At 36.9% G+C, this 121,943-nt stretch overlaps 5 protein-coding genes and 1 non-coding gene across 6 annotated transcripts; 2 read left to right on the top strand and 4 right to left on the bottom strand.

Moving 5' to 3' along the window:
• Window positions 1–1,296: 1,296 nt before the first annotated feature.
• Window positions 1,297–46,412, bottom strand: ap2b1 (adaptor related protein complex 2 subunit beta 1). The gene is made up of 20 exons (XM_073839389.1): window positions 46,300–46,412; window positions 45,772–45,826; window positions 38,970–39,075; window positions 38,708–38,843; window positions 35,916–36,161; window positions 35,638–35,828; window positions 31,693–31,914; window positions 31,383–31,503; window positions 30,287–30,382; window positions 29,984–30,099; window positions 27,366–27,531; window positions 27,087–27,185; window positions 26,171–26,430; window positions 25,654–25,846; window positions 14,295–14,336; window positions 11,977–12,123; window positions 10,969–11,114; window positions 8,676–8,805; window positions 1,578–1,662; window positions 1,297–1,397 (listed from the first exon to the last, which is right to left on the bottom strand). Exons 2-20 carry the CDS (start codon window positions 45,806–45,808, stop codon window positions 1,297–1,299), a joined length of 2,640 nt encoding a protein of 879 aa, XP_073695490.1. The 5' UTR covers window positions 45,809–45,826; window positions 46,300–46,412.
• Window positions 46,413–62,997: 16,585 nt separating this feature from the next.
• LOC141335852 (uncharacterized) lies at window positions 62,998–68,676 on the top strand. The gene is made up of 2 exons (XM_073841408.1): window positions 62,998–63,106; window positions 66,681–68,676. The coding sequence occupies exons 1-2, from the start codon at window positions 63,052–63,054 to the stop codon at window positions 68,129–68,131; spliced, it is 1,506 nt and encodes a 501-aa protein (XP_073697509.1). The 5' UTR covers window positions 62,998–63,051; the 3' UTR covers window positions 68,132–68,676.
• A 2,875-nt stretch (window positions 68,677–71,551) lies between these two features.
• On the top strand, window positions 71,552–75,498 carry pex12 (peroxisomal biogenesis factor 12). The gene is made up of 3 exons (XM_073841293.1): window positions 71,552–71,901; window positions 74,247–74,782; window positions 74,861–75,498. Exons 1-3 carry the CDS (start codon window positions 71,776–71,778, stop codon window positions 75,249–75,251), a joined length of 1,053 nt encoding a protein of 350 aa, XP_073697394.1. The 5' UTR covers window positions 71,552–71,775; the 3' UTR covers window positions 75,252–75,498.
• Window positions 75,499–79,804: 4,306 nt separating this feature from the next.
• On the bottom strand, window positions 79,805–79,904 carry LOC141335914 (Z30 small nucleolar RNA). The gene has a single exon (XR_012355653.1). It is a non-coding gene; the product is annotated as a Z30 small nucleolar RNA (small nucleolar RNA).
• A 3,795-nt stretch (window positions 79,905–83,699) lies between these two features.
• Window positions 83,700–92,085, bottom strand: orai2 (ORAI calcium release-activated calcium modulator 2). Its single transcript, XM_073840537.1, has 4 exons — window positions 91,972–92,085; window positions 90,637–90,682; window positions 88,551–88,786; window positions 83,700–85,962 (listed from the first exon to the last, which is right to left on the bottom strand). Exons 2-4 carry the CDS (start codon window positions 90,671–90,673, stop codon window positions 85,390–85,392), a joined length of 846 nt encoding a protein of 281 aa, XP_073696638.1. The 5' UTR covers window positions 90,674–90,682; window positions 91,972–92,085; the 3' UTR covers window positions 83,700–85,389.
• Window positions 92,086–94,788: 2,703 nt separating this feature from the next.
• bckdk (branched chain ketoacid dehydrogenase kinase) lies at window positions 94,789–119,723 on the bottom strand. The gene is made up of 11 exons (XM_073840448.1): window positions 119,296–119,723; window positions 117,201–117,269; window positions 116,752–116,862; window positions 114,182–114,229; window positions 112,496–112,615; window positions 112,251–112,349; window positions 110,477–110,550; window positions 107,195–107,323; window positions 100,800–100,889; window positions 99,077–99,232; window positions 94,789–96,218 (listed from the first exon to the last, which is right to left on the bottom strand). The coding sequence occupies exons 1-11, from the start codon at window positions 119,548–119,550 to the stop codon at window positions 96,074–96,076; spliced, it is 1,296 nt and encodes a 431-aa protein (XP_073696549.1). The 5' UTR covers window positions 119,551–119,723; the 3' UTR covers window positions 94,789–96,073.
• Between the last annotated feature and the right edge of the window lie 2,220 nt (window positions 119,724–121,943).

The raw sequence follows: 121,943 nt of genomic DNA, 5'->3' as shown, positions 1-121,943 counted from the left end.
CTGCACGTCTCATAAAACGTTAAAAAATGTCAATATCTTGGAGTGAGAGAAGAGCAGACGTATGGAACTCAAAAGAGAACTTAATTTGGTCCGGTTCTCAGGTCGCACATACCAAAACAGCGCTTTTCACACAGCGCACGAGTACTCTTTCTCGTTGCTTGAATGGAGAAATACACACAAAATGATCTAGAATTGTCAGTTTTGATGAGTATTCGGTTTTAAAGGGACAGCAGTCTAATTTAGTTGCTGTTGTCTGTGGCATTGATGTTAATCAAGCACTAAAGAAAGATAGAAAATCACTCACTGCTCTTGACTGAATCACTTCAGTAGTCCTAATAAAGATTCATCTAAATTGATTTATATAAATAAATGTCTGCTTGAAAGAATGAAGAGTGTGGTAAACAAGTTCTTATAAAGAATGCAAAATTAACCTGTATAACTGTTGGTATTTCATTGAAAAGAAGACCATGTTCTAGTTTCTTCATGAGAAGTGGTTTAATTTAATTTTAATATAAACACATGCTGCATGTCACAGCAGTTACATCTGTGTCTATCATGATAAAACCTTAATATCAAACCTATATAATGAGTTTGAACATTTTAGAGAAATGTTTAATAAATGCATTACACTATAACTAAACCCATTACATTTTAGCCAAGTAAATCTACTGTACATTTAGTCGACTAAAATCTAATGATATTTACTTGACTAAAACTAAAACAATTCAAAATGACTCAAATATGACTGAAACTAAATGGCATTTTAGTCAAAAGACTCTGACTAAGACTATATCAAAATTTCTTGTATTACATCATAAAGTGGCACATTCCACAACCTGTCATTTTGGCAGACTGGCTTCAATATAAGATCTTTTTAGAGTAATGAGAGTTCTGAAACTTACAGGATGTTTTTATAGCACAATGACCTCTTATCTGTTAAAAGATCACAGGAATTTAGGTTTCTCAGTTCATGACCCCTTTAACATTGTACATTTGTAGATATAAATAAAATTGTATTTCAGACAGACAAGGAAAATAACTGGCTTTAGTATCTGTGCATCGGTGTGTCTTTCAACCAGACACATTATAGCAGGGTGCTGCATCAGGTGCGAGTTTGGATACAGACAGAGCCCAAACTACAAAGAGTTATGAGCACTCTGCCAAACAGATCAAAAGGCCTTTCCAGTTACCCTGCTATTTGCTATTTTCCTCTATGCTATCTGTCTTTGATTCAGTGACCACTGATACATCGCAAATCCCCTCTATGTTAACTCATGAGTCGTGCATGTTAAAAGACTAGATAACCTCACCTGCGTTTAAGTGGCATTCTTTGATCTGATACTGCAGCTCATTCTCATTTGGAATGTCCTTCCATGTGGCCAAGAACACCTGACGCTCTGTTGAAGAAAAGTTTAAAGATTAGCAAGTTGGTTTGGCCAATCAGTGTCTAAAAGTGTGTTCAGTCCTAGCTACATCCCATCAATCCACTCTTTTATTAAACCTAAACTCAATCAAGACCTCAGTGTGAAACAGTGTGCTGTTTTTAGATTGAGCGTGTGTGCGCAGAGTGCTTGTACCCATTTTGCCATCCTCCACGAAGAAGACGTTGAGAGGGATCAGCGTGCTGAAGTAGAAGACATCAATATTGTTTTTCACAGCCACCTGGGGTGAGAAAGGTTGAGTGGTCAGACTTTTAAAATACACTTCACTGTATAAGGGTCTAAAACGCCTCTGCAGCCCAACTGCATTTTGATGCTGTCCTTATTCACCAAAAAAGCTTTCAATTGCACAGAAAAGGAAAAGGGTAACAAGAAGAGCAGAAATCAATGGTTGCACCTCGCTGATGAGTTCTTTTTATATTTTACACCATGTAAATATTATCAGACTGCTAACCAAGCCATAGAAATCCAATGAATAAATTATGGCACAACTGACCTCTATTTTTAGACACCCAGTGTGTGTTTTGTTGGAAAGGAAGATCATTTTTATTCTTGGTTGATGCAGAAGCCCAACTGGCAGACTTTTTTGCATTCCTGACTAATTTTGGAGAAAATGTGGATTGGTTTTAAAATTAGTTTATCCAAAAATGAAAATTTGCTTAAGATGTACTCATTCTCAGGCCACCCAAGATGTAGAGGAGTTTGTTTCTTCATTGAAACAGATTTGGAGAAATTTAGCTTTACATCACTTGCTCACCAATAGATCCTCTGCAGTGAATGGGTGCCATCAGAAATATCATTAAACTTCATAATAATCCACAAGTAACTGACTCCTTTCCATCTATTAACATCTTGTGAAGTTAAAATCAACATGTCTGTAGGAAACAAACCCATTATTAAGTCCATAATCCATAATATTGCAGTCCTAAACAAATATGTTGATGTGAGAGAAGAACTGGGAATGGACCTTTTCCATTGGAAGATGTCTAAATTTGAACTATGGACTATTTTGGCCAGAAGTGATGGTTTAAAGTTAAACAACTTAAATGATTAGTTCACTTCCAAAATAAAAAAAATCCTGATAATTTAAGATGTTCATGTCTTTCTTTCTTCAGTTGAAAAAAAAAAAAAAAAGGTTTTTGAGGAAAAAATTTCAGGATTTTTCTCCATAAAGTGGACTTCAATGGGAACCAGAAGGTTAAAGGTCCAAATTGCAGTTTCAATTCAGCTTCAAAGCGATCTACACGATCTCAGCTTATCTAATGAAAAAAAAAAAGATATACTTTTAACCACAAATGCTCATCTTGTACTAGCTCTCCAATGCACATCTGCAACTTTATGTATTACTTAATCACATTGTACTTTGGTTAAAAAAGGTAGGGTAGAGTGTAAACTCCACATCATTTTCTCACCCAACTCCAAAACTGACATCGTTGTTTTACCTTTTTTTTGTAAAGGGCATTTAACTTTCTTCATACATTTGCTTTGTAAACACTGGGTCAGTGCTTCTGCCTATGTCATGCGTGACATTTCCCATGTAACTACATAACGCATGAGGCTACTGCAAGAAAAGCATTTGTGGTTAAAAAGTGACAGCTCGTTTAGCTGGACAAGACTAATTGGCTTATTTCTTGGCTGGGATCTTGTAGAGCTTTTTGAAGCTGCTTTAAAACTGCAATTTGGACTATCAACCCATTGGCCACCATTGAAGTCCACTATATGGAGAAAAATCTGAATCTTTTCTGAAGAAAGAAAGACATGAACATCTTGGATGACATGAGTAAATTTACTAGGGTGAGTAAATTATGAAAATAATTTTCATTCTGGAAGTGAATTAATCCTTGAATGATGGATTTGTTTCTTAGAACGTAGCTTTTCACATTACAAGACTAGTTCAAGACAAGACAAGAGTAGTTCACTTTCAGAACAAAAATTTACAGATAATGTACTCACCCCCTTGTCATCCAAGATTTTCTTCATTTTCGACTTTCTTCAGTTGTAAGTAAATTATGTTTTTTGAGGAAAACATTTCAGGATTTCGTTCCATATAATGGACTATGGTGCCCCCGAGTTTAAACTTCCAAATTCAGTTTCAAAGGGCTCTAAACGATCACAGCTGAGAAAAGAAGGGTCTTATCTAGCAATAAGACTGGTTATTTTCTAAAAAAAAAATTACAAATTATGTACTTTTTAACCTCAAATGCTCGTCTTGTCTAGCTCTGTGTGTATTCTGGTTCATGACAGTTAGGGTATTTTTCGACATACCCTAACTGTCATGAACTGAAATACACAGAGTTTATGCAGAGCTAGGCAAGACGAGCGTTTGAGATTTAAAGTAAGTTGTAAATGTTTTTAGAAAATAATCGATCGTTTCACTAGATAAGGCCCTTATCCTCGGCTGGGATCATTTAGAGCCCTTTGAAGCTGCATTTAAACTGCATTTTGGAAGTTCAAACTGGGGGGCACCATAGAAGTCCATTATATGGAGAGAAATCCTGAAATGTTTTCCTCAAAAAGCATAGTTTTTTACAACTGAAGAAAAAAAGACATGAACATCTTGGATGACAAGGGGGTGAGTACATTATCTGTAGGGATGGGAATTGATAAGATTTTTACGATTCCAATTCCATTTTCGATTCTGCTTAACGATTCGATTCTTTATCGATTCCCTTATCGATTCTCATTTAGAAGAAAAGGGACAACAAATTGTTGATTAGCATCACCATCACCAATGAGAAAATTTATTAAATAATAAAATAAATATTCTTCTGTAAAATTAACAAAATACAACATAAATTATTTTGTGGCAATTCTACAAGAATGTCCAACATTTTCTAATAGAAATTAAAATTCTCCTTTTTAAAAGGATATATATGAACTCAAAAATAGAACTGTCAGCCAGTGACAAATACAATACAGTGTAAAATGCAGCTGAACTGTGCATTTTGCAAATCTGCAACCATCAGCTTGCTATGAATATTTAACAATTATTTTGCAAAAAAATAAGCATATCTGCTTTTTCAGGAACGATACGTGATCTTTCTGGACTTATGTGATGGTCATCAAAATGTAATGCATGAGAAGGCGTTCATTTAACGTTAACCGTTACTAACAGCAAGTTTTACACAGCTAATATGATGGCAGTGTTTGTTAGTTAATTAGTTATTAGTTATTAAATATCAGTTTTATTAGCCGAGGAAATAACGTTGTTGCTGCTGCTGCCGCTGCTGGGTTGAGAACTGTTAGTCCGGAGCGGATCGAAAACGCACCATTCTTTTATTGTTATTGCATGCTGTGTGCGCAAATGTTTTAGCATGTTAAGCCGGGCATACACTGTACGATTTTTGACCCTTTTTGCCACGATTTTTCACTCGTGCGAGAATTTCTTGGATCGGGCCGATTTTCAGCTGACTCGTGCGTCTCACATCGTGTAGTATACACAGGGTAACGAGAAGCGTTTACCCTCTCACGATCGACAATCGTATGGTCGGATGAAAATCAAACTGGTTTGAAATTCTGGTCGGCCCTCGTGAGTGTATCGCACCGTTGAAGCAATGCTACGAGCGTCTACGACCTGATTACCCCAAAACTCTGGCACTGCGCCTGTGCAAACACGAAAGTGAAAGTGAAGGAAGTAGTGATGGGAAGTTCGGATCATTTTACCGACTCGGACCTTTGAGTCTCGTTCAGCAAAATGAACGAATCTTTTTTCGAGTAATTTCGTTCATTTTAACAATAAATATAATTCAAATGTTAGCCTTTAACCTCCCTAACACATCTACTGCTGACACAAACGTTAATCACACTTCAAACAAAACAAAACAAAACAAAACAAAACTATAATGCTATAAGAAACAGAAAATATTAAATCATTGTTTGCCTGGGTCTTTAGTCTAGAGCCCTGCATTTGAGTCCGAGCCCGTCGGGGCCCGAATTTTTTTTTTTTTTTGCCCCTAGGGCCGGGCTTCGGGCCAATTTTTTCACGTCATAACTTGCACATATATCGGGCGTGATTTCATGATTTCATGCGTGCGTCCCCGGAAGCGCCAGTGATTTCTCGCGCATAGCAGAGTATGAGCGGAGCGCGGAGTGGAGCGGTGTGATTTTGAATGGAGGAAGGAGCGGATTTTTCCGTCATGGTTTTCACTCTCTTCAAGAGCGCTCCACCACCGCTGTTTAGCTTGATAGAGATGGATCACTCAAATCAGAAATAATGTGATCTGTAGGTAAAATAACTGACGAAAACGTATTATTTTCATTACAAACTTTGCACTGGATAAAGCAGCAATACTCTTTTAATGCTGACAATTATTAGCTGTGGTCGGAACAAATATTGCACACTATGTTTGAAACTCTCCTGTTATTTTATTTTATTATATTTTATGAACAGGACTGTTACATTTCAAACATACTTAATTTTTTTTTTTTTTTTTTTTGACGCGGAGCGGTGTTTCTGACATCAGTGAGAGAGGAGTGGAGCTGGATTATTAAATGCAAGGAGTGCGGGGGAAATTGTTGCCGCTCCACTGTGCTCACATACCGCAGAGAGATTTTCAGCCACGTGGTAAAGTTGTGTTTTTTAAGTTTTCTATATTATTATTTATTCTTTATATATTTGTTCAATATTCGTTTACTTTACCACTGCGACTTTGTATGTTCCGGTTTTGCGCAGCAGAACTGCCTGCCCTGTTTGAAATGCCTTTGTTCTGAGATGGTGATAATAAACTTTAAATCTAACATTTTGCTATATTGATGTTTGTTTTATATCTGTGAATTGCATTGTAGACTAGTCAAGTGTTGATTTGATATATGGTTAAATTGAGTAAACACACTGTGGACCACATACCGCTTGGATATCGATGTCACTTAAAAAACTAACTTACATTTAAAAAACAAACAAACAAACAAACAAAAAACTCCAAACTTTTCTCTAAATTGTTCTGATAAAAAAACCGAAACGAAAAAACATAAACTTTCTATTAAATACGAAATCTGGTCTATTTTAATGGCTGTAACAGTATAAGCTGTTTGGCGGAAAAAAAGACGGGCTTCGGGTCGGACTCGGGCCAAAATTTTTGATAAGCTGTCGGACACGGGCCGGGCTACAGCCTGTGCGTCTCGGACCAGGGCCGGGCTAGGGCTTAGATTTAAGTCTATGTCTACTTTAGTCTATGGTTCGCTCACCTCGCCTAACGACTCAAAAACAGGTGAACTAATTCCAGTAATAGGATGTTGCGCATGCGCGACTGAACGAATCACTCCCCGAGACGACTCGTTTGTCCCGAGTCACATTAAAGATTCGTTCAAAATGAGCGAATCGTTCAAGAACGACCCATCACTAGAAGGAAGCAACATGTTCTGTTATTTCAAAAGTTCAATAAAAAAAATAATAATAAAAAAAGAACATTCTTCAGATACAAATAACATCATAAAAAAAAAAAGATAAAAAAAGTCCATGCGCTTACACGAACTCACGGAAAGGCACGAGATCGAGCGCTTTTTGCTCTGGTGACCCTCATCATTCCTTGTCAGCATCCTACTACCGTGTTTTTGTTGTTCTTCTTCTTCTGTTTCAAGTCCGACGTGCGATATTGGACGCACAGTGTGAGCGGTAAGATCGCATAAGAGCATCGGGTCGTACAGTGTGAGAACATAAATCGTGAGCTGCGAACTTTTACACCCTGCGATTCTGTCGTGCAGTTTGAGCTAGAGCCAAGAGCAACGATTGATAATATCGCACAGTGTATCCCAGGCTTTAGTGGTATTTCCTCCCTTTGAGGAAATATCTACGCTGCAAGTATTGCAAGTTGCCCTATTTTCGTCTTTTTTGGTGAAATACAACCAGACTTTTGAGCGTTTGTTCCGCTTAGGAGCCATGCTTACTATTGACTGAGCGTAAGCTACGCAACGTGCGTACGTTACGCAATGCGCGTGATGACGTCATTCGTGCCCACTGGAATCGTTAAGGGAATCGTTTGCAAATTTTGCAAACGATTCAAAGGAATTGAAACACTGGGAACCGGTTCTCAACAAGAACCGGTTTTCGATTCCCATCCCTAATTATCTGTAAATTTTTGTTCTGAAAATGAACTACTCCTTTAATGGATTGGAGTCATGTAGATTACTTGTGGATCATTGTGATGTTTTTATCAGTTCGGACTCTCATTCTGACAGCACTCGTTCACTGAAAGAGAAATCAATGGCAAGCAAGTGATGTAATGCTAAATTTCTCCAGAAGTGTTTTGAAACAAGCTCATCTGCATTTTGGATGGCCTGAGAATAAGTAAATTTTAGCCTATTTTAATTTGGGAAAAAAATAAACATAAATGGATTTATTATTTAATGGAACAGATCTTTTTTTGCTCCACAGAAGAAAAAAACAATGGTGTGGGTTTGAGATGACAGGACAATATTAAATACACCTGTTTAATGAACTTGGACAGGTCATAGCATCTCCTGGCCACTCATAGGGCATTCAGTTGCTATTTACTGTGATGACTCTTGAGCTCATGAGAAAGCTGAACTCATTAACACAAGTCATAAACACTCAGCAGGCAGCTCTGCTTAATACTGAATAGCCAGATGCTTGACACTGACATCAGTGTGAAGAGGAGAAAAGTCACAGAAGGGGATCCTTAAACAGTAGGTGCATGAAGCAAAAAGAGCAACCCAGCAGGATGTCACAGGCAGAAAATAGAAGTGGAAGAGGAAATGTGTTGGGACATTGTGGTATAAATAAATACTGAAGAAAGGAACAGTCGAAACAAACACTGTTGGACATCCATCCAAAGATAAACCGACACACTGGTGTAAAACTAATGAGGCAGAAACATGTCGATATAAATCACATGAAACGATGATGACTCATAACGACATTTGTATCTGATTGATTATCTGCATTAGTAGACTAGATGCCGTAGGCAAGTACTCATTATCCAGAGTGTTTTAAAAGCATGAAATTGAATGTTTTGCGGCTGCTGTTCACACAAATGATCTCAGTATCTAATGAAGCACATGAAGACAACCGATTCAAATAATCAGAGACAAGCGTGCGTGCTGTGATGTTGAGAGTGCAGAGGTTTTGATAAATAGAGATGTAATTTAAACATTAACGGCATATTTGTAATCTGTTATTTCCTGTGGGATGATTAATGCAAAGAAGCAACCTCAGGAGGATCCATGGGCGTGTGTGTATGGGGGCGGAAAAACACGGCAAAAGGCAATAATGCATTATACCTGTAGGTTGTTAAGTGGGTCCATTTTCATCACAGGGCCGATGGTGTTGAGAGGAAGGGAAATGTCGATGCTCTGGCTGGGCATCAGTGGAGTGTGAACAGGGAGAGGTGTGGTGGGGATCACTCCAAAACTAAAGACAACAACAACAAAAAAGACAATAAAACGTGTCTCTCATTGCTCTACTTAACAGGCAAGGCAAATTAACAATTGACAAGCAAGAGCAAAAATTAGTACTAGTTATGTAGTTTACAACTTAAGATTCAAAAACCAATTCATGGTTTATGTAAAAACAGCTATGTAAAAAAAAAATCATCTAACCCTACTTAGATTATATCATTACTTCAGATTAGTTGTAAACTTTACCAGAAAAATTATCAGAAATTTAGTTACGAAATAGTTACAAACTATACATAAAAACATTAAAAATACAGCAAAATTATGACATTTGTTGAATTTTATTTTATTCATTTGAAATGTATTCAGATTTACTTCAGAAATTCCTTTAGAAATCATTAGAATATGCTGATTTGGTGTTCAAGTTTTTTTTTATTAATGTTAAAAAGCTTCTTAAGCTTCTTAATTTATTTATTTGTAAAACAGGAATTTTTGATGCATTTATTTAAAATAGAAATCTTTTGTAACATTATAAATGTTACTTTTGTTCAATTTAATGCATTTTTGCTGAGTATTCATTTCTTTTTAAATCTCATGACCTCAGCTTTTTGAATCACAGTGTATTTTAAAGGTCAATAAAATATATGTTTTACAATAATTATTAAAACATCTATTAACAAAAAAGAAAAACTACATAAAAGTTATATTTCATCATTTTGTTTTTGGTATATAATATATTTAACAGTTGCAATCTAAATTATTCAACCCCCTTGACCTGCAAGTCATATAGCTGCAGACAACAAAATGTTGTGAAAACAATTCAACAAAGTTAACAGTACATTATTAGAGAAAGTTTACTAATACACATGAGTAATTCCGAGAACATAAGTGAATAATGAAAAAAAGTGTTGATGTTCAAAATTATTCAACCCCCAAAAGTCAAATTTGGTGCAGAATCATTTATTCTTTAAAACCACCAATAAACACTGCCTGTAAGTGCTTAGAAGCTTCTGACACCTCTCTACTGCAACCATGGCCCATTCTACACCTGAAAAAGCTTTCAGATCACTGATAATCTTTGGTTTTCACTTTGCCACTGCTTACTTTAAATTCAAATAAATATTTTCAATAAGAATTAAATCTGCTGACTGAACACTCAAGAACATTCTATGACTAAAGTAGATTTGGATGTATACTTTAGGATGACTGTCCTGCAGGAAAGTCCATTGATCATTATCTTCAGTCTTTGCACCAAAGGCATCACAATTCTTGCCAATATGGCCTAATACTTCAAGGAATCCATGATGTCCGTCATACAGTTATGATTTCCACTTCCTGCTACAGTAAAACACCCCTGTAACAGGACTGGTCCACCTCAGTGTTTGTCTATGGAGATGGTGTTCTTCTGCTCATAAGCTTTGACTTTTTGGCACCAGAGTAGACATACCACTGATCCATGGGTTCAAAAAGTTCCAGTTTGGACACATCACCCCATAAAACATTCTTCCAGAACTCCACAGGTCTATCTAAATGAATTTTTTATGTTCAGGTAAGCCTTTTATGTTTTTCTTGGTCAAGAGTGGCATTCGGTAAGATGCCCCAACATGAAAGCCACGCTTGTCTCATGTTCATCTTATACTCTGCATTGAGATCTTTTTCCACCTTTCATTGGGTCATCTTGAAAGTCTCTGGCTGTAGTCTTTTGGCATGAGCTAACTGTATGTATGTGTAACAGTACAGTTCAAGCTAATTCTGTTTTCTAATAGAGTTTCCAAAGGTTTAATTGTGTTTTAAGACAGTTTTGTTAACCACCATACAAATAAGTGACTAAAAAAACAGCAATGTTGAATAGGGGTTGAATATTTATGACAAATCCTAGAACTCAAAAATATTACATTATATATTGACATTATCACTTGTAACATATGCCTGTAATCTATTATAGATGCATTTTTTAGGTCTTGGATCTTCAGAAAAGCTTGTATATGTAAAGTACTGCAGTCTCTGGGGGGTTAAATAATTTTGATTGCAACTGTTTATAACCATACTGTATACACTTGTATTTAATCTAAATCAACAATTTTGAAAGCTTAATTTTGGTTACTTGTTTACATGACAATATGGCACAATATTATCATCAACTATTTTCAGAATAAAAATCAGAAACACAAACACAAACCTGTTCTTGTTGAACTGGATGGCAAAATCAGTCATGTGTTGCAGGGCTTTATTGGTGAAGCTCATGTCCATGTACATGTGCCCTTGACGCCGAGAAAAGGTTCCAGATATCTCCAGTCCTTTTGCCTTCACTGCTGGCAGCCATACCTTCACAAACCAAAGAAATTAGTGTTCACTGCACCTCCTCGATTTTACATTTTATCTACTTCAGAAATTAAGGCTATGATCTTCTCTAAAAGGATAACTATTGAAGGGCACTTTAATAGAGGAGTCTGACATTCTCCTACACTCACTCACCCAAACACTGTTGCTTACAACAACTGAGCTGGCATCCAAAAAGGAACAAAATCAGATAAAAGGAGACAAATTAACACACATATAAGTGACACGAGGCACCCAGAGCACATGGGGAATTGGATAACTCCACAAGGTAGATCATAAAGTATCCTAATAAGAACTAATTGTGCTTTGTCCTACTCTACTGACCTACTCTGGCTCTAATGGAGCTCTTATTAATGATGATGCCCAAGACATCACTCCCCCGGGAGCTGTTCTGCACGTCTGTATTTATGTAGCACATGAAGTGAACGCTCATGCTGGAGAATAAGAACAGACTGAACTTCCCTTCTTGAAAGGCTCTTCATTATGAATGAAATGGTGGGTGAGATATGCCCTAGCGAGTTTCCCTGCTGTTTACTGTCTACATATAGCAGCAGCTACCAGTGTCTCAACCGAAACTGATTCTCATTAGTGGCTGAACTGAAACAAGTTTAAGCAAACAACACTTTAATACAGTTAATACAATTTCTGTGGTTCAGAATCAATGAAGCACTAATCAAACAACATCTCCTCTGGCTTAACCTTGATCTTGACTACACAAGCTTCTCAGTATGAAGAATTTAGTGGATTTTGAACTGTTTTTCATTGGCTGGTTGTTTGAGGGGTGATGTAAAAGATCAGAAATGGGTGAAGGGTTATGGATTAAAGTTAAATATTGAGTAGTACTTACAGTTTTAGGTGCCACATATCCTCCTGTAGCAATGGACATTCCTGAGGACAACTCAAACAAGTCATTGAGGCCACTGCTGAGAGCAGCAGGTGTAGGAGACGGCGCAAATGTGTTGGGCACCGATGACGGGATAAAGTTTTGACCAACCTGTGTGACACAAACGTAGAGATCATAAGGCTTCTAAGTGTTCAAACTATTCTAGCAAGCGTTCGTGTGAACTTTTAAACAACAGCAACAGGCATTCTTCATGTAGGCGATACCAGTTAAATAAACAGTATTTCGATATTAGAGACAAACCACACTACTGGTTAAAGTTTTTGGAATAATTTAAATTTTGCAATGTTTTAAAAGAAGTCTCCTATGCTCACCATGGCTGCATTTATTTGATTAAATCAGTCAGAATAGTATGATAATGTGAAATAATTAAAGTAATATTTCAATCTAAAGGATTGTTTTATATTTTAATACACTGCTGTTCAAAAGTTTGGGATTAGTAAGACTTGTAATGTTTTATAAAGTCTCTTATGCTCATCAAGGCTGCATTTATTTGATCAAAAATACAGTAATATTGCGAAATGTTATTACAATATAAAATAATGGTTTCTATTCTAATATACTTTAAAATCGAATTTATAACTGCGATGCAGCCATTTCTCAAGTCTTCAGTGTTACATTATGATTCTAATTTGCTGATTTTTATCAGTATTATCAATGTTGGCAACAGTTGTGCTGCCAAATCTTTTTTTGGAACCTTGAATACTTTTTAGGATTCTTTGATGAATAAAACGTTCAAAAAGAACAGTGTTTATTCAAAATAGAAATCTTTTCTAACAATATAAGTCTTTGCTATCACTTTTTAGCAATTTATAAGCAGCACAACTGTTTTCAATAAATCAGCATATCAGAATGATTTCTGAAGGATTATGTGACACTGAAGACTGGAGTAATGATCCTTAGATCACAGGAATAAATAATATTTTAATGTATATTAAAGTAGAAAAACGTTATTTTACATCGTAATAATATTTCACAATATTAAATTTTATTCTGTATTTTTGATCAAATAAACAGCCTTGATAAGCATAAGACACTTCTTTAAAAAAAACTTTTGAACGGCAAGTGTGTATTTTAAATGTCATTTATTCCTTTGGTGTCAAAGCTGATTTTTTTTACTGATTTAGTGCTCAGTTATTATCAATTATTATTGGCACTTAACTGTTAATAAATAAAATAAAAGATTATTAATCAATGTTGACAAAACAAAAATATTAAGCAGCAAAAATGTTTTTTTATAGCCTGGAAAAATCCAGACCCTAATCTATTAAGATTAAGGGTCTGGCATCGAGCAATGAAAAGTGTCTAACTGGAGGGGCGGCACCAAGCATGCATTTGAAACTCTCACTGCACGCAATTGGATGACGCCACGACCGATCACTAAGTTTTCACTAAGCCCCATACGCTTAGCTACCAGCGGAGCTAACTGATGGATTAAACTCTTGCCGTATCCAGTCGGCAAAACAGCGTCCTTCTTACAAAGGAACGATTCGAGCGCGGTTTTCTGTTCCTCTTTTATATGAAAAGCCAAGTCTAACTCGTTCATTGTAGCGGCCAAAGCCGTTTCAAACAACTGGTGTTCATCTCATCTTACATGTTTACTAATGATTCCGGACGTCGGAGCGCTGTCGTCATCAGCTTAGCTCGCCTCTGGCCCGCCTACATCAGATACACCGATTTGATTGGTTCCCAGAACTGCTTACTTAATGCAGTAATGTGGATCATTGCTCGATGCCAGAGTGTCTTGCAGAGACAATTCAAATTGTGCTCTCCTGAGACCTCTGGATTTCCAGGGTAGTTTTTTTATTGATAATGATGAGAAATTCTGAAGGATCATGACTGGAGTAATCCTATTAAAATTTCAGCTCTGCCGTCACAAGAATAAATTTTACATTTTAAAATATATTAAACGATAATATTATTTCACAATTTTAATATTATATATATTTTTTATCAAATAAATGCAGCCTTGATGAGCATAAAAGACTTCTTACAGAAACATTTTTAAAATCCTAGTTATTCTAAACTTTTGGCCAGCAGTCTAAATAAGAGCAGTCTGAGGAAAAACAAGGGATTTAGGTACCAAAAAGAACACCATGTCACCTCAAAGCAGGATGAATGTTTGTGCATGCAAAAAAAGAAGAAACAAAGCAGAACAAACAGCTAGGTGTCTACTCTATACAAGCCATTAAGTATCATAAATAGCACACGACATGCTGAGTGCGGACAGACAGATATGAGCGGAGAGAGAGGAGCTCACTTACTGCAGGACTGCCCCCAACACCTCCTCCCAGATCTCCCCCGAGCTACAACAGAGAACAGAAGACCCATTTCCAGGCCAACAAACAACATGAGAGACAGAGAGACACGTCAAGGATCCATTAATAACAGAGTTCTTCTGTTTACAAAGGAAATGATGTCACAAACAACTTATAAAACCTGCTATTTTCTACTTTGTTTTTGCCATGGCTAAAATCAACCTGCAAATGTAATCTGTGAGACACCCGCTGCCATTAATTTAGCTGTGGACCAAGACTGAGTTGAGTGAAGCGGATGACAGAGCCGTCCCTGCTGGAAGGAAGAGTTGAGCAGTGCTCATAGATTACAAGCAGTTATTGCTGCCGAACCCCATCAGGGTAGATAGAACTGAAGCTGAGCAGTGATATTTTATAGGCTGAAAGCAACAATTCAGCTCGTGTGATGGCAAAGTTGAGGGGTTTAAGGAAAAACAGACTTGTGAGTGAAGTTACTGAGTTAAAAAAACATTCAATAAATCTACAAAACATTCTGAACAATATGACAGAAAAATGTCAGTACATGTATAACCTGGGAGAAATATTTGACTGTAAAATAATTAAAATTGTATCTATTTTCTATTTTATTTATTGACATTAACTGGACTCTGGAAATGTTTTATATAACAGGCGGAGAGTTTTGGTGGTATCAGCAATGAAGGAAACATGTTTCAGCGGATTTGATGAAAGACAAATATTTATTTTTGTCTGCACAATAATACTAAAAATGTCCAATTAGACAGCAAACAGGGTCAACTCTGATTGTATTATAACTACAGCAATGTAAATTCTTTCTCTCAGTCTACATTCCTTTTATTGACCTTCAGCCATTCAGCCTTGATTTTCTCAGTGAGAAAATGAGCGCGATTAAACAACCTTACAGCTTTACACTCGGCAGGACACAAATCACAAGCTGAGCCGTAAAGCGCAACAGGCAATGCTTAAAGGTGTTCACTTCCAGAACAAAAATGTACAGATAATTTACCCCATTGTCATCCAAGATGTTCATGTCTTTCTTTGCTCAGTCGTAAAGAAATTATGTTTTTTGAGGAAAACATTTTAGGATTTCTCTCCATATAGTGGACTTCTATGGTGCCCTGAGTTTGAACTTCCAAAATGCAATTTCAGTGCAGCTTCAAAGGGCTTTAAACGATCTTAGCTGAGGAAGAAGGGTCTTATCTAGTGAAACGATCGGTTATTTTCTTAAAAAAAAAAAAAAAAAAGTGTCCTTACATTGTGTGAACTCTGTGTACTCCGGTTCAAGACAGTTAGTGGAGGTCGAAAAACTCTCATCTCATTCTCTCTCTCATCAACTTCAAAATCATCCTACGTCGCTGTTTTGCCTTTTTGGTAAAGAGCGTTTGAGCTTCTTTGCACGTTCACTTTGTAAACACTGGGTCAGTACTTCTGCAGCAATGTAGGGCGATTTTGAAGTTGGAGGAGAAAATAATATATATTTTTTTTTATAAAATTATTTATTAAAATTAGTTTACGCAGAGCTAGACTGAATTTTTTTTTTATAAAATAACCGATCGTTTCACTAGATAGGACCATTCTTCCTCGGCTGGGATCATTTAGAGCACTTTGAAACTGCATTTAAACTGCATTTTGGAAGTTCAAACTCGCGGGCACCATAGAAGTCCACTATATGGAGAGAAATCCTGAAATGTTTTCTTCAAAAAACATAATTTCTTTAGGACTGAAGACAGACAGACATAAACATCTTGCATAACAAGGGGGTGAGTAATTTATCTGTACATTTTTCTAATTCATAATGTGATTCAGATTAGACTTATACTTAGTGTCCCAGACCAACTAAATGTCAATATAAATCTGGCATGAGCTAAAGAGGCCGTTGAGACTGTTAAAAATGCGTCCCTTCAGGTGCTGAGTCTGCAGTGTTCGTCTTTTTGAAACACTCACGACCTTGAGCAGTCAGATGGTTTTGCACACTGTTCAATGTTTAACATTCCTCAGCTCTGAACACTGTCTCCTTGACAAGGATGACGTACACATTGGTATTTTATTGGAATGACTCATTTAGTCAGCAGGAGTTTATTCATTTGAATACAAAGCTCTGTGCTAGCTGCGAGTTGCAACAAGGTTTAACAATTGAGTGGAGAAAAAAAAAAAAAGAGATGGCCAATCTGTTTGAAAATTCATATATATATACAGTCCAGTCCATTTTGAGTACTTACATTTAGAATTAGGAGTCAGAGGGAGACCAAATAAGTATTATTACACCAGAACAAAACATATCAAATATGTTTCCGTAAAGCTTTTATCTTTAATATATTTGGCTTCATATTGTATGTGCATATTTTATTTTTGATAGATAATTTGTTTTGAGTTTCTGTGTGTGTGTGTGTGTGTGTGTTTGTTCTAGCAAAAACATACAAAAGCATATAGTACAAAATAGCAAAACTACCTTTTTTTTTTTTTTTTTTTTGATTAGTTATGGGTTGCCAGAGTGACTAGCTGGGTGATCGAGGTCAAAGTAGTCCTGAAAAATTAGGTGTCATATTCATCTAACATGTTTGTTAAGAGCTGTTTTTGAACACATTCTGAAAAATACCTAGAAGGAAAAATGCACAGGAACAGAATGTATAATTTGACAGCTTTTACAAGTTTTGTCAATGCTAACTTCAAACTGTGGCATAAAAACATAAAATAAATAATAAATATGACATGCTGGCCAAGGACGTCTGTCTGAATGGCTGCAGTGACGTTGCTTTATGGAAGATGAATTTAAGGACACAACCTCTCCTATACTGATTTTTAAACAAAAATTATTACAGAAAAATTAGGCAAAACCCCCATCCCAATTTTTTTTATATTTTATCAATAACAATATGCTCTTTCCAAAAAAAAAAAAGTTTCATGTTCACACCTGGTGTCATTCATGGGAAATATTGCTCTGAACATTGGTGTAAATGAGTTTTTTCAATTTTTGGACCTTAATATCTCAACATCCATCAGACTCTATTGTCTGATGTCAAAGGATGTGAAAGACATGGTACATATCAGACCATTTACCAAGTTTGATGCTTATACATTGAAAATTGAGGTTTCTATGGACATCTGAAAACCCTTAAAGTAATAGTTTCAAAGAAAAGTAGAGGTGTAAATTCAGTAACAACGCTGTGAGTTGTAATTCATGCAGTTCTGGACTAGGACTCTTAGCCCAGAAAATTTCATGGACCTGGCACAACTAGTTCTGGAGATATTTCAGTCTGAACATGGTAACTTAGACTGTGATGCCAAAACAGATTTTTTGTAAAAAAAAAAAAAAAAAAAAAAAAAGTATGCACAGTAGAGATCTGAAATGTTGTATGTGACCCTGGACCACAAAACCAGTCATAAGGTTCAATTTTACAAAACTGAGATGTACAGGGGTTGGACAATGAAACTGAAACACCTGGTTTTAGACCACAGTTAGTATGGTGTTGGGCCTCCTTTTGTGGCCAATAGAGCATTTCATCTTTGGAATTGTCATATACAAGTCCTGCACAGTTGCCAAAGGCATTTTGAGCCATTCTCCTCTTGCAGATCAGGGGTCAGGTCACTACATGATACTGGTGTAGGAAAATGTTATCTGACTCGCTCCTCCAAAACACCCCAAAGTGGCACAATAATATTCAGATCTGGTGACTATGCATGCCATGGGAGATGTCCAACTTCACTTTTCTTGTTCATCAGACCACTCTGTGGGGTTGGACAATGAAACTGAAACACTGGCCAATATAATGTTGGAGGTTTCATGGCTATATTTTTGCAGCCTGGTGGCCAATCTTCACTGATTGCACATTCCACCAGTAAGAACAGGTGTGAACGTTGACTATGTGCACCCAATGGTTCAGACATTGTACTCTGAAGGTGGTGCCATGTATCAGGATGATAATGCATCAGTACACACAGCAAGACAGGTGACAGAGTGGTCTGATGACCAAGAAAAGTGAAGTTGGACATCTCCCATGGCATGCATAGTCCCCAGATCTGAATATTATTGTGCCACTTTGGGGTGTTTTGGAGGAGCGAGTCAGATAACATTTTCCTACACCAGTATCATGTAGTGACCTGACCCCTGATCTGCAAGAGGAGAATGGCTCAAAATGCCTTTGGCAACTGTGCAGGACTTGTATATGACAATTCCAAAGATGAAATGCTCTATTGGCCACAAAAGGAGGCCCAACACCATACTAACTGTGGTCTAAAACCAGGTGTTTCAGTTTCATTGTCCAACCCCTGTATACATCATATGAAAACTCAATAAATAAGCTTTCTATTGATGTATGGTTTGTTAGGATAGGACAATATTTGGCTGAGATACATCTATTTGAAAATCTGGAATCTGAGGGTGCAAAAAAATCAAAATACTGAGAAAATCACCTTTATGTCCAAATTAAGCTCTTAACAATGCATATTACTAATCAAAAATTACATTTTGATATATTTATAGTAGGAATTTTACAAAAAAAATGAAACATGATGTTTACTTAATTTCCTAATGATTTTTGGCATAAAAGAAAAAACAATAATTTTGACCCATACAATGTATTTTTGGCTATTGCTACAAATATACCCCAGCGACTTAAGACTGGTTTTGTGGTCCAGGGTCACATATGATCTATAGGGCATATTACCCATTACATAGATTTTTTTTCAGACAAATCTGAGGGGGTCAGGTGGGGACCATTTGATGATTCCTGCTGGAATGACCCACATAAATGAACTATAGTGTCCTGCAACACACTAGTACAAAAATATAAAAAAAATTATATCTGGTGTTTGAATAATTTTTGGTTTGACTGTATAGACGTTTTTCCTGAACACGGAAGTAAGCCCGACTCTTAACTGAAAGAATGCTTTGCATTTCCGGTCTGCATTGTTTCTAGTCAAATTAGGGTATATTCCGAGCTAATAAACTAATGTTAAACCTATTAAAATGTTTTTAAAAAGCACATGGCTCCATAGCGCCATCACTTGGCAATGTCGCAATGACCGTCGTTTGTCAGTGCCTCACTTTAATGAGTGTGTAGATGACACGAAGCAGTGGACGTTAGCTACATTAAAAACAGATGGACGCTATTTGAATGGGTTCCTATGGAGACCGGAACAGAAAAGCATTCAATCTGACGTTAGAATTCGTAATGGCGGCGCTCATCGTTTACTCAGGAAAAAGGTCTATATGAGACCTATCTTAAAGGTAGGTTAGGCAATTTCAGAGAGCCTACCAAGACTTTCAACCAGCATAACAAAAACTGTTTTTGAACCAAATCACCTACTTGTCCATTAACAAGTTCTTATCTCATGTCACCTCTTGCCTGGGGAACAAGAACCAGCACCTCAACTTTTCCCACCTCCGAATACTGATTTAACTGCTGGTTGTTGCACGTTTCTCACAAACTGTGTTTTGTCATTTGGCAGAGGAGTGGTTTATGATGATAATCACTGAGCAGACAAACTCAATTACTTTCAAACTCAACTTTCCAACAATGACTGTATGATTTTGAGATCCATCTTTTCACACTGAGGACAACTGAGAGACTCATATGCAACTATTACAGAAGATTCAAACAGTCATTGATGCTCCAAAAGGAAAAACAATGCATTAAGAGCAAGGGTGTAAACCTTTGAACAGAATAAAGATGTATACATTTTTTTTATTCTGTACATCACTAGTCTAGACTCTAGAGACATGATCGCAACAGCTTTCCTTACAACCCTGTTCAACACAGCCTGAGCTAGAACAGCATTTTCACACAGCAAGTGGTATGTGTATCTATCCTGGTTTGTACAGGGCACCCATGCAAAGCTCTGACACAGTAACTCCTCCAATTTAGGAGAAGATTGCACTGAGGAGCAGCACCTGCGCTGCCCAGATATAAACGCTTCACATGATGCCTGCAAGATGCCTGCCTGACAAATCCAATTATTTACAAGGAGGAGGAAATAAGCCTTTTGTGGCTCCAGGAAAAAAAACTAAATGAACAAATTGTTTCTGGATGTGAAGATCCTGGGATGTACATGCAATATTTTCCATAATATTCATTAAAGGGACAGATCACCCACAAAAGTTCTGTCATCATTTATTCACCCTTATGTCATTCCAGACAGTACAGTTCTCCTTAGTGGAGCACAAAAGAAGGTATTTTGCTGAATGAAAGTAAGATTCATTTTAAAAGCCTGACGAAACATTGCAATTTATTAAAATAAAATTCTTTGGAAGCAAAAATAATAGTGTGTCGGTATTTTTCAACAGCCATCATTCACTATCACTGCACTGTAAAAATGAATTTTCAAAGTTAAAGAGTATTTTACAAGAAAATACTTTTTCAATATTTTCTTTTACTTTTACTTAAAAATTTTATGTTTAATTCCTTATTTATTCCTTAATTAGCTGCCCTTTCTTGTGAAGTTGACTAGCAATTTTAGAGTGCAAATTCAAAATTGATTGTTTCAGTATATAGAGCTTAAACATTGAGTAAAATATCTTCACTTGTTTCACAGAAGAATGTGATATAAGGGTGAGTAAATTATGCCACTGGGTTGAACTATTACACAAATAAGTGCATAATATTTACTCTAGGGTTAAGGGTTGCACTTCAATTTACAATACTTGTACTTACTTGTACTTCCGATGCATTTGGGTAACATAAGGTAACTACATTGGTTTGTAATACTGTGTTGTTACCTGAATGATCCACAGCGGGGGTTTTTTGTTTGTTTTTTTAGTGATAGTTGTTCGTGAGTCCCTTGTTTGTCCTGAACAGTTAAACTACCCACTGTTCTTTAGAACAATTCTTCAGGTCCAACAAATTATTTGGTTTTTCAGCATTTTTGTGTATTCGAACCCTTTCCAACAATGACTGTATGATTTTGAGATCCATCTTTTCACACTGAGGACAACTGAGAGACTCATATGCAACTATTACAGAAGATTCAAACAGTCATTGATGCTCCAAAAGGAAAAACAATGCATTAAGAGCAAGGGTGTAAACCTTTGAACAGAATAAAGATGTATACATTTTTTTTATTCTGCCTAAATATTTAGTACTGAAAAACCAAATAATTTGTGGGGACCTGAAGGATTTTTCTGAAGAACAGCAGGCAGTTTAACTGTTCAGGACAAACAAGGGACTCATGAACAATTATCACTAAACCAAAAAAACAGCTGTGGATTATTCAGGTAACAACAGTTTTAAAGGTTGTATCAGCGATTTCAAGCCTGAAACATAAAGTGTCAAATTCAGCTGACCTTTCTTCACGATCCGCTCGCTGCCTGCCCCATAAATTGGCTGTAAAAAAACGCGTCTCTGTGGTCAGCCTAGGGTCCGAGATATGCCAAAAAAACAATCGGTGGTTAGTTGGAACACTGTTTTTTTTTCTGTGGAATCGTTGGTAGCACCGATTGTTTTTTTTGGCATATCTCGGACCCTAGGCTGACCACAGAGACACGTTTTTTTTTTACAGCCAATTTATGGGGCAGGCAGCGAGCGGATCATGAAGAAAGGATAGCTGAATTTGACACTTTATGTTTCAGCCTAGAATCGCTGATACAACCTTTAAGAATCAAGTGTATGTAAACTTTTGAACGGGGTAATTTCTATAAATTCAACTATTATTTCCTCTTGTGGACTAAATGTCAGTACTAAATTAAAAATAACATGCATTTTGTACAATCCCTCTTATTTTGGTAAAAAAAATTTAATTACATTTTGCAGATTCTGCAAGGGGTATGTAAACTTTTGACCTCAACTGTAAGTACACCTTAAACTGAAGAGTTATCATAAATATTTCTCAGTTTCTCTGTAAATTGAGAACAAAAACACTGAGATTTGCACACATCCTGACCAAAAATGAAAATCTTCTCTTTGCTTCCCTCTGTGGATCTGTGTATGTGTGTGTGTTGAGTGGAAGATTTTACGTGGGTTGATGACTGCGCAAAAAGTGGCAAGACATTCAGCCCTGGGGTTCTGGTGCTGTGGTTGCACTGGGTTTAGAAGAGCAGGGCCTGTGGCTGGTATGATGTAACACTTCTGAGCTCTCAAACAGAGTCAGAACACTTCATATACCTCAGCTTCTCCACTTTAACACATGCCAGTCCTGCAGCTAGACCATAATCAATGCTCAAAATATTAAAGGGGCCATACTGTAAAAGGATTGGCACGGTAGACAGAGTCTTTTGGACCCACAGTATGTCTACATAGTACATCAAACTCTTATATTAAAAGAGCAAAGTAATCCTTTCTATTATATGTAAAACCTTAAACTAAATAAATAGTCACGATCAAGTTTGGATTTGCAGTACTGAGCAGCATTCAGCACTGTGTCAATAAATGATGAGCACTTGATTGGAAGTCTGAGCGCTTAGGCATTCACATTCCCATTCCAGTTAAGAAGAGCTGACCTCGCTGCTGTTTCACCCTGCGATTCTTCACTTTGCTGTTCACTGTCATCAGGCAGAAGCTTGCGAGACGTGGTGGCCATGGTAACAAGTGTGGTTATCACTCAAATGTGAAATATACTGCTGCAATCATCTCATGCTGAGTGGAGTGCCCTAAAACCTAAAACCACACCTGCATCAATGAACAGAAGGCCTAGAGAAACTAGTGAACTTAAAAGAAGACACTGCTCACTCTAAAAAGAGCAAAAGCTGCATGGGAACATCTGAGGACATGATTGTGGTAAATCCTCCTGAATTTCAAATTTCAGCTCAAGCTAAAAGTGAGATAATTACGAAACCTATTAAATACGTAACTGTTGAAAATGAAAGTTAAAATATTTCTACTATTTTGGAAAAAATAGACTCCTTTTATATTCAAAATGAAGTAAACATAGTTTTTGCCGAAATATCGTAGTTAGGTGCTATAGTACAAAAAGAGTACCAAGAAAATAAATAGGTGATATAATGTAACTACTAGATGGGTTAGGGTTAACTTTAGGGGTAGTACCTAGTCATTACCCAGTTATTGTAATGTACATATAAGTATATACATATATATATTTACATGTGAAACAGGAGTGTAAAACAAATTGTTACAGGGTTAAGTTTAGGGTTATGTACTTGCAATTATACATAATTTACTGTTATTACTATAGTAAATACATGTAACATGTAACTACACCTTGAAATGAAGTGTTATCATAAATATTAAAATAAATGTAAATATTAAATTATATTAATATATAAGGTTCAAGCGCTTTAAGGTATTTAAGCACATATGAAAAAAGACATTACATATCATTTACCAAGTCTGTAACCACTTAAATCAATTATTTAAAAATGCATTTTTGGCAAATACAGGTAATTTACCATAAAAAATATAATGCTTTTTAACATTTATGACAGTTTTAGCACCAGCTGTGGTCTGATCTCCCTAAAACTTTGCATGCTTGTTTGGAACCACCTGCACATGCTCACTAGGATTCCTGAAGTTTTGAGTTTTTGTTTCGGCTTTATAGGCTTTTGGCTACATTTGGACAGGCCCCTTTTCTAAACAACCCTGTTATAGCTTTCCAAAGGGTAAATTTCATCATTTTTTGATAATTACTGACCTAGAGAGTCCAGAGAACTGCACTACAGTGCTTTTTTCCAGACTGTCCTAGAAACCTAGGACTAGCTTGCCAAAGTGATTTTTTTTTAAAGATTGATTTTCTCAATCATTTAATAAAAGGTTTGATTGACAGCAGTGGTTCTAGAAGCACTAGTTTGTTTCGGAAAGAGAAGGCCCATCATCTGATATGAATATTGTGCGTTAGTGTAAAAAAAAAAAAAACACACACACACAAACATACATATATACACACACACACACACATATATACATATATATATATATATATATATATATATATAACCATTTTCACCCTTGAAAAATGCATTATTGCCCCCCCAGTGGTCGATTTTTTTTTACATTTCTCACAGACATTTAGGGCCGCGAATAAAACAGGCCCACCAAGTTTCGTTCCAATCGACCACCGTTAAGCTTGTCTAATAGGTGCTCAAAGTTCATCAGCCTAATGGCGGCCATGAGATCCACAAATGTCCTTGTGCTTGTGGCACTTTGGACCAAGACCATGCATATCGATTTTTATGTTGATGGGACAAATGGTTGTGTAATTATGGCTGTTTTATGTTTTTCTCCTTCTTATAGCATCACCAAGTGGCCAAGCTCTGGGACTTTATTCATATGACCTCAAATTCAGCTTTTACATACACATTGTCGAGTTTAGCGAAGATATCTCACTCTGTTAAAAAGTTACAGCCATTTAGCTGTTTTGCCATCAAAAGTTCAAGTGTTTTTTGATCATTATTGATATTCACTCTCCAGAGAATCTTTCTGCTCTGGTTTGGTTCTGATCGGGCGAAAAGGACTAGGACTAGTTAACAGTTAAAAAAATGCTAAATACCTGAGAATTTAGCAAATCATGTCAAATAGGAGGCTATATTTTGTTTGGTGTGAGCCAAGGATTCCAATGACACTAAACATTTGAGCCTGTGAGGAACAGTTTAGGAGTTATGCACAATTATATACTTTTTAAATCACTGTACCGCCCCCATCAGGGCACCTGTGGCAAGCTTTGGTGACATTGTAGATGGTGTAAGTACTACCATCCCTCCAAGTTTCAAGTCTCTACAACTCTACAACTGAACCCTGGCTACTCTAACAATTACAATAGGGTTTCAGTGCTGTGCTTGAACCCTAATTAAAAATATATGGAAGATTTTGTGAATGTTTAGATTTCTTAGCATGTTCAATTTACTGTGTTCTTTTAGAGAGGATGAACACTGAGATTTGCATACATCCTGACCAAAAAATGTAAACAAAACTAAAATAATAAATTTTCCAGCTTTGCAAAAAAAAAATTACACTCCCTTTATATTCACGGTTAAGTAAACATAGTTTCTGCCAAAATACCATAGTTACTATAGTACGTTACTACTGTAAAATTTTTAATTTCTTTCTATGACAGAATTTATATTTTTATTTTTGTCTTGTTGCTCCAATTTTTTTAAATATTCTTAAAATAAATGACACGAATTACATTTAATAATACCACAGAGGGAAAAAAAAACTAAACATTCTCTAGGAAACAGTCTTATTATCTTCATCCGTTTATATAATAGCGTTGGAAAACAAGACAAAAACACTGAAAAATAAACAGATTTTTGCAGTTCATTGTTTTACTATAGTAACAGTACCTTGGTACTTTGGCAGGAACTCTGGTTATAATTGCAAATTGTTAAAATAAGGGTTGTAAAACATTATACAAGATTATACAATCCATCAACAGAAACAAACGATTATAAAACAAAAATACGAACCAAACTGTCAAGACCACCTCCGAGGAGATCCACTGCGCCAATCTGCATTGAAGACCCCTGTGGCACGTTGACGGGGGGACCGAGGTCCAGATTAAGCAGGTCTCCCAAAAGGTCACCCTGAGATGGAATGACTTGGGGCTGATCGATAGTAGCAGCCGGGCCGGCACTGACTGGACTCTCCCCAGTGTCGATACTACAAAAGAATGATGATACACACTGATGGGCAACACGACGAGAACAAAGAATTCTTCATTGTTCTAGTGGAGAGAGGATAACGTAGGTTCTGTGTGACACTACTTTCAGTGAGTTCCCCATTGTATTACTTGACTGAGATTGATTCAGACATCCTTTTTTGAAAAACAGAGAATCACACATAGTAATCAAACTAATAACAGGGATGCCAGACCTTTACCATGACTTAGTGATTTTGAGTTGTTTGTGATTAAAAGACTTTTTAAATCATTTTATTGAGTTCACACTTCGGTAATTAAATGTTCAGGTTTAGCCGTCTTAGTACCTGCCGTGCTGGATGGGCAGATGTTTTCGGTGAATGCCGTGGCTTCCTTCCACAAAGGCATTGGGGGGTTTGTGGTAGACGGAGGCCAGTGAGCCGATGTGGCAGATGAGCTCGTCCAACAGGGTGGGCTCGATCAGGTCTGTTTCCTCTGAAATCAAAGGCTTCTCAGACAGCACAACCTCTTTAGCGGTCACAGGGTCAGTGGACAGCAGACGCCAGTAGATGTAGCCGCGATCACGCAGATCAGGGTTATCAGAGTCCTGAGGAGATGGAAAAAAAAGAACAGAGTGAACGGAGAGGAAAATGTGACACTGACAGCCAGATACTAAGCTCCTTTTAAGATGCAACACTATTATCTATCATCTACATGTGAATATAATATTTATGAAAATGTGAATGTGTGCTCATGCTAATGGAATAATGCTGCATGCAGAGAGCGTAAATTTGCAATTGTGCTTCATTACAAATATATACATAAAAAAAAACTAAATCTGATATACACTGTGATATAGATTCTTCTGTTAAAGAATTAGTTCATTTCCAGAATAAAAATGTCCTAATAATTAACTCACCCCCTTGTCATCCAAGACATTCACGGTCTTTCTCTCTTCAGTCAGAAAGAAATTATGTTTCTTGAGAAAAAACATTTGAGGATTTCTCTCCATATAATGGATATGTATGGTGCCCCAAGTTTGAACTTCCAAAATGCAGTTTAAACACAGCTTCAAAGGGCTCTAAACGATCCCAGATGAGGAAGAATGAAGAATTCTGGAAGTGAACTAATCCTTTAAATGTATTTGTTGATATGTGGGGTGACTAAAGGCCAAACTAATGTTTCTGTTTCATTTTCAGCTGCTAATATTAAGTTACATTGTACCACTATGGTTTTTAATGCCCAAGTACATCTTCATCTTACCTGAGTGGCCAGACTGAGCACTTGCTGAACCAGCTCTTGAGTCTCTGATGGCTTCTTCAGGAACAGTTTAACTATAGCTGTCAGCAGAGTCAACTGGACCTGAAATCAAAGTTGTGGCAGACACTGAATCAGATACCTGCTTTTAAACAAACTATATACTGTGTTCAAAACTATAAATGCCATAACAGAAAACTAAAAAACTAAAAACAAAAGAATGCTAAACCATACACCAAAATACACCAAACCACACCAAAATAAAACAAAAAAACAATATCAAACCTGAGTGCTTTCATCATGGAAGCCCTCAAGGAAACTTTCCAGGAGCTCATCAGCATTGTCGATACGCTCTGCATATTCGCCCACAATCCAGATCATGGCAGCTCGAGCGTCTGGCTCATCCAGAGAGTCCAGGTTTTCACACAGAGTGGCAATTATGCTCTCATACCTGCGCAGACAACAGAGAGGTGTTTCAGCTGCCTTTTATTTATGTGTACATTCATTCTACATGGACTTTTTTTTTTTTTTAGATAGACAATCTAATATATACTCCATTCCAAAACCTAGTGAGTTGCATACACAGCATTTTAAGGATCACAAGTGGGGCTCCTCACATGAAGTCTGTTCCAAAAGGTAGGTTGCTTAATAATATTTCATTTTAAGGCATATTTCATTCTAAGGCAGCACAGAATGTATATGTTATAGAACATGCAATCCCAGAATACTATGAAAGCCCGTTTCCACCACTGAATAAAAAAGAAAAATAATTTTGAGTTTTTAAACTCTGACTTCTGACTTTATTTCTCAGAACTGTGATACAAACTTGTAATTCTGACTTTTTTTCTCAGAATTGAGATATAAAATGAGATATAAACTCTTAATTGAGTTATAAAGTCATATAAAATCAAAGATATAAACTCGCCATTCTGAGAAATTAAGTAAGAATTCTGCCTTTTTATCTCACAAATCCAAGTTCGTATCTCCCAATTCTGACTTTTTTCTTGTAAGTTTATATCTCACAATTCAGAACACAGCAGGTTTTTTCCTTCAAAATTGCACTTTGCAACTTGCAATTGTGAGTTTATATCTCACAATTCTGAGAAAAATGCAAAATTGTGAGATATAAACTCAAATTGTGAGTTGCAAATTCCAATTTTGAAGGGAAAAAACTAATATGTTCTCAGAATTGCCAGATTATATCTGTCAATTCTGACTTAACTCACAATTGCATTTTATAAAGTCACAATTGCAAGATATTTTGCAATTCTGGGAAAAAAGTCACAATTGCAGGATATAAACCTGCAATTTTAAGAAAAAAAAGTCACAATTTGACTTCATTTCTCAGAATTGCTTTATTTCTTAGAATATACAGGTCCTTCTCAAAAAATTAGCATATTGTGATAAAGTTCATTATTTTCTGTAATGTACTGATAAGCATTAGACTTTCATATATTTTAGATTCATTACACACAACTGAAGTAGTTCAAGCCTTTTATTGTTTTAATATTGATGATTTTGGCATACAGCTCATGAAAACCCAAAATTCCTATCTCAAAAAACTAGCATATTTCATCCGACCAATAAAAGAAAAGTGTTTTTAATACAAAAAAAGTCAACCTTCAAATAATTATGTTCAGTTATGCACTCAATACTTGGTCGGAATCCTTTTGCAGAAATGACTGCTTCAATGCGGCGTGGCATGGAGGCAATCAGCCTGTGGCACTGCTGAGGTGTTATGGAGGCCCAGGATGCTTCGATAGCGGCCTTAAGCTCATCCAGAGTGTTGGGTCTTGCGTCTCTCAACTTTCTCTTCACAATATCCCACAGATTCTCTATGGGGTTCAGGTCAGGAGAGTTGGCAGGCCCATTGAGCACAGTAATACCATGGTCAGTAAACCATTTACCAGTGGTTTTGACACTGTGAGCAGGTGCCAGGTCGTGCTGAAAAATGAAATCTTCATCTCCATAAAGATTTTCAGCAGATGGAAGCATGAAGTGCTCCAAAATCTCCTGATAGCTAGCTGCATTGACCCTGCCCTTGATAAAACACATTGGTCGGATGAAATATGCAAATTTTTTGAGATAGGAATTTTGGGTTTTCATGAGCTGTATGCCAAAATCATCAATATTAAAACAATAAAAGGCTAGAACTACTTTCAAATGTGTGTAATGAATCTAAAATATATGAAAGTCTAATGTTTATCAGTACATTACAGAAAATAATGAACTTTATCACAATATGCTAATTTTTTGAGAAGGACCTGTATACTTTATTTCTTAGAATTGCAAGTTTATATCTCAAAGTCACAATTGCAAGATATAAACCCACAATTTTAAGACTTTTTTCTCAGAATTGTGAGATATATTTACAGAATTGCAAATTACACATTTCGAGGGGAAAAAACTGATATGTTCTCAGAATTGCGAGTTTATATCTGTCAATTCTGACTTAACTAACAGTTGAATATTATAAAGTCAGAATTGCAAGATATAAACTCGCAATTCTGAGAAAAAGATATGAACCCACAATTTTAACAAAAATTCACAATTGCGAGATATAAACTTACAATTGTAAGAAAAAAAAAAGCCACAATTGCTAGATATAAACTCACAATTTTAAGAAAAAGTCACAGTTGCAAGATATAAACCCGCAATTGTAAGAAAAAAGTCAGGTTAGCAAGTTTATATCTCATAATTCTGAGGGAAAAAAAAAAAGTCAGAATTGTGCGATAAAAAAGTCACAATTTACTTTTTTATTCAGTTGCGGAAACAGGTTTCCATAGAATACACTGTGACCAGCTCAGTGAAACAAAAAATCCAAAGTGGTGGCAGAGATGAGCGTGATTTTATTCAATACTAAAGTTAATAAAAAATAGTTCAGATAAGAGTTGGGAACTGACTTGTTAGGGTATTTGCGGAAGATGTCCCTGATGACCACAATGGCCTCTTGCACGACGTAATTGACTTTAGTCTGGATGAGGTCCAGCAGGGTGCTAACACAGCGCTCAGCTGATTGCTGTACACACAGATACAAAAGAAAACTCAGTCACAATGACGAAACTCATCACAGCACTACAGCAGTTGAATCATGAAAAAAATCAATGAGGTTGCTTATAGAAGAGAAGAGATTTTCAGACATTCTTCTATGGAATGAGGTGACATACCAATAGACCTATAGGGCTGAATAACAAGGCCAGACATACCTCCACTTTGATGGCACAACGGCCGATGGCTCGAACGGCTTTCCGAACAAAGTCTACATCCACTTCAGTGGCATATTCTTTCAGTTCAGCCAGCACCTACAGGAATCAACATCAATTTAAGTGGATTTCAAATTAAATGAAACATAAATCTTAATGAAAGGCTGAATGACCTCCACAAGCGAAAGAACAAGGAAATAGATAACTCAATCTCTCAAGTTTATAAGCTTGAGGGGAAAAGTTTGGAAAGATTCTGATGTGGCGTTCACATCTAACAAATGGACGTTTATGGGCGAACAGCTAAATGACTTAATCAAAGTAAATGAAAAACACCAAAGAGATGCATTAGAATGAAATATAATGAAGCTATTTGTTGTCAGATGCAGTGTAAGCACAGCTGTCATTTTATAAGAGGAAACGCTGAGCTTGATGTGCTTAAGCATGTGTTTTTTGATAAACACAGCGACAAATCGTCGCTGAATAGGGACCATATTCCTTTTAGGCACTATTCGGAGCAATGTGTTATTAGAAGGACAAATCGACAATGCAGCTCTACAGAAGCTGAATTTGCTGTCTTTGGAATGCAAACTGCACAATTAGGAAAGTAATGTAGATTGGAATATAAAAAAGTGCACATATTAAGGTCTTTTGTACGCATACACACACAAAAAAGACTAAATCAAAAAAACAGCTCATTTGTATATTAATGAATGTTTCAGTGTTATGTAACGTTCAGCTGAACATTTAATTTTTCATTTGAAACAAACTGATGATTTATTTTCCAGTTAATGACATGCAAATCTCAAAAGACTGCTGCCAATATCCTATCTACATTTTTTTGCTAACATCACAAGAATTTGGAACCGTGCGGATCTATCAGAGAGAGACTGTGATCTCTCTATTTACATAAATGACAGCGAAAATCATTGAAGATAATGATGTTATTAATGCAGCTTTAATTAGAGTTTTAATTAGACAAATACCTAATTAATTAAAGGATTAACCGGCTGAGAAATATTGTGTGTGATTTCTTTTGCAACTACAGAACTACAGACTCTTAGAAGCCCAAAAGCTAAGACTCAAACACAGTTTGAAATACCTGGGCAATGTTGGCATGAGAGGCCAGGCGGATCATGATATCCAGTTTCTCCAGTTTGACGTAGATGGGGTCATTGTACTTCACAAAGAACACTTTGATCTCTTGCTTCAAAATCTCAGGCCTGCAGGTAGACAGAGATCGACGCTCAGTCAAAGAATTTAGAATTGCTAAGCGAACAGACAATTGGAAAAATATTGCCATCTAGTGACAATACAGAATGTGCACATGTGTACAGACACTGAGTAATTAGCACAACTAGTGCAAGAAAAAACAACCAAAAAAAGACTGAAAAATAATAACAGTAGCTAACCGTTTCTGCACAATAAGGTTGATGTTCCTCAGGGCCACATATTGAACCTCAGGTTCCCCAGACAACAGCGTGACGAGGGGAGGAGAGAGCTTCTTCAGAAGAGTGTTGTAGTAATCAGAGTCTTTGGGCAGAAGCTCCAGAAACTTCATCAGCACCTTCACCGCTGACAGCACCACAGCCGAGTTAGCATGAGATAGACGTGGGGTCACGCGCTCACAGATACTACAAGAGACAGAAAGAGGGAGTTCAGAAAGAGGCTCTTGTATTTTTTTACTGAATAGGTTTATTATATATATTTTTTTTTTAGAAAAAAAATGATATACACTACCAGTCAAATGTTTTTGAACAGTAAGATTTTTAATGTTTTTAAATAAGTCTCTTTTGCTCACCAAGCCTGCATTTATTTGATTCAAAATACAGCAAAACAGTAATATTGTGAAATATTCGTACTATTTAAAATAACTGCTGTCTATTTGAATATATTTTAAAATGAAACAATTTTATTATTATTATTATTATTATTATCAATATTTAAAACAGTTGAGTATGCTGTTTCATGAGTCTTTGATGAATAGAAACTTCCAAAGATCAGCATTTATCTAAAATAAAAAGCTTTTGTAACATTATACAATACACACACCATTCAAAAGTTTGGAGTCAGTATAATTTTGGGAGGGGGGAGGAAATTATAGAAATTAATACTTTTATTTAGCAAGGACACTAAAGTGATGACAAAACATTTATAATGTTTCTATTTCAGATCAATTCTGTTCTTCTGAACTTGCTATTAATCAAAGATTTCTACTCAGCTGTTTTCAACATAATAATAATACATTTTCTTTGAGCAGCAAATCAGAATATTAAAATTGTTTCTGAATGATCATGTGGCTGAAGTAATGATGCTCAAATTCAGAAGGAATAAATTAGATTGTAAATATATTCAAACAGAAAACAGTTATTTTAAAAAGTACAATTATTTGTTTTTGCTGTAGTTTGATTTAAATAAATGCAGGCTTGATGAGCAAAAGAGATTTCTTTAAAAAAAAAAACAAAAAAAACTTTTGACTAGTAGGGTAAAAAACAAAATCGTTCACCATTAGATTGAACTTGGAGGCCAAAACCCCTATTAATCCTGCTACAAAATGGATTTAAGTTTTTCAACCTTGGATTCTGGATTAGTGTTAGTTTCACTAAAGTTGTCAGAATGGAATATAAAGTGTGGAGTACCTCCAGGTTCTGTCCTGGATACGTTTCTGGTTTTATGGCTTTGAAACAACATGAGGGTGAGTAATTAATGACATAATTTTATTTTTTTGGTGAACTAACCCTTTAAATCTTATAGCTAGTTATAGCACATTTTACCTGTACAGACAAAATTGACATGGGTATCACAAAAATATAATTTTCCTCTGAGGATAAACATTCAGACAGTGAAAAAGTGTTTTGTTGAAATACTTTGGTCTGATTAAATCAATCCCTGCATTAAAAACCAAGTCCTTTGATCTTCCTATGAATTTATGAAGCAACTTATAAGCATTTTGTATGGCCTGTATTGAATTATACGTCATGCTCCTATATAAATTGTATGAATTCTATGCACAGAATCAAAGAAGTGCTTAAAAAGAAAAGGCAAGTCTCTATATCCTCTCAGAGGCTTATCCCCCGACAAACCTGTTTATCTCTTAATAACCGTCATGTGAATAAAATCTCAGCTCTAATGAAATATCATCTTAAAACAAGCCTATAAGGAAATTAAATTATTGATATACATGAATTAATGATATAATGATAAGGTTGCACAAATATTTTTATTGCTGTCCTATTTACAATCTAAAAATAAACAGTAATGCTATCATTTTCCTGGTTTATGTAATTAATCTTCTTTGACAATCGCAAGTACAAGAATCAGCTTGCTGACATTTACCAGTTAGAAAATTGTTCTGACATGTCTGAGCTTAACCTGTCAAAGCAGACAAAACAGGCTTTTGACTGCCTCTAATCCACTTTTTTGTAATGCAAATTCAGTGCTTTAAGAAACATTTTTAATGCTAAGTTAGGGCACATCATCAGTGATATTACCTGGGGTCCCAGGGTGTTTCGGGTCTTTCGCATATCATACATCCTCGGCCAGGTGACCCGACCAGGGTTGATCAGACCCCGGCCTGTGCCCTAACAGCAACCCATGGATCTGCCCTCTTTAACCAAATCCACCTAGATGCTTTTTCAACTGTGTCTAGTGGTGCGAATCGCTTTCCTTCGCCTCTCTCCTGTTATTCCCTGTACAATGACTGGCCTGCAAAGCCCCGACACCCAAACCTCCATAGGCCAACACTTGGCTTTCCAGCCTTTTCTTTGACAGCTGTTCCTCAGTTTTTCATACTTTGCTCTTTTCCGCTCAAACGCCTCCTCCATTCGCTCTTCCCATGGTATGGTAAGCTCAAGCATCAGAACGCTCTTTAATGATGGTTACTACATTTACGTCTAAACTAAAAAAGGTCTAAAGATATCGGTTTACCTGTGCATTCTCTAACTAAGCGCTGTGTGTTGCATTTCTTAATGTATTTTTAATTCAGTTTTCCATCAAAATAAAACTTCAATGGTTTAATGTTTGACATAAATATTAGTATTGTTTACATTTAAGTTTACATTTGTACTATGAAATAATAATATTTTAACCCTTTTTATTTTACAGTAAAAAAAAGAGTTTTATTTTTGTTTTTGTTTAGTAATTTAATATTTTATTTAATAAAAATAAAAAATATTATATCATTATTTTATATCAATATTAATAATATCAAATATCACTTTTTACTAGGGTTGTGCCGATAGACGATAGTATCGTGTATCGACGATAGTCAGAGATATCGCCTGTTGCTGATGCCTTTGACGATAGTTAGACGATTATTATTATTATTATCCGTCAACAAAGAACTTAACTTTAGCAATGCAGCACAGAGAGTCTGTTCTAGGATGCTTCAGAAACTTGCCGCGGTATAAACACACGCATAGAGAGGCCACCGCGCCTTAACGCACCTCGTGCAGTGAAAATGGGAGATTTTCATCATCCAGTACGGTGGTAGATTAACTGATTCTAAAGGGAGTGTTATATTATATTAGCATTGCAGTCATTAGGATAACAGAGGTAGTAAAACCTGGTTCAGGCTGAATTAATTACGATGTATCATCATCAGTCTGTATACAGTAAACATAAACATTCATCTCAGTAACGTCTATAGGCGTTAATTAGAATTACGATGCGATCAGATGGCGCTAAACATACGCACGTGAATTACACGCGCGTCACTTCTCCGCATTCAATATGAACTTAACTACAACATCACCTGATGACAACCTTCAGACATACAGCGGTAACATTATCGCAATATGACGGGTAAAGAAAGATTCATTCATTTACATTCTGGCACGCACATTTACAACTCACTCACTGACGATAGCAGAGAATGAAACCGAAAGTAACTTGAACAACTCCGGCAGAACTATAGTCAACGCTCTGTACACGCACAACTTAATCATATGCCAAAAGAAAGTCTACCTTTACAAAACGAATAAGGAATTTAGTACAGAGATAATTAATTAAATTAGCACGATAGTATCGTGTATCGGCGATCTCTCAGGCTGACGATAGGGCGATTTGAAAATTGAGCATATCGCCCAACACTACTTTTTACAGTCATATTGAAAGCAAAGTTTTTTGCTACAATTTTTATCCCCAAAAATTGCAATTAGATTTTTTTTCTCCAAATCATGCCCATTTAAAATTTTAACTAGATATGAAAAATGTGCTATGTAAATGAAAAAGCCTTGGCTAAAGGGTACAAAACCTGTGGAGAAATTCAAATCTTGCTTATCCAACATTTCTCCAAAATCTCCATAAACCTGTAGAGATAAAGAAACCAGTCACTATGATGATTATTATCCCCTCACCTCTGGGCCTCACGCTCATCTTTGGGGTTGTAGTTGGAAAGACAGTCCAGGATGAAGATTTGGCCCCACTCAGTGCATTCATTGAGAGCCGTCAAAAGCTTGTTGATGTTCTGAGGATTCAGGTCCAGAAGGTTGCTGTTGGGGTGAGACTCGCTGATCTCAGACAGAGCAGCAACTGCATTTGCCACAACCTACATTAAAATCAAATGTTAGTAAATAATTGTGAATGCAGTAGTATGCATTCAGAACAATTAGATAAAAAAAAAAAAAGATCTAACCATAGGGTTGGAGTCAGCGATCAGGTCCCTGAGAGAATCCAGGAAGCCCTGGTCCTCCACCATCTGGGCATTGATGTCATGTAGTTTGGCCACACACACTGCGGCGGTCTTCCTCACATAGGGGTCTTCATCCTTCAGACACTTTCGCAGAGGCTCGCACAAGTACTCAGTGATCTTGTCCACACGGATACAACCCATTGTACGCACAGCCAGAGCTCGGATCAGAGGGTTTGGATCCTCACAGTCCTAAATCAAAAGAAAGAGCAACTACAGACCTCCTGGTGGAATTTCAGAGCATAATACAAAATTCAAAGTGTAGTACACAAATGCCCGAATTTGATCCAAATTTTAAAGGAGAACTTCACTTTCAGAATAAAAATGTCCTGATAATTTACTCACCCCCATGTGATACATCTCTTTCTATCTTCAGCCACAAAGAAATAGTTTTTTAAGGAAAAAACTTCCAGGATTTTTCCCCATATAGTGGAATTCAATGGTGAGCAATGGGTTGAAGGTCCGAACTGCAGTTTCAATGCAGCTTTAAAGGGCTCTACACAATCCCACCCGAGGAATAAGTCTTATCTAGCTAAACGACTGGACATTTCTAAACTAACATTGCTAAACAAATGCTTGTCTTGCACTAGCTCCATGTCTACGACTTACACATTACGTAATAATGTTGGAACGGTAGAGGTGTGTGATATCACGATTTTTGATCGTGGATATGGTATCGTAGTATCGTGATACATTTACTAACGGGACACTGCACTTATTCACAATCACAAATGTACATTATTTGCATCATTTGCATGCTTTAAAGCCTTGGCGGTAAAATAACTTTATTCCGTCCGCGCGCTAAACGCCTGTGAAACAGCACCTGATTACTCAACTAATCTATTATTTGCGTCTGGTTCGCTAATACTGTCAAAAACACACTATAATTACATATACACAGTTGCTGGTTATGTCTAAAGGGAAAGAAAAATGGATGCACGCCTGTATATTAGATGAGTGCAGCTCTTAAAGAGACAGAACTACAAATGCTGCTGATTGTCATTAAAGAGACAGTTCACCAAAAAATGTACTTTATTTGTGTGGACCTCTATGAATTTAGTAGCTGGTGTTGAAGATTTTTATTGGTCAAAATGTGAACTAATCAAGCTACTATTATAATAATGTGTCTGTCTGGGTGTGTAAGGGCCTGCAGGAGAATGGAATGTGCAGACATTGCAAAAGTCACATATGGTGGACCTCATATGACGAAGCTATATGATTTGTTTTGACAATAGACAAAATATATGTTGAGGCCCACTAGCTAGGCCGTGTCCCACTAGACAGGCCAGGGTAAGGAAGAACTTGTTATGTTAGGGGCCTCTAGCTAGTCCATGGTGGGGAAGAACATCTGTTTATATTAATAATGGTAAATCCAAGGACCCCCAATAATAATTCAGTTAGTTCTCTACGGATGGCTTGGCTAGGTTGTTTCGGCAGCAGAGCCTGGTTTTCTGTAGGGTGCCCGGCTTGATTGTTTCGGCAATAAAGTCTATTGTTTTTGGTATCAAAACCCAAGGCTTAAGACTGTTTCTTCAGTCGAAGAAAATGGAAACCACAACACTGGTCCACTCTGACTTTAATAGTGGGGAAAAAATAAATAAAATACTATGGAAGTAACTGGGGACCAGCAACTGTTGTTACCCACATTCTTCAAAATAGGTTTTATGTTCAACATTTTTTATGTTTAAAAAAAAACCCTCAAGATTGAGAAAATGATGACAGAATTGTGATTCATTTTTGGGTGATGGTAGGCTAGTAAAAAAAAACACAAAGAAAAAAAATCACTCACTGCTCTTGACTGAACTTTAATACAGTTGCTTTAATAAGAGTCAATGTATGATTTATGTATATAGTGTGTATATTATTTAATTTTCATATTTGCTAATTCAATGTCCTGAATGCTATTGCTAAATACACCTAATGTGCCTGAGAATTAAATCACTGTTGTAACATGTAGCCTTTGTTTGTTCTTTTTTTTAATAACAAAGATAAAATAATGTCAACAATTTTTATCTTCACCCACTTTGGCCTAAACATCTGCCATTATTTTTGTTTTATATTTTGTTACCTTGTAAGGTTTTGGTTATAAAATAAAGAAAATAGTTTGGCTGTACTGCTCAGACAACTTGTAAAATAGAAAAACCAAAACGACAAAGAATTGTGATAAAATCGTGAATTGTAATATTTCTGAAAAAAAAAATTGTGATATGATATTTTTGCCATATCACCCACCCCTTTGGAAAGGTTATGCACAGTTAGTTCTTCATCTTTGTACTTTGGTTCAAAAAGGTAAGGTATAGAAAAAATCTCATGTTTACCACATCACTGTTTTACCTTTTTTTGGAAAGGGCATTTGACTTTCTTTGCACGTTCACTTTGTAAACACTGGCTACTGTACTTCTGCCTACATCACGTGTGACCTTTTCAACATGTGAAGGTCGGGATGGTGCAAGACCAGCATTTGTAGTTAAAATGTATATAAATGTTTATTGTTTTATAAAAATGACTGATTGTTTTGATAGATGGGATCATGTAGAGCCCATTGAAGCTGCATTGAAACTGCAGTTTGGATCCTCAGCCTGCTGATTCCCATTAAAGTCCACTATATGGAGAAAAACCTGGAATGTTTTGCTCAAAAAAACTTATTTTCAACTGAAGAATCAAAGACATGAACATCTTGGATGACATGGGGTGACTCAATTCTGGAAGTGAACTGATCCTCTAACAGAAATTCTTACCTTGACAAAGCTGTTAACGGCCATGATGGCCATGTCAGGTTGACTCTTGGCATAGTTCATAAGGTACAGGTAAACCAGTTTCTTCAGCTCCAGGTTATCGGTCTGCATGCAGTTTACCACATCTGGAAACAAGGAACTAAAGAAACAGGAAAAACGGTATTGGATTAACCATTATAGTCATATGAACAATCTTTTATCAAATGTGGGAAGTACGAGTGGATATTTGATTCCGTAGTGGTGATAAACGAGTCACTCAAAGCACCTGACATCCTTGCCCACTGTCATGGCTGCAATGACTTTCTTCACTGCCTCTTTCCTCTTCTCCTTCTTCTCATTGTTCAGCTCAGCCTTTAGCTCAAAGATTTCACCTGAAACAGAGAGTAATATGATTAGTGCTCATCTGAGCTGAGGTTTTCAGAGAATGATGCTGATACGAGTTCTATGGAACAGAATCAAAGCATTAAATTTACATTTATTTTACACTTGTACACTATATTTAGTCAAAGTGAACTCAGAAATATTTGATTACTATTTTACCACTATTCTTTAAAGCAAATAGCTTGCCTTTTTAGTTTTTAATAGTTTTTCACTATTAAATTAATCAAAGATGATTGCTAGAATATAGATTAAAATATTAAAATATGAACATTCTAAACTTGTCACAGCATCATAATTTTTGTTACTGTATGGCAGTGGTTCTCAATCCTGGTCCTGGGGGACCCCTGCTCTGCACATTTTGCATGTTTCCCTTATTTAACACCTGATTGAGATCATCAGCTCATGAGGAGAGAGATCCATGAACTGAACTAATCAGCTAATGATCTCAGTCAGGTGTGTTAAATAAGGGAGACATGCAAAATGTGCAGAGCAGGGGTCCCCCAGGACCAGGATTGAGAACCACTGCTGTATGGTATCTGCATTATGCCATTGCCATGGGATCATTTCCACTGCGCAATTGCCTAAAGCAGGGCATCTTGTTTCTAAACTTTACATTACATTAGTTATTTTAACTAAAAATTCAAGCTGATAATGAAGCTGAAAACAAACTAATTTACAGAAATTAGGGTTGGGCATCTAAGGTATAATGCCGATCCGATACGCATCTCGATACAAAGTATCCGATCCGATATATTAACGATACATTTGTGGCATATTGCGATGCAATACGATACGATTCACACCCATATCACGATACGATGCGATAATTCAGCGCTAACTAATTAGATCAAGTTTATGTGATGATGTGAAAGAGGATGCGGTGCCATTGAATGAGTTTGATTATTTATTAACCAAGTAAAACCAAGACTTTTTGATTATATATATATATATATATATATATATATATATATATATATATATATATTAGACAGATTTAAAGCTCCGGAATTCTTTAATTCAGACATTCTAAACAACTACAGAGTACTTTTTCTAAAGTAAGTGAACCTGCCAAACAGAACAACAGGGAGATGCCAAAATACCACTCACTAAACCTGTCCATTTGAACTGGACTGACCGAATATCTACTGTTTGTATCCATCATAAAATGAACATACAAATGAAAAATACAGCAAATACATTCTATATCTGTTGATGCTGGTGCTCATATGTGCATAAACACCACTGACCCTTACAAGATCCACCTCTATGGGTGAGCCTCCATTATAAAACACTCACAAGACATTCATTTTGACAACTATGCAAATATTTAGAAATTTCACACAAAAATACTATGGATCAGAGCCCCGAAAGCATGACTAGTTCATGAATCAACAGCGGACTTATGCGTGCCTAGACTCGATATGCAAGAGTGTCATTGTTACTATTACTCTGGTCGTCTTTACTTTTACATTAGTGCGAGGGTTTGTTTCATGCAGTCAAGAGATGAAGTAGAGACCCGTTTTTCCGCGGGGGTATGGGTTACTTTTATCTGCAGGAGCGGGCAGGAGCGGGACAAAAAAATCAGTCCCTTGCAGGTCTCTGATGATGTTTGCGTGCCGCGGTTGAAAGTTTTGAGCCGCCGTTCAGTCTGTATGCGATGAGGCTTGCTGCGCCGAGTCCAAAGCAATCAATCACAGAACACGAAAGAGGCCGTGCTTTGACCATTTTAGGATAAAATTTAAGTTAATTTTAAGCCATCTGGCGGGCCACCGGTTGAGAATCCCTGCTCTATGTGACTTTCTGGACACGCCCCGGTCTCTGTAGTGTTGTGATAGGCTACGTCATTCACGCAGCAGTGAAATGAGACGTGCTTGAGAAGCAGTTCAGAGGGGAGAAAACAATCTAACAATATTTTTCCACTTTCTAAATAATAAAAGTATGTCTACTAATGATTATAAAGAAATAAATCGGGATTTACCGACGCAGAAATGTTAGAAACGATGCATCGCGATACAAATGCCAATTTGTATCCGATGCGCACTTTTTAAACCGATGCATCGCATCGTTAACTTTTTAAACCGATGCACCGAGTGAATCGGGGAATCTTCCCATCCCTAATGAGTGTGCAGAGAGGCATACCGCCCATTTTCAAATTTTTGAGCCAAACTGATTTACAATTCCATTCCATGATCATTGGAGAAACAAAACTGATAGTCAGTAGAAAGTCAGTGCCTTTTGGTGAATTTTACATTTTGAAGCCAAAATTTGTATTTTAGCCTATCTGATTTATATTCAGTGAGTTTTTTTATGTGTGGGTGGTTGGGGAAACCTGTCCAACATTTCACAAAATATCAAATTGACAAAACAGATAGTTTTATAAAATATGCACACTACCACTCAAAAGTTTTTGAACAGTAAGATTTGTAATTTTTTTAAAGAAGTCTCTTCTGCTCACCAAGCCTGCATTCATTTGATCCAAAGTACAGCAAAAACAGTAAATTTTGAAATATTTTTACCATTTAAAATAACTGCTTTCTATTTGAATTTATTTTAAAATGTAATTTATTGTGACTTCAAAGCTGAATTTTAGCATCATTACTCCAGTCACATGATCCTTCAGAAATCATTCTACAATTCTGATTTGCTGCTAAAAAACATTTATTATTAGTATTGTTATGTTGAAAACAGGAGTAGAATTTTTTAGGTTTCTTAATGTCTTAACCATCACTTTTGATCAATTTAAAACATCCTTGCTAAACAAAAGTATTAATTTATATAAAAATACTGACTTCAAGCTTTTGAATGGTATAGTGCCGGGGTCGTCAACTGGATCCGGATCGCAAGATGCGTCCATGCAGACCGTGAAAGCTTTTGACATTATTATATAAAAAAATGCCAAACGCTAATTTCTGATAAAAAAAAATTATATCAAGCACACCAGGGTCAGCGTTTGGGTGCAATCTTCAGTTCAGCGATGAGAGCAGAGATCGGCGCATTGTGTACAGACAGAAGTAGCTTTCAGTGAGTGAAAAACGTTGATGGAAAACGCATTATGTTGGGGTTACGTCGCAAAATATTGTAAATATATCTTTTTATACTGTATTTTTATACATATTTATGTTTTAAACCATGAAGGTGAGCCAATGGATATCACACAAGCAAAGTGAAAACTGCGCAATATGTTAAAGTGAAAGTAAAAACAGCGCTTTCAGCGTCTGTAGTGCACATTCTCTCAGAGACAATGATAGACGAATATATGCTGATATTAATTTACTTCCCTAATATTTCTCTTGTGCGCCGAACACAGTGGGGAAAAAAATAAAAAGAAACTTTTTCTGTAGGCTAGGGTTGTTTTTGAAAGTCGGTGTTTAAAGTGCCCCTATTATGCCATTTTAAAGGTAGTTAATATTGTTGTAATAGTCTCTTAAAACAGGTTTACATGTATGCAAGTTCAAAAAACACTTTAGTTTTCTCCAAAATTAGATTTATTTTTACCCCGTTTCTAAATGATTCGTAAACGACTCGTTTGAAGCAGTTCGAAGAATCAGTCTCTCTAAACCCCTCCTTTCCGTGAGCCCTCACCGCTGTGATTGGTCAGATGGTGCAGTCCTTTTGGATTGGTCTACCGCTACAGCGCAAAACGAAACGCCCATTGGCATAACTGAATGACAGCTGCGGAGACCTGTTAATGCATAGAAAAGATAGCCTCGATTTTACCCTATCAATTCGAGCCGGAGTCTGACGATGAAACGGTTGAAGTGTCACATCGACAAGAAACTGTTTTGCAAGCACGACCGGAGCAGGACGTTTCTCAGTGGATATGTTAACTGTGGAAAGTGTTTGCAATTTGCTTTTGTAAGCGAACCGGGCACACCTCTACGTTGTGAACTTCAACACTGTACAATCCATAACACTGCGTTAAGCCATCGTTTATCATTATCATTACTTAAACTAATAAGGCAGACAGACAGTCAAGCTGCATCAATCACAAGACTTTTTAGACTACATTGCACTCACAGCTGAACAACAGAACTACAGAAACGCAAGTTAGCCGGTTACCAAGACATGTGCGGGGTTGTTACACACCATAACGTACACAAAGACGTATTTTGAACGATCGCTAGAAAATACAATTATTAATCATACTTACAGGCAGAAGTTCAGAGGAGCAAGCCGGTCCAAATAAACTGGGCACTGATCCATTTTTTAAAACCAAGCGTTTGGTGAATCTCGCGTTGTAACGTTACTCCCCAAGATTAGAAAAGCAGTCATCAGTAAAATGACGCGAACACAACACAAGATTGGAATTGGACTGCTGAGGTGTTGAAAAAATTAATGTTAACCACTGATAGTTTCATCTTTCGGAAGGGCATATAAAACAAATTCACTCTCACAGGCTGTCACAGCGCAGGGCGTCTTCTTGACATGATGTAATCCACGTGAAAATGGTAGGCCTACTGTTTGTGGGCGGGCAAGTTGTTTGCGAAATTGAACGTGGGCGGACATTACGCAAATGTGTAGCTCGTGACGTGTGGCCGTTACAGAAAAAAGATTAGAATTGCTGACGACTCGTTTAGGCGAATGTGAGCCGACTCTTTTTTTTGATAGACAAAAACTTTATTTATAGTGCACTGTCGGCGTCACAACTTTGCAGATAGTTTATGTTCACATACAGCTACATGACACACTACATGAAATATCATATTTGAAAAGGCATAATAGGGGCACTTTAAAATAAAGCTCTTAATTTTTCATTGATGACTGAAGTATTATTAGGGGTTAAGAAAGTCTTAATTATGATTTCAGGTTGTCTTAAATGTGGGGACTTAAAGACAAGAATTGCTTTATAAGAAACTTTATAAGGCTATCCATTGAATAAATATGAGCGCTGCAGTTTCAAAGTCAGCTGCGGCGCTGCTTTGTGTACCATTCTGATAGCGCCTCCTGCTGGAAGAGAATGATCTGCCATTTTTAATCAGCTTGTCTGCTGTTGTTAAAAAGACCAATGTAAAAAAAATTAATCCATGGTTTTAAGCAGCAAACACGTAGAATTGTAAATGTGAACTGATGGATCGACAAGATCATGTGTTATACAAATTTAAAAAATGAAGGCAGTAAGATATATATGTTAATTAATATAATACTTGATTGGCAATAATTTTTTTAATTAATATAAGAATTGATATTTTTTACTCTTGAAGGCTGGAATGTGAAGTTTATAATTTAAGAAATCTTTTTTTGTTTTGTGAAACCTGCATTTGAATTGTAAATTAAGTCATTTTTTTTATTTTTTGTTCAGGTCTTTAAAAAGGTATTTAAATGTCTAGAATTTACGATAAAATATGCTGCAGATACCCTGGTCTCGCAAAAAAACATAAATAGTTTTTTATATATAATTGTCCGGACCTCGGCTGGTGAGCAGGGTTCATTACTGGACCTCGAGCCGTTTTAGTTGAAGACCCCTGGTATAGTGTATAATGTTACAAAAGCTTTTTATTTAAGATAAAAACTGATCTTTAAATCTTTTTATTTATCAAATAACCTGAAAATTCTACTCAGCTGTTTTAAATATTGAAAAGAATAATAATAATTTAAAAAACTCTCACATTTCTGGGATTCTCAGCAGCATAAGTCATAGTTAGGTAAAATTCAAGAACAGTGAATGGGAGAGTACCACAAATATATTTTGGCATTCCCATTTGCTCAAATAGCAAAAGAAACCTCCACAATAGTGTTTTTTTACAACTTTCAATACTTGATACACATCAAGAGAGACTGCTATCGGCAGTCAGATAAGATAACAAAGTCAAATTTACCATCCATCCTATAGACGTGGCATTAGAAACACCCTCGCATTAGCGTTAAATTGTTGTTTTTTTTACTTGATGAAAAGGTGATATAATACAAAGTATAGTGTTATAAAAAAAATCTATATATATATACAAATTTCAAGGATTTACGAGGATGATGACTGTTGAAACACGTCATCACAGTCTTGAAAAGAGTCAGATAGAATGACTTCTGAAGGATCATCTGACACTGAAGACTGGAGTAATGATGATGAAAATTTAGCTTTGAAATCAAAGGAATAAAATTACATATTAAAATAGAAAACAGCTATTTTAAATAGTAAATATATTTTATAATTTTACTGGTTTTGCTGTACTTTGGATCAAATAAATGTAGGCTTGTTGAGGAGAAGAGAATTCTTTAAAAAACATGAAAAATCATCAGGGAATCTATTTCATAGGTAAGATGCATTTTTCAGAAGGACTACAGAAACCAACCTCTGACTGACAAAAATATGCTGCCAAACAACCTTTGTTGTCCAGTGCTATTAGTTTAAATTCATTAGTTTCTATAAACTACAAAATAAATGGAAGACTGAATCAATGCAAGCGTACGTATTGTGGAATGCAGACAATATCTTATTAATAATGTATGCTTGGTTCATAATGTAAAAGTAAATAATTTGATCTGAACACATTGTAGTAATTACTACAGTAAAGCAGTAAAGTTTTATTACACCACTAAACTATCATGACTCCCATTCATAGAACGAAATACTAGAACTGAACATATGTAGTCTAAAACACAGACAGAAAATATAATTGTTTAGGGGTTTTCTTCTTATATCCTATTACCATCCTATATCGTAAATTAAGAAATTTAAGGTCTTTACTTGCCTTTTTTGTTGGTGGTAAAATACTTGGAGTCAGTCATTCTGACAGCTTCTCAGAGCTGAAAAGAAGGAAATCATTTCAAGTAAACAAAGCATATTTAAATATAAATATTTTAACAAGGAATTAAAGCAACAATATAATGTTAAACTATCCGTGGCAATTTTCATGACATGAGAATGCTGATTAGAAATTTGAAACATGTCTGTAAATCCTAATTTACACAGGAAACCATTAGGGACAGTTATGTAGACCACTTGCTATTTGAACACACAACAACAGAGTAACGCAACCTTGCATTACAAAGGACTACATAAACTTAAAATATATCTCAAACCTAGTATTTGCTGCTGCAATTCACAAATGTAATGCCTGTTAAGTTTATTAATTGGGCGTGACCCAAAAATGATCCAGCTATGCTAGGCTAGTGAAAACCTTGGAAGCAGGAGCTTTATCGACTGAAATACAGACATCTGCCCTGTCTAAATTATAATGCAAACAATTGATGAAAACACAAAAAAATGAGATACGCACAAGGGATGTAAGAATCGACGCGATGTACAACAATATTCCGTTATTGGAGCACTTCCCGGCGAGATGGAAGATGCGGTTGCTGCCTCTGCTTGGTCGGCGCTGGAAGATGGAGCGCACCCGGAAAAACAAAATGAAGCGCGGAACCAACAAACGAGAGGAACGTGTGAGATCGGAGCCACACAGACGCTACACCGGATGCAGAGGACTTTCATAGGGTATGTGGCTGGCTGCAATCATCCACCATCCTCAAGTAAATGGGCTTTATACAAGCCTGTTGAGTTTAATACATTGTTTCACAAGGTCATGTTAGATAAAATGCCGCAGGAGATATCACGACAAATGTTATTGGTCTCATATTGCGTGGAAACCAATGAGTGGGCTACAAAAATCTAGACTAGATTACAAAATATTTGTGACTGCGTGTCTCCAAAGAAAGTCCCTTTTTACTTTTGATTAAATTTATTTCTGTTTTGTTACATTTCATCATTTGAACACTGTTTCATATATACACTCCCGCTCAAAAGTTTGAGATCAAGACTTATGTTCCTTCAGAAATAATTCTAATATGCTGATTAATTATTAGAATTGCCAATATTGGAAACAGTTGTGCTGCCAAATACTTCTTGTGAACCTTCTTTTTTTTCAGGATTCTCTGATGAATAAGTTAAAAAGAACAGCATTTATTCAAAATATAAATCTTTCCTAACAATGTAAATCCATGCCATCACTTTTTATTAATTATAAATAACACATCCTTGGTTAATAAAAGTAATAATTTCTTTCAAAAAAAAAAAAAAGAAAAAATACAAATTTACTGACCCCAAACTTTTGAACAGTAGTGTATATTGTTTGAAAACCTTTCTATTTTAAATAAATGCTGTTCTTTTTAACATTTTATTGATCAAAGAATCCTAAAAAAAAAATATCACAGGTTCCAAAAAAACAAAGAACAACTGTTTTGAACATTGATAATAAATCAGCATCTTAGAATGATTGCTGAAGGATCATGTTACACTGAAGACTGGAGTAATGATACTGAAATGTAGCTTTGTATCACAGGAATAAATTACATTCTAAAATATATTCACATAGAAAACTGTTATTTTAAATTGATTTTTTTTTTTCAGTATTTTTGATCAAATAAATGCAGCCTTGATGAGCATAAGAAACGTCATTAAAAAACTTTAAAAATCTTACTGATCCCAAACTTTTGTGTATACATTTCTCACCTTTCTGTAGTTGATTCACCTGCACTGTAAAACGTTTTCACCAGATTTTACTTAAAAACCTAAGTTCAGCAGCTGCCTTAAGTTTACAAGTCATTTTAACTCATTATAATAAAAATTAGTTGATTTAACTTGTGAGTTTAAATTACTTACATTGATTTAACTTAACAGTTTAAGGCAGCTGCTAAACTTAAGTTTTTAAGTTGAAACTTGTGAAAACTTTTTACAGTGTGGTTCATTTGATAATTTTAAAAACTGATGGGACATACTATGCTTAAACGGACTATTCAGATTTGTGAAATTTCACAGTACATTTTTTGTCTGTTAGCCCATCCAAATCTTGCTTTGTAAAACCTTTTACTGATTTATTTTGCTCCTTCATATGGCTACTGTAAAATAATAGTGACCTAAACCATAAGGCATACAATTTCTAAAACTGGCCATCTATACAAGTCATATTTGACTCGTATAGATATTCTAATTAGGGGCCAAGCCCGAAGGGCTGTAGCCCCTATTGTATCTGTAGGCGTTCTTTATTATTATTATTATTATTCTGCTCGTCCAATGGGAGTCTATGGCAGCCCTATGAACGCAATATAGGAAAATGATGAAAATTGGCACAAATATAGTCATGACCATAAATAGTAATCTGACCAAATTTGAAGTCCCTAGGACCGACTCTATAGCGCCACCACTAGTCCAAAAATTCAACATAAAAATGCTAATAACTCCTGAACCCCTAAATCTAGAAAAATGAAACTTAGTAGACATGATTCCTCTCATCACGCTGATCACATTGAATACCTTACATTAAGACTCCACCCATTACAGTAGCGGCCATTTTGAAAAGTACTGTAATCAGTCTATATGCTACTCCTCCTTCAAAGTTGATCCAATTCTTCTCAAATTTGGCTCAGATGATCTCTAGACTGAGCTGAACAGACGATACTAAGCCAAAAAATTTTAGTCATTTTTGTTCAAAAGTTATGATGTCGCAAAGTTAACGAGGTTGACCCAAAATTGGTTCAAAGGCTATATCTCTGCCAAACTTTAATCAATTGAACTGAAACTTGGTATGCTTCATTAGCACCATGGTCTGAGGGTCCATGCCAAAGTTGGGAACAGCGCCACCTATGGGTCATGAGATAGCAAAAAAGCATATATTAGCTTATAACTTTTGAATGCTTAGTCAGAAATTCAATATATTGGTGTCAATGGATTCCTTGGGCTATGCCGAATCTGAGGATATCAATTATGCTAGGATTGACTGAACCATGTGTCCGCCATTTTGAAATATGACATAAATTGCTATATTTTTTCAACCATTTGACATATCTGCACAAAAATCACTAGGCGTCATCAACACAATGTCCTGGAGGTACCTCAGAAGTTTGAAGACAGCGCCACCTACTGTTTCAGAGGTATAATGATTCTTACAAAAACGCTTATAACGTCTGAAAACATTGTCCAAATTTTGAAAACTTTATATCGTTTTATTCCCTGAGTTATGCTTATTCTGCCAATGTCTCATTTGTCATTTTCCAGATATTTGACTGTCAGCCATATTGAAGTAAATGAAAATCAGTTTTTCCTCTACTCTTTCCTCAAATTTTTCCCAATTTTGTCCAAAATCTGGTCTTATGATCTTCGGACCAATACGCACAGAAATGACTAAACAGATTTTTGATATTCATTACCGTTCCTGAGAAATACCTCTCCAAAGTTGACCGTGCCTGTGTTTGTTGATTTATGCTAGTTAGCTTAGCATACAAATTGGTTAGCATGGTAATTATTTGCCATTCATTTTAATGTAGCTCTTTAGCTATCAGATCAACCATAAGCTACTTTATTATTAAGTAATCTTAGTATGCTAATCTGTCTACAACGCTTAGTCGTTCTTTTGTGAGCTCATTCTCTCACCCCTAAACCTCTCTTCTGGAGCCAGTTGACTGTGGGTGACCTGAGTGGCACACTATGCTAAGCCATTGGATCCAAAGCACAAAGTCCGTTGTGCTGTGGGTTCGAGTCCCGTATGGTGCAACTTAATACAATTGTGCATAGCGTTGTGCTGTTTTGATTCCTTTATTATCCAGATCAGCATTGTACTAATCTGTATTGCTCCTGGATTAAACAAATGTCTTTTTCTCAGCCAATAGGAGTCTATGGCAGCCCTATGAACGCAATATAGGAAAATGATGAAAATTGCCACATTTATAGTCATGACAATAAATAGTAATCTGACCAAATTTGGAGTCCCTAGGACCAACGCTATAGCGCCACCACTAGTCCAAAAATTCAACATTATAATGCTAATAACTCCTGAACCCCTAAATCTAGAAAAATGAAACTTAGTAGACATGATTCCTCTCATCACGCTGATCACAATCAATACCTTACATTAAGACTCCACCCATTACAGTAGGGTGGTAGAGAGGTGAAGGACGGTAGAGAGGTGAAGGGCGGTAGAGGGTTGAAGGGTGGTAGAGGGGTGAAGGGCGGTAGAGGGGTGAAGGGCGGTAGAGGGGTGAAGGGTGGTAGAGAGGTGAAGGACGGTAGAGGGGTGAAGGGCGGTAGAGGGGTGAAGGGTGGTTGAGGGGTGAAGGGCGGTAGAGGGGTGAAGGGTGGTAGAGAGGTGAAGGGCGGTAGAGGGGTGAAGGGCGGTAGAGGGGTGAAGGGTGGTAGAGAGGTGAAGGGCGGTAGAGAGGTGAAGGGCGGTAGAGAGGTGAAGGGCGGTAGAGGGGTGAATGGCGGTAGAGAGGTGAAGGGCGGTAGAGAGGTGAAGGGCGGTAGAGAGGTGAAGGGCGGTAGAGGGGTGAAGGGCGGTAGAGGGGTGAAGGGCGGTAGAGGGGTGAAGGGCGGTAGAGAGGTGAAGGGCGGTAGAGGGGTGAAGGGCGGTAGAGGGGTGAAGGGCAGTAGAGGGGTGAAGGGCGGTAGAGAGGTGAAGGGCGGTAGAGGGGTGAAGGGTGGTAGAGAGGTGAAGGGTGGTAGAGAGGTGAAGGGCGGTAGAGAGGGGAAAGGGTGGTAGAGAGGGGAAAGGGTGGTAGAGAGGTGAAGGGTGGTAGAGAGGGGAAAGGGGGTAGAGAGGCGATAAGGTGGTAGAGAGGTGAAGGGTTGTAGAGAGGTGAAGGGTGGTATAGAGGGGAAAGGGGGTAGAGAGGTGAAGGGGGTAGAGAGATCAAGGGTGGTAGAGGGGTGAAGGGCGGTAGAAAGGTGAAGGGCGGTAGAGAGGTGAAGGGTGGTAGAGAGGTGAAGAGTGGTAGAGAGGTGAAGGGTGGTAGAGGGGTGAAGGGCGGTAGAAAGGTGAAGGGCGGTAGAGAGGTGAAGGGTGGTAGAGAGGTGAAGGGTGGTAGAGAGGTGAAGAGTGGTAGAGAGGTGAAGGGTGGTAGAGAGGGGAAAGGGGGTAGAGAGGCGATAGGGTGGTAAAGAGGCGATAGGATGGTAGAGAGGTGAAGGACGGTAGAGAGGTGAAGGGCGGTAGAGGGGTGAAGGGCGGTAGAGGGGTGAAGGGCGGTAGAGGGGTGAAGGGCGGTAGAGGGGTGAAGGGCGGTAGAGAGGTGAAGGGCGGTAGAGAGGTCAAGGGTGGTAGAGAGGGGAAAGGGGTAGAGAGGCGATAGGGTGGTAGAGAGGCGGTAGGGTGGTAGAGAGGTGAAGGGCAGTAGAGAGGTGAAGGGTGGTAGAGAGGGGAAAGGGGGTAGAGAGGTGAAGGGTGGTAGAGAGGCGATAGGGTGGTAGAGAGGTGAAGGGTGGTAGAGAGTGGAAAGGGGTAAGGACAACGCTAAGTTGTGCTTTTGTGAGCTCATTCTCACTCCTAAACCTCTCTTCTGGAGCCACTTAACTGTGTGTCAACTCAGTGGCACACTCTGCTGACACACTGCCTCCAAAGCTTGAAGCCTGTTGTGTTGTGGGTTCGAGTCCTGCATGGTGCAGCTTTATGCAATGTTATGCTGTTTTGATTTGTTTGTTATCCGTGTTGCGTTCGGCGGCTTGGCCCCGTAATCGCTGCTTGCAGCTATATTAGCGATTGTTTTTGTATTTTTTTCTTCTCGGCCAATAGGGGTCTATGGCAGCCCTATGAACGGAACATAGGAAAATGATGAAAATTTGCACACTTATAGGTATGACGATGAATAGTAATCTGACCAAATTTGGGGTCCCTACGGCCAACTCTATAGCGCCACCAGCAGTTCAAAAATTTACTTTTCAAATGGTTATAACTTTTGAACCCTTTGCTGTAGAAAAATGAAACTTAGTACAGCCGATTCCTCTGTTCATGCTGATCACATTCAATAGTTTACATTAAGACTCCACCCATTACAGTAGTGGCCATTATGAAAAGTACAGTACTCAGTTTTTTTGCTACTCCTCCTGCAAAATTGGTCAAATTATTCTGAAAATTGGCTCAGATAATCTTTGGACCGAGACGCACAGAAATGACTGATCAGAATTTTTTGACCTACTGGTGAAAAAAAAAGTTATGATGTTGTGAAGTTAACGAGTTCGACCCAAAATTGGTTCAGAGGCTATATCTCGGCCAAACTTTGATCAATCGACACAAAACTTGGTTCACTTTGTCATCTCCATGTTCTGATGGTCCATGCCAAAGTTGGGAACAGCGCCACCTATGGGTCGTGAGATACAGAAAATGCACATTTTTACTTATAACTTTTGAAAGCTTTGTCCAAATGATGTTATTTTAATGTCTTTAAATTCCCTGGTTTATGCCGATTGTGATAATGTCTCATTTGTCACTATCCATGAATGTGCCTGTCACCCATATTAAAGTAAATGAAAAACAGTGTTTTTGCTACTCTTCCTACAAATTTTGTTCCATTTTGTCCAAAATCTGATCAGATGATCTTTGGACCGAGCCGCACATGAATGACTGAACAGATTTTTGATATTCACTTCTGTTCCCCAAAAATACCTCTGCTAATCTGTCAACAATGCTAAGTCGTACTTTTGTGAGCTCATTCTCACTCCTAAACCTCTCTTCTGGAGCCGATTGACTGTGTGTCAACTGAGTGGCACACTCTGCTAAACCACTGGCTCCAAAGCTTGAACCCAGTGAAGTTGTGGGTTCGAATCCCATGTGTTACAACTTTGTAAAATTGTGTCACTTGTAGCCATTTGCTGAAGTTCTACCATTAACAACTCAAGTCTCTGTAAAATTCAAAATCAATGTATGATTTGCATATGGCTAATGACTTGAAAAATTCAAATTTGGTGTGTTGCAAGTTTTTGACCATTGGAATTTTTTAAACTTTCAAATTAAATCCAAATAAGCCAATGGTTAATAGGCAAAAGGGCGGTAGAGAGGGGAAGAGCAGTAAAGTGTGGAAGTGCAGTAGAGCGGTTGGGTGGAAAGCATGCTAAGTTTGGTGAGTTTAACCCCTTAACCGTCACCCGTCCGCTCTTGATCTCTAAAATACTAAAACTAAAACGGAAGCTAAACTATATAAAAACTATATATTAATGTACTTATAAAATAAAACTGAAGCTAAAACAAACAAAATCGTTAATGAAAACTAAATTTGAAAACTCTATTAAAATAAAAGCAATTTAAACAAAAAGCAAAACTATAATACCCTTGGTCTGAAAGCTGTATTTTCACGTCAGTGTTCAAAAATGACAGTGACAGCTAAGGGGTTAAAAGCATCTAAGTAAAATCCAACCTTTACACAAGCCAAAGCAGCCACAAAGGCTTGGCCCCGTAATCGCTGCTTGCAGCTATATTTAGGGGCCAAGCCCGAAGGGCTTAAGCCCCTATTGTATCTGTATGTTTTCTTTTTAGGGGCCAAGCCCGAAGGGCTGTAGCCCCTATTGTATCTGTAGGCGTTCTTTATTATTATTATTATTATTATTATTATTCTGCTCGTCCAATAGGAGTCTATGGCAGCCCTATGAACGCAATATAGGAAAATGATGAAAATTGGCACAAATATAGTCATGACCATAAATAGTAATCTGACCAAATTTGGAGTCTCTAGGACCAACTCTATAGCGCCACCACTAGTCCAAAAATTCAACATAAAAATGCTAATAACTCCTGAACCCCTAAATCTAGAAAAATGAAACTTAGTAGACATGATTCCTCTCATCACGCTGATCACATTGAATACCTTACATTAAAACTCCACCCATTACAGTAGCGGCCATTTTGAAAAGTACAGTAATCAGTCTATTGGCTACTCCTCCTTTAAAATTGATCCAATTCTTCTCAAATTTTGCTCAGATGATCTCTAGACTGAGCTGAACCGAAGAAACTAAGCCAAAAAATTTTAGTCATCTTTGTTCAAAAGTTATGATGTCGCAAAGTTAACAAGGTTGACCCAAAATTGGTTCAGAGGCTATATCTCTGCCAAACTTTAATCAATCGAACTGAAACTTGGTATGCTTTATTAGCGCCATGGTCTGAGGGTCCTTGACAAAGTTGGGAATTGCGCCACCTATGGGTAATGAGATAGCAAAAAAGCATATAATAGCTTATAACTTTTGAACGGTAAGTCAGAAAATCAATATATTGGTGTCTCTGGATTCCTTGGGCCATGCCGAATCTGAGGATATCAATTATGCTAGGATCGACCGAACCATGTGTCCGCCATTTTGAAATTTGACATAAATTGCTATATCTTTTAAACCATTTGACATATCTGCACAAAAATCACTAGGCATCATCAACACAGTGTCCTGGAGGTACCTCGGAAGTTTGAAGACAGCGCCACCTACTGTTTAAGAGATATAACAATTCTTTCAAAAAAGCTTATAACTTCTAAAAACATTATCCAAATTTTGAAAGTTTTATATAGTTTTATTCCCTGGGTTGTGCTGATTCTTTTGATGTCTCATTTGTCATTTTCCAGAAATGTGACTGTCAGCCATATTGAAGTAAATGAAAAACAGTTTTTCCCCTACTCCTTCTGCAAATTTGTCCCAATTTTGTCCAAAATCTGGTCATATGATCTTTGGACCAAGACGCACAGAAATAACTAAACAGATTTTTGATATGCATTACCGTTCCTGAGAAATACCTCTCCAAAGTTGACCGTGCCTGTGTTTGTTGATTTATGCTAGTTAGCTTAGCATACAAATTGGTTAGCATGGTAATTATTTGCCATTCTTTTAATGTAGCTCTTTAGCTATCAGATCAACCATAAGCTACTTTATTATTAAGTTATCTTAGTATGCTAATCTGTCTACAACGCTTAGTCGTTCATTTGTGAGCTCATTCTCTCACCCTTCAACCTCTCTTCTGCAGCCAGTTGACTGTGGGTGACCTGAGTGGCACACTCTGCTAAGCCATTGGATCCAAAGCACAAAGTCCGTTGTGTTGTGGGTTCGAGTCCCGTATGGTGCAACTTAATACATTTGTGCATAGCGTTGTGCTGTTTTAATTCCTTTATTATCCAGATCAGCATTGTACTAATCTGTATTCCTCCTGGATCAAACAAATGTCTTTTTCTCGGCCAATGGGAGTCTATGACAGCCCTATGAACGTAATATAGGAAAATGATGAAAATTGGCACAATTATTGTCATGACAATAAATAGTAATCTGACCAAATTTGGAGTCCCTAGGACCAACTCTATAGCGCCACCACTAGTCCAAAAATTCAACATAAAAATGCTAATAACCCTTGAACCCCTAAATCTAGAAAAATAAAACTTAGTAGACATGATTCCACTCATCACGCTGATCACATTCCATACCTTACATTAAGACTCCACCCATTACAGTAGGGTTGTAGAGAGGTGAAGGACGGTAGAGAGTTGAAGGGCGGTAGAGGGGTGGTAGAGGGGTGAAGGGTTGTAGAGAGGTGAAGGGTGGTTGAGGGGTGAAGAGCGGTAGAGGGGTGAAGGGCGGTAGAGGGGTGAAGGGCGGTAGAGGGGTGAAGGGCGGTTGAGGGGTGAAGGGCAGTAGAGGGGTGAAGGGCGGTAGACGGGTGAAGGGTGGTAGAGAGGTGAAGGGCGGTAGAGGGGTGAAGGGCGGTAGAGGGGTGAAGGGTGGTTGAGGGGTGAAGGGCAGTAGAGGGGTGAAGGGTTGTAGAGAGGTGAAGGGCGGTAGAGGGGTGAAGGGTGGTAGAGGGGTGAAGGGCGGTAGAGGGGTGAAGGGCGGTAGAGGGGTGAAGGGCGGTAGAGGGGTGAAGGGCGGTTGAGAGGTAAAGGGCGGTAGAGAGGTCAAGGGGGTAGAGAGGGGAAAGGGGGTAGAGAGGTGAAGGGTGGTAGAGAGGTGAAGGGCGGTAGAGAGGTGAAGGGCAGTAGAGGGGTGAAGGGTGGTAGAGGGGTGAAGGGCGGTAGAGGGGTGAAGGACGGTAGAGGGGTGAAGGGCGGTAGAGAGGTAAAGGGCGATAGAGAGGTAAAGGGCGGTAGAGAGGTCAAGGGGGTAGAGAGGGGAAAGGGGGTAGAGAGGCGATAGGGTGGTAAAGAGGTGATAGGGTGGTAAAGAGGCGATAGGGTGGTAGAGAGGTGAAGGGCGGTAGGGAGGCGATAGGGTGGTAGAGAGGTGAAGGATGGTAGAGAGGTGAAGGTGGGTAGAGAGGGGAAAGGGTGGTAGAGAGGTGAAGGGTGGTAGAGAGGGGAAGGGCGGTAGAGGGGGGAAAGGGGGTAGAGAGGTGAAGGGTGGTAGAGAGGGGAAGGGCGGTAGAGGGGTGAAGGGCGGTAGAGATGTGAATGGTGGTAAAGAGGGAAAAGGGGGTAGAGAGACGATAGGGTGGTAGAGAGGGGAAAGGGTGGTAGAGAGGTGAAGGGTGGTAGAGAGGGGAAGGGCGGTAGAGGGGGGAAAGGGGGTAGAGAGGTGAAGGGTGGTAGAGAGGGGAAGGGCGGTAGAGGGGTGAAGGGCGGTAGAGATGTGAATGGTGGTAAAGAGGGAAAAGGGGGTAGAGAGACGATAGGGTGGTAGAGAGGGGAAAGGGGTAAGGACAACGCTAAGTTGTGCTTTTGTGAGGTCATTCCCACTCCTAAGCCTCTCTTCTGGAGCCTCTTTACTGTGTGTCATCTCAGTGGCACACTCTGCTGACACACTGCCTCCAAAGCTTGAAGCCTGTTGTGTTGTGGATTCGAGTCCTGCTCTGTGCAGTTTATAAAATTGTGTGCAATGTTATTTTGATTTGTTTGTTATTCCGTGTTGCGTTCGGCGGCTTGGCCCCGTAATCGCTGCTTGCAGCTATATTTTATTATTATTATTATTCTTCTCGTCCAATGGGAGTCTATGGCAGCCCTATGAACGCAATATAGGAAAATGATGAAAATTGGCACAAATATAGTCATGACCATAAATAGTAATCTGACCAAATTTGGAGTCCCTAGGACCAACTCTATAGCGCCACCACTAGTCCAAAAATTCAAAATTAAAATGCTAATAACTCCTGAACCCCTAAATCTAGACACATGAAACTTAGTAGACATGATTACTCTCATCACGCTGATCACATTGAATACCTTACATTAAGACTCCACCCATTACAGTAGCGGCCATTTTGAAAAGTACTGTAATCAGTCTATATGCTACTCCTCCTTCAAAGTTGATCCAATTCTTCTCAAATTTGGCTCAGATGATCTCTAGACTGAGCTGAACAGAAGACACTAAGCCAGAAAATTTTAGTCATCTTTGTTCAAAAGTTATGATGTCGCAAAGTTAACGAGGTTGACCCAAAAACGGTTCAGAGGCTATATCTCTGCCAAACTTTAATCAATTGAACTGAAACTTGGTATGCTTCATTAGCACCATGGTCTGAGGGTCCATGCAAAATTTGGGAATAGCGCCACCTATGGGTCATGAGATAGCAAAAAAGCATATAAATGCTTATAACTTTAGAACGGTTTATCTGAAAATTAATATATTGGTGTCTGTGGATTCCTTAGGTCATGCCGAATCTGAGGATGTCAATTATGCCAGGATTGACTGAACCGTGTGTCCGCCATTTTGAAATTTGACATAAATTGCTTTATCTTTTAAACCATTTATCTTTTAAACCATTTGACATATATGCACAAAAAAATCACTAGGCATCATCAACACAATGTCCTGGAGGTACCTCGGAAGTTTGAAGACAGCGCCACCTACTGTTTCAGAGATATAACAATTATTTCAAAAAAGCTTATAACTTCTAAAAACATTATCCAAATTTAGAAAATTTTATATAGTTTTATTCCCTGGGTTGTGCTGATTCTTTTGATGTCTCATTTGTCATTTTCCAGAAATGTGACTCTCAGCCATATTGAAGTAAATGAAAAACAGTTTTTCCCCTACTCCTTCTGCAAATTTGTCCCAATTTTGTCCAAAATCTGGTCATATGATCTTTGGACCAAGACGCACAGAAATAACTAAACAGATTTTTGATATGCATTACCGTTCCTGAGAAATACCTCTCCAAAGTTGACCGTGCCTGTGTTTGTTGATTTATGCTAGTTAGCTTAGCATACAAATTGGTTAGCATGGTAATTATTTGCCATTCTTTTAATGTAGCTCTTTAGCTATCAGATCAACCATAAGCTACTTTATTATTAAGTTATCTTAGTATGCTAATCTGTCTACAACGCTTAGTCGTTCATTTGTGAGCTCATTCTCTCACCCTTCAACCTCTCTTCTGCAGCCAGTTGACTGTGGGTGACCTGAGTGGCACGCTCTGCTAAGCCATTGAATCCAAAGTACAAAGTCCGTTGTGTTGTGGGTTCGAGTCCCGTATGGTGCAACTTAATACATTTGTGCATAGCGTTGTGCTGTTTTAATTCCTTTATTATCCAGATCAGCATTGTACTAATCTGTATTCCTCCTGGATCAAACAAATGTCTTTTTCTCGGCCAATGGGACTCTATGACAGCCCTATGAACGCAATATAGGAAAATGATGAAAATTGGCACAATTATTGTCATGACAATAAATAGTAATCTGACCAAATTTGGAGTCCCTAGGACCAACTCTATAGCGCCACCACTAGTCCAAAAATTCAACATAAAAATGCTAATAACCCTTGAACCCCTAAATCTAGAAAAATAAAACTTAGTAGACATGATTCCACTCATCACGCTGATCACATTCCATACCTTACATTAAGACTCCACCCATTACAGTAGGGTTGTAGAGAGGTGAAGGACGGTAGAGAGGTGAAGGGCGGTAGAGGGGTGGTAGAGGGGTGAAGGGCGGTAGAGGGGTGAAGGGCTGTAGAGAGGTGAAGGGTGGTTGAGGGGTGAAGGCGGTAGAGGGGTGAAGGGCGGTAGAGGGGTGAAGGGTGGTTGAGGGGTGAAGGGCAGTAGAGGTGTGAAGGGCGGTAGACGGGTGAAGGGTGGTAGAGAGGTGAAGGGCGGTAGACGGGTGAAGGGTGGTAGAGAGGTGAAGGGCGGTAGAGGGGTGAAGGGCGGTAGAGGGGTGAAGGGTGGTTGAGGGGTGAAGGGCGGTAGAGGGGTGAAGGGTCGTAGAGAGGTGAAGGGCGGTAGAGGGGTGAAGGGTGGTAGAGGGGTGAAGGGCGGTAGAGGGGTGAAGGGCGGTAGAGGGGTGAAGGGCGGTTGAGAGGTAAAGGGCGGTAGAGAGGTCAAGGGGGTAAAGAGGCGATAGGGTGGTAGAGAGGTGAAGGGCGGTAAAGAGGGGAGAGGGGGTAGAGAGGCGATAGGGTGGTAGAGAGGTGAAGGGTGGTAGAGAGGTGAAGGGCGGTAGAGAGGGGAAAGGGTGGTAGAGAGCTGAAGGGTGGTAGAGAGGGGAAAGGGTGGTAGAGAGGTGAAGGGTGGTAGAGAGGGGAAAGGGGGAAGAGAGGTGAAGGGTGGTAGAGAGGGGAAAGGGTGGTAGAGAGCTGAAGGGTGGTAGAGAGGGGAAAGGGTGGTAGAGAGGTGAAGGGTGGTAGAGAGGGGAAAGGGGGTAGAGAGGTGAAGGGTGGTAGAAAGGGGAAGGGGGGTAGAGGTGTGAAGGGCGGTAGAGAGGCGATAGGGTGGTAAAGAGGCGATAGGGTGGTAGAGAGGTGAAGGGCGGTAGAGAGGGGAGAGGGGGTAGAGAGGCGATAGGGTGGTAGAGAGGTGAAGGGTGGTAGAGAGGTGAAGGGCGGTAGAGAGGGGAAAGGGTGGTAGAGAGGGGAAAGGGTGGTAGAGAGGTGAAGGGTGGTAGAGAGGGGAAAGGGGGTAGAGAGGCGATAGGGTGGTAGAGAGGTGAAGGGTGGTAGAGTGGTGAAGGGCGGTAGAGAGGGGAAAGGGGGTAGAGAGGTGAAGGGTGGTAGAGAGGGGAAACGGGTAAGGACAACGCTTAGTTGTGCTTTTGTGAGGTCATTTCCCACTCCTAAGCCTCTCTTCTGGAGCCACTTTACTGTGTGTCAACTCAGTGGCACACTCTGCTGACACACTGCCTCCAAATCTTGAAGCCTGTCGTGTTGTGGGTTCGAGTCCTGCACTGTGCAGTTTATACAATTGTGTGCAATGTTATTTTGATTTGTTTGTTATTCCGTGTTGCGTTCGGCGGCTTGGCCCCGTAATCGCTGCTTGCAGCTATATTAGCGATTGTTTTTGTATTTTTTTCTTCTCGGCCAATAGGGGTCTATGGCAGCCCTATGAACGGAACATAGGAAAATGATGAAAATTTGCACACTTGTAGGTATGACCATGAATAGTAATCTGACCAAATTTGGGGTCCCTATGACCAACTCTATAGCGCCACCAGCAGTTCAAAAATTTACTTTTCAAATGGTTATAACTTTTGAACCCTTTGCTGTAGAAAAATGAAACTTAGTACAGCCGATTCCTCTGTTCATGCTGATCACATTCAATAGTTTACATTAAGACTCCACCCATTACAGTAGTGGCCATTATGAAAAGTACAGTACTCAGTTTTTTTGCTACTCCTCTTGCAAAATTGGTCAAATTATTCTGAAAATTGGCTCAGATAATCTTTGGACCGAGACGCACAGAAATGACTGATCAGAATTTTTTGACCTACTGGTGAAAAAAAAAGTTATGATGTTGTGAAGTTAACGAGGTCGACCCAAAATTGGTTCAGAGGCTATATCTCGGCCAAACTTTGATCAATCGACACAAAACTTGGTTCACTTTGTCAACTCCATGGTCTGATGGTCCATGCCAAAGTTGGGAACAGCGCCACCTATGGGTCGTGAGATACAGAAAATGCACATTTTTACTTATAACTTTTGAAAGCTTTGTCCAAATGATGTTATTTTAATGTCTTTAAATTCCCTGGTTTATGCCGATTGTGATGATGTCTCATTTGTCACTATCCATGAATGTGCCTGTCACCCATATTAAAGTAAATGAAAAACAGTGTTTTTGCTACTCTTCCTACAAATTTTGTTCCATTTTGTCCAAAATCTGATCAGATGATCTTTGGACCGAGCCGCACATGAATGACTGAACAGATTTTTGATTTTCACTTCTGTTCCCCAAAAATACCTCTGCTAATCTGTCAACAATGCTAAGTCGTACTTTTGTGAATCATTCTCACTCCTAAACCTCTCTTCTGGAGCCAGCTGAGTCTGTGTCAACTGAGTGGCACACTCTGCTAAGCCACTGACTTCAAAGCTTGAATTCCATCAAGTTGTGGGTTCGAATCCCATGTGATGCAACTTTGTAAAATTGTGTCACTTGTAGCCATTTGCTAAAGTTCTACCATTAACAACTCAAGTCTCTGTAAAATTCAAAATCAATGTATGATTTGCAAGTGGCTAATGACTTGAAAATTCAAATTTGGTGTGTTGCAAAGTGTTTGACCATTGGAATTTTTTAAACTTTCAAATTAAATCCAAATAAGCCAATCGTTAATAGGCAAAAGGGCGGTAGAGAGGGGAAGTGCCGTAAAGTGTGGAAGTGCAGTAGAGCGGTTGGGTGGAAAGCATGCTAAGTTTGGTGAGTTTAACCCCTTAACCGTCACCCGTCTGCTCTTGATCTCTAAAATACTAAAACTAAAACGGTAGCTAAAATATTTAAAAACTTAATATAAATGTGCTTATAAAATAAAACTGAAGCTAAAACAAATAAAATCGTCAATGAAAACGAAATTTGAAAACTCTATTAAAATAAAAGCAATAAAAAAAGCAAAACTATAATACCCTTGGTCTGAAAGCTGTATTTTCACGTCAGTGTTCAAAAATGACGGTGACAGCTAAATGGTTCAAAGCATCTAAGTAAAATCCAACCTTTACACAAGCCAAAGCGGCCACAAAGGCTTGGCCCCGTAATCGCTGCTTGCAGCTATATTTTGTTATATATTTTATATATAATATATATAAAACTGTTATAAAATGTTGTTTTAAATATATCTCTACAAAATATATCAGCTTATTTATAATGAAAATATATGGTGCTGGTTTTCAAACTTTGTATGGCCGGCCATCAAAGGAATCTCTATATGTATAGAAGCAAAAGATTGTTTTTGGAGGCTAATTGCGGTTTAAATGCTTGGTCTTCAATGGAGCAGTTTGTGTGTGTATAGAGACAAAAGAATGTTTACGATGCTGATTGCTGTCTGAATAGCTGGCCATCTACATAGTACCCGTGTATGTATAGAGTAAAAAATGTTTTTGGAGGCTGTAAAAGTGTGTTAGTAATGATAGCACTAAAACTGTGTGATTTCGTTTTATAGTAAGTCAAATAAAAACACATTTTAACACCATGAAACTGTAATTGTTTTACATGTGGTGCATGTAAAAGTAGCTAATAGCTTATTAGTCCTCAGATCCGAGGTTCATGGCCAAAAAACTTGTAACTTAAAATACAGCTCCAAATGTCTTCCTTAAAAGATACCACAAATGCGCAAATACTTAAAAGAGTTTTCTACACAATGACTGTGTTGTAGGTGTGTTGAAGTCTGTGTTTTATTGGTTGTTGTCTCCCCCACTTCCCATCCTCTCCATTTTCCACTGCTATTCACACCCATTTCTCGAGACTTTTTCAAATCTGAGGTGTGAACGACCAGTGCTAAAACAAGGGGCCACTTCATGGTTTGGGATCAAGGGGGTGGGAGGTGGGTGTCGCCCAGCCTAGAAGCCTCAAAATGACTGGACACAAGCTCACTAGGATGCATTGTTCCGGTTTGAGAAAGAACATAGGGGGTCATAGGATTCATTTGGGAGCGAATCACTACTGTATGCTGCATGAAGACGCTTATCGACTCTGCTGTGAATTAGTTTGAAACTACTTTGGTGGACTATAGAGCATAACCGGACAATATTGTGTCTAAAATGTAAGTCACTTCATTTTAACTTCTTGTTAAAGGACGTCCTGCATAGTGCAACTCCGGAGCATGATATATAGTCTTAATTTCCTCCTACTTTTTTAGTTGGATCAAGCTTATATAATTTACTTAATTAAACAAGCAGTACAACACACTGTTTTAAACAAATAAATAGTAATTAATAATAATTAAATAATAATTGCCATATAGGCTATAAACAAAGAAGTATTGCATATTTCTGTTGTGATTTAAAAACCACGCTACTATTATTTATTGTTGAAAATGTGACTTTTTTTTTTTTTTTTTTGGTTTCTAGCAGAGCTACCACACAACAATTACAATTCACACTTGAAGGGAGAAGACAGAAAACATGAGGGATCCAAAACACTCCAGCATGAAACAGCATGATGCTGAAGAACAAAGAGGTTGGTGTCTGTTCTTCATTCTTCATTAGGCAACTGTAAATTCCAAAGGCCCCTTTCAGAAAGTGTGTCCAATCCAATAAGTTATAACTGTGGTTTCATATGTCCAGCACTGCTGCAGTTTCTGGTTGTATTAACAAATCAGACTTGAAGATATATAAGCAGAATCAATGCGAGTCATTTGCATAAAGTTATTTTAGTCATGTAAGATCAAATTTTATCTGTATAAATGAAGAATTTACAATAAAAAAAAAAATGCTTTTAAAAGTCACATTGCAAATCAGCAATAAAATAAGTCATGAAGTGTTTCATAAATAGGGTTTCGTATGGTCAAATAATGTTAAAAAGATGAGTTTTAGGACAAAAAAATATTTTTTCTTTCTTCTTCTTTTTTTTTTTTTATTTTCCCAACACTTATCATTTAAAAGTAACAGGCTATTTTCTGTCCTGTTTTTAACCCCCCTCATCAGAATGCTCTGTTTGACTTGGTTATCTTGATTCAATAATTTGAAGATAGTGATTCAATAATTTCAAGACAGCAATACTGAGTAGAAACCACTGTTTCTACAGTGTCATGACCTTTTGTTTTGTTAAAATAATTTTAAAAGTATTAGCGATCTGTTGGAACTCACTGATGTATTACACTACCAGTCAAAAGTTTTTGAACAGTAACAGTACTTTTTTAATGTTTTTTTTTTTAAATTCTCTTCTGCTCACCAGGCCTGCATATATTTGATCCAAAATGCAGCAAAAGCATTAATATTGTAAAATATTTTTACTATTTAAAATAACTGTTTTCTATTTGAATACATTTAAAAATATAATTTATTCCTGTGATCAAAGCTAAATTTTCAGCATCATTAATTCAGTCCTTAGAGTCACATGATCCTTCAGAAATCGTTATAATATGCTGATATGCTGTTCAAGAAACATTTTTATTATTATCAATATTTAAAACAGTTGAATACATTTTTTAGGATACTTTGATGACTAGAAAGTTTATGTGAAATAAAAAGCTTTTGTAACATATACACTATAGCACTCAAAAGCTTGGAGTCAGTATTTTATTTTATTTTGGGGGGGGGGGGGGGGTTATAGATATTAATACTTTTATTTAGCAATGATGCTTTAAATTGATAAATGATGATAAACACATTTATAATGTTACAAAAGATCTTTCTATTCTTTAGAGAAACCTGACCAAATTCTACCCGGGTGTTTTCAACATAATAATAATAATAATAATAATAATAATAATAAATGTTTTTTTAGCAGCAAATCAGAATATTAGAATGATTTCTGAAGCATCCTGTGACAGGAGTATTGATGCTTAAAATTCAGCTTTGAAATCACAGGAATAAATTACATTTTATATGTAATTTATATTCAAATAGAAAACAGTTATTCAAATAGTAAAACACTTTTTGATGTACTTTCGATTGAATAAATGCAGGCTTGGTGAGCAGAAGAGGCTTCTTTAAAAACATTTTAAAAACTTACTGTCCAAAAACTTTTGACTGGTAGTGCGTATTCCCTTCAATTTAATCTTTACCTTTTCTTTGGTCTTAAAAGGTCATAAAAAGTTTGACATTTACCTTCATAAAGCCTGCAGAAACCCTGTCAGGAGGTCCAGTCATGACATTTTGATTAAACATCACATAGTCAAAATGATTTTTTCTCTATAACATGGATTTACAAAATAGTGTAGTTTCATGTCCTGTTGACTCTAATTCAAGCCCATTTTTATAAGTCCCTTTAATCATAAGATTATATTAATGTTTAGTATTATAATTCAAACGGTTTACTGAGCCCAGGACAGTCTATGATACTGATGACAGCTGATCCAACTAATTAAGTTTTTGTATGCTGCTATTTTCACAGTTCTATTCAAATAGACCCTTTTCATTAATCTTAGAAGCACATTTTATACATAGCAAGTCAAAGCTTATTCTCAAATTCACCGCGTCTGCCATCCGTTACAGCTTACTGACAGCAAATGTGTAACGCCTCCCGTCACAGTAATTTACAGCTGGCTAAAACACAGATTGAGCGACATGCATGCCAAGGGGCCTCTAACCACTTCAAGCTGTAAGAGATATTTTACATCAGTGGTTCTCATATCCAGTCCTGGGGACCCCCTGCTCTGCACATTTTGCATGTTGTGCTTTTTTAACACACCTGATTGAGATCATCAGCTTGTTGGTTCAGTTCATGTCTTTCCTAACCAGCTGATAATATCAATCAACTTGGTCTGATTGTAGACTCAGAAGTAATCACCCACTGCTATGATTAGCAAACACTTGTGTATGTTTGACATACTACAGCCTTCACAGATGTACTTCTGTGATTTACAGTGCCTTGCAAAAGTATTCATACCCCTTCATTTTTGTTGCAGCATTATGTTAAACTGCTTTAAATTAGTTTTTCCCCACATCAATTTACACTCCATACACCATAATAATGACAAAGCAAAAACCAGATTTGCAAATTTGACAAATTTATTAAAAATAAAACACTGAAATAAGTACATTGCATAAGTATTCATACCCTTAACTCAGTACATAGTTGGAGCACCTTTACAGCCTCAAGTCTTTTTGGGTATGATGTGACAAGCTTTGCACATCTGCATTTGGCAATTATCTGCCATTCTTTGCCTCACCTTTTCACCTCTCAAGCTCTGTCAGCTTGGATGGGGGCTGGCAGACATTTTCTAGAATCCTAGTTGTTCCAATCGTCTCCCATCATGGATAATGCTTCTGTGAACCTTCACAGCAGCAGATTTTTTTTGAACTCTTCCCTAGATCATTTCCTTAATGCAAGTCTGTCACTGAGCTCTACAGGCAGTTATCTTGACCTCAGGACTTGGTTTTTGCTCTGACATGCATTTTCAGCTGTTAGACCTTTTCTGAGAGGCCTTTCTAAATCATACTCATTCAGATGAATTTGCCACAGTTTAACTCCACTCAAAGTGTAGTAATATCTAGAAGCAATATGAATGCTCCTGAGCTAAATTTTGAGTGCACTTATGCAACGGGATCTTTTCAGTTTTTTATTTTTAATAAATTTGCACAAATGTTAAAAACCTATTTTTTGCTTTGCCATTATGGAGTAGGGAGTGTGGATTGATGTGGGAAAAAAGTAATTTAAAGTAGTTCAACATAAGGCAGCAACATAACAAAATGTGAAAAAAAATGAAGGGGTATGAATAATTTCGCAAGGCACTGTAGATCAAAAATGCATAAATACTCAGTACATATCAAATTATTTCTAATAAGACAAAACAATAGTGACCATATAATAAAAAAGTTACTCACACTTGTGTGGTGTTACATTTCTGATGGATCCAATATAGTCTGTACAGTAATGTCTTCGTTTCAATCTTTCTGAAAATCAGAAAGGACCAAGTTCTTACTGACGAGGTCTAGAACATAAATTTAAAAATAAAAAATAAAAAAAGTTTATCCGCTCTTACCACAATTAAGTTTTGAGTTCTGAAACTTACAGGATGTTTTTATAGTACAATTTGAATTTGACATGTGTCTCTCTTTTTGATTTGTAACGGTATATGTTTTTTTAGGCCTGATGGAAGTGAACAAAAAAGGAAAAAAAAAAGCCAAAAAGTCGGTCGCCGGCTCTCTTCACATGAGAAAGAAGCAAAAACACAAAGAAGATAAACTACACGAATGTGATCAATGTGGCAAAAGCTTTGCACAAAAAAGACACCTTAAGGAACACATGATAATCCACAACGGACAGAATCCGCATACATGTGATCAGTGTGAGAAGAGTTTCACCTGCAAAGAAGACCTTGAGAAACACAAGAAAATCCACACTGGAGCGAAGCTGCACACGTGTGATCAGTGCGGAAAGAGTTTTTCACAAAAGGTGCACCTTAAGGAGCACATGAGAGGCCACACCGAAGAGAAGCCATACGCGTGTGATCACTGTGAGAAGAGATTCCGGCGAAAAGACACTCTTTTGAATCACACGATAACCCACACTGGAAAGAAGCCGTACACATGTGATCAGTGTGGGAAGAGTTTTTACGTTAAAGGAAGCCTTACGGAACACATGAAAGTCCACAGTGGAGTGATGCCGCACGCATGCGATCAGTGTGAGGAAAGATTCAAAGGCAAACGAGAACTTAATCACCACATAAAAAAAATCCACATTGGAGACAGGCCCCACAAATGCGATAAATGCGGGAAAGGTTTCACACGAAATGAACACCTTCAAAGACACATGATTATCCACACCGGAGAGAGGCCGTACACGTGTGATCAGTGCGGGAAGAGTTTCAATCTAAAGCAATCCCTGAAGGGTCACATGTTGATTCACTCTGAAGAAAAGCCACACACGTGTGATCAGTGCGGGAAGGGTTTCACAAGCAAACTAAGCCTTACCGTACACATGACTATCCACACCGGAGAGAAGCGGTACACGTGCGATCAGTGCGGTAAGGGTTTTGCACTCCAACACAACCTAAATGTGCACATGCAAATTCACACCGGAGAGAAGCCGCACAAATGTGATCAGTGCGGGACGACATTCACACAGAGGTCACACCTTAGGGTACACATGAAAATTCACACTGGAGAAAAGCCACACAAGTGTGATGAATGCGGTAAGAGTTTCGCACATAGTTCCACTCTTAAAATCCATCTACATACCCATTCTGAAAACAAGCCATTTTACTGTGAAAAATGCGGCAAAGGTTTCATCAATAGATCATCGCTGAAGAACCACCTGAAAGTTCATGCGAAAGTCAGAAATTATGCGTGTACTGTGTGTGGAAAGAGTTTTATTCTGCTGAGTGTTTTTAAACTCCACCAGAAAAGACACAGCTCTGTAAAGTCTTTTATGTGCTTTGAGTGTGGGAAGTCCTTTTTTACAAGTACTGAATTGAACCAGCACCAGAAGATTCACACTGGAGAAAAACGTTACAAGTGTTCGCACTGTGACAAGTCATTCTCTATGTTGGGCAACATGAAAACACATGAGAGGATCCATACTCGAGAGAAGCCGTAAACAGAGTTTTTAGTAAATGAGTTTTTCTGCACAGTCGCACAAAACACAAATTTGTGAAATCGCAGCAAATCTTGTGCATAAATCTGTCCAAACCAGCCACAATTTGTGTTTCAGCATTTGTTCACAAGTTGTCACAGTGAACAAAGTTCATCTTCACTCCTTCCAGTTTTAAGTGGGAGCTTTATATACCCTCAAAGAATTCTTCCCAAAAGTTTTGTTTTTGTTTCACATATAATTTTCTAATGCATATGTATCTTAGTTCATATATTCTCTTTCATGAAAGAAAGTAGTTGTTTACAAAATGTAGTTCAGGAAGCTGAAGAAAAAAACTCTTAACACTTTTAGAGACATCTTATATACATATATATCTTAACTTGTTTGTCATTGTACTTGGAACATGTAGCTATTCTGCCACTTATGATATACAGTAGTCAACATTTGAAGTGGATCAAAAAAGTCCACCAAAGTTGTCCTAGGTTAAAAAATGGGTATTGTTTTTGTTTAAGGACAACTTTGATGAAAGATTTTGATCCACTTCAAATGTTGACTACTGTAGTTACGATATTCCAAGGTATTAAGGAACTTTGCAACTAACTGTTTCCCTTCTTTTCTTTTCTTGAGATGGTTTGTTATCTTTTGAGATCTTTCTCATTTGTTTTTGCTTTTACTCGATTTTTGTATTTTGTACTCAATGATTAAACTTGATCTTTTCATCTAATGTTTATTGTTCATTTGTATTGTTGGGGAAAATTCATAAGGGTCATGATTTTGCATGATTAGGCCTATGTGATATACATTTGTGTGATATATGTTGCGAGGCTTGGGAAAGACAACAGGTGGTAAAGTGATGAACAGACTCCTCTGTAAGGGGGCCTCTGGGCTGCGTAGGGAGTGACTGCAGAGTTGGGGACTCTACGGCGCCTTAGGGTGACCTTTAGGGTCACAGAAAGCCTGAAATATAGGCAGAGGATGCCTAGAAGGGATGATCTATAGAGACGTTTTTCCGTCTTCCTATCCTTATATGAAAACACCAGCTGTTCTTAGTTTGTAACCTTGGGTGTGCAAAGAGATATAAAGTGGAGGAAAATCCCTCCCTCCTTTGTCACACTCAGCAGGGCTTTGTAACTGTTCGACTGTGAACCTTTCTTGCAAGAAATAAACCTTTAAAAGCGATCGCTAGATTTGTCTTTATTGACGGAGAGTCTCTAAATAAGATTTTTATTCAACAGTATTCCTTTCTAATTCTGCTAGCATCAAGAAATAACTAATTTCATCATTTTAGTCAGGAACACTTTGGAGTGGGTTTCATCTAATTTTATCCAATGTGCAGAAGATGCACAGCAACTTCTGTCTTTGAAGAGCCTATACTTGATATAAGCTGAACATATGCCCATATACTCTTTTAAGAGTGTATAAATACATTACGTACTTTAAGTTATTTCCACAGCTTTCCGACATGTCTCCACATTAAATGGCATCTAGGTAATGTTCACTTCTACCTAGGGGTGTCGCGTATTGACAATAACCGTGATATTCAAATCACAAGTTCAGACGAACAGCATTAATAAACTTTATTACATAATAAACACACCTGTCTACATAAGACCTTACAGCTCACAGTGCATGTCAGAGCAAATGAGAATCATGAGGTCAAAGGAACTGCCTGAAGAGCTCAGAGACAGAATTGTGGCAAGGCACAGATCTGGCCAAGGTTACAAAAAAATTTCTACTGCACTTAAGGTTCCTAAGAGCACAGTGGCCTCCATAATCCTTAAATGGAAGACGTTTGGGACGACCAGAACCCTTCCTAGAGCTGGCCGTCTGGCCAAACTGAGCTATCGGGGGAGAAGAGCCTTGGTGAGAGAGGTAAAGAAGAACCCAAAGATCACTGTGGCTGAGCTCCAGAGATGCAGTCGGGAGATGGGAGAAAGTTGTAGAAAGTCAACCATCACTGCAGCCCTCCACCAGTCGGGGCTTTATGGCAGAGTGGCCCGACGGAAGCCTCTCCTCAGTGCAAGGCACATGAAAGCCTGCATGGAGTTTGCTAAAAAACACCTGAAGGACTCCAAGATGGTGAGAAATAAGATTCTCTGGTCTGATGAGACCAAGATCTTTTTGGCCTTAATTCTTAACGGTATGTGTGGAGAAAACCAGGCACTGCTCATCACCTGTCCAATACAGTCCCAACAGTGAAGCATGGTGGTGGCAGCATCATGCTGTGGGGGTGTTTTTCAGCTGCAGGGACAGGACGACTGGTTGCAATCGAGGGAAAGATGAATGCGGCCAAGTACAGGGATATCCTGGACTAAAACCTTCTCCAGAGTGCTCAGGACCTCAGACTGGGCCGAAGGTTTACCTTCCAACAAGACAATGACCCTAAGCACACAGCTAAAAGAATGAAGGAGTGGCTTCACAACAACTCCGTGACTGTTCTTGAAATTAAAAATGGTTGTCCACCAACGTTTACCATCGAACCTGACAGAACTGGAGAGGATCTGCAAGGAGGAATGGCAGAGGATCCCCAAATCCAGGTGTGAAAAACATGTTGCATCTTTCCCAAAAAGACTCATGGCTGTATTAGATCAAAAGGGTGCTTCTACTAAATACTGAGCAAAGGGTCTGAATACTTAGGACCATGTGATATTTCAGGTTTTCTTTTTTAATAAATCTGCAAAAATGTCAACAATTCTGTGTTTTTCTGTCAATATGGGGTGCTGTGTGTAGCCTACATTAATGAGGAAACAAATGAAATTAAATGATTTCAGCAAATGGCTGCAATATAACAAAGAGTGAAACATTTAAGGGGGTCTGAATACTTTCCATACCCACTGTATGTTCCAATATATATATATTTTCAGATAAATGCTGATCTTTGGATCTTTCTATTCATCAAAGAATCCTGGAAAAAATACTATTTTAACTGTTTTAAATATTGATAATAATAATAATGAAAAATGTTTCTTGAATATCAGCATATTAGAATGATTTCTGAAGGACACTTTTCCTTAATGATGCTAAAATATGGCTTTGATCACAGAAATTACATTTTAAAATATATTCAAAACAAAAATAGTTAATTTAAATAGTACAAATATTTTACAATTTTGCTTTTGCTGTATTTTGGATCAAACAAATGGAGGCTTGCCTTGGTGAGTCGAAGAGAATTCTTTAAAAACATTAAAGACTGTACTCGTACTGTAGATTTATTTTAAAGTTTGGCATTAGTATCTGACGTTGTTGCTTTTACTTTTATCATGAAAAGTAGTTTTCTTGACAATTTTAGAGTCCATTCAGTGGACAACAGTGGTCAATAGAACAGAATGGAATATTTTACAGACTACCCCAGCACAGTAGGTGGCAGTATGAACCCAGTTTGTTGTCCTAAAAGCCGCCAGTGAGCACACAGAAGAACAACGCCACTAACAGGAAAAAGCGAGTGACAGGTTATGACAGTTAAATCGTGCATCGATTCGTGCAGCGTAATTTTTTTTGCCTAAAATGTATTTTTTAATAATTTGATTGTGAGTATTATTAATTAAAAGATTCTTAAGACCATCTATATAGTTTTAGATAACGTTAGCTTTGTTGTTGTCTGAACTGTCAAGTTCTTCGTTCTTTCCCAAATCTGTATTGACCCCAGAGTAATGGCAGAGCGAGGAGCACATTTAACAACAGCGGCTCCAGCTGAAGACAAACCGTCCATATTCGAGGTTTTAGCTCAGGACTCTTTGATGAGTGCAGTTAAACCTGCATTACTTCATGCTGTGAAGGTATTTCAACATATTTTTGGGGGAGTAAACCTGTAAATCATTGTGCATAATTCATCTAACTTCAAGCGTTCCACAATAACTTAGGAATTGTGGGAAATACAATACTAGTTGTATGTGTATAATGTGCACTGTAAACAGATGTGCTTTGGCTGAATTAAGTCCATATGCATGGAATACCTTAAAGGGATAGTTCACCCAGAAATGAAAATTTGATGTTTATCTGCTTACCCCCAGGGCATTCAAGATGTAGGTGACTTTATTTCTTTAGTAGAACACAAACAAAGATTTTTAACTCAAACTGTTGCAGTCTGTCAGTCATATAATGGCAGTCTATGGTTACCAAATCTTTAATAGTAAAAAAACACACAGACAAAACCAAGTTAAACCATGCGGCTCATGAAGATACATTGAGGTGTTAAGACACATAACGTGCAAGAAACTGAATAGTATTTATATCATTATTTACCTCTGATCTGACGGAACATTCAGCTCACTGATTCTTGAAAATTTGGCAAAAACATGTCCCAACAAGAAAAGTGCTCATTCTGTTGGAAATGAAGAACATTTTCATAAATCAAAAGAATCAAGATTATAATCAGAGGGTCAGTTGCACATATGTAAGGTTCTTTTATAGTTTTCTTTTAATTTTGTATTAATTTAATTTACAAATCTGGCCCATTGCCTACAAAATCACTTGTCCTCAGATAGGAGATAATCATTTCAACTTGATTAAAAAAGCAAAAAGTAATCATTTAATTGAATAATAATTTTTACTATATGAAAGAGTACATTGTAATATGTATCAAAAATTACAAACACTGTGTTTTGAATAATATTTACAATTATTTTTGGTTGCACAAAATGTGTCCCACATATGCGTCACCACCGTCAGATATTTATAAAAAGCAATAAAATCAGGCAACTACAAGGTCAACTGCATTCCTGAGGACCACATTATCAAATCTTCAGCTCTACTGCATGCTTCAAGATCAGCCAAGCTCCTGTAAATTTGCTATTTTCTCTTAAACTTGTTCATATTTTTGGACACTGCTACTGTGGCAACCATAACATGTCAACACCATCTCTTTTGTATAAATAATATTAGATTTGATTATGACATAAATGTATACTTTTTAAAAACAAGTCTGAAGTAGCTAGCAACAGTGTGGAAACAAGATGGCTAATGTGAAGAACTAATGCATATCATAGGAAATAGTAGGTTTTTGTCACCACCGTCAGATTAGTGTCACCACCGTCAGAGGGAGTTTTAATTTTTTGAAATAAATATGCATAGGGGCCTACAATATATTTTGTCAGTGCTGCTGAGTTATTAAAGTAATAGTCTCTTTTAATACAAAAATACATTTGTTAAATAAAAAACATTTTTTGTTTGATTTAAGCAAAAAGTAAACGTTGTAAAACGCTAAAAAGTAAAACGCCTATTTTATGAAAAAAATACAAAATGGGGAGGTGACACCAGTACATTGCCGAAAAGCTAAGACCTTGGTCTATAATAATATACATTCAGATGGTGTAATTAAACACATTTTTTTTTTTGAAAATTAAAACCTGTTTTATCCAAATTCCCAAGAATCACTGAGCTGTATTGAGCGCTTTCACAACAGCTGGCACGCTATGTGTCAACGTGCTCTCACAATGTAGTCCGTAAAAAGTCAACACTCCCAGATGAGTTTGCACAAGGAAACGTAATCAGTTTTTAATCGGTTGCCAGAATCAGAATAAGCACAAGTAATTACCATTTTGAGAGGCCAATATGCACTAAACAATGAGCGATGTATACGCGCGACAGATCGCGCTCAGGACAGTATAAGATTGCGGTGGATCAGAGGTAAATAATGATATAAATACTGTTCTTTTTTTTTTCACAGACCGATCGTTTTGTGTCTTAAGACCTCAATGTATCATTACAAGCCGCAGGGTTTAATTTGGTTTTGTCTGTGTATGTTTTTTTTACTCCTAAAGATTTGGTAACCATTGACTGCCATTATATGACTGACAGACTGCGACGGTTTGAGTTAAAAATCTTTGTTTGTGCTCTACTGAGGAAACAAAGTCATCTACATCTTGAATGCCCTGGGGGTAAGCAGATAAACATCAAATTTACATTTTTGGGTGAACATATCTCTTTAATAACCCACTGTATTTGCCAATACAGCCTAACAACACTGTACTTGAAACCTGCTGTATCCCACTATGCAGTGAGTTCAAATTGAGCTTTCATCTCTAATGTGAAGAATGAACCAGGTTGAATTGGGCCTGTATAGTACTATATAAAATAATTTTACAGTATTCGCTGGCATTGAGTACTCTGCCATTGTCCACAGATCCTTGCTACGTCTAACCCTGCTCGCTATGGAGTTCTGTGGAGGAGGTTTGATGAGATCTATGCTATCCTGGACGTCTTACTGCAGCATCATTTCCTCTCCCGTACCAGTGCCTCTTTCTCAGAGAACTTTTATGGTTTAAAGCGTGTAGGAGAAGACGGCACACGTGCAGCTCATCTGGGACTCCGGCGCAGGCAACACTGGCGCTCTTTGTTCCTACTCGCCCTCCTTCCTTACCTACACACCAAACTGGAAAAAGTCCTGGCTCGACAGAGAGACGAGGATGATTTCTCTATCCGCTTGCCACAGTCCTTTGTGCAGAAGTTGTACAGGGCTTTTTTGGCTGCGTACCCCTTTGTGTGCATGGCGTGGGATGGCTGGGTCTTTTGCCAACAGCTTTTATATGTTTTTGGCAAAACACGAACACATTCTCCACTTTTGTGGCTGGCAGGAGTTAAACTCTCATATCTCTCAGCTAATGACATACGTGGCCTGGATCTCAAGCCGTCGGACCCCGCGTTGAGCCCCAGTCAAAGGTGAGTTAGTTTAAGTCTACACTACACTATTTTCTTGAGGTTTACCAACATATGAACATGTTTAATCTGTGTTTTCAGCTTTGGAGAGAAATTTCAACGCTTGGTCTCTACAGCGGTTGGTGGTGTGGCTGTATCTCTTTCAACCAGCCTTTCGATTGGAGTGTTTTTCCTGCAGTTCCTGGAGTGGTGGTATTCATTTGAGAACCAGAGCACTGTTAAATCCTTGACCTCCCTTCCAACCCCTCCACCGCCTATACACCTTCACAGCCAGGAGACGTCACACACACACATCAAAGTCTGCCCTCTCTGCAGGAAAGTGCGCACCAATGACACTGCACTGGCCACTTCAGGCTACGTGTTTTGTTATAAGTGTATATATGTGTATGTTAAAGCCAATCACAGGTGTCCTCTCACCGGCTATCCATCAGGACTGCAGCATCTCATTAAAATATACACACCTGATGGATAGACTGGTCAAATCTGTTTTTAAGTTTTGTTTCCTAGATGCCTTATTAATGTGGATCTGTCTGATTTTACATAATTATTGCACATTGTTCAGGTGAACAACAGGTTTAGTGTTAATTGTTAAACTAAGGAAGGCTAAAATGCTTTACTAAAATGAGTTTTTGTGATACGGTTATAATCGACTGACTGGTAATTTATGAAATGTGTAAATATTAAATTTGTACTGATATTATCGTTGCTGTGCAACAGAATTAATGACAGGTCTTTTCTTTCACATTTCTACATACATCTAAATATAACTGATGTGTGTCATTCTCAACAGAATTGGGTTTCTGAGGACCTTAAGAAGTCTATGGCCCGGTTCCATAGACAGGGCTTAGCCTAAGCCAGGATTAGACCATAGTTCAATTTAGACATTTAAGTAATTTTTATAAATGTGCCTTAGCAAAAAACATTACTGAATTACAAGACAACAATACTGAGTAGAAACTACTTTTTTGCAGTATCATGACTTTTTGTTTTGTAAAAATAATTTAAAAATGAATAGCGATCTGTTGGAACTTGTATTACACTACCAGTCAAAAGTTTTTGAACAGTAAGATTATTTTAAGGTTTTTTAAATAATTCTCTTCCGCTCACCAAGCCTGCATATTTCATTCAAAATACAGCAAAATCAATAATATTGTAAAATATTTTTACTATTTAAATTAAAGTTTCTATTTGAATACATTTTAAAATATAATTTATTCATGTGATCAGCATCACATGATCTTTCAGAAATCATTATAATATGCTGATTTGCTGTTCAAGAAACATTTTTATTATTATCAATATCTAAAACATTTTTTTAGGATACTTGATGACTAGATGACTAGAAAGTTTATGTGAAATAAAAAGCTTTTGTAACATTATACACTATACAACTCAAAAGCTTGGAGTCAGTATTTTATTTACTTTTTGGGGGGGGGGGGGAATTATAGAAATTAATACTTTTATTTAGCAATTATGCTTTAAATTGATAAAAAAAATGATGATAAACACATTTATAATGTTACAAAAGATTCTACATACTTTCTATTCATCAGAGAAACCTGACAAAATTCTACTCAGGTGTTTTCAACATAATAATAATAAATGTTTTATTGCAGCAAATCAGAATATTAGAATGATTTCTGAAGCATCCTGTGACTGGAGTATTGATGCTTAAAATTCAGCTTTGAAATCACAGGAATAAATTACATTTGAAAATATATTCAATTAGAAAACAGCTATTCAAATAGTAAAAATATTTCAGAATTATACAGTTTTTGATGTACTTTCGATTGAATAAATGCAAGCTTGGTGAGCAGAAGAGGCTCCTTTAAAAACATAAAAAAAACTTACTATACAAAAACTTGGTAGTGTATATTCCCTTAGTCTTTACATTTTCTTTGGTCTTAAAAAGGTCATAAAAGGTTTTACATTTACCTTCATAAAGCCTGCAGAAACCCTGTCAGGAGGTCCAGTCATGACATTTTGATTAAACATCACAAAAGATTTTTATTTATAACATGCATTTACAAAATAGTTTCATGTCCTGTTGACTCTAATTCAAGTGTATTTTGCCCATTTTTATAAGTTCCTTTAATCATAAGATTATATTAATGTTTAATATTATAACTCAAACGGTTTACTGAGCCCAGGACAGTCTATGATACTGATGACAGCTGATCCAACTAATTAAGTTTTTGTATGCTGCTATTTTCACAGTTCTATTCAAATAGACCCTTTTCATTAATCTTAGAAGCACATTTTATGTATAGCAAGTCAAAGCTTATTCTCAAATTTACCGCATCTGCCATCTGTTGCAGCTTACTGACAGCAAATGTGTAACGCCTCCCGTCACAGTAATTTACAGCTGGCTAAAACACAGATTGAGCGACATGCATGCCAAGGGGCCTCTGACCACTTTCAAACTGTAAGAGATATTTTACATCAGCGGTTCTCATATCCAGTCCATTTTGCATGCCATGCTTTTTTAACAAACCCGATTGAGATCATCAGCTCATTACACTGTAAAAAGTGAACAGTTGGATCAACTTAAAAAAATTACTTCAATTGGTAACACCTAAAAAATTTAAGTTGATTGAACTAAGATTATTTAAGTGTGATTGACCATATCACTGTTGATATAATTAATACCACTGATTTGATTACAAATGGAGGAAAAACAAGTTGATCTGGCTGTAATAGAGCACTGCATGGATAATGTATAGTAGACCAAAACAAGGAAATGAGTTTGCATTTTACCACTTGGGTTTCATCGTCCTGAAGTCAGTGGGGTTTTTTTTTAATAGGTTTGTGGTTAATTGTCTGAAATAAGGTCAGTGGTTAAGCTCAGGATATTTTCATGTCTTGAAAAATGCTGTTGATAAGCATCTAATTGAGACTACAGATGTTTTTGGGAACATTAAATATCATCACAAAGAACAGATAAAACACGTACTCAATAGAGTAGATTCATTTCACTGCTTTTACAGTGAAAGAGCAGAAGGGTTGTTGGTGATGTTGACGTCATGCGACTGTGGTGTAGTTCGTTCATAGCCCCTGTTTATCACCTCTGGTGATTGTTTAGGCTTCAAAGAAAAAGAAAAAGAAAACAGTTTGTTTGCCGGTGAGCTGCTTTTCTGCAAAAGTCAATGGGAGAAAAAAAAACTTTTTGTCAAGGGATCCAGAGTGACGTCAACTTCTGAGTTGGCCTACAAAAATACATCCTTACTGCAGTGCTCTACATACCTGCTTATAATTTTCAAGTGAACCCTAAAAGCTTGATTAGCTGGTTTAGGTGTAATTGAATAAAGTAGATAATCTGGTTTAAACATACCATGCAGGTATTAAGGTCACTCAACAACCAAAAGCATACTCAGAGCACAATAGTGATCAGTGAGCTAAATCAAATCCAATCAGCTCAAAAGTAAATCACATAATATATTGTTGTGAAACAAAAGCATATCTGAAAATAAAGTCATGTGTAGCTTTAGAAATGATGATGGGTCGGTCTTGTTTTCTCTATGGAGATTTTTTAAAGACTACTAGAACTTTTGGGTTCTTGTGCTGTGGAGTTCCTGCACAAGAGTATTTTACTTTTTCTATAGAGTTTACAGCTTTGTGAATTTAAAGACCATCAACATTTACATTGTGCTTTCAGTTGTTTCTAAAAGCAAGATGGCAACAATGCTGTGCACAGGGGCCCAGGACATTAAGCTTTCTGTGTTGAGTCTACAAGATTGTTTAAACCAGAGTGTTCACAGAACTGGTAGATTGATATCCCACATCTAAATTTAGGGCCAAGGAATTTTCCCAGACTCATGAGACCCTGCGTTTACCACTCCCTTAAAACTTCCTGAAGTACTGCTGCATTACCCACATTTGTTACAAAAGTATCACCAGTTAATCTAAAATCAGGACATTAATGTTCAGAAATGTCAACGGTCTTTGGTTCCTACCTTTTTAGTATCAGTAATGCAAACTGGGTCTTGAAAAAAGTTTTGTTTTTTAACCCAAATGCTGCGTTCAGCATGTTGGGTCATTTTATTGGGTTATTTAAAAAAAAAAAAAAAAAGTACTCAGGTGCTGGGTAGTTTTTTCCAGAGCCTAAAAAAAGATGGGTTCAGCTTGTTGGGATCATTTTTGTTAACTTTTACTAAGGTGTAAGGTTTTTTTTTCTGTAACTCAGCCGGTGAAAACTGGTTACATTTGTCAGCTGTCATTTTGTGTTCCGTTTAACAGAAAACCTGACTGACGGATCAGGGGAAACGACCTTAATGAAATTAAGGTTCGTATTATTTTCAGATTTACAATATATAAATAGAAAACCGTCTGTAGTCTCCTATTTTTCCTTTTTTGCGTAAACGTGCGTCGCAGCTAACGACTGCTTGTAACGCTAGCGTTCTACAAACGAAGCACTCGCCAGATCTACACTCAAAGCGAACGCCTCGCCAGCGCCACCATGGAAGTTTCACCTCCCGCCAAACGAATGCGCGACCAAGGTCGAAACTTCGCAGTTATATGTAACAAAGTACCGTGGGCTAAATTGTCTACAGTATGTGCGCTATTGATCTAGTACACCATTGTTGCAGCTGGGGTTGCGGCGTTGCGCTATATATGCGTTTGACAGGTTGAACTCGACAGAGCTTTTAAAGAGGAGGTTTCTTCACAAAGATACCCACTAGCGGCTCTTGTGACGTCCCGAAACGTTTTCTGAATGTTTTAAGGTTTACATTAACTACATTAAGAGCAGTTTGCTTCAAATAAAGTACAATTATCTGCCAGTGGGGTAAGTAAAATACTCTTGATTTAGGAATATTGTACTTACCCCACTGGCAGATAATTTCACTTGTTTCCAGGAGGAAACTAAATTAAACACGCTTTGCTTAAAACATTTCTTACATCCTTCTGCTTATCTAGTAAATACATCTTAAGATTTTTAGATATTTTGACAAAGACAAGACAAAAATACTAAGTACAAAAAATACTAAGCCTTTTTATGCAGTGCAAAGTCATCAGATGAGACACTTGCAGCTCAGAGAGAAGATTAAACTTGGTCAATCAGATCTTGGTCAATGATGCCAGAAGACATCAATACCAAGTCAGTTAAGTTTCTACACTCATCATCGCTGCAAGTATCTTTGCGCAGTCAATTACAAATTAAGAAAATCACTTACCATTAAACATCTACCAAAGTTTAAATGACTGAAAAACGCTTTAACCAAAACCTAAATATCCTGAGGATCTGGCATCAAGGAAAATCTGAAATCAATCTCCAATGTTCACTACATTCATTTAACAAACATGTCATTGTCTGGTCAGTTTCTAAAGCTTAAAGTAGCATTCGCTTGGTTAAATTTACAAATCCTAACTTCTCTCTTAAACATGCTTGTTTCTTAACAACAACAAAACAGCCACAAGTCAAACACTTGCTTACATACACAAATCAGAGAAACCTGCTTGAAACTGGATGAGCTAAATCTTCATGCAAAACCATAAAGACTGATTAGGTAACAAGGGAAATGCTTTTGCCCTTTAACCTTTATAGTTTGTCTAGTCACTAAAAGGTCTGTTCTGCACACCTGTTCACACTTCATCATCATTAGCCTGTGGCGTAACACAGCTTCACTTGAATTACTAATCAAGCCCTAGGGATCATCGCTAATTTACAGAGTTAATTCATGTCACTGAGATCAGATGAGGTTGTAACACTCTTGGCTGCTAAAACATTCGGTTTTGACATTTTTGACTCATCAAAAACACTAGTAACAGCTCCACCCACATCAAATTACTCAATTGTCAATTTTTGTAGCTTCCTGGACTGAATGTGAATGGGACTTTAATCTGAGGAGGCTGTTTCCATATGTTCACTATTTGTCGATTGTACAGTCGTGGCCAAAAGTTTTGAGAATGACACAAATATTAGTTTTCCACAAAGTTTGCTGCTAAACTGCTTTTAGATCTTTGTTTCAGTTGTTTCTGTGATGTACTGAAATATAATTACAAGCACTTCATACGTTTCAAAGGCTTTTATCGACAATTACATGACATTTATGCAAAGAGTCAGTATTTGCAGTGTTGGCCCTTCTTTTTCAGGACCTCTGCAATTCGACTGGGCATGCTCTCAATCAACTTCTGGGCCAAATCCTGACTGATAGCAACCCATTCTTTCATAATCACTTCTTGGAGTTTGTCAGAATTAGTGGGTTTTTGTTTGTCCACCCGCCTCTTGAGGATTGACCATAAGTTCTCAATGGGATTAAGATCTGGGGAGTTTCCAGGCCATGGACCCAAAATGTCAACGTTTTGGTCCCCGAGCCACTTAGTTATCACTTTTGCCTTATGGCACAGTACTCCGTCGTGCTGGAAAATGCATTGTTTTTCACCAAACTGTTGTTGGATTGTTGGAAGAAGTTGCTGTTGGAGGGTGTTTTGGTACCATTCTTTATTCATGGCTGTGTTTTTGGGCTAAATTGTGAGTGAGCCCACTCCCTTGGATGAGAAGCAACCCCACACATGAATGGTCTCAGGATGCTTTACTGTTGACATGACACAGGACTGATGGTAGCGCTCACCTTTTCTTCTCCGGACAAGCCTTTTTCCAGATGCCCCAAACAATCGGAAAGAGGCTTCATCGGAGAATATGACTTTGCCCCAGTCCTCAGCAGTCCATTCGCCATACTTTTTGCAGAAGATCAATCTGTCCCTGATGTTTTTTTGTTGGAGAGAAGTGGCTTCTTTGCTGCCCTTCTTGACACCAGGCCATCTTCCAAAAGTCTTAGAGTGTTTTCACGACTCATCATCAATATTGGCGGCACTGAACATAAACAATGCCACTGAACTGAACTAAACTTTTATATATTTTTAATAATTTAATAAATGCTCAATTATTGCCATGTTTTGGGCTGTACTAATCAGTCGGACCGGGAAAAACATTTGGAGTACTATAGAGTGCAAAAAACTGTCTGAGGAACAAAAGGCATTTGTGGCTGGCCAAACTGAACCAGGATTTCCAGGGCAAGAATCTTGACAACATGCATGTTTGTTCTTATCATTTCCGTTCAGGTAGGTGAAATGTTAGGCTAATATCTTAATTAATACTGCTTGTACATATCTTTAACGCTTATTAACTTTAGTTTAAAAATATTGCATCCTACCCTGCTTACAAAGTCCATCTCCATATGATTTAGCAGCTTCTACATTTTTCCCCGTTGTAGATAACATAAATTAGCAGAACAATGTATTCAGTAGTACATAAATCGAGCAATCCATGCTGTTGTTTACATCCGACTATCTCCAATATGGCCGCACATCCGGGTAACTGACCAAACTGTGACTTAAGTGCAAACCCTCTATAGCTTATCTGGGTGTTGCATGTATAAAATTGGCAAACAAAGCACAGTATACATACTATGTAATGCAGAAATATGCTATTCCAAATACATATTTATAGAATAATACCATTCACCATTAAAGGTTTTTATAATCTTTTTGAATAAGGTTAGGCATTTAGCATGCATAACTAGACACATACTTGCTTTAATCTAATTTACAATGCCTTTCTCAGCCAGTGTGTCGCCTTGTCATTGACTGCAGCCTCAGTTCATGTGTGCCTGCCAGTCACAGCTGTGAAACCTGACCATTCACATGCTTCCCAGAGCAACAGATACTCACCAGGTCTTATGCACTAATATGTGAATCTCACACAAACTCATCCAGCCATATTTCACCACAAAACTGAACTTAAGAAAAGGCATTATATTTTTGCATGTCATTTTTTTTATCCTATTCTTTTTTTGTGTGTGTGTATATATGTATGTATTTATGTTTTAGTTATTAAGCACAGTACCAATACTACAATGATGTATAAATACTTAGCAGTTTTGATAAGATATCCTAACAGAAATGAGATATTAGTATGACTCAGGCATTTTCATGATTCACCCTCTTAAAGAGATAGTTCACCCCAAATTTTAAATTACCCCTTAATTCACTCACCCTCAAGCCATCCGAGGTGTATATGACTTTATTCTTTCAGAGGAATACAATTGGAAGTATATTACAAAATGTCCTGGCTCTTCCAGGCTTTATAATGGCATTGAATGGCTGTTGAGATTTTGAAGTCCAATGGAGTGCATCCTCATAAAAAGTGCTCCACAAGGCTTAGGGGGGTTAACAGAGGCCTTCTGAAGTGAATCGATGCATTTTTCACAACTGATCTAAATTATCCAGATAGAAATTTGTTACCCATTCTCAATGAGAAAGTGCCCAAGGAACATGCCCGATTAAATGGCTCACAAAAATTGCCCCGTGTATCATCAGCCTAGTATTGCATAGCCAGACCTTCAGACTGAAGGCAGAAGGTCCGGGAACTTTGGCCGCTTTGGATGGCCAAGGCCCGTCCAAAAGGCCATATGTCTGAAAGGTAAAGCAACCAATCACTTTTCGTTTTGTGCCACTTCATGTTTAGCAGACTGGTGTGTAAAACCCTGCCATATTTTAAGGACTCTATGCCGTGAACATTTTTTCACATACTTTTGAAAATCCAGCGTTTAGTTGATTCTCATAAGCGCTCGTCATCACAGTTGTAAACACAACAACCTTCTTCTTTCATGAGGGGGTTTGGTGCCATGGCATTTTTGTTTCCAGCGGAATATTAAAGAATGAAAATCCTGTATAATCTAACCAATCGGATGACAACTTCGAAACTGTTTCCAGCTAAGTGTGCCTTATGCATCAGACATTTAGCCAATGTTCCGTGGGCGTGGGAGTGAATAAATTGGGGAGTAATTTTTAGGTGAACTATCGCTTTAAGGTTGTCGGCGGATTCAGATAATATAAAAGTCACAAGGAAAACAGCAGTCTGTTCTTGAACAGATCAAGAGGGCGTATCAAATTTTCATTTCCACACAGAAATTATAAACAGTTTTGAAGTAAACAAAATAGGTTGTGTTTATTTGACATAAATTAACATACAAGTACAGACAGAGTGTGAAAGGACATGCTCAACAAAACATTTTGATAATAGTCGGCTACATGTTCCGGACGCAAAAAACGTTTCACACTAGATATGCGTTTATCTACTGATAATGTGGTACAATGCAACAAAAGTATCAAAAATGATACTATAAGTATTTTACCACGCATACGCACAAAAAGAAAAGAGCTTTTTAAAGCCCCCACAAGCAAAATACAGAATTTTGGTCAAGTTTCCTTGTCTGAGCTGTGAAAAGATTAGTGCTTCACTATGCCTTATTACAGAGTCGACTCATGAACATACTATTAAATTAAATTAATGCTTAAGGCATGAAATGAAGCAGCAAACTATAGCTCTGCATTCTGAAAGACCTACAACAGACAAAATCAGTCTGCATACTCCAAAAACCAACCGGACACATCATTTCCATGGACTATCCTACAAGTGTACTTTTGTCAGTTTAGTTAAGGCAGGCAGAAATTGGTCCGACTTTTCCCCCCATGGAATGTTTTCCTCAAATTGACGTTGCATAAATATTAGATGCTATTTTGAGTGTGACGAAAGGACTCGGTTCACATTAAACAGTTTCAGCTTTTTTGTCTCTCTCAAGTATTTTTATAACTAACTGTGCCCTTAATTTGTTGATTATTGACGTTGACAGTGTAAACTTCTAGTAGCCCACAGGAATAACATTCAATAGGCCTTGTGTGAAACATGGAAAAAACCCCACCTTTGTGCTTGACAAGTGACAGTGCAATATATTACACATGCAAAACGTTCAATGAAATACAAGCGCACAGTGAGCCTGGCTAAAGCGTCTAGATTTCACACCCAAGCTAAAAATACTGCACTACATATAGGCCTAGTATGAACGATTCTTATGTAACAGCTTTTAATTGAATCCTTTAGGACGACACTGCTGCAGGCTGAAAGATTACAGTATTATAGATCCACTATTAAACAGAGACATCACTTTTTGTTTTCTTAAAGGGAAATGAACATTCAGTCATCATTTAAGCATCATCACTTCTTTTGTCCCTAAAGTGAAAGTCAAAAGTTTAAACAACACTGAGGTTCCCTGTATGGACAAAAGCAGTTCAAAAGATCTTCTTTTGTGCTGAAGAAAGTCATGAAGGTGAGTAAATGATGATGACTGACAGGTTATTTTTGGGTGTACTATCACTTTAAATTAAAGCTCAAACAGGCCAGTACATTATAAAAGCTGGGTATTGCGGTTAAAGATACTCTGGCAGTGACTCTGGCAGCTCTGATCCATAATGGATCCAAGACCAACTCATTTGGTCTCATTATCTGTGGCACACTATCGATCTGAGATGGCACCCCAAAAGGCAAATTATATCAAAGCAAGCCACTCTGTGACATCCATTTTTGGAAACAGAAAATGGCACTTAAAGCACAACCAAATGACCTACAGCCTAAAGAAATACAAAATAAATAGCCCTTGCCGTTGAAATCTTGTAAACGTGCGCCTTTTCTGCTGTAAAGCCTCCTGTAATGTAATCCTTCCACCAGGTAACAAGGCATTTCCTCTCTGAAGAGAACAGAAAATAAGCCTAAGACTGAAGGAGGAGTTTCAATGTGCTTAAACACTGCGGGAAACAAAGAGCATCCCTGGATCTCACACGGCCTGCAGGCCTCGCTCATGGCCATCCAGCTGCACCTTGATTTTGTGCAGTTCCTCGATCTCCTGATGGTGCCGCTCCGTTTTGTGCCGCACTAGTGAGCGGTAGAAGTGAATGGTGAACACCACAAAGATCAATCCGACCGGCACCATGATGATGGTGGAGGCCAAGGCCGCTTGCCAGCCGCTGTGGCCTGGCTGAACCACAGGCGAGCTGCAGTTCTGCTTGAGGGCTGTCAGGACTGACGCCGATTGCGTCCCAGAGTCAACCGGCAAGAACTTTATCCAGCAGAGGAGCACCACCTCTGCCAGGAACAAAAGGATCCCTAGAGCGGTGGAGAAGCCCCAGGCCAGCTCAATGTAGTGGTGCATCCTCTCGTGGGGAGACTCGGAGACAGAGTTGAGATTGTGGATGTTGCTGACGGCTTCCACGTTGGGCAAGATGCAGGTGCTGATGAGGAGGGCGAACAGGTGGACGGCAACCAGCACTGTGGTACATACGCTGAAGGCAATGAGCAGGAAACGTGGGTAGTTGTACTGCATCTCCAGCTGGACCTCCACCATGGCCACCTGGTCACAACCACATTATAAACAACTGGTTATGTTTGATGTGAAACAATTGGGTTCCTGAAGTAAAAACCCCATACATATCTAGTCATAAAAATATTTCAACATTATGTATTGTATAAAGCAGACTGTCACACAACTTGCCAAATTTTGAATGGATATATCAAAAGTAGGTCAGTACACTTAAATCAAAATGCGACATGGACTAGTTTGTGTGAATATTAATCTGCAAAAATACCATTCAAATATGAATCCTGCATGTTCTGCGTGTCTCTGTGTGAACGAATGGCTCAGACGTGTGGTTTTGTTTACCACATACTGAGGCGTGTGATGCTTGCATTGTTTTCAGCCTCTGCCCCTTCAATATATACATGAACACAAAATCTCTAGAACTGCTCTAAGAGTCACTTCATGAGCATTTCACCATTTCTTTTGAGTAAAACTATTGTCATAGCATATACAAACTGAAACCTAAAGGTCTTCACAACAACCCGTCAAAATAAAAGTTTGGTTTAACTTGAAGAAACCATGACAGAAGTATTTCTTAGTCATGTAAAGACAGTATTTCTACCACTAATTAAATTATTATTAGCATTATTTTTAAAGGAATGTTTGCCAGAGTTTATTTAGAAATTGTAAATATAAAACAGTATTTCTGGGGAAAATAAATAAATTAAGAAAAGATATATATTTTTTAAAATATATAAAACCAACAAGTTAGAGATTATTTTGATTATTTAAATTTATTGAAACCATTGAAATAGAATGCAGACAATTAATGGAACACAGAATTTGGTTAAATAAATAAATATATAAATATATATACAGATTTCCTAGAGTCTTAAGAATGTAATTTTTGTTAAATTGTTGATAGATTGCTGCTTAATATTGTAAGTTTCATGATCTCAATTAATTAGACAAGCTTTTTGATGAACAAAATTTATTTTAACCATTAAAACAGTCTAGAAAAATTTGAAATGGGAAAAGAAACTGAATCCAGAAAAATTTAAATGAATTTTTTTTTGAAAAAAATTAAACGCATTTCATAGGGCCTTATTTTAATTTTTGTTAAACTTTTGATAAATTGCTGTTTAATATTGTAAGTTTCATGATCTCAATTAATTAGACATGCTATTTGATGAATAAAATCTATTTTAACCATTAAAACAGAGTCTAGTAAAAAAAAAATGGAATTCAGAAAAATTTAAATGGAAAAAACGGAAAAATAAAATGGAATATTGGGGGGGGAAAATGATTTCATAGGGCCTTAAAATTAAAATTCAACTTTTAATAAATTGCTGTTTCATATTGTAAGATTCATGATTTTAATGAATTAGACATGCTTTTTGATTAATACAATTTAGTTTAACCATTAAAACAGATTCTAGAAAAATTAAAACGAGAGAAAAAAAAATTCACAGGGCTCTACATTCTTTTTTCTGCATAGAGAAATTGATTTTTTTTAATAATAATGTAAGAAGATAGATCTATCTTGAGCTCTAAAGTTGTTAGGCTATGATAAATACTATCATTAAAAAATTATTCTGCAAGAATGCATTAAATTGATCAAAAGTGACATTAACTACAAACTATTTTTAAATCAATCAATCAATAAAAATTTAAAATAAGCAGCACAATGGTTTTCACCATTGATAGTAATAAGAAATGTTTTTGAGCAGCAAATCAGCATATTAGAATGACCATGTGACACTGAAGACTGGAGTAATGGCTGCTGAAAATTCTGCTTTACATCACAGGAATAAATTACATTTTAAAATGTATTAAAATAAAAACACTGTATTGTAATATTTTACAATAATACTTTACACTATACTATACACTATTTTGATCAAATAACTGCAGCCTGAGCATGAGACTTAAAAAACATTTTTATGTCAGTGTTTGTTAATTAATTAATTAATTGTGTATTTGCAGAATAAACGTTGCAGAAAAAAAATACTACACAACCCAAAATCCTGAATAAAAATCAATTAGAGATTTTGTTGATACTACAGAAGTTGAGCTCAACTACTGCCTACTCCCATGAATCACTGCAGATGATGCATTCAGCCTCCACGCTCTTGTTTATGTCTGAATATTTTTAGAAAAAAATACAAATAAATTGCTTTATATTTCGATCAATAACTATAAATCACTAATTCAGTTGTGTCCTATCACAAAAGTGACAGAATTATTATAATTCAACTAGCTACAGAATTTTTTGTTTGCTTCAAATCATTTCTCAATGTTGCTGGCTGCTTTTATAGCTCTTTTCTGAAGAATGTTTAAAATCCCTGTGGAGAAAATGAATGTGAAAATACATCCGGTCAAGTGGGAGGTCACTGTTATGCTCTATTTTGGCTGAAAGTGGTTAGTAACAACAAAGTTCCACCGGACAATGATTCAAGACAATCTTATCTCCAAAACATCTGATGTTTCTAAGAATTTCAACAACCCACACCCTTTGTTTGACATTTAGCAACGGTTTCCTGATACATGATCACCAAAATACAATCCACAAAAGAGTGTGGCCAAAAGTCTACATACTGTACATTTGACAGCTCACACTTATCACAGTGTAATATACTCACCATGGCAAAGCCAGACAGCAGAGCAGAAGTTCGGCTGGAGGCTTTGAGCTTGGCTCTGCTTAGGTAGAGTTTCCTCCATGAGAGAGCCTGGACCGAGTGGTGGTTGGAGGTGACCAGCTCCAGATAGCTGCGGCGAACCCAGTCCCTGTAGTCCATTCCACCACCATCCTGCAGCCGGTCTGAACCCCCGGGCGCGGGGGAGCCCATTGGCACATTGAGCTCACTGCTCATAGTAACTGTGAATAATAGGTTTTAAACATCATGTCATATAATATTAACTTAACATAAAAGCGGTGCAGCCAGTGTGCAAGGCTTCCAGTGTCAGTCACTCCTAGCTATTTTAACTCGACAAAAGCAGTATACTGCCTGATATTGCAAAATGGTATTTGTTTTCATATAGTATGAATTTATTATCGTAATCATAAACACACTGCATTGTACTGAAAATAGTTTTACAGTTGAGTTTAGTACACTTTCTATTCTACAGAACTGGTCCAAACTGCTGTCCACAACACATTTAAAAAGCATTAAGTATTAAAATCTTAGATGTTTACTAAAATCCGTTTATTATCTATTGAAACCCACAATAATATTTAAAATATCAGTAAGTTTGGAAGCGCCCTAGAAAAGTGGGATTTTGGACAATATTGGTATGAATCCTTTTTCATTTGTGAAAATTTTGCACTGATAGGGGACAACACAAACTACGAAAACATATTTTATTACATAAACAGTTTAATTTTCGATTCATCAAAATATCCACCATTAGCAGCTCTGCATAATCTGGGCATCCGTGCTGACAGTTTATTTAAACATTGACTTGATATATTACTCCAAGCCTCCTGAAGAATTGCCCAAAGATGATTCACACTATGCTGATATCATCCAAACCACACTTTTGGATTTTTTTTAACACATTTCTTTTATATTTTCTTTGTAAATCATAAAACTTTATGTAAAAAAAAAAAAGTGCCCTGCATTTTTCATGTCACTACTAAAACAGTATATGTTTTAGTCCATTGGCTGAGACTGATTTTAACTACACCCCTACGTTTATGATCAGGAAATATCAGGAAATATTTGTGTCACTCTCTCTCATAAATACATGATGAACAGATCATAATTTTGAGGTAAATTAATCAAAAGTATGAATGACACTACCGAACACCATTTTTCTGTAATTAAACACACTTTACTAATTCCATAACATTTAGTTTGTATATGTGTACAACTGTTTAGAACTGTGCTAGCTAACCATGTGCTGATTAGCATGTTTGAGGAAGGCTTAAAATATCTAAAATTGTGACTACCGAAACAGTCACTATACCAAAACACTTTGTAAAGTTTCGGAAGTGACATCTTTGTTTTTTTGGGGTGTTATTTCATAAAATTGTCACTACCGAAACATGTCATCATTGTTTTGGTAGTGACGAAAGGGAAAACATAATCATTTATTCAGGGGAAATGAATCCTATATAAATAAATACTAATAATTTAGTACAGTTTTGCAAATTTGAACTATTTTTGTGAGTTTTAGTATGTGGGTTTAAGTTCTGTAATGTGATGTAGTCACTACCAAAACATGAGATGTTTTGTCAAAAATAAAGTATACTGAATTATTAACTAAGATGTTATGATTGTGTTTGGTTCACTCTATATTCAAAAGAATGAATCCTTAAGTTTGAAACCAGTATGATCAACTTTTTGCATTCAAAATACAACAAATCAAAATGATTGATTTACCTCTGAAAACGTTTTAATAAAATAGAAAAAATGAAGGATGATGTAAGCAAAATCTTAATAGGTCAATATAACCCTTCTTATTAAATTATATATTACTGTGTTTCGGTAGTGACAAATTTGGAGAGAGGACAAATATTCCAGAACTTTCTGGAAATACATTATGAGAATTAACTGCACATTTACTAAAAATGACATATTATAATGTGGATATTGTACAATTTGCATACATACAAAATTTGTGTAAAAAGACTCATTTTTTTCAAACTCTTCGAACCAATTCTGTAGAATGGCCCATATATGTGATATAAGATGGCAGAAATTACTTTATAAATCTGAAACATACCTGATTGGCCTTCCCCTGCTTTAGGACTGGTTTTCATCACACATCTCTGGTTAAATTAGAAAATTAATAAGTTAAACAATTACAAATTACAATCAACATTTAGAATTAATAAACACTAAGAATTAACAAAGATAAATAATATGTTAAAATAGCATAGCTGAAATTTAAATGCTTTGTATTCGGCTTGTTTTGGGTTATATGATGCTGTACACATTCACAATACATGGTCACTCTTCAAATAATTATATGAAAAAGAAAAAAAATTTAAACAATATACAGACAAAAACCCAACAACAGGCTATGCAGGTTATATCTCTGGGGGGGGGGGGGGGGGGGGGGGACTAAATAAGTGCAAAAAGTTTACAAATGCAATTTTATTGCAACCTGTACTACCAGAATGCACCAACTCATATCTGATATATTTTTCTTCCCTGACTGCTCACACAATAACTCTATTATTGTTTCAACCCCAAAATCCTCACAGACATGTGTACCAGACCATAATTGAACTGAAAGCAAATATAGTTGATCTGTATCGCATTGTTTCTACTAAAGCCTGGTAAAACAAAAATATCCTTTCTGATCCACCCATGCAAGTCTAGGGCTGTAATTAATACTGTGTAAGGTAGAAACAATGGAAACAACAGGCAACAAAGCAATATTAAGTCAGGGGCCCAGTATTTCTGGCTATGGCTTCAACAGAGTAGACAGAGATGTGTTAATAACATAAACAGAGAGGAACATGTTTCATTTACTTTGGTTATTGGTTAACTATTGGTTCCTGATTCCTTTAAGAGGCGGAATGAATACTAATCTTTCTAAGTTACCTAAATGACACACAGAATGAGTTGTATCATCAAATAAGACCATGGTTATACTAGTAACATCCTTGAATAATAAGATTAAGCTAATAACTGAATACAGGAAGCAGACACATTTACAGATACAGTTATACATTTCATATGCTGTCCACATTCCCAATAGCGTGTGGTTATTTTTAAAGATGAATGTAGCTGCGGTGTGTTGGTTATTTAAATAGGCAGCAAATGAGCGCCACGTCAGACGCGAAACACATCATCCGCTTGGGACCAAAATAAAACTGCATTAAAAAAAGGGTTGTTAGTGAACAGCCGCTGTCTATGCACAATGTGTGTTTCTGTCAGGTCGACTTATTAACTTGCAAATCGGAGCACAATGAACGCCAGGCCACAGATGTGTTTCTCAGCACACACAACTTCCCTTCCTAACCACCAGCAGCTACTGAAGCACACAATAAGAGAGCGTCACAGACGCACAGCTCTACTGAGGTCGTCTCTGCGCTAGCATCTGACTCACCTTTGCTGCCAATCACTTTCTGTGTTCACTTCCACATGAGAGCCGATAGAAAGTGGACCTGGGAGAGAAATGGACGTTGACAGCTCTAGCTGGACTCGCTTTTCCGCTCTGGGGATGTCCGAGTCCTCGAATCGTTCGTTTGAGTCGGATCTTTAGAATGTGTCGGTTGAACAAAACAGGTTCACGTTCACGATTTGGACTGAATCAGTCTGTGCGGTTCTCGAGTCACCAGTTTACTAAGCTAAGAACCGCCTTATTTATGACTCATAACGAGCCAAATATCAGAAATGTTACAAATAAAATCTACAGACAATATGCTGATGATATGATTAAGTTTTATTTATCCATAGAAAACAGTTAGTTTGAATAAATATTGCTGTAAATGACTTTATGCGCTGAAGCTTGGTTGAAAGAACTAAAAGGGACTCATGAAATGCCATTATTTTGCAAACTTAATAAACAGCCATATGTCCATGTACATATGACTTTATTCCAACGTTTAGAACATGTAATATGCCACGCAAGGATGTTAGTGGCCATGTAATAATGACGTAATTACGTTTTATAAATAAAATAATCACTGAATCAGTTGTTTGAACCGGTTCTTTGAATAGAATCATTCGAAAGAACCGATTCGCGTAAACTAATCGGGCTTCTGTAGCTATCACGTGATCTCCCCTACGTTCTCTGAATGCATCACGTGATGAGGGTGTGTCTATTCAGAGCCATAAAGAGATACGGCTGTCTATTCTACTCTAGTGTGTTGTTTGCGTCGCAATTTATGATTTTAAATTCACCTTTTTTTTAAACTAAATTACATTTTGCTGACTTTTTTCCTGCCATTTTATGCTCTCTCTTCAAACCCTAAATTTATTAAGGCGTGATTTTCCCCCCAAAGACGAGTCAGTCAACCCAACATCCAAAACGCGCAAAATGAGTGACAGTCCGAATGCGTCCTCTGATTGGCCGGTTTAATACGTGGGCCAGCCCCCTTACTTCTCCTGTTGGCGTTCACCTCACAGAGTTAAGCGCTGGGTACATGTGATACAATTATTAAAAGTAATTTTAAAAACAGGCTACAGAGGCTCAAAAAGTACGTGATTAAGCCATCATTATTGCTATACAAATATTAAACCAAGTGGCATATGCAAACAAATTATATTATAGTTTTTCTCTGCTTGTTTTGGGCTATATGATGCTGTACACATTCACAATTCTCGGTCACTCTTCAAATAATTATATAAAAAAGAAACAATTTTTTAACATTATACAGACAAAAACCCAACAACAGGCTATGCAGGTTATATCTCTGGGGTGGGGGTGGGGAACTAAATAAGTGCAAAAAGTTTTTTCAAATGCAATTTTATTTGCAACCTGTCCTGTACTACCACTCCAGATGACTCAGCACCAACTCATATCTGATATATTTTTCTTCCCTGACTGCTCACACAATAACTCTATTATTGTTTCAACCCCAAAATCCTCACAGACATGTGTACCAGACTATAATTGCACTGAAAGCAAATATAATTGATCTGTATCGCATTGTTTCTACTAAAGCCTGGTAAAACAAAAATATCCTTTCTGATCCACCCATGCAAGTCTAGGGCTGTAATTAATACTGTGTGAGGTGGACTTACACAGATCCAAACTAACTTGAATCAACATTTTTTTTAGGTAAATAAAGTCAGTTTCCGTCCTGTTTACACTGGTGTAGTGATAACTTTAAACACAGAATCGTAACAATATGAACAGAAGTTAATTTAAACCAACAAACTATGGCAAGCTGATTTAACTTAAAATATTCTCTCTTAAAATTAGAGCTCTCTAATTTAATTCCTATTAGTAAAAATACAATTACGACCAGTAACGCTGCAAATATTTTAACATGGTTCGTATAGATACTGTAAAATGAAATTCCAGGACTTTCAAGGACTTTTCAAGCACTACTTTTTTCGCAAAATTCCAATCACAATCCGCACTCCGAAGTTCTGATCTGAAGCAAAAGATTCATGAACCCACTCCGAAGTTCTGATCTAAATCAAATGACTCACGAACCCGCTTTGAAATCTTGTTCCAAATCAAATAACTTGAGATCCACGCTCCGAGGTTCCTATCTGAAGCAAAACATTCATAAACCTGTTTCGAAGTTCTGATCTAAATAAAATGACTTACAAACCCGCTCGGAAATCCCAATCTAAATCAAATTATTTGAGATCTGGACTCCAAAGTTCTAATGTCAAGCAAAAAAATTCACAAACCCGCACCAAAATCAGGATCAAAATTGAAGATTCAAGTTTCACGCTCTGAAGTTCTGCAAAAAATTCACAAACCCACTCAAAAATCCCAATCGAAATCAAATGATTCGCGATCCGCACTCTTAAGTTACGATATGAAGCAAAAGATTCACAAACCCGCTGCAAAGTTGAATCAAAATGAATGATTGAAGTCAGGAGTTTGAATCAACTGAATCAACTTAAATGATTCACTGTCAGCACTACTACTGGCTTAGCTTGCTAGGTTTATGACATTAACTACAATAAGTGGGAACAAAGTATGATGGTTTTTGAATTGCATGAAAAGATATGTGCTTATTGAAAAAATTAAACACTTATTTCAAATACTTAGATACACTGCGTTATAACAATTAAAGCACTTTTTAAGTACCTCTTCAGGAATGTTAATATTTTCAAGGGTTCCCTAGGCCTTAAATCTCAAAAAGTCAAATTCAAGTACTTAAAGCACTTTAAGCCAAAACGGCTTGCCATAAACAAGAGAGAAAGAGAAAGGAAGTACATCAAGAAAAAGACACAAATGTTCTCATCCAGAATTTTATAATGCCCAAAAAACTATGCGTATTTGGCATCTATGTAATGCAAACTCAACATCAAAAAGAAACAAAATTACAATAAAATGATCCCATTCATGATATCATTCTGGGTGCGTCATGCCACAATTTTGGCCTTTTATATAAACAAAGGAATATGTTAATATGTGCATGTTAGTCATTCTAAATCATCCAAAATCTATTGTACATAATTCATTACACTAAATCAGCATGTCCACATTGTTTAAAGTAAAAGTTAATACTCAGATTCCACCAGTAGGGGGCAAACTGGGGCAACAAATATGCAGCTCTGGAGCACAGACAATAAGCAGAAAACACACTAATACTCCTTTTCTTGAAATCATTTCAAAAAGACACAAAAGAAACCACAGGCACAACATTACAAGACAAAATGCTATGGATTAGGTGTACTATGTGTATTGTGAACATATCCGGCAGTTCAATTAGCATTTCAATAGAACTTTTGTCACTAGGGAAAAAATTTTAACTAATTTAGAGAAACAAATCTCATGGTTTCCTCACCGCCCCAAACATGTTGGCATCCTTTTAGAAAATGAACTGAACAAAACCGATTACAAACAACATGCAGGTGGGTTAAGTGTAAAAACATTATTCAAATATGAACATCTCTATAAACACCGTTTACTGGAGGGGAAAAAAAAAACAATAATTTATATTTTATGCTGTGCTATAACCCAAAGAGCCTTTTTTAGCAAACAATTTCAAGCGTGAAATCTATAACAAACTCTTAAGCTCACATGGTTAATGTGAAATGTCAAAACTAAGACAGGTGTGAAGCAAGACTAACAACATTGTTTGAATAAGTCTTTTTCCGTAAGGCAGTCAACCTCTATTCAAAGTTCATAGCAGATTTCCGTGTTCACCATTGGAGTGAACTCTGCATCTCCAAAGAGTTCAAACAATTCACTCATATTTCTGAAGAAAAGCAGGATATGGCTGTCTGGAGTGTAAGGACTCATCTCACTGGTGACGTTGGACAGTAACACGCTGGATTTTAATCATGAAATCACATTGCAATGTTAAGGCTGAATGTTTTACAGAAATCACAGTGCACTACACAAACACAACGTAGTGCGAGTCCCAAGCATCACACCCATAATCTGCAGAAAACACGATCCAAAATGTGATACTGATGAGGTGACGGGTAACATAAGTGAAAAGACATCCTGGTTTTGGTTCAGCTTCGAGCCTTACATGGTGACTGACCACAAGCTCTATGACTAGACCATGACATCAAACCCTGAAGCTCTCTCCTTTGCCATCAATGTGCCGAAGACGCAGGTAGACGTCTGTGCCGATGCCCTGCATCGACTGGATGGCCAAGGAACCTCCCAAGTATTCGGCGTACGCCCGGGACGTAGGCAGACCAAAGCCAAACCTGGAGGAGAAATCACATGGCATCACTGAGATGTTCTTTAATAATTATACATCACCACAGTGCATCCTAATTGATCAAAATCCTCAAAAAAATTTAAACTAGGGCTGTCAAATTGATGAATCGTGATTAACTGCATCCAAAATAAGAGTTGTTTACATAGTGTGTGTGTGAGCACACGCATATACACACACACACACACACACACACACGTTGTTTTTACATGTTTTATGGGGACATTCCATAGGCGTAATGGTTTTCATACTGTACAAACCGTATTTTCTATGGCCCTACACCTACCCTGCACCTAAACCTAGCCCAGGCTCACAGGAGATTGTGCACACTTTTACTTCCTCAAAAAACTCATTGTGCATGATTTATAAGCCTGTTTCCTCATGGGGACCTAAGAAATGTCCCCACAAGGTCAAAATCTACTGGTATTACTATCCTTGTGGGGACATTTGGTCCCCATAACGTGATAAAAACCAGGTACAGAGACACAGAGACACACACAGACACAGAGACACACACAGACACACAGACACACACAGACACACAGACACACACACTTTTGATGCACGATTAATCGTTTGAGTTTTGTTATTTGGTACCGCTTAAGGTAGGGCTGTCGATTAACTGCGATTAATTGCATCCAAAATAAAAGTTTAAACACAAACATTTATTTTGGATACAATTAATTGCGATTAATCAATCAAATTGTTATTAATTAATTGAGTTAAGTTTTTTTTGGCACAGTTCATGGTAGGCTATCGATTAATTGCAATTAATTGAATTCAAAATAAAAGTTTGTTTACATAATATATGGGTGTGTCACACACACAGACACACACAGACACACACACAATTAATAGCGATTAATTGATCGAGTTCTCAGTAATTGAGTTAAGTTATTCGGCATAGTTCATGGTAGGGCTATCGATTAATTGCATCCAAAATAAAAGTGTGTTTTTACTAGTGGTGGGCATAGATTAATTTTTTTAATCTAGATTAAATCTTGAAATTAATCTAGATTAATCTAGATTAAAATGGCTAATTTGAATTCTGCTGAAGGCATTCAGAATATGTGTGCTACCCAAATAATGACTAAAAGTAAGTCTTTGAGAACGGGTTTCTCAAGCCAGGTGGCGCATTAGATCAGGCGCTCATCTCCTGTTTCCAAAATGCATTACAAACTGCTTGACAATTGCATTTACAACACAATTAACTATACAAACTTGTGTAACCAAGTACTTCTGCGCAAAAGGCTGTACGACGTGCGCGTTCCAGTAAAATATACTGGAATATACTGGAATATAAAATATACTGGCGCGCGGGTATGGATAGCGTATCTGCGTTCATCTTCCAATAAACTGCGTTGCTTTTAGAAGCGTCAATTCAGTTGTTGCATATAGTTTAATGTCTTTATTTCGGGATTATCAAAGTAAATTATAACTCAAACTTGAGATTTTACTGGGACACAGCAGATTTTCACTGGGGCACGTGCCCCAGTAAAAAGGGTATAGCAATGCACGCACCTGCCCTGAAGCGGCTTCATAACTGCATCCATGTCTGCGCGTCTCATTTGTGGTCATTTCACAGAAGTTGAAGACTTGTTCTCGCCCCCTACAGTGCAATTCAACTAGATATACGTCATCCGCGCTAAAATATCAAAGTGAAAGTCATCATATCTTGCGTAGTTTAGACCCAGCTCCCAACCCAACTTTGAGAATAGATTAACGGCGATATTTTTTTTATCGCGCGATATGAGACTCACGTTAACGCAGCACGTTAACGCCGATAACGGCCCACCTCTAGTTTTTACATAATATAGGGGTGTTTATACGCACGCACGCACACAATGTAAACACAAACATTTATTTTGAATGCAATTAATCGCTATTAATCAATCTAGTTGTTAATTAATTGAGTTAAGTTATTTGGCACTGTTTAAGGTAGGGCTGTCAATTAATCGCGAATAATTACATCCAAAGTAAAATTTTGTGTTAACATAACATATGGGTGTTCAACTTACACATGGGTGTTCACACACTTACACATATTATGTAAACACAAACTTTTATTCTGAATGCAATTAATTGACAGACCTGCCTTATACTGTGCCAAATAACTTAAAGGGTGAGTACTCCAAAAATGAACATTCTGTTGTTAATTACTCACCCTTATGTTGTTCCAAACCCGTAAGACCTTTGTTCATCTTCAGAACACAAATTAAGATATTTTTGATGTCTACGTTTCTGGGCCTTGACCGTGGTAGTACCCTGGCTGTCTATGGAGGGTCAGAAAGCTCTCAAATTTCATCAAAAATATCCTAATTTGTGTTCTGAAGATGAACGAAGGTTTTACAGGTTTGAAACAATGTGAGGGTGAGTAATTAATGATAGAACTTTCATTTTTGGGCGAACTGTCGCTTTAATTAACAATTTTAAGCATGAAAACAAATTCTTTTTATTAGAAAAGAACTTCCAGTTGCCATCTGGTCTTCTGTAATTGTGATTTGAGACTGCTCGTAGTGAGGAGTGCCGGCATGACACTTTAGACTTACAGATCCAGACAGAACTGGCTGAATCTGGATAATGTAGAGCAGACCACTTCAGCTACTATACTGATCTCGCAAGAATGCACAGAATCTTGCAAAGTCAGCTGCTGCATGTGGACAACACATAAATATTTACTTTTGAAGAGGTGAAAAGAATGTTATAATTAAAAAAAAAAAAAAGTAGACGTGGTAATAAACAGTCCAGCAAAAATTTAAATAAAAACCCAACATTAGCACCAAACATTTGAAGCAGCTTTAAAATTTGAGCCTGTGCTCTTTTTTCTAAAGGTCTAGCTCCTCTTACCCATGCATTGGTCCGGACTGGGGGCCGCTGTTGGTTATGTTGTTAAAAAGGTTGTTCATGCGGGGATCCTGTGCGCTCTGTTCAGCTGTGCTAAAGTGGTAATCCATCACCTGTTCCAGAATGGTGTGAGGGATGCCACCGCCACGGTCTGAGATCCTGCAAAATGATACCAACATCACTCTGCTGTTGTAGGCAAATTAGTCTCATTTACTTGTGCAATGCATATACATAGATTTGCAAAGAAATTTTTTCAAGTGTTGGCTCCCCTAACAGTTTCTATGAAGAATTACCATGCTGTTCTTAAATCACCCTAAATGGCCAAGTAAATGTGAATTCATTACAGAGTTAACAACTCAACCCCATTCATGTCTGCCACCATCATTACACTTATTTGGTGTTAATCAAGGATTTGTTGACTAATGGTCCAAAGTGAAGGTGACTGTTGCTATTAATAATAGCTGAAATGTATTCACAATAAAGCTATAATAAGCTAACTTGATGAGACTTGGATTTTTTACATATACACTATGATTCAAAAGTCTGAGCTTAATAAGATTTAATGTTTTTTTTTTTTTTAAATGAAAGTCTATTTTTTGACAAGGCTGCTCAAATATAATACAGTAAAAAACAGTAATACTGTGAGTACTGAGTTACAATTTAAAATAAGGATTTTGTATTTGAATATATTCCTTTGATGATAAAGCCAAATTATTAGCAGACATTACTCCAGAAATCATTCAAATATTATGATTTGGCACTCACATTTTCTAAATGTTACAAACACTAATGCAGTCTAATATTTTTGTAGAATCCATGATACATTTTTGCAGGATTCTGCATACAAATGTCAAAAGAACAGTATTTATTTGAAATAGTTTACAACATATATAACATTTATAATGTTATAATAGTTTACGGTCATGCTTGACCAATTTATTGTGTCCTTGTTAAATAAAAACATCTTTTCAAAAATAAAATTTTACTTGAAACTTGAATATGTTTTTAGTGTACATACACTTGTATTCATAAGGTGAATGATCATGTTGCATAAGCCTTTAACCTCATATAACCTGGGTAAACATCCAATGGAGCATTTTTATTGGACCAAAAACCCAGAAACAGAGAGGACTTTGCATTCTCATTTCAGAAATCCACCATACACCACTGAAAAACAGTCAATACAGACACGGAGGTTCATGCTTTCCATAAGTTTCTGGTAAAACAAACACTGTCCATGAGTAAATATGCTCAGTGTGGAAAGAGGTTTTAACCGGACTGCTGAGTGTGCACAGTGGGATAATGGACCTGGGTTATAAAGACAGCACTCCGGATGATGAGGTCTCTGTGCAAAGAAGTGCTCACATATCTGCTAACTAAATGCTTCACTACTTCCAGGAAAAAGCATTAATTCCATTCTGCTGAGTTTACAGCGGACCCACCACACCTTAAACACTAAGTGTCCATGTATTTGTTCAAACAGGCAATAATCAAACAGTTTCAACAAGAGGTCTGACTCTTTGTACTTCAAACAACATGAAAACTCCACATGAATCTGATTTTTTTTATTTGTGTTGTATTTGTATGTGGTTTGAAATCTAATTCAAATCTGATTTTGAATGCGTTTCAGTGTGAATGGTCTGTTAGCAACTACATTAATACAATAATGCATTATCTATATAATGTATTAACATGGTTCAATATTAGCATTGTCTTACAGACTCACCTTATGACAAAGTCTGTGTCATTGTTGGCGATTGTGACCACAACATCAGGCACATTGTATGGAGTGTCCAAGTGACTCTCCATTGTGGCCCTGAAGAACAAAAAGAAACCGTTTATGATTAATCTCATATAAACATATGATCATAACATGAACTCATGACAAGAAAACTCAAAAGAGGCCTGAAATAACTGTGAAAGCTCTCCATTCTTCTCTGACTGAGAGACATAAAACACGATAAAAAGTTTTGGGAGCGGGAAATTGCACGTAACAGATTTATCCAAGACATAAGACACTGGAAGCATCTTCAGTTCTTGAACAGAAATTTAATTTAGCTTTTTCAGTATTATAATATACATCTAGTGCTGATATACATCTACTGGCATAAAGGCAGGACAAATACTCTTATTTGAACACTTAGGGCCATATTTGCAAACAGCTTGCACCAGCGCAAGCCCTCTTTTAGCGTTTAAAGACAGACATTGCAACAAGTGGACTTTACTGCATGTGCAGTTGTAGGAGTTTCCCTTTCAGATCAAATTAAAAAGTATTTAAAAAGATAGTTTACCCAAAAATGAAAATTGTGTCATTAATTACTCACCTTCATATCATTTCAAACCCGCAAGACCTTTGTTAAATCTTCAGAAAACAAATTAAGATATTTTTGATTAAATCAAAAGGGCCAGAAAGCTCTCGGATTTCATCAAAAATATCTTAATTTGTCTATCCCTTTAATATATTTGAACTAATATATATATACACATAAGAAAAATGGAAGTCATAAACTTCCACCAACCAAAAGTTACTCAGGTGCACTTTCCCTACCTATTTTAATACAAAATCCTACTCATGGCCAGAAATCAACAGAATTAGGGATGTGAGGAGTATCACAGTCTCTTGGGGTCGCACTCAGTAGCGGGTCACTGTGAACCAACTGTGGCTTGCTCTTCTGCCAAGGACACGCTGTTCTCTAATGACTGTCTGAAAATGAGTCTGATCCAAATGCAAAAAACTATGAGAACAAGATCAGACACGTCTGCCATAGGCGACCAGTTGTCAGATGCTGTTGTTAAAACTGAACGTACTGAATCCAGAACATTCCTTCAAAAAAACAAAAACATTGGTTGTTTCTAATTTTAGGTTTTAATATCATTGGTGGAATAACTATAGACCTTTAGACTCCTCCATATTGATTATCATGCAGGTATGGAGATATTGATCCCAAACTTTTGAACGGCTGTTTCACACATACTCCATTTGCTGTGCGTATGCGGTGCATATTTTTTTTCCGCACCCATGTTAATAAATCAGATTGTTTACACTGTATGCGGTTGCGGTACAGCAGTGCGTTCCAGGAGCAGTGCAGCAATCTATATTTTCTGCAACGAGTCTGTGCTGCACACGCTGAATTAAAGTGACAGTGCATTGTTCGCTGTAAAAATTAACATGGACTAACATGGAGATGTAGAAATTTCACAATAAATAGATTATAATTAAAGTCTACTGTGTTTCACAGTCAAGACATGATTTTTTTTTTCAAATAAGAAATAGTGCACTTTTAGATAAACAAGATAACATAATGCACTCCTGGAGGTAGAAAAACAAAGTTTATTAAAATCCGCGGGATTGCTTGTGAAAAGGGATGGGAGCCTATACAGTTTCTGTCAGTTGTAGGTTTCAATTTAAAATATTTGTGATAGCCCACTTTTAAGAAAGTAAAGTAGGCTATATGCTGTGTTTAAATTGCCACTTGCTTGAGCAACTTATAAACAATGTATTATATTTAATGCATTTGACTTCTAGAATTATATTTATTGAGTTACGGTTGGTTATTTTCTAAAAAAATTGACAATTTCCATACTTTTTAACCTCAAATTCTCGTCTTGTCTAGCTCTGCATGAACTCTGTGTATTCCGGTTCAAGATAGTTCAGGTATGTCGAAAAACTCCCATCTCATTTTCTCCTCAAACTGCAAAATCGTCCTGCATCGCTGCAGAAGTGACAACCTAGTTTTTACAAAGTGAACATGCAAATAAGATCAAATGCCCTTTACAAAAAAGGTAAAACAGCGATGTAGGACCATTTTGAAGTTGAAGAAGAAAATGAGATAGGAGTTTTTCAACCTACTCTAACTGTCATGAACTGGAATACACAGTGCAAGCAGAGCTAGAAATTTTATATTATATTTATATTATATTTTTAAATAACCGATCGCTTCGCTAGATACGACCTTTCTTCCTCGGCTGGGATCGTTTAGAGCCCTTTGAAGCTGCTTTTAAACTGGATTTTAGAAGTTCAAACTCAGGGGCACCATAAAAGTCCACTATCTGGAGAAAAATCCTGAAATGTTTTCCTCAAAAAGCATAATTTCTTTACAACTGAAGAGAGAAAGACATTAACATCTTGGATGACAAGGGGGTGAGTAAATTATCTGTAAATTTTTGTTCTGGAAGTGAACTTCTCCTGTAAATATGAATATGTCTATGAACGATTGTATTACTGTATAAAAGAGGATCACAATGCTGAAAAAGCACTTTTAGTAACATTTGGATTTGAAATCAAAGTAATGCATGTTGTGTTTGTGGTAAACAGCTGTGGATAAGGAACGGACTGCAAACGTGTTCTGTGTCAAAGCACAATGCGGCTTCTGCTTCGCAGATGTACAGAGTATATGTGAAACAGGTGTAAGATTTTTTTTTTTTTTTTTTTTTAAAGAATTTTCTTATGTTCATCAAGGCTGCATTTACTTAATCAAAAATACAGAAAAAAGCAGTAATATTGTGAAATATTATTACAGTTTAAAATGTTTTTCTGTTTTAATATATTTTAAAATGTAATTCATTCTGCAAAGCTGAATTTTCAGCATCATTACTCCAGTCTTCAGTGTCAGAAATCATTCTAATATTTTGATTTATTATCAGTGTTGAAAACAGTTGTGCTGCTTAATATTTAGTTGAAACCTGTGATACTTTAAGGATTCTTTGATGAACAAAAAATGTTTAAAAGAACAGAATTTATTGCAAATAGAAATATTTTCTAACAACGTCTTTGCTTGTAAGGAAAGCCTCAAAAAAGTATCATAGGGTCCAACAAAATATTAAGCAGCACAAATGTTTCTAACATGTATAACAAATCAGCACATTAGAATGATTTTTGAAGGATAGTGTGACACTGAATACTGTAGTAACGATGCTGAAAATGTAGCTTTTCATCACAGAAATAAATTACATTTTAAAAGATATTCACATAGAAAACAGTTATTTTACATTGTAATAATATTTCACAATACTACTGTTTTTTTTCTGGATTTTTGATTAAATGCAGCCTTGATGAGCATAAGAAACTTCTTAAATAAACAAAAAAAAAACATGTTACTGATCCCAAACTTTTGAACAGTGGTGTATTTCAGGAGTTTTCAGGTTGGTTTTCAGCACACTGCATTATTTTGAGAAGCTTATCTGTAGATTGTTTTGAATAGTTTGTCACCAGCATAGAAAACCTATAACGTACCATTGAACTTAGACTGAACTTGGCAGGCAGCCATTGTGGGTGACCTTATACGAACATTGCTCAGACTGCAAATATCAGAGAGGGAGAGGGGTAGAGCTATACGAGGGCAGGTCCCATAACAGGAATTTCAGCTTTTTTTATGGATACAATTATAAAGACTTCTTAGGCAATCCTCATCATAGAAGGTCTTAACTGGATTTTTAGGTTTTCTAAAAAGCCTGAGAGGTTCCTGCACATACAAAGATCAATGGCACAAAGGTAGAATGTTGTTATATGGGTACGTGTGTTGATATATGGTTGCTAACATATTCGGGGTGGTTGTTAAGGCACTGTTTGTAGTTGCTTATTGGTCAAAAGTCAAAAAGGGGCACAGTCTCAAGTCCTCATTCTAATATTCTGATTTGCTGCTCAAAAAAAAAAAAAAATTTTTTTTTTGGAAAACAGCCAAGTAGATTTTTTCAGTGCTTTTGATAAATAGAAAGTAGAAATCTTTTGTAACAATTATAAATGTCTTTATCATCACTTTTGATCAATTTAAAGCATCCTTGCCAAATAAAAGTATATATTTCTATAAGTTCATTATAATGTATAATGTTACAAAAGCTTTTTATTTTATAAATGCTCATCTTTGGATCTTTCTATTCATCAAAATATCCTGAAAAAAATTGTACTCAGCTGTTTTAAATATTGATACTACTAATAATTAACATTTTTCTTGAACAGCAAATCAGCATATTAGAATGATTTCTGAAGGATCATGTTTCATGCTGAAAATGTAGATTTGATCACAAGAATAAATTACATTTTAAATTATATTCAAATAGAAAACAAGTTATTTTAAATGGTAAAATTATTTCGCAATATTACTGTACTTTGGAACAAATAAATGCAGGCTTGATGAGCAGAAGAGAATTCTTAAAAAAAAAAAAAACATTACAAATCTTACTGTTCAAAAACTTTTGACTGAAAGTGTATGCTTGTCTAATCAAGCTAAATGAAGTTCAAGAGGTCTGTTAACATAGCAACAGAAAAATATTTTGCTAAATTAATAATTACCACTTAAGCCACTTTAAAATTCTTTGCCTTAAAATGAGTTTGACACACTGATCTATAATAGAGAACTGGATTGCTCATGACGTCATAAAAGTGAAGCCACCGCGCCGCCATATTAGTATTCCCTAGTATTCGCATACATTCCATTGAATGAATAGGAAACTATACGATTTTATTGAGAAAACATCACATTGCAAGTCAGTGTTTTTATACCTGAAGTCTCACTGTACATTTTCACAACGCAAACGTCCTAAGCATGTAAACGGTTAATGTTGGGAATTCCCTCTGCTTATTAAAAACGTACATTCATAGCCTACATTACAGTCGCGCACATCAGATAAACAAACATCATATGATCTCAGTACAGTTATTCACGGTTTATGTCATTTTGTTGTTTATATTCGTACAGTAGACTAACTGCATGTTTCAACAATATTTAACAGTAACGTTATTCATTTTGAAGCAGGTAATGATTTGTTCGTTAAATTAATAATTAATTCAACATACACAGCATTTTACTCAGATGGAAACGGTAATGTTAGTAAATCATTACAGAATTTGCTGATCTGAAGAGTCTGAAATAGATGTTGCTCAATCAGGTACATTAAAAATACACACCATGACTCGGAGAACACCGCTGACTACAAAATGGTACGGACTTAAAGACATAAGCTTTATTTCAAAGATTTGAATTTCAATATAACGAGCAATGTAGTAACAGAGACTTGTATTGTATTATTTACTGTATAATCGAATCAATTTCAGATACTAATACCAGATATAAGGTACTGTGTATTATTTTCTGTATAATTAGGTACATAAAGAAATAGGCTATATTTAGTGTTGGATCAGTTACCTGTTTCTGCAAGTGCGCAGCTGACACGCCCACCAAAACAATTTCAATATATCGCTTATCCAGCCCGAAAAGACCATAAACATTCCAGAAAACATCTTAAGTAAAAATTAATTTACATACACATATGCTAAAAACTAATGCTGTGTGAAAGATACGCTTCAAATCGGGTGATTTTAGGTCAGCAATTTACATGTGACTCAATGGCGCTCTCTGCAGGTAGGGAATAGTAAGATGGCGGATCGAACACTTCCGGTGGCTTCACTGCCTAACGGCAGTTTAGAACGCAATGAGCAATCCAGTCATTATATAGATCAGTGGTTTGACACCATAAATCATGATGAAACCAAGATAATGGTGTTACGCAAAACCTTTCAAATAACCTTAACCTTCTTTATGAGAATTGTGACCTTTTCAACAAGGACTGCAAGGTTTCAGAAAAAGCCTCTAAACCGGGACGGAGCACCATGTTTTCTTTTTTCCATTCCTCGTCTTTGCATGTCTTTTTAGCTGAAACGCTTATGGCATTTCATAACTTTGGTGTATTGGACGGTTGGGTCACAATGACCCATGCCTGTCATAACTGCCCCAGATTGAATAGCCAACAATCCTGAACAACCAGGAAAAGTTCCAACCTCAAATTCCATTCCAAGCTTCTTGCATAACGTGTCTAAACTGTAAATGACTTGTTTTTCCTGGCATTTCACCAAAGGCTATATGAGTTTTAACACAAGGTCACACTACATTTACCCCAGGCAAAATTGCTTTCATATCCATTTGAGTCGTACTTCATGCAGCAACTGATATCACTTTATTATAGTGGTAATGGTTCAATATTGTGCACATGACACACAATCACTAAAGCAACTGCTTTACCAGCAAATCTGACTGTCACCGCAAGATTACACGGTTAAGATAGCATAGTAGAACAGGAGGTGTGCTGTGTGCATCTCATTGACCTAAATGTAACAGGAATTGTTACCTCATGGCATTCTTCAGCAGCTCAGGCAGGATGTAGTCCAGCGGCAGCGGAATAAAGGGAAAGCGGGCCGCCACATGGCCATTAATGCGAACCCGTGGAGAGTTCCCATACTGATGCTCACAAAGCCGTCTGTGGAGAACAGAGGGAATCAAGACATTTACATTACCATTCAAGTTTGGACAGATTTATTAAAGGGATAGTTCACCAAAAAATGAAAATTCTGTCATTAATTACTGACCTTCATGTCCTTTCAAACCTGCAAGACGTTTTTTCATCTTCAGAACACGAATTAAGATATTTTTGATGAAATCCAAGAGCATTCTGGCCTTGCATAGACAGCAATGCAACTGACACGTTCAAGACCCAGAAAGGTAGTAAAGGACAATGTTAAAATAGTCCATGTGACACCAGTGGTTCAAACTTAATGTTATAAAGCTACGAGAATACTTTGTGCGCTAAGAAAACAAAATTAATGACTTTATTTAACAAGTTCTTCTCTTCCATGTCAGTCTTTGACACATTTTCCAAGAGTACCACAACATTGTTTTTGTTTTCTTTGTGAATAAAAAGTATTCTTGTAGCTTCATAAAATTGACCCACTGATGTCATATGGACTATTTTATCAATGTCCTTACTACCTTTCTGGGTCTTGAATGTCTCAGTTGTGTTGCTGTCTATGGAGAGGCAGAAAGCTCTCGGATTTCATCAAAAATATCTTAATTTGTGTTCTGGACATGAATAAAGGTCTTACGGGTTTGGAACGGCATGAGCGTGAATAATTAATGACAGAATTTTCATTTTTTGGTAAACTATCCTTTTAATCTTAACTATCATTCAAACAAATAAGAAATAAAAATGTCAGTCTTGTTAAGAAATCTGGCTCAATTTATTCTCATATTTAAGCATAAGCCTGTAGATCAAAATGTTTTGGGGATCCTCGTGAAAAAATAAAATAAATTCTAGTAAAACAAAAGCAAAACTGCATACAGAGAGAATAAGTCACATGCTACAGTTTCTGCCTCACCAGGTTATGCAAGTTCTGGTAAATAATTTGCTGCCTTCAGCATTTTATTTAGCTCAAAGCCAGTTTTAAATAATGTGACACTAATTAATGAAAGCATCTCAATCATAGCCTGACAAATGTTGCCTCTGTCTGTTCTTTGATTGAACGCTTTGATCATGCCACTGTGAAGAGGAACAGGGCAGCTCTGCTGATGCAGCATATTAATTGTCAGACTCTCATGAGACAAACACGAGCAGAGCAGCCTGACCTCCACTCTTACATAAAGCCACGGAGAATGTTTTTTAAGACTGTAACAACTAATTAATAATTAAAACTAGATAATCATTTCAATCAAACCATATAAAACCCACATGAAACTAGGGCTGTCCCTAATGATTATTTTGGTAGTCGAGTAATCGATCGACTATTCAGATGATTAATCGAGTAATCGGATAATTATAGGGCCCTATGATTTGACAATGGAATCACGGAATCCAGTCATAAAAACAGTTTTACTGTATAATGTCATGGAATTTGCTCAATTTTGAATGAATATATCAAAAGTAGGTCAGTACTCCTAAATCACAACTTGATATGGACTAGTGTTTGTGAATATTAAGCTGCTGATGTAGCATATTAATTGTCAGACTCTCATGAGACGAACACGAGCAGAGCAGCCTGACCTCCATGCCTACATAAAGCCTACATGCCTACATACACAAATAATCGATAATGAACCTAGATAATTATTTCAATCAATCCATATAAAACCCACATGAAACTATGGCTGTCACTAACAATTATATCGAGTAATAAGTCGATTATTCTGGCGATTAATCGGATAATTATAGGGCCCTACGATTTCACGAATGGAATCACGGAATCCAGTCATAAAAACGGTTTTACTGTATAATGTCATGGAATTTGCTAAATTTTGAATGAATACATCAAAAGTAGGACAATACACTTAAATCAAAACTTGATTTTGATTGGACTAGTGTTTGTGAATATTAGGCTGCAAAAATACTATTTAAATATGAATCCTGCATGTCGCATGAAGACAGTACTCAAACTGAACTGAAGAATCGTGATATGCTGCAAAATTAATCTTAGAAACAGATCTTAGATCAGAATGAGAATAGAGATACTCTGTCCATTTGTAGGATGGTAGAATGGTTGACTGACTGGAAAAAGTGAAGGAAAATAAGAGCGATGGCACAGACGGATAAGGCTGCAGATTCCTTAAGAGCCTGGGCAAGAAACCCGTGACTGCATACTGAACACAACTTGCACTGTGACCTGATTCTTTTTAACAGATAAAAAAAACAGGAGGAATGTCTCTGACATCACAGCAAAAAACTCTAAAACATCAACCAGCTGACGATAAGACAAACTGAAAGTAAATAACTAAGACAATGGAGGAATAAAAAAATAAATAATAAAAAACTAATTTTTTTCAGTGGTTCTGGTTGGATTTTCTGGTTGGTTAATGCAGTTGCTAAATCTGTTCAGATAACCATTTCTTACAACAGAAGCAAAATAAAAGAGGTGTGGTGACTTCCTTTTTTCCCGTCTGTTTTCCGAGGTCATTCCGATCATTTTATATAAGATGATTTATGAGGCAAAATTTACAACATGCAAGACATAAACCAATAAAGTGTTTGAGTTAATGCATATGATCATCTTCAGAAAACGTGGATGGTAACGTTATCAAAATTCATCTCGGACGAATGTCAAGAATTGAATGTATAAAATATGAATGTGAAAATAATGATTTTTTAATAATATACTGGCATCCACCAGAAAATACAATAATAATTTATTAAACCTTAAATTTTTTTCATAATAAAACAATTTCTAAAATGTTTTCTATCATCTTTCTACTTCATGGCACCACAAATTCATAACAGTAGCAAACTCAAGAAAAGTTAACATGTACATTGTTTACTACAAATCATTCCTGGACTGTTGACACATTAAACTCATGTAGAAAAATTAAATACGTGTTTTGATCCTACAGCAAATGTTAGACAGTAGTTCAACAGTGACCTTTAACACTTATCTTGGTAAATAACAAATGAGAGCTGGCCTTTGACCCTTTTCTTGGGCAAACAGTGGACATACACACAAGCTGCTGTAAATGGAGCGGAGTGTGCTGATAACAGAACAAAAGGCTTTTCAATAACCTCTTAAAATAGCCCTCGAGTCTTAAGCACTCACATATGCAAACAGACGACAGGATGCAAGGCAGATGGCAAACAGAAGGACAGCATACTCACCGAGCAAAATCAACCCACTTCTCGATGATCTTTTTAGGGGACAGGCGGCGGCATATAATGCCTACAAAGTCAGGCTGAAATAGTGCAGAGGGAAAAAAAAAAAAAAGTTAAGAAACATCACATAGGTAGGCATCTGTACTAATGCTGGGTAACGTGACTGTAATAATACCCATGCAACAGCACAAACATGCCAAGTGGAAGAGATATCATTTATACTTCTATATAATTTTTTTAATCACTTATAACCTAAAACTTTATAATGTATTTTTTATTGCATTGCCATTTTTAGTTTTTAATAGTTCAGCTTAGCTGTTAAAGGATAACTATTGCCAAAATGCAACCTGGGCTGTTTTTTTTTACTGTAAACGAGACAAACTTATATCTAAAAGCATAATTACGACAAACGAGCCGTTTTTTAGATTGACCGTGATTTAGTTTAGTTTTCAATGGCCGGTGAATGGGAATACTAGGGGCATAAATTTGAGCGCATCAAAATAGATATTTTTACAACAAAAAGAAGACTCGACACACCATGACACTTTGCTCGAAGTATCGCCTGGGTCTCTACACATGAACTCGAGCATTGAGAACATTGTGTACACAGAGTTTACTAAAAAGAAAGGTTTTGAACAACTCACTTTCACTGTTTGAGTTTCCGCTCGCGGCCGTCTTGCCAGTCAAGAGGTGTCGATGTCAGAATGCGAATGAATAGACTCCATAGGACAAAATATTAGGCTTATATGAGGCTCTTTTTACAACTAGAAGGTTAATATTGTTTTTCACTTGCAACAAAACAATGAATTAGCCGTGCATTTATATGGAAATATGCTTTAGGAGCTATCCATCCTCGCATTCGGAGATCGACACCTCTTTACTGGCAAGACGGCCGCGAGCGGAAACTCAAACAGTGAAAGTGAGTTGTTCAAAAACTTTTTTAGTAAACTCTGTGTACACAATCAATGTTCTCAATGCTCGAGTTCATGTGTAGAGACCCAGGCGATACTTCGAGCAAAGTGTCATGGTGTGTCGAGCCTTCTTAGTGTTGTAAAAATATCAATTTTGATGCGCTCAAATTTATGCCCCTAGTATTCCCATTCACCGGCCATTGACCACAAAACGAAATCACGGTCAATCTCAAAAACGGCTCGTTTGTCGTAATTATGCTTTTAGATATAAGTTTGTCTCGTTTACAGTAAAAAAACAGCCCAGGTTGCATTTTGGCAATAGTTATCCTTTAAGTTTGAGTTGAAAATTAATCTACAGAAGATTGCATCACTCATATGTGCAAAACACTGAGAATATAAAATTTGTTAAGGTTGAACAAGACAATTTGTACTATTATTTATTTCAGAAAAGTAGTCTTAACAATTACAGGCTTGATTAAGTTATAACAACCGTCTTGTCCTCAAGCATTACAGCTTTCATGCAGCAGGTCTCTTTGCAATTCGACAAGCAAGTGTGGGTGGGGGTCTCCACTTGTCTGCGCATGTGAGTCATGTGAAAATATTGGTGGCCCACTTGGCTGACTCTATGAGACACTTACATCACTGGGCAAATGACTGAATACATTGCTCTTACTGCTGTGATGTCCATGTGCTCATGGGTATTTTAAAGAGGAACTGGAAAGTTTTCTAATATTGATCTATATACTGTTCAAAGCACATTTGAATCTGAGTCTAATTCAAATATTTTAAGACCCACAGATAATTATTGGAAATATTTCTAATAGACTAAGAAATGGTGGTGGTGCAAAAATATTAAAGAAGAAACGTACATTTTCCTCATGAAGGGCAATATGGTGTGTGGCCAGCATGCGGATGCCCAGACGAGACGTCAACGTTGTGTCCAAGAAATTACGAACCAGAGTCTCATCCTGAACAAACAGAATGTAAAATAAATAAGCAACTAGGTCATTCATTGATTATTACCAAGTATAATATGGACCATGCCACAGTAAGATTATGCTACTGTAGATGGTGAACAAAACACTGTTTGTTTGTTTGTTTTTTTAAATCTTACCGTTATGTGTTTACGACATTCCCTGAAACCTTCAGCTAACATAGTGACAACATCTTTGTGATCATCAAGAAGCTGTGTTACAAGTTTGCTGTAGCGAGCTTCAGTCTCCTGGTCTTTAATCTAAAAACAATGATGGAAATGTTAACAAAACAATATTAAATGTTAATCTTTCATATGTGATACACAATTTAAAGTCATAGTTAAAACCAACCATTGCCATCGTAGGAATAAATTACATTATAAAATACATCAAATAGAAAAGAGTAACTTTAAAATGTACACTATTACAATTATAATTTTACTACACTACTATTTAAAAGTTTTTGAACAGTAAGATTTAAAATGTCTTCTGCTCACCAAGACTGAATTTATTTGAGCCAAAATACAGCAAAAACAGTCAAATCTTGAAATATTTTACTATTTAAAATAATCATTTTGTTTTTGAATATATTTTAAAATGTAATTTCTTCCTGTGATTACTCCAGTCAATCATTCTAATATTTAGATTTTCTGCTCAAAAATATTTATTATTATTATGTTGAAAACAGCTAAGTAGGGTTTTTTTTTTCCAGTTTTTTTTTTGATGAATTCAGAAGAACAGCATTTACCTGAAATAGAAATCTTTCGTAACATTATAAAATGCCTTTATCATCACTTTTGCTCAACTTAAAGCATCCTTGCTAAATAAAAGTATCAATTTCTATAATTCTGACTCTTCTAATTCTATTTTACTGACTCCAAGCTTTTGAAAGGTACAGTGTATAATACTACAAAAGCTTTTTCTTTCAAATAAATGCTGATCTTTGGATCGTTCTATTTATCAAAGAATCCTGAAAGAAATGTACTCAACTGCTTTAAATATTCATAATAATACTATTAATAATAATTAATGTTTCTTGAACAGCAAATCAGCCTATTAGAATAATTTCTAAAGGATCATGTGACACTGAAGACTGGAGTAATGATGTTGAAAACGTAGCTTTGAAATGAGGAACAAATTACAGTTCAAATAATATTCAAATAGAAAGCAGTTATTTTAAATTGTAAAACAAAATCACAATATTACTGCTTTTACTGTACTATAGATCTAATAAATGCATTAAAAAAATCATTAAAAATCTTACTGCTGAAAAACTTTTGACTGTGTTTGGTACAATGTTTTTGATCAAATAAATTTAGCCTTGGTAAGCATAGGATTCATCTTTCAAAAACATTTTTAAAAAATCTTACAGGCCCGCTTTTGTAATGTACATTTAGTGTACATTTGTGTTGGATGACTTTATCTTTACTCTAAAATGTGGGAAAAGGCAAAGGTAACAAAGAATAAGAAGGCGTGGGCCAAAGTTTTGACTCATAATGTATTTATAAGCCACTACAATACCTACGGCAATCCCTTCAGTTGCATTAATATTCTAGTTTTACAGATATTGTGCAACATAGGGATTTTTCAGTTGATCTTGCATTTGCCATATTGATGAGCCAGCATTTTACATAGTCAGTCAGTCAGTCAGTCAACAAAGAATTATGTTTCACTAGTGAGAGGTGATACCTCCATGCAATCGTCTACAGCGGCTGAATCAGTATGCTAAACTCAAAGGCTTCTCAGGTTACAGAATTAATTATGGAAATTTGTAAGCTGGCCTAGGCTGTGTATGATGATAATATGTAGAGATCTGATCAACTTACAGCCGGAAAGTCGCACAGCATGTGGTAGGCCCTGATATAAAGCTCATGCTGTGGAGAGAAAGAGAGAGAGAGAGAGAGAATGTATGAGTACAATATATGGGTAACAAATGTGCTGCGGGTGAAGTTCCTGGAGCTGGTGTTCCCAGCATTCCCCGAAACCCATTCCTGGCCCCTCACCAACCCTCAATAAGCATATGGCTTACATTCTTCTGTGGATTCGAGGAAAAAAAGAAGCACAACGAGTGATTGGGAAACACATAAACATGCTGAATGTCTTGTATGACCTTAACATAGACGACAACTGATTTGTAGCTAATTTTCACTTTCAACAGTTCTTGTTGTTCATGTTTCTTGCTTACCATTGAAACTATAGAACATCATTTGTTTCAAATCTTTTGAAACATTATATCTTTACTGTTACTTTTGGTCAATTTTATGCATCCTTGCTGAATAAGGGTATTACTGACCCCAAACATTGATTTTTGACCCCTGATTTTTGCAGTGCAGTAATTCGTTTTAAGACTGCAACTGAATTGTTTGGAACACCTCTGAATCCAACTTGCGAGTTCATCTCCCTCAAAGAAAACAAAACAAGCTATAGCCAAGACAATCTTCTGTGGCAGATGTGGGTAAAAGTTCACAAGAGGGAGAGGACTTGCTAAAGGAAGTAAACAAGGAGGAGAAAGGGGAGGGATCCTGTTTTCTCTTTCTGTTAATTACTTGGCAGATGTCTGTTTGTTTTGTCGTTTAATGTGGCAGGAAAGTGAGAATTGTCTGTGATGGTTATTATTGTTATTTACGTTTTTCATCTTGGATTCTGGAAAACATGATCTTTAGCTTGTACACAAACTTGTGGAGCTCATGCAGCTGGAGTTAAAACAAAAAGAAAATTGTAATCAACAAAATAATTAAATTAGAAAAATGCTAAATAGAAGCAGTTTAACTAGTGCCATCTGATTTTTGGATCACAGTTTTGGAATAATAAAAACACAACAAGATTTCATTTGGAGTTTGTACTATAAACAAAACTTGACAGGAGTCCAACTGCTTGTTCAGCAAGTCAAGTTTACAGTCAACTTGAAGTACAGCACCAAAAAAGTAAGAATACAGTTAAACATGGCAACATGGTTACAGAATGTGTCATAGACCAGACCGCAACAAATTACCATTCAAAAATTTGTGTCTGTGGGATTCTTTTAATTTTAAAGTAGGCTGCATTTCTTAGCTCAAAATGCAGTAAAAACTACTAGTAATTAGTGTAAAACATTACAATTTTGCAACTGCTCTCTATTTTATCCATTTTAAAATGTAATTTACTGTAACATACTGATTTGTAAATATTTCTTATTGTTGCCCATGTCAAAACAGTTGTCCTGCTTAATATTTTTGTCAAGTGATGACCCTTTTTCAGGATTCCTTGATCAATAGACAGTTCAAAAGAACAGGATTTATGTAAAACATAAATATTCTGTAACACTAACTGTAAGACCAACTCAGTGTTTGCAAACACTGATGACGTTTTTGTGATCTAATGGCAGAAAATTCGTTTTCAAGAAGCGGTCTATGAAAGCCATGGAATAAAAGAATTAAAACACAAATAAATTTGAGTTTATATTTCAAAATACATTCCCTCAGCTCAGAAATCATAAGTTTATAGCCCACACTTAAGTGTTTTTTTTCCTCAGATAGACCTCAAATAGACCAAATTGCCATTGCTAAATTAAATTGAGTTATAAAGTCCAAACTAGAAGATTTAAACTTGCATTTGAGGAGAAAAAATGTCAGAATGGTAAGATAAAATAGGTAAATGTTATGTAAAATGTTATAGGTTTAAATAGTATTTCATGCTGTAACTGTAACACAATATGTCCCCTATAAACTGCATATGTGAATATTATGAAGATCTATCGTTTAAATCAAATGTATGCAAATGTATGAGTAATCATAGTAGGTTTCATCCTTAGACTGTCCATTTAAACGTCTGCGTTCAGCTTCAAATGGAATTTTTGACAACAGTGTTCTATAAAAATAATTTGTATTTCCAATTCTGACATCAAAAGGTACAACAAAACATATTTTCTCATATTCAATGAGTTGTACCCATTTTCCCTCCACTTGTCACAATGTGTGTGCAGCTGCCAGTGAAAGTTTTAATTTCTTACAAAAAAAAAATCTTACTAACACCAAACTGTGTTTTTGTGAAATAAGAACCGAAAGGTTAAAGATGACTTTTCTACACTAAATAAAACCCATGTATTGATAAAGTCCTTTTCTGTCCACCAAAATCAATACCAGGGCTCTGTATGAGGGATTCAAGCAAAGTCGCATTCAGCAAGATGTCACTGCAGAACACTAGGGGTTTGATAACACTGGCATTGAATTTAACATGGTCAATTCAGTTCTCTGTCTGAAACTGACATAGCCCTAGCTCCTCATCACCTAATATCTCCTCTGAGAGTATCAAGGGCGGAGCATTTCCAACAAACCAACTTGTAAGGGAGACGGTAGCACTACCCATCACAACAATGTATGATAACAGAGAAATCCTGCAGAGACGTCAGGGAACTCACCACTTGGAGAATGGTTGGGTTGCAGCCAATAATGAAGGGCAAGCTGCGGAAGCCCTTAATGCGATGGGCGATACGGACAGGCAGCTCTTTGTGTAGATACCTGGCACTGCTCTGGATTGAATCAAATCACAAAAAGCTTCATTAGAACTTAATATTAACTCTCATAACAGATGAAACATTTCTCCAACGCCAAGTAAGGAGTTTATGAAGCAGGTACCATATGTGAAAATGTTAATTATATGCAGTGCTATATATATATCAAAGTATTACACCATAACTGTATTATGGTACCACCGCTACCTGTAAAAAAATGTAATAAATAAGATGTATGTAAACAGACACAAAGCCCAGTTTTAGTGCTGACAAATGACTGAAACGACTACTTTTTAGAAGACCGGAACCAATGTGGGTTGGGATAAATGTAGGCCAGTAGACAGGAGTGTAATTACCAAGATATGTTGTCCATCAGGAGACTTCCCTACATACAGCATAGTGGCTGGTGTCAGTCTGACAGAAGGCTGTGAACAGAACATTAGTTAAAAATAGCATATAAATACTCACTTGAATGGTCTATGAATGAAGATTTCAGCCTGTTTTGGAAAAGTTAAAGAAATGTGACCCTGGATCACATAACTAGTCATAAGGGTCAATACATCTGAATAAATAAGCTTTCCATTAACGTATAGTTTGTTAGGATAGGACAATATTTCCCTGAGAAGCAATTAATTTGAATCTGAAGGTGTACAAAAATCTAAATATTAAGAAACTCACCTTTAAAGTTGTCTAAAGGAAGTTCTTACTAATGCATAGAACTAATTAAAAATTACATTTTGATATATTTATGGAAGGAATTCTATCTTCATGGAACATGATTTTTAATTAATATCCTAATGATTTTTGGCATAAAAGAAAAATCAATCGTTTTGAACCATACAATGTATTGTTGGCTGCTACAAATATAACAGTGCTACTTGCTTGAGGTCCAGGGTAATAAAAAAAAAAGATTCCATTTAGCTTTTTAAGAAATGGCTATATCTGTATCTCATAAACCTGATAATCCATGGAGTAATTCATGGGTAAAGTTACATGTATTAATAGGTATATGTGTAAGTGAATGGAGTGCATGACAGTTCAGCAGTAAAGGACAAATCTATATTTAATATTTTCAATTCACAAGGTTAAAACGGCATTGGTTCTTGTGTTTTTTCATCACATGGAAGAATGAATGAGACTTGAGTGAATAACTGCTTAAATTACCTTCTCAAATTTGCATGAGCCATATTGACAATCTGCTGTTATACACAATCTGCTACATGCTTTTTAACATCTGATTGATAGATTTAGTAAAGAAAAAGCCTTTTAGTATAATTCTAAAAATGTAAACTATTAAAACAGAGCTTTGATCATAAAACATAAATCTTACCATGGCATATCATAGAAGATGCATTTTATGTAAGTTGCATATTTTTGAACCATTCGGAGAATAAAAGTGAGGTGTTTCATTCCTATATCATACTATAAAAGCCATTAAAGCCTGATGTTTCCAGTATGATATAAAAACTATATATTGATCCTCTTTACAGGATTGATGTTCCACGCAGGTAATTGATGACAGAAACTCCATTTCCAAGTAAGCCATTTGTTTAAATTAATTAAAATTATGGAAAGGTTCATAATGAACCTATTAATACTAAAGGAGCAGTGGCAGAGCGGTAATCACACTGGGTTTTGTTGAGTCACTAATAACACAGTCCCAGTGAGATGCTCAAAGTAGGACAGGTTACATAAGGATACCGCACACACCAGCATGACTTAGCACACCATGATGGATATTAAGATGCATGTTTAATATAAACCAAGTTTGAAATATTAAAATGCATTTGTCAAATGGTTAGCACATTTATGAAGCCTGCTGACCTTGGTGTGACCCGTAACTTGTGGCTCCTTAACTGCTGACACCTAATACTAGATTTTTAACTACCTTTATGTAAAATACAGCAGTAAAAACACAGCTTAAGCATTCACTACAACACACGACAACAATAAATAATATAAAAATAACATATAATCTTACTATAAGGAATCATTTTGCTCAAAAGACAAAAAAAAATAAACTACATTTCTAGTTAGTGTGCACTCATGTCATGGTAATTACAAAAAATTAATCAGAAAGATAAGTCCATGTATTCTGTTTTTATAGTTATTGGTTTTTAGGTTTTGTTATAGACAGTTTTATCATAGATTACTAGCAGCTAAAGAGCTAAATGGCATTTTATTGAATACAGCAGTCTTATATGTGTCAGTAAATTAACTTATTCTTTGAACCACTAAAATAAAACATTTGAGAGTAGTTAACATAAAAAAACAAGTGTAGTTGAGGCTCGTGGTCAGTGCCATGACAATACGAGTAACACACAAAAGTGGGATCATTAGGCCATCCAAATCATGGATGGAGACCACGACGTATCGACCTCCATCGCGGGGGTACAGAGACAACAGTTAACGTTAACGTTGATGGAAACTTATCAGGAAACGGTGACTGACCTTCTCGGCAGATGCGTCGATGGCAGACTGGTTGTAAAAAGACGTAACGGTTTTGGACCGCTCCCGAGCCAGCTCAGTGTAGCTGGACATGGACGACGTGGATCGAAACCTTTTGTCGGTGCCATGTAACGTAACCCCGGTCGAGTTCGGAGGGGCTGCTTTGGCTGATGTGGATAGAAAGAGCCTGGTCACGCTGATCCTGGAGGCGCCGCTGCCCAGCAGCTCCATGGCCTGGCCTGTCACGCGTCCGCGCATTTTCACACTTTAACTACGCAAATGACAAAAAAAATCAGTCCCTTGTCTTTAGATTAAAAATCTGTCTACATCGCCATCCAGTAGAGCGAATTCATTCGTGCACAACAGCACATCTCTAGCAACATCACATCGCTAGATGTGAAAATACCCGTTTCCTCTGGTGTTTATCTGAAGACCCTTGCGGCCAGCCAATCAGCGATTAGAGGAGGCGGGGCTTTTGGGTCATCACGACCTCAGCAGCAACGGAAAGCCAATGAGTCACGGCGGAGCAAGGACAATGAGGCAAACAGACAGTGAACAGAACAGTGTGTACTTCCTTTGAATAACGCCCAATAAATGTGAATATTGTGTTAAAAAATATAATAAGGAGAAAGCAACAATAAAAAGCATGTGTGTTTTATTTGCTTTGTATGTTGATGTAGATATAAAGTCAAGATTCTGGTCTAACGATCTGCAACGTTTATTTTAAAGCGATAGATCACCCAAAAATAAAAGTAGTTTCTTCTTTTACTCAGTCAGGTTATTCCTAACATCTCAGTCACCATTTACTTTCATTGTTTGGAAAATTATGCAATGAAAGTGAATGGTGACTGAGGCTGTCAGTCACTGTCATTGTTTAACATCTCCATTTGTGTTACACTAAGAAAGTAAAGCATACAGGCTTGAAACAACATGATTGTGAGGTGGCAAATTTGTTTCTTTAAGTTGTACAAAAGGGGAAATGAGAAAAAGATTAATAAAAAAACAATACTCATAATTAAAATTAAAAGAATGCATCTACATCATCAGACTATTGAAATAGCACTTCTGAAAATGTAGTCCAGTTACACAGTTTGCTTTACACATGTTTAGTTTGCCTCGCATAATGTCAAGGGCAATTGATTCACTTAATGATTCATTAAGTTGAATCATTATAATAAGGGAATACGTCTAATTTTGCTGTGCATTGTGTTTACAGTTCCATTCACTTGCATTATATGCACTCTCAGAAATAATTTTCATCTCAAGAAAGTCATAGATCTGGGTCAGAGGTAAATTGATGATTAGAGAATTTTCATTTTTGAGTGAAGTATCCCTTTAGGAAAAGATATAATGCTCAGAATATTTAAAGTGAAGAAAAATCAACATTTTGTAATAGTATTTGTAATATTTCTTTAAAAACACAAATATTTCAATCACAGACAGCTGCAGTTAATGAGTTTTTGTTTTCTAAATGTATGGTCACATGACAAAAATGACGCACCACATCAATGTTATAGAATGTGTTATAGCAGCAAGCACAGCAGAACATTGAACTAAAAGTTCACTGTTGTACTGATCATAATTGCAGTTGCCATTCTTTCCATTTGCTCTTAAAATACAAAATATTAATGTGTGTGTGGAACTTGGCCCTTCTGTGATTAAGGTGTATTTAAGGTGAGACAGAATAAGTTGAAAGAGTTTAAATGCAAAATGATCACAACTGCCACAGGAAACTCAGGCGATTTTTGTAAATTGCAAGAATCCAGAGAGACAGCAGTTAGAATAATTTTGTATACATTTCAATGTATTTTAATACTGATTCCTTAGATTCAAATTACAGAATTCTACATTTCACTCTAATTCAAACTCTAAAATTTAATAAGAATTCAAAAGATGTTAATTCAAATATGCATGGGCACTCAACTTCGTTAGCACATATGAACAGAATTAATGTGTGAATGTGTTATTTTGCAGTATTTAGTATTTTTTATTCTTTGATAAAAAGTGAGAATGATCTGTTCCGATGTAAGCCAAAGATGACGCAAGAAAATTCAAAATGAGAAAATACACATGAACGAGATGCTGAAAGCAGAACAATTTGAAGATGAAGAGAATGTGCAAACGCCTAGGCAAAGTTGATGCAAGAGAATTCAAAATAAGAAAATGCACATGAACAGGACAATGACTCATAGATCCCTCTGGCTCTGTTGGGGTCCATTGTCTCAACGGCTCCACTACCTTGGTCTATGGCCCCCACTGGCTCCACCATGGACCTCTGGGCCTTTGGCTGCGTCTGGATCCTTCAAAACTCCACTGGGGTTCTACATAATATGAGAAGATGAAGTGAACGTGCAAGTATGAAGCACAAAAGCAAAGATAAAAGATGGCTTGTCTATCCCTCTGGCTCTACTGGGTCCCTTGGCCACGTCTGGACCCTCCAACATTTTGGTTCTACTAGGGTCCTCCATAAAATGAGGAGAGGATATGAACGTGCAAGTATAAAACACTGATGACTCAAACATGAGAGTGGGAATTATCTCGCCTGATGTGAGCCAAAGATGACACTTATCAGATATCAAAGATGTCCCCCAAAGTTCGCAAACACACTCAAGTATAGAGCACTGATGACTCGACACTATCTCACAGCGATG

This window comes from Garra rufa, chromosome 5 (genome assembly GCF_049309525.1).
Source record: "Garra rufa chromosome 5, GarRuf1.0, whole genome shotgun sequence".
Taxonomy (NCBI): domain Eukaryota; kingdom Metazoa; phylum Chordata; class Actinopteri; order Cypriniformes; family Cyprinidae; genus Garra; species Garra rufa.
Note: the sequence above shows the minus strand (reverse complement) of the source record. Positions and strands in the feature narration are given on the sequence as shown.

Bases quoted from the DNA above. Each gene is read 5' to 3' on its own strand.
- ap2b1 (XM_073839389.1), bottom strand. From the start codon at position 45,808: ATGACTGACTCCAAGTATTTTACCACCAACAAAAAAG. The intron at 35,829-35,915 runs GTTAGATCTTTT...ATTTTAATGTAG, and splicing joins TCGCTGACTCCAACCCTATG to GTTGTGGCAAATGCAGTTGC. The intron at 8,806-10,968 runs GTTTGTGTTTGT...TGTTGTCTTTAG, and splicing joins ATCCAGTTCAACAAGAACAG to TTTTGGAGTGATCCCCACCA.
- LOC141335852 (XM_073841408.1), top strand. From the start codon at position 63,052: ATGAGGGATCCAAAACACTCCAGCATGAAACAGCATGATGCTGAAGAA. The intron at 63,107-66,680 runs GTTGGTGTCTGT...ATGTTTTTTTAG, and splicing joins TGATGCTGAAGAACAAAGAG to GCCTGATGGAAGTGAACAAA.
- pex12 (XM_073841293.1), top strand. From the start codon at position 71,776: ATGGCAGAGCGAGGAGCACATTTAACAACAGCGGCTCCAGCTGAAGAC. The intron at 71,902-74,246 runs GTATTTCAACAT...CATTGTCCACAG, and splicing joins CATTACTTCATGCTGTGAAG to ATCCTTGCTACGTCTAACCC. The intron at 74,783-74,860 runs GTGAGTTAGTTT...CTGTGTTTTCAG, and splicing joins GCGTTGAGCCCCAGTCAAAG to CTTTGGAGAGAAATTTCAAC.
- orai2 (XM_073840537.1), bottom strand. From the start codon at position 90,673: ATGAAAACCAGTCCTAAAGCAGGGGAAGGCCAATCAG. The intron at 88,787-90,636 runs GTATGTTTCAGA...TATTATTCACAG, and splicing joins AGCAGGGGAAGGCCAATCAG to TTACTATGAGCAGTGAGCTC. The intron at 85,963-88,550 runs GTGAGTATATTA...GGTTGTGACCAG, and splicing joins TGCTGTCTGGCTTTGCCATG to GTGGCCATGGTGGAGGTCCA.
- bckdk (XM_073840448.1), bottom strand. From the start codon at position 119,550: ATGCGCGGACGCGTGACAGGCCAGGCCATGGAGCTGCTGGGCAGCGGC. The intron at 112,350-112,495 runs GTAAGATTTAAA...CTGTTTGTTCAG, and splicing joins AATGTCGTAAACACATAACG to GATGAGACTCTGGTTCGTAA. The intron at 110,551-112,250 runs GTACGTTTCTTC...GCACTATTTCAG, and splicing joins TTGCCCTTCATGAGGAAAAT to CCTGACTTTGTAGGCATTAT.